Source organism: Siphateles boraxobius, unplaced genomic scaffold (assembly GCF_051911475.1).
Source record: "Siphateles boraxobius isolate OS27281-9 unplaced genomic scaffold, OSU_SipBor_1 48, whole genome shotgun sequence".
In the NCBI taxonomy this organism is placed as follows: Eukaryota; Metazoa; Chordata; class Actinopteri; order Cypriniformes; family Leuciscidae; genus Siphateles; species Siphateles boraxobius.
In genome coordinates this window covers 6,902,949-7,034,109 of record NW_027509119.1, presented here as the reverse complement: position 1 = coordinate 7,034,109, position 131,161 = coordinate 6,902,949, and the positions used below count along the sequence as shown (strand labels likewise).

At 41.2% G+C, this 131,161-nt stretch overlaps 1 protein-coding gene across 2 annotated transcripts; it reads right to left on the bottom strand.

The window, feature by feature from the left end:
* Positions 1-58,226: 58,226 nt before the first annotated feature.
* On the bottom strand, positions 58,227-130,371 carry cpne7 (copine VII). 2 transcript variants are annotated; one of them, XM_077201824.1, is made up of 16 exons: positions 130,281-130,371; positions 127,454-128,005; positions 117,716-117,898; positions 116,852-116,926; positions 114,367-114,441; positions 109,277-109,360; positions 109,093-109,182; positions 107,720-107,818; positions 107,458-107,544; positions 106,420-106,479; positions 105,234-105,367; positions 83,717-83,771; positions 75,711-75,762; positions 73,355-73,488; positions 65,234-65,470; positions 58,227-62,280 (listed from the first exon to the last, which is right to left on the bottom strand). In XM_077201824.1, the coding sequence occupies exons 2-16, from the start codon at positions 127,730-127,732 to the stop codon at positions 62,140-62,142; spliced, it is 1,785 nt and encodes a 594-aa protein (XP_077057939.1). In that variant the 5' UTR covers positions 127,733-128,005; positions 130,281-130,371; the 3' UTR covers positions 58,227-62,139. The 2 variants fall into 2 exon arrangements, with proteins under 2 accessions (XP_077057939.1, XP_077057937.1); XM_077201822.1 differs by having other exon boundaries at positions 130,271-130,370.
* Between the last annotated feature and the right edge of the window lie 790 nt (positions 130,372-131,161).

Below are 131,161 nucleotides of genomic sequence, written 5' to 3'. Positions count from 1 at the left end.
AAACGGAAGGAGACCAGATTTCCAGTGAGTTTTTTTTTTATGTCAGTAGAGGGGAGGCTTCTCTAACTTCTAAACTACACCATCAGGGTAGCTTGTTAAATAGGCAAGGTCCAAGAACTCAATGATGTGGTCTTCGAGGGAGTGATCAAAGTGAGGAGGAGGCGAATGGATGAAATATCCAGTATTCTGTAATGTCCAGTATTCTGTAAGAATAGTCAGTATCTGTTTTCTAAAAAGGCAAACAGGCATTCTTACTGTTTTTCACCTCTTTTTGCCTTTAGCTGCCACAGAGATTTGATTTCTCCATTTATCTATTTCAGTGATATCTGAAAGACAGATTGCTTACAGCACCTTTAGCCATTTTAAAAGCTTTATTTGTGCACATGGCAGCAGTATAACTAATGGGATGCCTGCTAATGTTTGTCTGATCAATGAAGCAGAAGGAAGAGATCAGTCCAACGGTGAAGATGATAGATCTGACCAGTGAGCTGGAAGTTCAAGTTATTAATGGATCTTACGTATATTCAAAGGTGCCCACAAATACATTACACTTTTAATTACTTGATTTTGTTCACTTGAAAGAGCCCACCCTCATGTCTCTATGACACACAAGCCCTTAGATATGGCTTGTCCTACTGTGTAAGTCTAAAGGTTTTCAGCTTATTTTATCATCCACAAGGTGAAATTCATAAGTCCGATCACATAGAAAATGTACATTGCAAATCTCCTCCACCAACTGCATACAAATGATGCTGAATGAGTTATGCACAAAGTTTGTATGGTAACACTTACAATAAGGATCCATTTGTTAATATAGTTATCTGCATTAGTTAACATAAACGAACAATAAAAGATACTTTGGTAACACTTTAGTTTAGGGTCGAATTCTCACTATTTACTAGTTGCGTATTAGCATGCATATTACTATATTGGCTGTTTATGCTGTTTCTGCATGACCATATTCTACATCCATTAATCCTACCCAATACCTAAACTTATCACCTACCTTACTAACTATTAATAAGCAGTAATAAGGAGTTTATTGAGGCAAATGTCGTAGTTAATATTTTGTAATAGTGAGAATTGGACCCCAATCTAAAGTGTGACTGATGCTTATAGAGCAATAATCTTAGTTAATGTTAATTTCAACATTTACTAATTCATTATTGAAATCAAAAGTTATATCTGTTATTATTATTTAATGGACCTGAGCTAACATGAACTAACAATGAACAGTTGTATTTTTATCTAACATTATCAAAGATTATGAAATACTGTAACAAATATATATTGTTAAAGGGATCGTGAGCGTCATCTTCTAAGTTCTCGCACATGCGTCGTGGTGCTATTGTGAACTCATTAATTAATTTTTGTAAAGAATTATTGTAAAGTGTCACCGTTTTATACAGTGGGTTAAATATGAACAATATTAATGTGTGGCATCACCAGAGGGTGTGTATTAGATGTGAGGTATGACCCAGCAAGGTGGTTGGTGCACTACCACTTAAACTACGACTCCCAGAATGCCTTGCGGTAAGGCCAGTTGCGTGATTTTTTTCCTCAAACAACTTCAGCGGAAATCCCGCCCTGGAGCCGATTCTAAAGTCTTCATTGGTCATCATGTCAATCACTGTACTGATTGCCTACACCAAACACTGATCCTTAAACCTACCTGTCACTGTAACCTAAACCAATGAAATCAACTGCAGGGCAGGATTTCGCTGAAGTGGTTTGACGGAAAAAATCATGCAGGCCAGTTACAAGACGGCCGACCAAAAAGAACTGCAATTCCCTAACTTCCACTTAACGAGGTGCAAGGTGCGGCCAATGAAGAAGATAAATAGAGGCTGAATCGGAAATCGCCCCCTACACCCAAATAGGGAGTTATTTGAGGGGACAGCCATTTGTAATGGTGTCCGAAACCATAGTGGATGTTATTGAGTGCACTTATTCAATCCCACATTGCACTGCAATAACGAGTGGACAACCAATGTACGCTCAACGGCAGTCCGAATTCGCTCAGTAGTGAATAATGAATGAGGGTTTAGGGGACGATTTCGGATTCAGTCAAAGACTCTTAGTTGAAGCAGAGATGGTTTTATTATTGGGTTCTATTGGAGAAAGTGTTACTGCTAACTTGGATCACCGGTGCCTTGATAACCAATCACATTACAGCTTTGACTTTTGATGCCGATGAGATGAGAAGTGCCGTAAACAGAACATAAACTCTAATATATCAATCCGAAACGAATGTTTAAAAGCAAACATGTTGAAGATTAGCTGATGTTATGTCGAGTCCTTAAATTAGCTGTTTTCCCACAAAAGTGTTTTATTCAGCTTCTCCTCCATTGATGTCCATTTTAAAAACGGCTGTTTTTTCCCCCTTTTGGAGGCTGTTGAAGCCGACAACTTTTTTTTGAACTGCTAAATAAGAGGAAAGAACCCTTCTTTTTTTTCTTGAATATGATACATTTTGTATGATTCTGACAGAAGCTGTGCTGCTTTGCCTTCCTGTGAGTCAACATACAAAGATCCTCAACCCCACAAATTACTACATTGTCTTAAAAAATTCTGACATTAAAACAGAACATAAGAAAATAATCTAACTTTATATCATGCTCTAATTTTAATCAGCATCCAGTTTGCTCAATTGAGCTATTTTGTTCTTTCAGGGTCTGAAAAAATTTGCAAATGCCAGATTGATTGAGCAATTCCCTGAGAATGGAACCTTAAACTGTAGCTTTGTGTTTTAATCAAGTTTTCAATAATGTAATTGTCAAAATCACCAGCATTTAGTACATGTATACTGGACATAATCCACCTAATCATTTAATCAGACCAACACACAGACACACACACACACACACACACACACACACACACACACACACACACACACACACACACACACACACACACACACACACACACACACACACACACACACACACACACACACACTCACACCTGCTTCCACTGCTGCCACACAAGATATCATAGCCAAGAGTCTCGTCTCTATTTAAAGCCTGAAATGTGAAGCAGTCGAGCGTTCCAAAGAAACATTAAAAGAACAATCCTGTAATGGGCACAGCCACATCCTCTAATCTCTGAACCCTAGCGTACTGTGGGGATCTATAATGAGGCTGCGTTAGCTGCTTCTGGCTGTGAAGAATCGCTGTGTCTCCTCCAGCTCACTGTAAAACAGATTTTAGAGACTGTAGATCTAATCTCTGGTTATTTTCCACAAGCTCTGCTCTTCTCATTCAGTCGCTGGGAGACTTCAGGAGTACGGCTCAAGAAGAGGAATCAATAGTCGAATTGCCTAATTTCACATCCTGTTTTCCTCTGCACTAATAAAATGATGTACTCATCATGAACGTTTGAAATTTTGGTGAATGTAAATTCAAACCGTCATACTAGTATGCTTATTTGGTGAAATTATTTAGTCACTAATCAGATAATAACAGGTAATTTGCATCTCATTAATAGATTGTCTCTGGGAATAACTAACATAGTTGCTGTTCTTGCCAATCTCTTCCGTTGAGAACAACATTAATTAAAAATTAATGAGTGTCTCAATGGCACACAACAATATTCCTGAAAGTGCAAACAAAGTATGCAATAGTGTGTAATCAGCAGTTGCTACAGAGAGCGATTGGCTAAAGAATACGCATTGAATCTTCTACGTATTGTATTGTAATGGTAGAGAAAATAATTGTCTGAAGAAAATTTGAGTGGTGCTTGCTTATGATGCTAGTGAATGTGGTTATTCTGAATCGTAGTTTGATGGTTGCATACTGGCCCAATGTTTTCATTCCTAGGTATGACTTGCATCCCTGATTTATCTAGATTTTATGTAAATCTATGGGGTTTGTAAGCCTGTTTTATCATCTTGTCAACCAATCTGGCATCAAGAAAGGCCATTCAACAGAGACTGGACTACTGTCGGTCACAGAAGCCCTGCGGATCGCAAAAGCTGCCTCCAAATCTTCAGTTCTCATTCTGCTGGATCTTTCTGCTGCCTTCAACACTGTGAATCATCAGATCCTTTTATCCACCCTCTCATCACTGGGCATCAAAGGAACTTCCCTCCACTGGTTTGAGTCCAATCTCACAGGTAGGTCCTTCAGGGAAACATGGAGAGGCGAGGTATCCAAAGCACATCAACTGAACACAGGGGTTCCTCAGGGTTCAGTTCTGGGAACGCTCCTCTTCTCCATCTACACCACATCATCGGGACCCATCATACAGGCACATGGTTTCTCTTACCATTGCTATGCTGATGACACACAGCTCCACCTCTCATTTCAACCAGATGACCCCACAGTAGCTGCACGAATCTCAAGCTGTCTGGCGGGCATCTCGGCATGGATGAAGGAACATCACCTGCACCTCAACCTGGCAAAGACTGAGCTTCTCGTCCTCCCTGCCAATCCGTCTCTTCAGCATGACTTCACTATCCAGTTAGAGTCATCCTCAATCACCCCATCAAGGTCGGCCAGAAATCTTGGAGTAATATTTGATGACCAGCTGACCTTCACAGACCACATTACAAAGACAGCTCGATCATGCAGGTTTGCAATGTATAACATCAGGAAGATCAGGCCTTTCCTAACTGAGCATGCAACACAACTTCTCGTCCAGGCCCTGGTTATTTCTAGGCTCGATTACTGCCATGCTCGTCTGGCTGGACTTCCATCCTGTGTAACTAAACCTCTACAAATGATCCAGAATGCTGCAGCCGGTCTTGTCTTCAGCGGGCCCAAAAGAGCCCACGTTACTCCTCTGTTCATCTTACTGCACTGGGTACCACACGCTGCTCGCATCAAATTCAAAGCTTTGACGCTTGCTTACAGATCGACCACAGACTCAGCTCCCTCCTACGAGTCTACATCCCTACCAGAAGCCTACGATTGGCCAAGGAGTGACAGCTCGTGGTGCCATCACAGCGAGGCACTAAATCACTCTCCAGAACATTCTCATTCACGGTTCCATGCTGGTGGAATGATCTCCCGTCCCTCTTCCGTAATGCAGAATCCCTGACAGCATTCAAAAGTCAACTGAAAACTCATCTCTTCCGTGAGTACTTAACATAAAAAAAAACTTTCCTTCTCTTTTAAATCTTTCCATCCCTTTTAAATCTTCCCTTGTCTGGCTTTTGCTACTCTGAGCAATGTTTGAACTTTGCATTCTGAGCACTTGTTGTTCTTGCTTCTTCACGATGACTCGCTTGCTTTAGTCCTCAGTTGTAAGTCGCTTTGGATAAAAGCGTCTGCTAAATGACTAAATGTAAATGTAAATGGTGGGTGAAAATCACAAGTTCGATTGCTTAGAAAAATAAAAGCACAAGTATTATCATCATGCTGCACAATTGATTTCGCACAATCGTTAAGCCCCTCCCCTTGAACGCAGATGAAGCCTTTGTAGTTGAGTATCAGTTGCGCGGGGACCAGAACTCGGACATCTTTAGGTTTCAGCGGCATAAAGAAACATGAGAAGATCCGAAGCTCTCTTCTGTTTGATGGTGTTTATGCTACAAAAATGGTAAAACTATGTTATCCTGAGTGAAGGGCAATGGAATTTATTTTATTCCATTTCCTAAACCCAAACAAGATAGCGCAAATGTTTAAGCTGTGTATTAATTCAATAATGTGGGTGAAGTAACCTGGTTCCCTAAGGATTCAACCCCAATCCCAATGAAGTTGAAAACATTAATTTTCTGGTTGTCATATTCATTAATTTACAATTAAAGTTTGTGAGTCCATGCTAACATACAAACCTAAATAGCTAACTATTCTCACGTCATGTGCAATGTAGGTCCAAAACACACAAACAAAGGTCTACATTTCAGCGCCTCTCCATATTAAACTGGTTAAATGTAAATTAATTTAATCTTATCCTGCGGTATATGAACAGTGTTGATCCTGGATGTTGTCATCTGAGATTGTGGCGACCGTAAGATATCGCAATACTCCTTAAACCTCATCACCTTTGTTAAATCATGAAACACTCTTCATACACTGTTGTAAGCTCTGCTAGCTATCATAACTATAATTGTGACTCATATTGTTTGTATATTCTGAAGAGACTGAAGAAAAAGTAACAATGAATCACATTCACATGCACACCAGAGAGACACAGATGAAACAGGAAGGCACAGTGTACGAGTGGGCGCATAACCCATTTCGGTCCTAACATCATGACTTGGCAAGAGAAATAACAAAATCGCATATTGGAAAGAAGGACCTTGATATTATAGCACATCCATCCCTGATGCTTCAATAATGTAATTCAAAGGGTTCCTGATATGTGGAGAACTGTGTATGTCTTTGATTGTTGCAGGAACACATCCATCATTTCTGTACTCTGGATGGCCTTTGGTCTTTTATTGAACACGCAGGCATATTTTAGGATCCGTGGAAATGATGCACATTATGAACCATACATGTTATAAATTCGGTTCATTTTTCAGTAATATTGGCACTATTAGCAGCCTGCTTGAGTTGAGCTAATCAGATGCTGTCTCTTTTCATGGGCTGGAGAATGATATGGAGAGAGTGATTATATTGTGATCGGAAGGAATTGAACATGTAGTTTCCAATGTATCCTGAAGTGTATTTGTGTATTAACTTTGAGAATAGGGTGTGTAATAATCATGTTGTTATTATGCATTGCTTTCACCTGTACTGAGAGAATCTACATGCCCATAAAGGTGGATCCATTACTATGATTAAAAAACATAGTTAATATAACAGTAAGTTGGTCCACATATACTCTGAAAAACTACAGTAGAAATTGCTAGTGAATGTATTACACATAAACCCTAAGTATAGCACATAGAATTTATGAATTAGAAAGACTGAAATAGTATTTTCTTGTAAAATGTATTCCAATAATCGTTGTTTTATTTACAACTTTGATTTTTTTCTTTTACAGTGTACAGTTGTGCTCATACGTTTACATACAGCATCAGTCTTTCCTCATAAGTTAACAAACTACTTGTAGAATCATTAAAAAAACAATAAGAGATGGAAATAGCTTTATCAGAGTAGTACCAATAAACGATGATGAACATCTTGCGGATTCTTTAAGGGGTATGTGAGGAATGCGGATTCATGCATTTGCATAAGCATAAACAAATCCTACGGAAATACTCATATTCAGCAATCAGTCTTCTTTTTTTGTTGTTGTTCTATTTAAAATTGTCCCATTGTAATCTTGATAAGACTGATCTCCTGTTTCAATTGAAGGTCACTATAGTGTTTGCTTTCAGCAATGCAAAAAACAATCGGGCTCTTGTGGACAAAGCGACTGCCCAGTTCTGCCACTTTAAGCTTCTTTTTTTAGATATTGGTAATATAAAAAAAGATAGAAGAAAATTATTATTTCCATAATGACCAACGCATTCTACCAAGAGTAGCGCAAATTAGCATCTAGTTTAAGATTTTTTTGGGTAGTAAAGAATGGTTTAAATACCAATAAGTTGACAAGAGCAAACCTTAGTAAATCGCGTTGCAGGATATAATACTCTCCTCCCATACATTTTGTGTCTGAAAGGGAAACTCCTACAAATGCATATGCAATAAGATCAGCCACAAAAATAACCCTGTCCACACATTTTTCACTGCATTTTTCACTGCATGTCTTTGGTAAATCTTGACAGTAGCTGCTGCAAGCTATTAGTAAATCTGGCACTTAATATTTTCTAGATTCTCACTTAATACTTTTAATCAGCAAGGATGCATTACATTGATCAAAAGTGACAGTAAAGACATTTATAATGTTACAAAAGTTTTACATTTCAAAGAAATGCTGTTCTTTTGAATCCTCTTCATCAACAAACAAAATGTATCATGATTTCCACAAAAATATTAAGCAGCAGAAACTGTTTTCAACATTGATAATAATTAGAATCATTATTATCAATTGACCATAGTACCAATAATAATTTAGAAGCAAATCAGGATGATTCTGAAGGATCACGTGACACTGAAGGCTAAAGTCAAAGACTGGAGAAAAATCCAGTGTTGCCATCACAGGAATTAAATACATTTTAAAATAGAAAACGGTTGTTTTAAATTGTAATAAGCATAATAGACATTTTTAAAAACACATTTTTAAAAACACCAGAATATTCCAAACTTCTGTCCAGTAGTGTATTTTTTTGTGACTCAGTGCAGCCTACCTGCTATACCAACACCCCTTGCCAAACCACACTTGCAGAGAGCAAAATTAAATTGGACACAGGAAGTCGAGACTATATTTAAGTTTGCACAGTGTGTTAAACAAGCCTTTCCTGGCCTCTGCTCGGATGTTGTGTGGTCCCTAGTCATTTCACAGCCAAACTACTGCAGCTTTTTTCTTGCCAGACTACCAGCATCTGCCCTCCGTCCCCTCAAGCACAATATGTGGCCACACAACTTTTAAAACAGGAAATTTTCTTGTTATGCCTCTCTTTGGGTCTTGACACTGACTGCCAGTATTTTCTGGAATTCAATTCACATTGTTCCTGATCATTTAAAGGTTTAAAATATATATAAAATATATAACATATTTATATTACATTTGAAAAAATATATTCACTTAAGCTCTGCTGTTATATGTGTCATATATATATATATATATATATATATATATATATATATATATATGTGTGTGTGTGTGTGTGTGTATATGTAGGTGTATGTAGGCCTATATATGAAATATATACCACAACACGGTGTAAAATCACCAATTGAATATCTAACTGTGCTGTGTCTGTTTCATTTATTGTATGAGACTAATCATCTTAGAATATTACAATTGAATATTTAAAGTCCCCCTGTAGTCAATTTCTATCACTCAAAACTAATCTTTGATCACCAAAATTACATATTTAACTTTTTTTTCCTTCATGCCTTAAAATAGCTTGAATGTAACTCTCCAACCATGCCTCATTTAGTATATGTGGTTCTATGAATATGCAAATTAGCCCCGCCTCACACCAGCTCAGAGATCTTTGACGATCACACTTTGACCTGATTGGTTACAAGGTAGTTTCTGATGTCAGAAACTAGTGATTTCATACCGTGTTTTTGAGATTGTCTTTGGTTCACTGCAGTTTTAAGGAGAAAATACTCAGCAATGGTGTTGACTTATGAATTTGCACATGGTTTGTCTCAAAGCATATTAAAAACACCACATAGACATATAAACAACATTAAAATATTGATTTTCACCACAGGAGTACTTTATTAGGAATATTTTAAAACGGGTATGTACGTAAATAATGATTCTCTTGTGACTAAGTCCAGTAGATCCATTGGAGTCTTAAAGTCACCCTGAGGAATGAAGAGCCTCTTACTAATCAAGATCAGTGGAGAAGCTTTTCGCACAATCAGGCCTTTCTCACGTTTGCCTTCAGCTTCTCGTTCTTCCTTTTAAATGAGCCAAGGTGTGGGGTCTGATTGGCACAGATTAGAGAAAGCAGACAAAGATTCAGAGGAGAGTCTTGAGTATCTGAGTATCCATTCATTGCATTTGAACCCCTGCGTTTCCTTCATCTCCTCCTTCCCAGCAGGACCTCCTGCTCTCTCTATACAGTGCTCTTGCTGGAAGCCAGTGCCAGTGCTTATGTAGTAATCCAAGGAGATTTTCTTTTCCTACCGAGTCTGCTACACAGCTGCCATTGTGGTTTGCCTGCACCCATTCACGGATTTCAAAGAGAAATGTTTGAGTTTGCTGATCTCAGGATTATGAAGTGCTCTCACCATACTCTGCTCAACCTGTGAAGTGAAGTTATATGAGGAAAGAACAGCATCTAGTTAGTATTATGGCCATGTGCATGAAACTGGTGTTTCCCATATGATAATCTTCCTCTCTGTTATTCTCTAAACACTTTTGCCTATGCTCATATTCAAACCTGGACAACACAGCAACTGAATTATGTACAAGTTGAATAAAGTTTGAAATATAGGTGGATGGCATGCTATGGAATAACAGCATGAATTTAGATTTTTGACCCAGGCTCATTGGAAATATGTGACTGAATACTGAAGCAGGGTGAGGGCGAGAGCTGTGGGACCAGAGTGAGGCTGGTGGAGAGAGTGAGACTGGGTTGGACTTTAATTGAAATAGTGTCATATGAATTAGTTTCATTGTTGTTGTTTTTTTTTGGAATTTTTAAAGTTTGACAGCACCTGGTCTGCTTTTACTGTATGAAAAGAGCTGTGTGAATATTTCACTAGATATCTGTAGCAAATTAGCTCTAAAGAAATATTAATAATCAATCATAACTTGTTATAATTGATTATGAGTATTTGGATCAGTTAATAGAATTAACTTATGTATGTAGTGAAATTAATCTTACAATCAATCCACCTGTTCGTCCCGTGAACACTCAGTGTTAATTATGTATTAATTCTAAGAAATGTTCATTTCTGGGGTAGCGAAATGTCTTTCTTACTCTACAGTACTACTAAGAGCCTGTAGTCAAAATCTAAATCGTAAAATAAACTTTGTTGCAAGCAGAGAATCATAATCAAATACACATTGTGCACAGATTTTATTAACTAAATCACAACCATAACTAAACTAAACTAAACTAAACACACATACATACATACATACATACCTGTATGAATGAGTGAGTGAATGGGTGAATGTGAGGCAAATATCTAAAGCGCTTTGGTGGCCATTGGGTCTGTGAAAGCGCTATATAAATGCAGTCCATTTACCATTTACCATACATGCATAGGTAAAATGGTGAGTGAAAGAATGAAACTGGAAATGGAACTGTGGAAAAGATCAATTTAACTATGAAAAGTTTAACATCAGCTTATCATTTTCAGAGCAAATGTTTACTTCCTTAGCAGTGAAACATTTCTTGAAGTTCCTGAAGAAGGATTTTGATTGTCCCATGAGTCTCAATCGATTACTTCGGCGTTGACTGCAGAATTGGTGATGAACTTGTGTGGTTGGTTTGACTCCGTTCCCATGGCTGGAGTGCCGATTGTGGCCTGCCGGCCTTGGGCTGGAGAGGACACGCAGAGCAAACAGGAGAAGGGAGGAAGTCGGAAGAGTTGATGGTTGGAGTTGCGATGGACTTCTTCTGCATTGAATAAAGACATTGTGCCAAACTCCTGATGTTGTCCTTTGATTCTGTTCTGGTTGAGAGAGTCCTCTCTATCCGGAATGAGCAAATGGCTGGTTGTGGGTCAGGGCCTGCTGCCCTGGGACCTGAGGCCTGGTGCGCCCCCGCAGGACAGCTATGCGAACGTACCGATAAGGCCAAGAGAGGGAAGAGCTTGTGTAGACGCCATTTAAAATCTGAGAAAGGTCCCACCTCTCAGGGTTGGCTCAACCAATAAGAAAGGGGGAATTTCCAAGATGGAAATTCCTCTGTTGGGAGGATTTTGAGAGGAGCGCCCCCCGACAAATGTGATTTTGAGAGGAGCGCCCCCCGACAAATCTCGCGAGAATCACGACATGCTTTACGGAAACGACGTCACACACATCAACAACAACATATGAAGCACGAAGACACTTGCTCGCATTTCAGACGTGATACTCGACGATGGAAAAAGCAAAGAAAACGCGGTCAGAAGAGACTAGGAAAAGGAAACGAGAATCTGACAGCGTGAGGAACCGGACAAGAGTCCCACTCAGTCAGGCTTTAACTGTAAAAGTTGATTCCTGCGATTATCATGATATAAAATAAGCATAAATAATATCAAATATCAAGGACATAAATAAGCTTACACGTTGTAAATAGTGTAAATGAGCGCAATTTGCAAACTATTATGATAAATTGCAATAATCATGTCTAACGACATCATAACTGACATTGTTACGAAATAATGCGACGCACGTAACTTTATTGATGTCATCTGGCATTTTGTAATGTTTACATTACACTCAAAAAACACAAATGAAATTATACAGTAGGCCTAGGCTATAGGCTTTTTACTTGTAATTTAGCTGCAATCATGTAAAAACGTTATAAGCCATCAAACGCGGTAGGCTACTTTATTATTATAAAGTGCAGAGACTGTGAGTGCAGAGCTCTGCGTGAGTGGTATTTACGACGGTAACGTTAAATACAAGTATTCTACAGCGACTCTAGGGTTCGCTGTCTGACAAAAACGGAATTCCTGCATAGTGTGCCTTTAAGGGTTGTGGGTCTTTTCTATGGCCTCTGCTTTTTCCACGGGACCACATTTTTAACAGCAATAAAACCTTATCTAACTTATCTGATCGTAGTCGTGGTAACCAAGACCCTTCTTGCCCTTTTTGGGGGTATGGGACAATAGATCCCAGAGTGAGTTTTAAAGATTATTTGTTAAATATAACAAATAATTGTGTCTGATTCGTCTCAGACGTTACATATCTCTGTGCTCCCTAGAAGAAATAAACTACATTCACGCTAGGTTTTGTCTCTGAATCAGACTCTATAGTAACATTACTTGCTTTATCTTTACAGGACAGTTCAGTTTGTTTGGGATGAATGCACTCCAAGTAAAGTGTGTAAAAATAGGGCCTAATGCATAATTAATTAGATATCACCTCATTGGCATATTTAACATAACATTTCAGAAAAATTTTAATACAACATTTTTTTTTGTGTGCAATTTTTAATGTAATCAATCAACTGAAGTATGGTGATATTCTTTTTTACCCTATTCAACTGATTGCCTGAGGACGAAGAACAGTTCATTTCCTCACAGCAGCTCTGACACTTCCTTGTGGATAAGATGGATTTTTTTTTTAACAAAGCATGTCAGAAGCACTAAAATAAAAACACCAATTTTGTTTGAAAGACTTTAGATTTAAAATCCTACAAACTAAATATCATATTCATTTAAATAAAATAATTATATATATATATATATATATATATATATATATATATATATATATATATATATATATATATATTCAAACAGAAAGCAGTTCTTTTAAATTGTAATGATATTTCACAATATTACTGTTTTTACTGTATTTTTAATCAAATGAATGCAGTCGTGGTGAGCATAAGAGACTTATTTCAAAAATATCAAAAATCGTACCGACCCCAAGTATTTGAACATTAGTGTACTAAATTGCATTACAAAACATTTCAAATGTGTAACTACAAATATATTTCACAACATGTCAAGTTTTATAAAAATGGCATTAACGCATAGGTTTGTTTACCTTATGAATTAATTTAGGTTTTTTGGCTCATAGGGTTAAATTCTCTCAATTTAGTGTTTTCTCTTAGCAAACACAAAAATGTCTGATTAATAATGATTCATGTGGTTAATTCATCCGCTTATTGTATGTTAAGTGCATTTGGGGTAGTAGCGCCAAGACTTTGGAATAGCTTACCATTACATGTTAGGGACACTGACTCTGTACATCTTTAAAGTACAACTTAAGACACATTTGTTTGCCAGGGCCTATTCATCCTTTTGATGATCATTTTATAGTGCTATACTAATAAAAGTGACATTGACACTATTGTGTAATTAAATCAATTAAACTTTTAAATAATTGACAGCCTTTAAAAAAAAAATCTGAAAGCTAAATTGCTTCCTTTGTACCATTTACCAAGGGCATCAATGGGAATATAGAACAGGCCATGTTTTATTCGACCCAACAGGATGTCTTCCACCTTACTATTAATCAATTGAATACAATATTCTACACATGGTTAGGAACCTCTCATTAGTTACAGTACACAATATTTATTTCATAGTGCCTGAAACTAACAGAGAGCAAAATGCAGTTGTCATATTCTCAGGGGTGGAATACTATAATTTACCCTTGACTGTGCTAACCCACTTTAGCATGCTTTCTTTCTTCTCACTCACTGTCACAAGTGACAAGAGACCCGACTGGTGTGAGGGTGAAAGTTTCGATGGGCAGCCTGGGACAGGGTTCTGCTTACCTTGACCTCTTCTCCTTGCTGCTAATTCCAGCCATCTGTGGCCGACTCTGCTGCATGACTGCCCTGGTCCTCTGTTGGCATCATCTGCCTCACTGGACAGATTTTCTAAAGAGACACAAAAGAGTCGAAGTGTTCGCCCTGCCCAATTATCCACAGCGTTGACTCTGTGCTTTGTGGTATGAAATGCAAATAGCTTCCACCTTCTGGAGATTTGACAGTTCCCATTTATTCTGAAAAGTAATCTCCAACCACTTTAGCATTTCAGTCATGTACGGTCTACTTCTACCACTGACGTACATAGATTATTTTAAGGCTCTGCCTTTTTTATTGTATTCCAAATTTGATGAAGGTCATTGAAGGCGCACGTAAGTACATAAATACAAATGCAAACTAATCCTATGACTGTTTTGTTTTTAAGAAGGCTGCAAATTAATGTTACATATAACCATTCAATTTGTATGAAACTTGAAACAGCTTTGGCTTAAAGGCATGGGTAGTTGATTTGTGACTTGAATTTATGCGTTTTTGTCACATATCAACGCCTATTAAACTTCAGCAGTCAGGTGGTACAGGTCGGAGCTCTTTAAGTTGTTTATGTTCATTATTATTGTAATGTTATGTGCTTTGAGACATGAGGTAGTTTAACGCCCTCTCTCGTGACACTTTTGTTTGCTCCCTGCTGTATGCCTTCATGTGTTTTAAAGACGGCGTGACTTTGGAGACGCTCTGAAGGGAGTGTGGGATCTTATGTTTCAAAGCTAGCTTGCTATTGCTAGCCTCTCTGAAAATTGCCTACCCTACCTTTAAGGTAGATGGCAATAAGTGGGGTCTAAAACAACACTCATTGACTTTCATTGAATGGTCAAAAAATATTTTTTTCAAAATATCTTCTCTTAAGCTGCATAGCAGAAAGCAGGTAGAAAGCATAGCAGGTTTGAAACCACAACAGGGAGGTTAAACGTGAACCTTGTGAAAAATAGTGTGCTTGATTGTAATTAATCAAATCTTAAAAGTATGTATATATAAAAATAAGTACATTTACTGCGTTAAATTAAACTAGGAAGGGTCAAAGCACTTGCATATTTTTGTCCTATTGTTAGTTTAACTGCTTCTATTGTTCTCATTTGTAAGTCGCTTTGGATAAAAGCGTCTGCTAAATGAGTGAATGTAAATTTAAAAATGTATTTACAGATAGTATAATATTAATAAAATAAAAGGCCACGTAACTGTACTTAAAGAGAGTACACTTTTATGACTTTAAGAAACACTTTCATGTTTCATAACACACTTAATCTCTGTAATAATGTATAAAAAACGTCTCGGCTACGTATGTAATCCTCGTTCCCTGAGTAGGGAACGGAAACGTTACGTCAGATGATGACGAATGGGGTTTCGCTTAGAAAGCCTATCAACTTCGAATATTACAAAACGAGCCAATGGCAAAGAAATGCCATAGGTCTGCGGAATTTGCATAGCGTATCTCCGCCTTACCTCGTGGGTATAAAAGGAGGACGCCGGCAACATGCAGATATGTTTCTTCGCTGAGGAGCCGAGACTTAACTCAGGCGATCCCCGCGGTACAGCGGAAAGTGGCAGGCAGACGTAACGTCTCCGTTCCCTACTCTAGGACAGAGGAGGACGAGGGGTGCACAGCCCAAGGGCGGCGCACCGTGTCATCCGAGAACTCTGTGTGCTCAGGGATGGAAATGTCACTTCTTTCTTTAACCACATTAGGGTGCTGCCCACCCGGGGGTGAGCAGCGGGGAGTGGAGAACAAAAGATTCTCCTCCGGCCCTCCACCGGGGGAAGGAGTGGTCCTGCTACCACCTCCTGAGAAGTAACAATCATCATCCCCGAGCAGCCCGTCTCAGGAGTGCCGCTTAGCCCGGCGTTTAGCGGGGGGCGGGGCTGGAGAGGGCTGGGGCGCCTTCTTACGGCTTCCTCCGCGACCGGGCCTGGGTGGAGGCTGCTGCCTGGGCCGGGCGGGAGGTGCGGGAGCCGGAGGAGGGCGCCCTCGGCGGCGAACAGATTCTGCCCGGTCGGCTGGGTGTAGGCAGCTGCGGGCCGTCTGGGCAGAATATGTGTAATAGCCTCAGTCTGTTTCTGGGCGGTGGAGAACTGTTGGGCGAAATCCTCCACCACACCGCCGAATAGGCCGGCCTGGGACATGGGGGTGTCGAGCAGCCGGGACCACTCAGCATCCCGCATGTCAGCCAGGTTCAGCCACAGATGTCTCTCTTGGACCACAGCTGTGGACATCACCAGACCCAGGGAGCGTGCGGTCACCTTCGTCGCCCGGAGAGCGAGGTCGGTGGCGGCGTGCAGCTCATCAAAGAGCCCTGGGTCCGTCCTACCCTCGTGCATGTCCCTTAGCATCTGGGCCTGGTAGACCTGCAGAGTGGCCATGGCATGCAGAGAGGCAGCCGCCTGTCCCGCCGCTCTGTAGGACTTCGCTACTAACGTAGACGAAAACCTACAGGCTTTGGATGGGTGCTTAGGCTCGCCGCGAGAAGAAGCACTCTGAGGACACAGTTGCATCGCAACAGAGCGTTCAACCGGGGGGAGTCCAGTGTACCCACGGGCAGCTGCCCCATCGAGGGGAGTAAAGGTGGATGAAACCAACGAGCGGTCGCGGGAAGACATGGGAGTCTTCCAGGACTTCGAGATTTCATCATGCCCGTCTGGGAAGAAAGGTAAAGGTACACCCAAAAACCAATCGTCCAGCCGCGAGCGCTCGGGACAGGGTGGAGGGGTCCGCTCTAAACCAATGCTCACAGCCGCCCGGGAAAGCATGGCCGTCATCTCTGGATCAGACTGAGCCACAGCCGTATTCACACCCGAAGGTGGCAGCTGCTTCCAGGCGATTCAGACCCGCCTTGTGATTGACATCACGTCTTCCTCTGGAGCGCCAAAGGAAACCCGCGAGACCGTCTTTTGGAGGCGCCTGATCGGGGTGTGGATGAGGGGACTCTCTCTCTTGCGAGATCATTGAGTCTCGGTCTTAGTGTTGCGATGGTCATATTCCCACAGAGAGAACATGACTCATCCACGAGCGCTGCTCTAGCGTGATTAATGCCCAAACACAACAGACAGCGCTCGTACCCATCAGAGTTAGACACGAGTTGAGCACAACCAGAAGTGCACGGGCGAGGCATCTTTAAAAAGACGTGCCGTGTGCAAGCTCTTTTGTGAGAGAAACTCAAGTGCTGAAGCGCCAGCAGAGAAACACACTTACTGGCAAACCACGCACAGATAAGCAGGAAGTGTGCACTCGCCGGGAGATCGCCGTCACACCAACACCAGAGAGTTTGCTCTGACAAAATCAGAGATGGCTTAGGGAGTGAAGAATTAAACTTTGCTCCGAAGCGAAAACATATCTGCATGTTGCAGGTGTCCTCCTTTTATACCCACGAGGTAAGGCGGAGATGCGCTATGCAAATTCCGCAGACCCATGCCATTTCTTTGCCATTGGCTCGTTTTGTAATACTCGAAGTTGATAGGCTTTCTAAGCGAAACCCCATTCGTCGTCATCCGACGTAACTCGGAGTGACAACGAAAGGGAACTACTTTTTCACAATACCTTTAACAATCTCACAAATTAACTTTAAAGAGACAAATTAGTGTTATGTGTTCTGAGTGGTTCTGAAAGCTGTTCCCTTTCAAGGGAACTCGAGCTGCGTCAAACGCTGTTGGAACGCCCCTGCGTTGTGCGTCATGAAGCACGTATGGAATCAGCCCAATGGAGAGATGGAACGTCATAGGCGGGTGACGTCATCGACCAGGAAACTATAAAGCACCCCATGAACACAAGCGCAACAGCTTTTTGTGCCTTCAGTCGCGCTATATGTGAATCTGTCCCTGTGTGAATATTGTCTGTCTTTACATACTCTGCACCACACAAACAATTATATATATATATATATATATATATATATATATATATATATATATATTAAGAGAGATATGGCGAACGAACAGCAGTTTAGCAAGTGTGTCCCTCCCTGCTCGCGTTATTTTACGAGTGGGGATACACACGTACTTTGTGTTGTTTGTTTGGGAGTGCAGCATGCCCAGTCAGCTCTCGAGGGAGCTGATTGTGAGCATTGCGAGCGTCTGCCATTAAGAACGCTTCGCTCCCGCCGAGCGCTCTTCGAGGAGAGCGGTTCGGTGTGCGCTCCCCGCGGTTCGGGTCCCACTCTTGCCGAGGCAGAGCGACGACGCGTATCTTGGGATCCAGTGCCTCAGTACCGTGTTCGGAAGCACGCGCTGCGGTTTCTTCCGCTCGGGCTGAGGCACCAGTTATAAATAAGGGAGATGTGGAGGATTCGCCACCTTACACTCCCGAAAGTGATGAGCTAGTGGAGGTATTAACAAGAGCTGTAGAAAAACTCAGCATTGTATGGCCAGTGACTAGTCAGGAGTCTGTTTCTAAATCAAAATTAGATGAGAGATTTTTGCCGTCACGAGTGCAACCTCCACGCCGGTGCTTGCCGTTTTTTCCCGATCCCCACACTGAGGTGTCGAAATCGTGGAAAAAAAACGGTGTCATATAGAGTGTTTAGTCCCCAGACTTTAACATATTCTAATATTGTGGGGGCAAAATCATATGGTTATTCGGCTATGCCTCGCGTGGAAGAGACGCTCCTTTGGTTGAGTTTCGGTCGTGCCTAGGTGGACCTATTCGGTTCCAAGGAGACCACGCATTGTCATCTGTGGTTTTCCATCAGCCATCCAGTCCCTCTGGGGTTGGACGCTATGGTGCAGCCGTGGCCGAGGTCACGTCTGTTCGCCTTTCCCCCGATTGCTCTGCTACCTGGAGTTCTGGAGAGGGTTCGCCGGGACGGGGTCAGCCTACTATTAGTAGCCCCGTTCTGGTCGGGTCGAGTATGGTTTGCGGACCTGATTTCTCTCCTGGACGGCTCTCCCTTGGAGCTCCCGGTCAGGAGGGATCTTCTCTCTCAGGCGGGCAGCATGATATTTCACCCCCTTCCAGTATTGTGGGCTTGGCCTCTGAGGGGGCCCAGCTCATGAACTCTGGTCTCTCAACCGAGGTTGTTGAGACCATTCTTCACTCCAGAGCTCCATCCACGAGGAAGCTTCATGCCTTGAAGTGGAAACTCTTCACTTCTTGGTGTGGAGAGCACCTGCAGGACCCAGTTAACTGCCCAGTGGGTGCAGTGCTGGAATTCCTGCAGGAGCGCTTCTCCACAGGGCTATCCCCCTCCACACTAATGGTGTATGTGGCAGCACTGGCTGCTTACCACGTCCCTTTCAGTGGAGTTTCTCTTGGGAGACACCCGCTTATAACTCGTTTCCTTCGTGGCACACTGAGGCTGAGGCCAGCAGTTCGTACGAGGGTGCCGGCCTGGGATCTGGCCATCGTATTAGAAGGTCTTTCCCTAGCTCCTCTTGAACCTATCGAAGAAGTTTCTGAGAAGTTTTTCTCGTTTAAGACTATCTTTCTTTTTGCTATCTCCTCACTAAAGAGAATCGGAGATTTGCAGGCTCTGTCGGTTTCACCCTCGTGCCTGGAATTTTTGCCTGGCATGGTTAAGGCTTTTCTGCATCCTAGACCAGGTTACGTTCCCAAGGTCCCTACTAATGTTGTTAGACCTAAAGTTCTGCAGGCCTTTTTGTCCTCCTCCATTTCTGTCGTCTGACCAGGAGAAGCTTAATTTACTCTGCCCTGTTAGGGCGTTAGACGCCTATGTCCACAGAACTGCCCTGTGGAGGAAATTTGGGCCACCCAAGAAGGGGTGTCCCGCGTCTAAACAGAGAATGAGCAAGTGGGTGTTCGAGGCTATCTCACTTGCCTATGAGTCGGCTGGTCAGCCTTCACCTTTGGCTGTACGAGCCCACTCTACCAGCAGTATGGCGGATTCTAAAGCCTTACTGTCAGGAGTTTCCCTCAGTGACGTTTGTGATGCGGCTGGATGGTCTTCACCGCATACTTTCATTAAGTTCTACGACCTAGACTTAAGTTCTACCCCTGGGGCACAGGTGCTCTCGTCCTCTGTGCGCTAGTTCTCACATGGCGGTCACTTGGTCCTATGGCGACGTGGGTATTAGCGTTCCCACAGCGTTTGACGCAGCTCGAGTTACCTTGAAAGGGAACGTCTCGGTTACGTGTGTAACCCTAGTTCCCTGATAGGGAACGAGACGCTGCGTCATTCCACCAAACTCCCGGCATTCCCGCTAGCGCTTCCTTCAGGCCTATCAGAAGCTGTTGCGCTTGTGTTTATGGGGTGCTTTATAGTTTCCTGGTCGATTTCGTCACCCGCCTATGACGTTCCATCTCTCCATTGGGCTGATTCCATACGTGCTTCATGACGCACAACGCAGGGGCGTTCCCACAGCGTTTAACGCAGCGTCTCGTTCCCTATCAGGGAACTAGGGTTACATACGTAACCGAGACGTTTTGTCTGTTTAGGCCTTGATGGATGGTTGCTTACTTGTCAAAAAAGAAAAAAAATTATATTCTGGTCCCATGTGGCTCAGGTCTCTCATTCAATGTAAGCCTATGGGATTTTTGGGCCAATTCACTGCCCACAAGCCAAAACATAAAAGAAACACCAGACTTCTCCTCAAAAAGCTGCACTATTTGAGACTGCACAAATGGTTTGAGACGAGTTACGTGTCAACGTTTAGTGCTGTAGTAGATTGAACAAACCCCTAACACTATGTATAAGCAATAGTAAGAGTGATGTTTGCTTTGGAAAACACCACAAAATATGTTAAGTTTTTACGTTGTGTGAGACATAGCATTGCGTGATTAATATGTCTCAGAACAAGCAGGACATAATGGTATTACAACTTGGCAGCACAGTCAGTAAATAAGTCCTGTAGCGTGTCTAAGTAATGGCCCGTGAAGAGTTTATTGGGTCTTACACCAGTCGAGCTAACGAGAATGGCAAGGGCATGCAGGCGCTTGTTCGTGCATATTAAGATTCTCTGAAATGTGGCAGCCATTAGCCTATCCTCAGTAACTGATTACCTGTCAACTGAAGTGTCTTTGTCAAATAACGTATAGCATGTAGAATACATTCATAAATCATCTGTACCAAGCATTTCCTGTCCTTTATCAGGGGCTTCCTGATCGTGATCAGTGTGGACAGAGATCCAGATATAAGAGAGGATGAAACTGGGAAATGTAATAAATGGCTCCATTTAACACAGAAAGAATGAATCAACATTTATGGTCTCGTGAGTTTCCCAAAAGTAATTCGGGAATCTTTTATAAATGGAATTGAACAAAATATTAAAGTAATTAATAAACCATTACTGAACAATGCAGAAATGTGTTTATAAATGTAGTGTGTGTGTGTGTGTGTGTGTGTGTGTGTGTGTGTGTGTGTGTGTGTGTGTGTGTGTGTGTGTGTGTGTGTGTGTGTGTGTGTGTGTGTGTGTGTGTGTGTGTGTGTGTGTGTGTGTGTGTGTGTGTGTGTGTGTGTGTGTGTGTGTGTGTGTTCTCCTTTGTCTGGTGCTTTACATAGATAGAGAGCATAAATAAATCTATTTCTTTCTGGCAAGTATTAAGCGAATATGAATGCAATATAAAGCCTTTGTGGTCTATCTGATGTACAACTTTAAAAAATCTTTTCATTTGTTCTTTCTATTCCTACTTACAATGAGAGTGACTTTAGACTTATTCCATCTGTTATGGTATGCTGTCATTATAACAACTAATTCAATTCAAGTACTTTTGGTAATCTATTCAATATTCGAGTGTTCTTTCATGGCTTCATCCAATTATTCACTGGAATAAACTCATTTAGACCTTCCTTCAGGCATCTAATCTGGAAGGTGAGGAAATCTGTCAAACTTACACCAACATATTGTATAAATATGAAATTAAATCCATCCTCTTACAATCTGTTACATTTTTTTTATCTGTGAGCCCTATATAGTAACAACCAGAATCAATTAATCTAATTAATCCCTAACCCAAACAAACAAAAGTAGTGCTACTGTACCATTGTTGAAACTTTCAGTGTATTCTATTGTTCAGGTAAAGGTTTGGACTTCATTCCGCCACCAAAGGATCATTGTTCTAAGATCTTTAGGTATAAACACATAATTTGCATGACATCAACATTAAAAAAAAGAGATAATGACATGTCTGTCTTATCTGAAAATATGCAAGAGCTAATCATTGACCAGGCATATCCTGTAGCAAATTATAAAATTATTTATATCCTCAATCATATGACATTGGAGTTAGTGAATAGTTAGAGAATAGTTTTTCAGCCTAAAACACATATGTTGGAGATGGTGAGTTGGTACAGTGCTGCAATACAAACTTTCATTTAAGTTAAGGGCAGTAAAGCTAGAACAGAGGTAAAATTGAGAGCAAAATGGTAACACTTTACAATAAGGTCTCATTTTTTTTAACATTAGTTAATGAATTGATTAATTAGTTAAAAAAATTTTTACTAGTAACACTTACAATAAGATTTCATACAAATTGTAAATGTTACTGTGGCGATCAGGACAAGGCCGAGGGACGTGAGAGAACTGTGGGAGGCCGGTGGCGTGAGTGAGAATGAACGATTGTGAGACGCACCGGTCTTGCATCTGTCACCGACGAGTGGAAGCATAAACGGAGGAGTGACGACGCTGAGAGATGCGAGACCAGTGCGTCTCACAGGTGACGTTCATTATCACTCACGCCACCGGCCTCACACCGTTCTCTCACGTCACTCGGCCTCGTCCTGCTCGCCACAGTTACCAATAAAATAATATTTATCTTTCTTTTTTCATTTAGAAGATGCATTAGACTTCCTTTATTAACAGTTGCAAGTCAAGAGTTGGCCAACGCCCAGGAGGAGGCAACACTCCTAGTGGAGTGAAACCTCACTTCAAGGGGACAAGGAACGTTTTGGGATTGATATGCTGAGGCGATGGCATCCACTATCCAGTGGCACAATCTATGCTTGGAGACGGCCTTTCCCTTCTTCTGACCTCCAAAGCAGACACATAGCTGCTCAGAGCTTCTGAAGGTCCACGTAAACACACAGGGCGCGAACGGAGCACAGCCATGCAGGGGCTCGGTCTGCCTCCTCCGGGGGCAATGCTTGCAAGTTCATCACCTGGTCCCAAAGGGAGTAGTGGGATATTTGGGCACATAGCCAGGCAGGGGTCTCAGGATTATATGAGAAAAGGCTTGCCCGAACTCAAGACACGATTCGCTGACCAAAACTGCCTGCAGATCCCCCACCCTCTTGATGGAAGTGAGTGCCGTCAGGAGCACTGTCTTTCAAGACAGGATCTTATATTCGATTGACCCTAGTGGTTCAAAGGGTGCTCTCTTCAGTCCAGAGAGGACAACAGAGAGACTCTTGGGAGGCAAACAGGTCTACCTGAGCCGCTGCGGACTCCAGAGGAGGAGATAGAGGGGTGAGTTGTGACATGCGACGTGAGCATACACCGCCATGGTGGTTGATGTACGCAACCATCGCTGTGTTGTCCTTGTGGACCAACATGTGCTTGCCCTGAAGCAACAGCCGTAACCTGCGCACGGCAATGTTCCTGTCCAGGAGCCCAAGGCTGCTTTCCCATTGCATACAGCGCCCCAGCCCATTATGGAGGCATCTGTTGTAAGAACAACGTGCCTGGACACTTGTTCTAAGGGCGCTCCTGCCTGTAGAAAGGCAAGGTCTGACCAAGGGTTGAAAGTTCGGTGACAGATTGGTGTGACGGTCACACAGAGTGTGCCGCGGCACTATGCCCATCTTGGGACTAGGCTCATATGCATCAATCCGATTAGCGTTATCGAGGTGGCGGATGGCATACGCCCCAGGAGCCTCTAAAATTTTTTTCAGTGGGACTGCTGTCTGCCCCCTGAATGTATTGAGACACGCCGTCATATTAACCGAGTCCGATTCGAAACCAAGAAAAGAGATGCTCTGCACAGGAGAGTTTGCTCTTCTCCCAGTCGATCCGAAGCCCCAGATGGCTGAGGTGCCTAAGCATTAACTTAAGAGGTTTATTAAGGTGTTTTAGACAGATGTTTGACATTGTTGGCTTGCAAGGCAACTTTTATGTTGCAGATTGCAACTTCTAAGTACTGCTATTACAAAAGGTACCAATTATAAAGAGGACAGGGGAAGGGGAGAACAGGGAACGCTGACTCTAGTCATAATAAATGATATAATGCAGTTTACATAAAGCAGCTTGACCCACTTGCATTTTTACCAAGTCTTACTTTGATAAGTGAGTTTTAAGATACAGCCATTAAACCCTATGAAGGCTCTCTTCAGCATCACTGGTAGAGAAGCAGTGTCTGATTGTCCCTTTTCATGATAAAGAACATTCTGCACTTTTCCAGTATTATGAAATCGCTGTCTGGGGTGAGATTCATTCTGTTCTCTCTAAATAGGGTAATGAGCCTCCAGTCTCTTCTTCAGCTTTACACAGTGTCTTTGTGTCTGAATATAAATGGCTGATAGGCTGCATGTTTTCAAAGTTTATGTTGATTAAAGCTTCTCCCAGAACAAAAGGGAAGAAGACCTTCAACAATAGTCTCATCCGTTTGTTTGAGTTTATTCTGACCAACGAGTACACTTCCTGCTGTCCTCCCTTGTTTCTAAAAAGAATGTTTTATCCAATATATAACTTGTTAGCAGCTCTACTCACTGACAGTGCATTATATTGGAACGAGCAGAACACATTCTGTTGGGCATCAGCACAAACATCCACTTTTTATAGATGTTTAATCTTAAGACCCAGAAATGTCAACAGTTGAACAGAGCCTAATAATTTGAGGGTAACTCCCATGTTATACAGGGAGTTATTTTAGATGGGTTGAATAATAAAAATCAACTTGCTTACCTAGGAAATACATGCATGCTAAAAATTGCCAGAAGAAAAATATCACAGGCACTTATTTAAATGTAGGATTTGTAATTCAATAAAATTAGAAAATGTTATCAATTTCCAATACTGCAAAGACGTGCAAGAACGAGTGCACAAATTCAAGATGGTTTTTGTTTGACTTACATGAATGCACAATATATAAGGTGTTTTGTTTGTGTTGCAGAGTCACTAAAACCTGTCAATTATCTGAAATGCCACAGCTGCTAATGATGGAAAATGGTATTTCAAGCATGTTGGTTTTTTTTTTATATATTCAGTAAGCGTCCCTTTAGTGCTGGCCTTTTATTAGCATGAGAATAAAGCTAAACAGTTTGTGAATTGACAGCAATTTCTATAATGGGATTTTGATTGAGATATTTTAACACATTCAGTGTTTGAAACAGAGAAATTGAGTCGACACTAATAGTTTTGTCGCAAGAAATAAAATCAATATTAAGATTTAGCATTCTATTTTCATTAAAAGTGACATTTATATTGTGTGCGTCATGTCTAGTCTGGCAGCAAAACAAATCATTTATAATTTCATATTATATTAGCATGTTCATAATTCTTTTTTCATATATATATAAGTTTGGGTGTCATCATGGATAGCACACTATCCTTTGAAGCTCAAATTAATAATATCACGCAGATTGCATACTTCCACTTGCGTAATATTAACCGTCTCCGTCCCTTTCTTTCAAATAATAATACTGCAGTTCTTATTCACGCACTGGTCACTTCACGTATAGACTATTGTAATGCTCTTCTCACAGGTGTTCCCTCCAAATTGCTACATAAGCTTCAGTTGGTTCAGAATTCTGCAGCTCGTGTTCTATCTAGAACACCTTATACTGAGCACATTTCGCCAGTTCTTCAGCAATTGCACTGGCTTCCAGTAAAGTATAGAGTTGAATTCAAGATCCTGCTACTCACTTATAAGGCACTCCATAATCTTGCACCCTATTACCTTTCACAACTTCACAAGTAGCATCACAACTAATCACCATAATCATAATATAACAAAATCATCATATTATCATAATCATAATCTCAGTTCATTTGTTTCATCATGTACATGATTCAATATAAATACTGCATATAGCAATATAAAAAATTTAACAATCAGCAAGAATGCTCTTATAAATGGACAATATCGATAAATAGCTTCAAAATACATTTCAGAGTCAAAGAGTAGTTGATAACTTCATAATTCAACAATATTAAGATTAATTATTAATGTTTTGCTCAATTAAATAAGCACAAATTGTATATATATAGTCAGGCTCAGTATGATTAAAGTACAGCCAGCGCCAGCACCGGCTAACCGAACCATGTACACATACAACACACTTTTAGCACCGTATAACAAACAGTGACAACTCACCAGTTCCCACATCATTAAGTCACTCAACAGCACTCATTTGCAAAGGTATAGGCAATCTAAAAGATTGTTATACATAATAGTTAAACCAGCAGTTTAATTAATAAAATGTTTTACTGGGCTAAATGCCTACCTGCAGCAGCTCAACACACTACTCGCGCACACACATACCAAAACAACAGCGCGCGGCCGTATTTAAAGGAATTGACGCAACATTCCATCTCAAGTCTCGCGATACTTCACAAAGTCTCGCAACAACGCGAACACAAAAGGGAGCCGCGAATAAGGAGAATATAAGGAGAATAAGGCAAAAACCATCTGGGTTACACCATCATAACCCTCCCACCCCGTCATGAAATGGATATACTGCCAGATTTAAAATCACACACACACACACACACAAACACACACACGCACACATACAAAAAGTTCAACACTTAACTCTCCCAGGATGCGAGACCCTCCCCCGGGTCTAGGCTTTGGCGCTGGTTGGCAATGGGAGAAGGCAGACACCATTCCAGCGCCCGTGAGGCCTCCGAACAATAGCGGAGCACCCCTTGCTGAGAAGCCGCGCCGCCCACGCACTCCTATACCCGGCCTTATCTACAGGTTGGCCCACTAAGCTATCTTCGCCGCCGGCAGCCCTAAAGTATTCGAACGGCACCCACCCCCCAACCTTGAGTGCAGCTCGCCGTTAGCAACAACACACCGCTTCTCAGACTCGCGCCCCTTCACTGTGCTCGTCTTTTTATTCTCGCCCTCTCCTTCAAACTCATGATAATCACTATGCCAAAGCTCCTGCTCCTTTACGCTCATCAGTCATCAGGTGCAAACATTCACGTAACTTAACCCACTCTTCCCACAAATCCCCCCCCCCCCCACACACACACACGGCAGTCATAATAATACATTTATCCAACGTCACTTCATCACACTCCCCCCACCCATTAGGCAGACTCATCCTCGAGTCGAATTCAACACATTTCATAGTCCAGGGACCACACTGGTGCCCTCCTTGGTCGTCCTTGGCGTAAGTCTTTGGATAGTGATGCCCCTTCCTGGGCCTCCCCAGTCATTGCAGAATGGCTAGCCATGGATGTTTGCATATGCCCAGTGTGTGAAGATTCTTGACCACCTTGGTCCTGTGTGGCCAAAGCCAGCCTTTCTCTTTGCCCTTGTGATACCACTGAGCCAGCACAGCTTCCTGGCACCTTACTTGCTGCCCTTGTAGGTGTGACTGGGGCACCTCGGATCTGGCCCCTGGCACTACCACCTCGCTCTCTCGACCCGCTGTAGAAGCTGAAGTCTGCAGCCAGGTCTCCTTAGGTGGGATGCCAGGTATCCATGTGCTCTCTGCACCCTCTTGGTTCATAACCTCTGTTACAGAAGAAAAACATGGTCTAAGTCGGATAGAAGTGCACCACTATTTCTGTCCCTCCCTAAACTGGCACAAGTCTATACAGAACTTCGGTTATCCTCTCGGTGACTTTATAAGGCCCCTTAAACCTTCGTTGTAATTTTGGGCAAAGCCTCCTTTTCCTAACTTTCCCCCGAACCCACACCAATTCTCCTTCAGAATAGTATTGGAAATGTGCTCTGAAGTCATATTCTCCCTTCTGTTTCACAGAGGCTCTTAGCTGATGGCCCCTTACTGCCTCTACCACTGTAGACAATGTCTCCAACAATCTAGACACATACTCTGAAGCGGAAGAGAATCTTTCCCCACCACCCAGGTTAAGCATAACATCCACAGGAAGGACTATCTCTTTACCAAAAACAACTTTGTAGGGTGTAAACCCAGTGATGTCCTAAGATAAGGTGATGTCCTAGTCTTATGAATGTTCAGCAACTGGTACACGTCTTTAAATAACCTAGATTCAAAATTTCGGCCCTGATCAGTATGGATTATCCTGGGACCTCCGAAGCGGCACACCCACTGTTCTACCAACAACTTGGCCACCCTCTCAGCTTCCTGATTAGGAAGAGGGAACGCCTCTGTCCGTTTGGAAAAGTAATCCCCAATAACTACAATATATTTGTTTTATTTGGGGGTTTCGGGGAGAGGTCCCAAAATATCCAACGCCACCCGCTCATATGGCCTTAATGCTACCACCAATTGTAGTGGGGCCCGCCACTGTTTCCCCCCAGCTTTTCTAGACCCACAATCCACACATTCGTTACACCATCGCTTCACATTCCCAAACCAGCCCAGCCAATAGAAATGGTCTTTCGCTTTTGCTTGTAGTTTCTGTATTCCCAAGTGTCCACCCGTAACATCATTATGCAACTGTCTTACGATTTCTGCCACCATTACAGTGGGAATAACCACCTGGACGTGGTTTGTGGCGTCCAAATTTGATAGGGGAAACCTCACCAACCGGGAGCCCTGCATTTGTAACTGGGACCATACCGGTGCATACTTTTGTAGATCGTCCGGTGGTTGCAAACAAGTCCCTCCCTCTTTTATTAGAGCAATGATCTTTTGTAACTCGGCATCTTCCCTCTGCGCCCGAGCCAACTCATCCCCTTCCCACCCTGGGGTTACATTGGTCGGCACATTTTGTACTGCCGCTATTACAGGCACCCCTCGTGTCTGTGGGGGCTGGCTCCGGGGGCCCTAGAGTTGACAGGTAAGCAGGCAACCTAGATAGGGTGTCAGCATTAGCTTGCCCTCGTCCAGGGCGGTGAAAATTTTTATATTGGAAGCTTGCTAACTGCTCCACTCATCTGGCTAACTGTCCCTCTGAACCCTGGAAATTATGCAGCCACCTCAAGGAATTATGGTCTGTTCAGAGGACAAATTCCTTACCCAACAGGTAATGTTTAAAATGCTTGATGGACGTGACCATACTTAACAATTCCTTCTTAGTTGTGGCATATTTTCTTTCCTGCTTAGTAAGGGCTCTGCTGGCATATACTATAACATGTTCACACCCTCCTCTTTTTGTGACAACACAGCCCCAATACCCGCATCGCTAGCATCCGTATCTAAAATGAATGTTTTGGAGGGATCAGGATATATAAGAACAGGTGCTGACATTAAACACAGCTTGAGCTGTTCAAAAGCTGTTTGACATGCCTCCGTCCATTTAAAATGCCTGCCTTTCTCAGTGAGTTGGTGCAGGGGGCGAGCAGTCTCAGCAAACCACTTCACAAACCTCCGATAGTACGAGGCTAAACCCACAAAGCTCCTGACCTCTGTCTGATTTTTGGGCACCGGCCACTGACGCACAGCCTCCACTTTGGCGGGATCTGCTTTCACCCCCTTCAATGAAATGATATGTCCCAAATACTGCACCTGAGTTGCAAACAAGTTACACTTAGCGGGCTTGACGGTACCGCCCAAAATGACATACTTTTACAAATGTGTAATTATCTTTAAAACTATTAATGATAGAGAGGTGTGGTCTTTTTTGCCGTCTTCCTCAGATTCCGCTGTAAACAGTGATAACAAACTTACCCGGCATGTATACACACTTCCTTGTTGCGCAATACCACTTCGTCAAAGGCCAATGAAATCGATGTTGTTTGGCAGATTCGCGAGCAACAACCAATGTAAAAATTGCCGATGGAGGAATATTTTTCTTACCCAATCAGAGGAAGGTTACCATGACGTATTCTAGCAAATCGGAGGACTCTGTAGCCTTGCAAGGGGTGGTACTATATACTATTACGCAAACAGCTTTGAGTGGCAGAGACAACAGAAAGCGAACGGACGCGTCGAGTATAGACAAGGCTTTACGGAGCGAGAGCGCACAGAGATATGAGAGAGAGACAGAACAATTATAATATATATATATATATATACACATACAATTATAGCATTATTTATTGTTTTAGCACTTTTATGATGGCAAGCAGTAAACGATTCACGGTGGAACAAGCTCTGGAACAATTACTGGAGAGTGACGAGGAGAAAGCATTGCTTAGAAAATTCTAAGCATTCCTAAGAAAAATGCCTGGGACTATTTGTTAATAAAGTTACATTTTTCATTGTTCTATACACATTTTATTTAACAATTATACATGTCTGTCAAGCAAAGGCTTATACAAATATATTTTTTGTTCAAAAACTGTTCACTATTGTTGTGTGATGTGTGATTTAAAGACAAATAAATGGCAAAAATCTAATTTCCGTTTTTGAAATTCTCTAGTTTATGGTACATTTTCACTCATACTTCCTTTATAAACATATTACATGTGTGCTTATGTTAGCTTAGGGTCTTCTGAATCCATAGATACCAAACACATAGTGTTCCATCTCCATTACATATAGTTTATAAGCCCAAATGTAAAAATAGAGAAAACGGACCAAAAAGAGCTTAGTCCCCAGAGGGTTAAGGTTAGTCTGGCGTAGTTTTATTAAAACTTCGTCCAGGCAGCCTAAATGTTCCTGAAATGTCCATCCAAATATAATGATATCATCCAAGTACACCAGACAGGTAGTCCCCTGAAGATCTGCCAGCATCAGATCCATCAGTCGCTGAAATGTACTTGGACTATTGCTAAGACCAAAACTAAGCACATTAAATTCAAACAGGCCTTGCCGAGTGCTAAAAGCAGTCTTATATTTATCCCTAGGATCCAACTCCACCTGCCAGTAACCACTGGCTAAATCGAGAGTGGAGAACCAGCAAGCGTTATTTAGACTGTCAAGGGCATCATCGATCCGTGGCAACGGATACGCGTCCTTCCGGGTTACATCGTTTAACTTGCGATAAGCCACGCAAAAACGGAGGCCGCCATCACGCTTGCGTACCAAAACTACTGGAGCTGCCCATGGACTATGAGAAGGCTGAATTATGTTATTTGCCAACATTTGCTTTACCTGGTCAGACACCTCATGTTGTAAATGGAGGGGAACCCGACGGGGTGGCAACTTCACAGGCTTCGCATCCCCTGTATCGATCTGATGCAGTGTCAGGTGAGTTCTCCCCAAATCCCCCTCCCCCTCACTAAACACAGACATATTTCTTCATAACAGCTCACGAATATCTGTTAAGTCAGATGGAGTAAAATTATTCTGATGCAACCCAAAATGAGCAATAAGCTTGTCAACAGACCAAGGCTCATTTGGCCCATCCTCATCCTCACCCATATATTCAGCCCTACAGCCCATCAATGTCAGTATGTAAAGTTCACAACCTCATACCCCCCTTTAATGTAAGGGCATCTTTAGTTACATTAATCACTCGTACCGGCAGTCTACCCCTCTCCACTCTACAGACCACCCGAGCGATCATTACATCACATTGGTTTGATAATGTGTCTGATGGTTCCAACATACCCTCACAACAGGCCACGAAGAAATTATCCACCTTTCCAGCAATGATTGCCTCACTACGTGGGGGAATTACAGTGTCTTCCAAGACGATCACAGTCCGGGGTTTATCAATATCTGACATAACAATCAGGGGAAACATTTTACACATTATTCGAAACTCCTTCTTACCAAAATCCATAACGACCCCATATTTACTCAAAAAGTCAAAACCCAAAAGAATATCCTGGGAAGGCACATCAGCTACCAAAAACTCCACAATTAATGTCAATGAATCAAACTGGCAGACTGTTTGCCATTTTCCCCAAATCCTCATCAACCCTCCATTAGCTGCAGACACATCACCATGATGTCCAGACAGTTCTGTTCCCTCGTTAGTGATTTCAAGCCAAAGTTGTTTTGGTATGACTGATAATGCTGCCCCACTATCTATCAAGAAAAGGGAGTCTGACGCACCTATTTTGGCTCCAATGTATCCAGAGCCACCCTGGTTGCTTGACGAGGCCGCATATGTACCAACTCGCCGGGGGGCAGGCAGCGGGCCTAGAGTGCCTGCCCCCTGTAGTTTCCCTGCGAATATGGGCAATCTCGTTTTATGTGTCTTGTACACCCACACTCCCAACAACCACCCCCCGCCCCTCTGGCTCGATCTACGGACCCTTGTGAACCACTGTTCCTGGGCTCTCGTACAGGTTCCCTGGAAAATTGAGTGAGAGTAGGGTTTGCCATAGACTGTTGAATATTACTCACTGTTGAACGAAGAGGTTTTACTTCCTGCCTCAATTCCTCCACTATTCCTAGCATCATTTGCATTTGTTCATCACTTTTGGATTTATTCTCCACCACTCCCCTTACTTTTGCATCAGGCATCAGACAGGTTTGCTCAATATTCCTAAGAAGCTCTAATTCAGAAGCAAGATCAATTGTATCTTCTAGGGTATTAGGTTTTGCTCTACACAAGCTAATACGGAAGTCACCAGTTCCAAAATGTGTAAGAAACTGATCTCTTGCCAACATATCGCAAGTACAGTTATCAGCTGTGGGGTAAGCTTTAGTGGCGAGACGCCGTAAGGCATTTTGAATTCCCTTGCGGTCTCATTATGCATACGACGGCCGGATGTGAATGTAGCCCTACTCCAGTCGCTACTGTCACAGGGCTCAAAACATCTAGCCAGAGCAGCTTTTAGCAGCCCCTAGTTTCCTTTAGCCTCACCGGACAAACTGCTATAAATAACTCTTGCACGCCCAGAAAGTAGGAGAGACATAAATTTAAGTTTTAAGGGTTCATCCCAATTATTTACATCCGCAGCCAGCTCAAATTGCTCTGACCAATCAGACCACTCTCGGCCTACACCAGTAAACATCTCGGGCATAAACACTGGCCGCACCGTAGCTCTTAATGGTACCACCTCCCTTGCGCGGTCCACCTCGGGCCCAATATTATCCTCCCCTTGTAACATTTTTGCAACAGTGTCTAGGTTTTATAGCGTTCACAAAAATTAAGCAAATCCCACCGCTGCCACCAGTGTAATAAACCTAGAGGGTGAGGTCAGATTGTTATGGTTAGAGGAATCTGCAAAGCAAGCAGCACCGCAGAAGTAGAAACAATAATCTTTACTTAATATAATTCAGGCAGTTACCAAACATGTCAGCCTGGGTCAGGTTCTTGACGTCCCAAACACAAATGCTAATCAGCCTGGGCGAACAACACCACGATGGAGCTACACAGAGAACACCGCAATAAATAAGCCATACCAAAGCTAACGCCCACGCAATAAATATAATAAAAAGCTATAGCACCCACATCACCCCCGGAGGACACTGCACACGTTCAAAATGCACATAAACTTCATACACAACGCCTTCAGACTACTACATAAGAATTCAGATCATCATAACCCTCCCACCCCGTCATGAAATGGATATACTGCCAGATTTAAAATCACACACACACGCACATACAAAAAGTTCAATACTTAACTCTCCCAGGATGCGAGACCCTCCCCCGGGGTCTAGGCTTTGGCGCTGGTTGGCAATGGGAGAAGGCAGACACCAGTCCAGCGCTCGTGAGGCCTCCGAACTATAGCGGAAACGGAGCACCCCTTGCTGAGGAGCCCTGCTGCCCAAGCACTCCTATACCCGGCCTTATCTACAGGTTAGCCCACTAAGCTATCTTCGCCGCCGGCAGCCCTAAAGCATTCGAACGGCAGCCACCCCTCAACCTTGAGTGCAGCTCGCTATTAGCAACAACACACCGCTTCTTAGACTCGCGCCCCTTCACTGTGCTCGTCTTTTTATTCTCGCTCTCTCCTTCAAACTCACGATAATCACTATGCCAAAGCTCCTGCTCCTTCACGCTCATCAGTCATCAGGTGCGAACACTAACGTAACTCAAGCCACTCTTCCCACAATTCCCTCCCCTCACAAACATGGCAGTCATAACAATACATTTATCCAACATCACTTCATTACAATATATATAAACATTAATTTCATTTTTTTATTGTAAATTACTTTTGAAAATATTGCCTGGATGAATGGATGGATGACAAATGGATGAATGGATGGATGATAAATGGATGAATGAATGGAGGATAAATTGATGAATGGATGGATGATAAATGGATGGATGATGAATGGATGGATGGATGTTAAATGGATAAATGGATGATAAATAAATGGATGGTTGATAAATAAATGGATGATAGATATAGATAGATAGATAGATAGATAGATAGATAGATAGATAGATAGATAGATAGATAGATAGATAGATAGATAGACCACACTGCACAAGTTGAAATTACTAGTAGTCTACTGATCTTATTTCTCTTACACATAACCACAGTGTTGAAGTTCAGTTCTTTAGATTAAAATGTTGAGTTTTTATTAGCCAGTCTTATGAGGTTTGCCTAGGTTATGAAAGAGCAGCAATATATGAAATACAGTCAAACTGGGCATATTTTGGAGGGATATTAATGCTCAGTGCATTAGGATGAGTCTGCTGTATTGTGCTTTCTCTCACACACCAGCGCGTCTCTGCTTATTTCTCCTCCGACGAGGTTATGTGCGAGGTCACACGAATAGAGCTCCATTCACTCATATCATGAACAGAGATTAGGTGATGGTGAATTACGCATCTGTAATTGCATCCACATTGTCGGCTTCATCTATTATCTGTAATCCTGAGCTAAAGCAACGGCAGCATAGATGTCAGCCGGATCAGCGAGAAACACAGAGCAGAGCCAACAAGCCCTTGTAATCATGTGTGGGTTCAAGAGATGTCGTGAATTAGGCTTCTTTTACAAAGTCGCCCCTGTTATATTTGCTGTCTGTGTTGTTGCTGAAAATTATGGAAAATGTGTATGTGTATATGTGTAAATTATAAGTGAGGTTTAAAATCTAAAGCAATCAGTGAAAATGGTTCTACTTTGCATTTTTCAGATCAAATTCTATTATCAAAACAATTATCTAAGTGAAAGTGTGAAGTAAAAAAAAAAGACTGAATTCATTTGTTTGGCAAATTTTCGTGTTATAATTGCAGTAATTTCCACGTGGTTGGAATTTTACATAAAGGTGAAATATTTTCCCACATGGATTTCACAATCTGTTCAAATTGACATGAATTAGCTGCATTGACTAACAGAAAGCCATTTGGTTTGGAAAGGGACTTCTGTGTGAGCTGTGCTTCATATATCGCTACAATAATAGACAATAGACCTTTTCTTCTAATATTATCGCACCTTTGGTATGATTGTTTCCTGTTATTACAGTAGCACACAACCTGCATGAACACTATTTCTGTGTAAATGCTGATGATTATGTTCTCCTTCCTCTGAAAATTAATCCATTGAGAATATTGTGCTTCAATAGAAGCAAGAACATCTGACAATCTGTACAAAAAGTCACATGATCAGTGTGTCAAATTTACCTATTCAATTAGTTACCTAACGAAATGCAGATATTTCTTTTGATTTTACATAATGAATAATTGCTTTAAATTTGGTAACCCTTTACAATTAGTTAATGCATTGGGTATCGTGAACTAATAATACTTTTACAGCATTTATTAATGTTAATATTCATTTCTACGTATACAGTAATATTACTATATATATATATATATATATATATATATATATTTATATATATATATATATATATATATATATATATATATATATATATTTATATATATATATATAACTTTATTATATATTACTACAATATTACTATTATTATTTAGTATACTGTATATACTAATGTTAAATATTCAATATTACTATAAATATAATGTAGTATTACTAATATTTTAACGTTTTTGTAGTCTATAAATTAAAAACATAGTTAAAAATAACAAGTTCATGTATTATGATGAACAAATGAATTAACAATGGACAGTAGCAGGTTATATTTATGAAGTTAGATTTAAAAAGTGCCGTAAAAATAGTTTTTATTATTAACAAATCGAATATTTGTAAAGTGTTACATTTCTTTCCATGTTTTAAATAAATGTTGAGTTTGTTTTAAATCTGGTGTCATATTGTTGGTCTTAGAAGGAGTTAAAAGTAGCAGGAAAGAAAAAGCTTATTAGGAAATACTGCGAGCGAAAAGCCGGCAGTGGGAATGAGTCAGATGTTTCTAGGGTATTCGGTTATTAGTCACTGTCATGGTTCATGGCTGAGCAGTCGTAGAAGCTTTTCAGTGGGGATGATACCCAGACACTACACTATACACCCGAACACACACCAGCAAACGCAGTAATGTTTTTTTATGGCTGCAGACCCATGAACCATTCAGTCCTTGAACTTGTTTTATGTATCTTTTTCTGAACCCATTACTCTGAAGATGAGATGTGGAAGAAAATACTTTTGAAGTGTTATTTGAGCACAACCCTGCTTCAACTCATTCACCTACAGTGAGCTTTCATAGAAGTTAGTCATGCATGTTAGGGGCTCTGGTAAATATGAGACATCCAAACAGCTGTAGAAAACTGCATCTTTTCGTGTCATTGGACATTTCAGCGGCCGTATGCTGCAAACTCCAGTTACCATTAAATAACACATTTCAGTTTTACCGCTCACATTAAACCATTGCTTGAGGTCAGTGTGTTCAGAATGTATTCAGAGAAAAGATTTGATTAGAACTGACTCATATATCCTGGCAAGATATGAGAAAAGCAACCTGAGTGTATAAGACAACTAAACTGAGGTGCTGAGAAGTGCTTTTCCACTGTGAGGGGCGAAATATCAATGGGCTTTCATAGCATTACACACTAATGCTGGACATGAGAGGATTTTTATCCATGTTAAAGTCTATTCTTGTGTTTCATAGTGAGACCCATTAGGATCATTCCTAATATTCTGCTGACCAAAAAATGTATGACCTCACATGATCTTGTATGCTGAACTCAGTGCGCCAGCTAGACCAGCATAGGAATGGGTTCAAATATAGATTTTCTGTTTAAATTATTTTATTTGTTTTCTGGTCAAATAATGTGTGTGTGTGTGTGTGTGTGTGTGTGTGTGTGTGTGTGTGTGTGTGTGTGTGTGTGTGTGTGTGTGTGTGTGTGTGTGTGTGTGTGTGTGTGTGTGTGTGTGTGTGTGTGTGTGTGTGTGTGTGTGTGTGTGTGTGTGTGTGTGTTGGTGGTGTAGTGTAGTGTATTTGAATTGTTTGAATTTAAATTGTTTGAATTTGAAGTGTATTAAATGTGATTGTGTAATAATGGCAAAAGATGTTGTTCTTGTAGGCTTAAATAAACATACAAAACGACAAGTGTAGTTTAGCTGGTGACAAATTATATGATTCAATATTAGGTGTCTGTATTAGTTAGCAGAATCTAATAACAAAACAGCATTTTAATTATTTACACTTTGGGCTATATACACTCACCTAAAGGATTATTAGGAACACCATACTAATACTGTGTTTGACCCCCTTTCGCCTTCAGAACTGCCTTAATTCTACGTGGCATTGATTCAACAAGGTGCTGAAAGCATTCTTTAGAAATGTTGGCCCATATTGATAGGATAGCATCTTGCAGTTGATGGAGATTTGTGGGATGCACATCCAGGGCACGAAGCTCCCGTTCCACCACATCCCAAAGATGCTCTATTGGGTTGAGATTTGGTGACTGTGGGGGGCATTTTAGTACAGTGAACTCATTGTCATGTTCAAGAAACCAATTTGAAATGATTCGAGCTTTGTGACATGGTGCATTATCCTGCTGGAAGTAGCCATCAGAGGATGGGTTCATGGTGGCCATAAAGGGACTGACATGGTCAGAAACAATGCTCAGGTAGGCCGTGGCATTTAAACAATGCCCAATTGGCACTAAGGGGCCTAAAGTGTGCCAAGAAAACATCCCCCACACCATTACACCACCACCACCAGCCTGCACAGTGGTAACAAGGCATGATGGATCCATGTTCTCATTCTGTTTATGCCAAATTCTGACTCTACCATCTTAATGTCTCAACAGAAATCAAGACTCATCAGACCAGGCAACATTTTTCCAGTCTTCAACTGTCCAATTTTGGTGAGCTCTTGCAAATTGTAGCCTCTTTTTCCTATTTGTAGTGGAAATGAGTGGTACCTGGTGGGGTCTTCTGCTGTTGTAGCCCATCCGCCTCAAGGTTGTGCGTGTTGTGGCTTCACAAAGGCTTTGCTGCGTACCTCGGTTGTAACGAGTGGTTATTTCAGTCAAAGTTGCTCTTCTATCACCTTGAATCAGTCGGCCCATTCTCCTCTGACCTCTAGCATCAACAACGCATTTTCGCCCACAGGACTGCCGCATACTGGATGTTGTTCCCTTTTCATGCGTGAAAATCCCAGTAACTGAGCAGATTGTAAAATTCTCAGACCGGCCCGTCTGGCACCAACAACCATGCCACGCTCAAAATCGCTTAAATCACCTTTCTTTCCCATTCTGTCATTCAGTTTGGAGTTCAGGAGATTGTCTTGACCAGGACCACACCCCTAAATGCATTGAAGCAACTGTCATGGGATTGGTTGATTAGAAAAATGTATTAATGAGAAATTGAACAGATGTTCCTAATAATCCTTTAGGTGAGTATATATATATATATATATATATATATATATATATATATATATATATATATATAGCCCAAAGTGTAAATAATTGATAGTATATATAGTATAATATATATAGTTGTTGATTCTGACTTATGTTAGCTGACTTAACTATAACCTAGTTATAGTTTATTCTGACTTGTGTTGGTGTTTTAAGTAGAGTCTGCTGTGAAAGATCGGATAGAAAATGCGTCCGACAGACAGTCACCAGATTACAGCATGTCACTCCTCAGACATTCAAATTCCCATTCAGCATGTTCAATTGGCAGAAACAAGGTCTGACAGACGCCAACGCCGACAGGGTTAACACACTGATCGCCAAAAAACAATGAAGTCTCTTGTCGTCTGCCGGTGCAGTTTGAATTGAATTGAGATCAAATATGATGGAAAAATCAAAATAGCTTTTAGTACAAAGTCAAACACACAATGCAAGCAAATAAACCTGCTCTCTTCACCTTGGATGACTCTGCTGCAGGGCTGCTGAAGATGACTTCTTAATCCATCCCACTGACTAATGTAATTAACAATTTAGAGTTGACAAACACAAGATGGGGCCTTCTTAATATGGTGCTGATGAAATTATGGGTTTGGAGTGTTAGAGATTGTGAGAAATGCCTCCAAAGGCTTTATTAAAACCAGCTAATGTCTCTTTCTTTATGATTTATCAATGCTCCCCTAGAGGTGATATAAGGCGATATCTCTCGGTGCAGACATGGGACTATGTGTTGTTAGTGCTTGCACGTATTTAAAAGAAAATGAAATGGATAGGAATGAGGAATAGCAAAAAAAATACATATAGATGACTTTTGCTCCCATGGCTTGCGTGGGCAATGTGAAAGACAGCTGGAGCTCTTGTGGACTGAGCCGTTTGACTTGGGGAAGCAGCTCAATCAATACTGCTGGAGATGGAAGATCATAACCTGGAGAAAAATAACAGGTACTAGTTCGTTTGTATTCCATATTTATGAGCCGATTGATAAATATACTGTGGTGCTTATGGGACATTATGTGCTCTGTTGGTGTACTGATTGCCTAACAGAGAACAATCTTGACTACTGTAAAGCTTTTCACACATGTCCATTACTGAGCTCTGCTACTGTCTACTAACATAAAAGTGTAATGATATTGCAGTGAAAGATAATAAAGGGTCGCAATGACCAAGGAGGTCACTCACATTCATTCTTTTAAGTAACTGACTCAACATCTTAAGTTCCTATTCAAGGGTCATTTTAAACCCTGTATTTATCTTCAGCTAAAGTTCTTCACATTTTTATGTAGTTAAAAGACATTGACTGAAAAGTGCAGAACAATCTGTTGTCACTAACCTGTTAACGGTGTGCCTCCAAAAAAAAAAACCCCTTAAACTAAACACAACGGACTGAGTTTCTGAGACTATAGCACGTGAATATTTAATGAGGCAAGTTTATGATTAGTCTCACGTAGCCACTTTGACACGATGGCAAAAGGTCGGTTTCAAACTACAGCTTATTCTGGCCAAAATTATCCCACTTAGACAGGAAGAGAGTGTCTGACTGACATGCAAAGCGTTCGTTTTTGTTTAATGAGAGGTGCATTTATATGAAAAAGATTATGGCGCAATAACAGACCAGTGTAAAAAAAAAAAAATTTAATAATGTTGCAGTAGTTTACGTGAATTGTTGTACAGAAAACACCAGCAAAATTACAGAATCTGATAAGAAATTCCATCCTTCCAAAAGTGAAAGAGACTATTACTATTTCGTTGACAAACCAGTTATTTTCTTGTTGTTTCTTCCCACTAGAAAAAATTACACTCTCCAGCTTTAAATGCATCCTTGTGAAAAAGATGTGCGCTTTATTGTAGGCCTATTCAATGTGCATTAAGTGTGTGCGAGTCGAGTTCCAGTGGAAGAGTGACCTCTGACCCGACGCATGATGTAGTGTATAGGAGTAGCATAAGCTTAGGTGAGAGTTGACACCTCTCACGGTTCACACAAATAGTGCTGAGCAACAGATGCTAGCTCCTCCAACATTTCTCTTTAAAAATTCTAGTTTTAGACTTCTACTTCGTGATCGGTGTTTTGATTGTTTTGCTCTATCCTGCATTTGCATTTAATATAAATTTAAACTATGATACATTTTCATTTAATTGGAATTAAAATGCATTTAAGTGTCCAAAAACATTACATTCAGTTCACGCTTCAGTATATTCTTTTAAAATATAATAAGCACACTTTAGTATGCTAAATTGTTCTTCTTTTTCACAACGAGCACTTTTTTATTTATTTAATTATATCTCTCCTCAGCAGGTTAAAGGTCCAAAAAGGTGACATGTCTAATGGGTTAAACCAGCACATCAGTCTCCACCCAACAGACTGATCAATGGCATTGATCTAGTGGTTAGCACTTTACAGTCTGAGTCTGAGGCTGCATGTAGAGTTGTATAACGGATAGGGTTGCACATTAGTCTAGACACCACACATCCCATCCACTGAGAGGCAGCATGAAGATTTACCTGCCTGAATACAAACATGTCAGACTGCTGAAGGGGTGGGCATAAAGTTAAGGTTAGCACTGATGTTGTTCCAGGGAAAACAAAGATGCTGATCCAAGAACACGACTTACTCTGCAAATCATGTTGGCTGTTGTGCCACACTGAGCAGTGTAGTTACAGGTGAATGTGGTTGGGTCAGTCTGGAGGTCAGAGAACTCGAAAAGTATTCAGGTTGAGCTAGAAGAAAGTTGACAGGGTGTGTATCCCTACGTTATGGGAACATAATGTCGCCACAAATACCCCTTTTCCACCAAAGCATTTTGAGAGCCGGTTCGGAGCCGGTGCCTGCGCGTGAACCAGTTCTTTGTGTTTCGACAGCCAAATAACCGATTCTCGATCAGGAAAACTGGTTCCAAAGCGGCACCAACTCTTTGCTGGACTAGAAACGCTCTTTTACCACGTCATGCTTACGTCGGGGCGGGTTTAGGGTTTTGTCCTAAACATCTTTTCTGACCATTATATAGGATCGCAAAGCCAGGAGAAACATTTGCAGAAACACGATGTAGTCCGCCATTGTAATTGTTATGCTTGAAGTTGGCGCAAGCGTTTCTAGTTTAAAATTTTTTTTTATTGAAAACATTATGTAAGCATAGAAGAAAACAGTCACAATATACAACAAATAAATGGAAAGAAAAAAAAGACACAGACGGGGTACATAACTAATCAGAAAAGATTACATATCAAAGGAAAAGATTAAAAGACTTACATATTTCAATTGTTTTTAAAGCCTTCTTAGTACACGAGTTAGAGATAATCCCAAAGTAATGTTGTACTTGCAAGCATTTCTAGCTAAGACGTATGGCGACGTACACAGTGACGTAACAACGTCGTTCGCTGGGCGCTCTAGTCAGTGGAAAAACAAACAGGTTCTGAGAAGGTTCGCAAGTTGAACCAACTCCAGTTCTTTTTTGGTGGAAAAGGGGTAAAAGATGGCACTTTCCGATATCCTTGTCCTTGTGGGAACATTTTTGTGGTCCTCATACAGAAAACAGATTATAAATCATACTAAATTAAGGTGTTTTTTTGTTTTTTAAATCTAAAAAATTCAGAACGTTTTCTGTGATGAGTAGATTTAGGGAAGGGTTAGGAATATACAGTTTATCCCGTATAAAATCATTATGTCTATGGAATGTCCCCATGAAAATCCAAATGTGTGTGTGTACAACAAACAATACCACCAATCTTATGTTCAACTTGAAGCAATGTTCCCTTCTTTGTAATCCTCTGCTGTAGTTTTTCCTTTAGTGCAATTCTTTGTTATCAGGTGCTGTCAGCAGATATTAGCATTTGTGCAAAGTGCCTTCATCTACATCTTTTCAGGTTCTCTCATAGGAAGACTGAAGCAAGGCAAAAGCTGAGCTTGTTTAAATGCTGCATGTTATTCTATTATCCTGGCTGCTGCTTCAGAAGCGTTTAGCTCCTTTATGACACTAACCATATCTGCTCCCACCCAGAACACTCACAATATATCAGAACAAACGTTAGAATGCCATTAAACCACAATGATGGATGTGAGAATCTCTTCAAGCTTCCTGTCAAAAGTTTTCAAAAACATTGAAGAAGTTCTTGTAGACTGCGCTGGGGTTATCTATTACACCAATCAGAGCTAAACTGTTACCTCATTAACCAGATTATTACAAGCCAGTAATCTTCAATATATTACAAATTTAATGTAATTACAGCTCTCCGTGTCAGGTTTATGAGAGCGGAGCGTTACATTTAGGATCACAGTAGAGAAAGTATTGATTAATGTCGCCTTTGAATGGACACTGAGCAATTACAGAATATTAAATCTTGTGAACAAGATGGTGCGGCCGTTCGTCATGACTGCATTTATCAGAGCTGGAGATAATGGAAGATACAAAAGGCAGGCATATTATAAACCATTAAAGCCTTATGAACAAGGCTCATGAATATTACATAGGTGATGTCAGTAGTCGTATACGTTCTGTAAAGATGCTAAATAGGTGCTATAGCTGTATTAGGATTACCAGTCACACTTTATATAGGTGTTTTTTTGCTACTATTTATATGTGTTATGTAAAATGTACTTATTTTGTTCATGTTGTATTGCAAAACACATGCTCTTGAGGTAGGATACAAGTAAGGTTTTGGGACAGGTTTGGTGGTATGGTTTGGTTTAAGGGTGGGTTAAGGTGTAAATGAAGGGTCAACAGTGTAATTGTAATCACAGAAATTAGTTACAGATGTACATTACATGCAGGTTTTTTTAAATAGTACAATGTAAAAACACGTATGTAAACAATTAGGGCATCGTAACAAATAATTAATTTAAATGTTCATAGTACATGGTAGTTAAAGACATAATATAAAGTGTGACTGGTTATTCTAATACAGCTTTAGCTCCAATTTACCAATTGGGCACCAGTGGGCATTTGTATGCTGATGCAACCAGTTTGCAAGGTTTGTGCTTGGTTTTATAGATGTTTTGCATGACCAATTTTAAGCAAAATTGGTATCACTTTATACTAAGTGTCTTTAACTACTATGTACTAACATTTAAAATAATAATTAGATACAGTGCACTTATTGTGTACATAGATGTTTCTACATTTTACTTACATTTTTAAAATACATTTATGTAATTACAGATGTAAAACTTACTGTAATCCCTCCATCCATCCATCTTCGTCCGCTTATCCGGTGCCAGGTCGCAGGGGCAGCAGTCTACGCAGAGATGCCCAGACATCCCTCTCCCTAGACACTTCCTCCAGCTCTTCCGGGGGGATACCGAGGCGTTCCCAGGCCAGCCGGGAGACATAATCCCTCCAGCTCCCTGGGAAGGCATCCAGGAGGCATCCGGAACAGATGCTCTAGCCAGGCTCCTCTCGATGTGATGTATAGATTACATCTATACTTACAGTGTTGACCCACCATTTACACCTCTACGAACCTTAAAACTACATACCACCAAACCTGTCCCTAATCTTAACCGTATCCCACCTCAATAGCAGCACGTTTTTTGCAATAGGTACAATATGAACACAATAAGTACATTTTACTTATTTTTTGATGTAACATTCAAATTCAAATTTATTTATAAAGCACTGAATAAAACAACACAGTTGACCATAGTGCTGTACAAGCAGTAACATAGTAGTTAAAGACACCTAATATAATGAACAAAATTATAAACGCAACACTTTTGTTATGCTGAACTCAAAGATCTAAGAGTTTTTCTATGTACACAAAAGTCCTATTAATCTCAAATATTGTTCACATAAAATATAGGCCACAATCAACAACCTGATCCACTCTATGCGAAGGAGATTTGTTGCACTGCGTGAGGCAAATGGTGGTCACACCAGATACTGACTGGTTTTCGGACCCCCCAATACAGTAAAACTGAACATTTTAGAGTGGCCTTATATTGTGGCCAGCCTAAGGCACACCTGTGCAATAATCATGCTGTCTAATCAGCATCTTGATATGCCACACCTGTGAGGTGGATGGATTATCTCGGCAGAGAAGTGCTCACTAACACAGATTTAGACAGATTTGTGAACAATATTTGAGAGAAATATGTACATAGAAAAAGACTTAGATTTTTGAGTTCAGCTCATGAAAAATGGGGGCAAAAACAAAAGTGTTGCGTTTATAATTTTGTTCAGTGTATAAGGTGTGACCACAAAATTAAAGGTCTTATAATATTTAATTGGGCAAGAATGAAGGGACAAACTTTGCAACCAACATGTCTACTTTTAAAATGCTAACTACCACTTTGCACAAAAATCTTATTATAATGCAACTGTAATGTTAGCTAACAAAAATGTGTTTATCTGCTAATATTATTAGCAATACTTTCACCTAATATTTTCCCTCTAGCTTAAACACCAACCTAAGTAAACTACCTTTATTACTGACTGAGCAACTGGCTGAAAGGAATTTGCATTTATGTGAAACTTAATGTGCAATGATGATTGACTGAAACTTGACAGATGCATTGAGAGCAGAGTCCATTTTTATATCTGTGATCTGTAATCCACTAAACATTGGCTAGACTACATAACCACAAATCCGACCCCACGGATTGACACAGAATTGAATTCACATAATTCAAAGATATACATACACATCCTGCACCTCTTCCATATTCATTTATTAAATGTTTTTGGCTATTGACTTTTTTGTTCATCTATAATAATACCAGAAGTGCTCTCATCTACTTTGAAAACAATTGACCATTTTGTAATATATTTTGCAGCAAATGTGGGGGAAAAAGTCTGCAGACTCCATTATGGACATAAATGGACTGCATAGTAAAGCCATTCACAAATGTTAGTTACTAAGAATTGTGGTTGTTGGTTAATGCTTATTAATTGCAAATTGGGCACTAATCGACAGCTCCTTTCATTAGACTTGATATTACTTACAGCAAGTTTTTCCAGACCTAACAGTAGTTTGGAACAGCATTAGAGGCTCTGTGGAAGTTACTTTAGTGCGGTCAGTCAATTAAGCACAAGTATACAGTTTGTTTCAAGAACTGAGTGAATGCTTGTCATGCTGTAAGTAAAAAAAACACTGTAGAAAAACTAAAAAGGCACTTGTAATTTTCTGCCAGGACATTATCCGTTAAGTTCATGGACATTTCTTTTAACCCTGCAACACGACACATTGCATAATTCAAAATGCAGATAAAAAAGATATTAAAAAATCAGTTTTGGAAATTCATTTAACTTTTCTAACATTTCTTGTTGCACTTTATTTTACAGTAATTGAACTTAAGTGTACTTAAAGTGTAAGAAAGTACTGGTAATGTTAGGTAACTACATGGGTTAAGGTTAGGTTAGTGTAGGTTCAAGGTAATCACCTAGTTATTACCCAGTAATTACAATTACTATAATAATACATAGCACATACATGGGGAACAGGACTGTAAAATAAAGTGCTACCACATTTCTAAGTGTGCAGTCTGTGCACTTCATTTTTCGGTTACACTTTATTTGGATTTTCCACTTAAGACATTCTACTAACTGAGTAACTTTGTAACTACATGTCAACTAACTCTCATTCGAGTATTAGTCGAGTATTAGTAGACTGTTAGTTAGGGTTAGGGTTTGGCTTAGGGTTTCTAGAATTAGTTGACATGTAAATAAACTTAAAGTCTGTAGAATGTCTGTTGAGGAGCATCAAAATAAAGTGTTAGCAGATATTAAACAGCCATTTAACTAATACTCTAATGAGAGTTAGTTGACATGTAGTTGCAAAGTTACTTATAGTAAGTAGAATGTCTGAAGTGGACAATCGAAATTAAGTGTTACCCATTTTTCCTTAATATCTGCAATATCCATGTTCAAAGGTGAGTGTGAGAAAGAGATAATAACCTGTGGGATTTGGTGTTTCTCATGTTACAGACCTCATTTATTCTACTTTTTATTATAACAGAAGATTTAGCTTTGTTTGTTGTGGGACCGGTTGCACACTAGATGAAACTCTTACAAAATCATGTAGTGGTTTGTTAGCTTGGTGTTTTTCAAAAGGACTGAAGAAGATCATTATAATTGCACATTAGCTTTTATTGCAGAGGAAAATAAAATATTAAACAGCTGCAGTGGAATACAAATCTATGAAAATTTAGCCCAAGGGATCATCTTTTTGTGCGATCAGAACAAGCCTTGTTGAAATTAACCACATTAATGAGTTTGAGATTGATTCATTAAAGAGTGTGACCACAATCTCTTACAGAAACAACCTCTTATAAAAAAACAAACTTAAAATGCACTGCTACTATATTTCAACCATATCTATATATAAATAAAATATATAAATATAAAATTCACCAAATATAATTTCCAAAAGTATCTCTAAAATGCAGTTAGATAAATAAATGACCAATGTGATATTAAGATGACTTTGCAACTGATGGGAATAATCAGTCTTAAAATCATGTTTGTTGTAATATGGGGCGTCGTGTGTTTCACTATTCCACTGATAATTAGGAATTTATATCTTTGAAGAAGTATAATGAAACTAACCTTTCTGAGAGGCTATCTAAATAACCTGCTAATATTCGGAATGACAACAGTCTATTTGCTTTTTCAGACGCTGCAGTTGGTGATAGAAACGTCTCTTTTTGGGCACTGAGGAGTCAGTGGGGTGAAATGCCACTGTTCTGATGTGCAGCCTGTGCTTTGAACATTCATTTACATCAGAAATGCAAAGTAAAGAGGGCAGACATCAAATACACGCAGCTCAATTGAAGTTTCTATGTTGTTGTTTGTTTGTGTGTGTTATCAAGACATGGAAATGGAACTGCCTGCCACCCTGCTAAAATACTTTCAGTGAATTTGATTAATAGCACAACGCCAGTTCATTACTCTTATAAAAGCTAAAATGATAAACACATTTTCTACTGCTGATATCAGGCATGTTGCCAAAAAAAAGATAAAAGACAAAATGTAGAGTTGGACTTGGTCTTGCAACTTTTGCATGTGGGTGTTTCTTTAGCTTCGGTTCAAATTGAACATTAAACTAAGACTACTTTTCAAAGAAATTAAAATAAGTTAATTATTAAAAAAAAATTAATTATGTAATTTCTATCTCAAATTACAGTTCTGCCCAATAACTTTTCAAAAGTTAGTGTACTTGTTTACCAAGTTTGACAAAATATAAACATTTTATAAAAAAAATCTGGTAACACTTTATTTCGATAGTCCAATTTAGACATTCTACTATAAGTACCTTTGCAACTACATGTCAAATAACTCTCATTAATTTGTAACTACATGTCAACTAACTCTCATTAGAGTATTAGTAGACTGTTAGGGTAGGGTTAGATAACAACTTCTACTATAACAACTATAAGAACTTCCATTCTTCTGGGAAGGCTTTCCATGAGTTTTTGGAGTGTTTCTGTGGAAATTTTCACCCATTCATCCAGTAGAGCATGTGAGTGGTCAGGCACTGATGTTGGACGAGAAGGCCTGGCTCACAATATCCATTCCAGTTCAATACCAGATATGTTCGATATGGATCTGTGTAGGCCATTCAAGTTCTTCCACTAATCTCATCCAAGCATGTCTTCATGAACACTTGAGCACTGAGGCACAGTCATGCTGGAACAGCAACAGGGTTTCCCCAACTGTTCCCACAAAGGTGGATGCATAGCATTGTCTAAAATGTCTTGGTATGTGGAAGCATTAAGATTTCCCTTCCATGGAAGTAATGGGCCAAGCGCAACCCCTGAAACACAGCCCTATACCATTATCCCTCCTCCCCCAAACCTTAATGTTGGCACAATGCAGTCAAGCAGGTAATGATCTCCTGGCATCCGCCAAACCCAGACTGCCAAACAGAGACTCGTGATTCGTCACTCCACAGAACAGGTTTCCACTGCTCCAGAGTCCAGTGGCAGTGTGCTTTACACCACTCAATCTGACGCTTGGCATTGTACTTGGTGATGTGAGGCTTGCATACAGATGCTCAGTCATAGAAACCCGTTCCATGAAGCTCCTGCTGGACAGTTTTTGTGCTGATATTAATGCCAGTGGAAGTTTGGAAATCTATAGCTATGGAATCAGAGTACTGGTGACTTTTACACACCATGCGCCTTAGCACTCAATGTTTGTAAATGCAGACTAAATGGCTAGTCATGTGCACAGACTACACATGCTTGATCCTATAGACTTGTGGCAGTGGGTCCATATATTGTATGTATGTCCACTGTGGTAGTAGACACAACCAAAAGTCCCAATAGTTGAAGAAATACACATTTACATAACTAGTTAAATCTTAATTATTTCAAGCCATATTTATTAGGCATAATATTGAAAATAGGTTAAATATTTAAAGAATGCCAGAAAACGTTGTCCGATTTTTAGCCTGCTCTCACCATTGTCCATAAGACGGACCATAAATGCCCATGGCCTTGCCGTCTGAAACTGAAATTAGGTTTTGTTTGATCTGTTTTAGCTATATATCTTTATGATGAAAAACTTTCTAAGCTGGCTAAATTCCTATATAATTAGGCAAGGAGGGGCCGGAAATGGAAAGTCAGAAAGAAGTAAAACATAATGTTGAGGAAAATTAAGCAGAGACAACAAGGAAACCAAATGTAAAAACCCTATAGAGGAGGAAAAGGCAAATTACAATTTTGATACAATTTATGATTTCTGAGGGATGCAATGAAACCTATATACGTATACCCCATTCATAGAAGAACCTTTGCCAATGTATATCATCCTCAATTTCATGCTCATTCATGGTTTGGGCTAAAGGTTTGGTGATGCTGTTCATTTTCAGTGCCAGTTCAAACTGACTAAATAGATTTAAATCATTGTTTTGGCGAGTAGTTTTTTTTATTTTTTATTTGGGATGGATTCTTCTTGTAGCTGCTATAATGTGAGGCCGCCAGTCCGCCATTAAAACTGAAAGTTGTCACATTCAGTTAATTCATTCAATAAATCAGTTAAAAGTGAACATATTTCTCCACAAGATGTTATTTACAGTGTATGTAAATAGTGAATGGTAAAAAAAAAAAATGGATAACTGAATGTTTTTCTTACACCCAAGATCAAAAATACACCCAGATCTTCAATAAAGAACACAAGTATTTATGATAATACAAAAGCGCATTTTTGATGGTCTTAAAAGCCGTTTATAATTCAACACAGTGTCAACATCTGAGACCAAAGTAATTCTGTGCTATTCTTTGAAACCTGAACTTTACTCAAGGTTGTTCGGTTCTTTTTTTTAACAATTATCTGCTCCAGCACAACTCACTCTATATCTTCATAGCTGGCCTTTATGCACCCAGCATCATCGCCATGGCAACTACAATCATCCATGCAGTCACTCAATGACGTGAAACAACTGAGGTACGCGACATGAGAAGACCTCATCATCTTTAATAAGGACACCAGTGATCCTCCTGGAGCTGGAAACCACATCAACGCACATCACAAGATTCACTTAGATGTGGCTTTAGTGCAGCGTGTTTCGCTTTAATACTCATGGCGTGAAAGCTGACAAATTGAAAACATTGTGGATTTCATTTACATGTGGTTTGAAATAGGTTTATAACAGAATTCATCTGACTGTGAAATGAAAAGGCTAAAATATGTGCAAAAACGGGTCATGGGCAGAAAAGAATATGACTTAGGTATTATATGACTTTTATAAAAATGCTGAGCTGTAACACAGAAATAAAACAAAGATTTTTAAGCTGCTGAAAAATTAAAATAACCCTTTTATTGCATCTAATAAAAATGCCAGGATCTTTATCAGCCTATTTTGCCAATCAGGACAAGTGTAAACATCTCTTTTTCTAAATAATCCTCTCTTTTCCTCAATTTTGGATAGCAGGGTGTGAATTACAAGAATTATACTGTATGTACTCTATACTGTATGTAGAAGTGACCTTCCACTCTTAGGTCCGGTCTCTATACTAGTGGAGGTCGGAACAATACGTGTTTGGAACAGTTATACATTTTGGTCAGGGCAGCCATTTACTTTGTAAAAGTGAAAATCCGAAACTCTCAAAATAGTCATCAAAGATGAGAATATTTGGCCCCGAGAGCCAAACCTGTGTAAGATTTTTAAGAGAATTTGTAAAGTGATGATTTCTCTGAACTGGATATGAATATGAATCAGATGTTTCCTCAGGCTATTATTATTATTATTATTTTTTTATTATTTTTTTATTTAGACACTTATGTGTATGGCAAATAGAAGGCATTGGGACTGAGAAAACATACTGGGGGTGCAGGTTTACCTCTTAAGAAAAATATGGACCATTTCTATATTTTGCACAAAGTAATAAACCACTAGAAACAAACAACGTACATAATCTAATAATCAAATCTCTCATCATGAGGACAAAACAAAGTTATATAGTAATTTCAACAAAAAAAAAATGTATCCCCTTGTCATATTGTATCTAAATAATTTTCCAAATTAAAACATTGTTTATTATGAAATGCTCTGAATATGCTGATTAATAATGGGGGAAAAACATAACGACTAAAGGCACCACGTGTTAACTTGTCACAAACCTGGTTTAGTTAAATGGTCGGATTGATCTTTATGACAAATAAAAATAATTGTATTTGCTGCATTCTCATTTTCTGCAGTATTTTAGCAAAAGTATCTATTATTCTGCTGCTATACTATTGTTAAAATAACGTACTCGGTTACTAACGTAACCTCGGTTCTCTCTAGAGAGGGAACGAGTACTGCGTAATATCTTACGCTATTGGGAAAACCTCTTTTCCACGAGATATTGAAGCCAAAAATTATCCTTAATTTTGAATTAATGTAAAACGCTGTGCAGCAGCATGCAGACATTGGCAAGACGGCTTGCGTGCCTATTGGCTGCCCTGCGGCAACAGCAGCAGCCTATCGAGAGAGGCTCTGTTTGACGGATATCCAATGGGGGCATTTCGCGCCCATTTCGTCACGTCCCGCCAGAAAGGGCGTGGTCTCGCCCTATAAACATATCTCGATTAGGCTGGTACAACTGGTTTTCATCGCCAAAGCGGACCAGAGCTGAGTATGCACGGCAAGATACGCAGTACTCGTTCCCTCTCTAGAGAGAACCAAGGTTACGTTAGTAACCGCGTTCTCTTACGAGAGTATCTCTCGTACTGCGTAATATCTTACGCTATGGGGAACACAATGCAAAACGCCGTGCGTACTGGGATCCGACACCAAAGTCCCAAGGGCAGTAGCCCGGGGCTCGTATAGTGCATAATCACCCTAGACTCAAAGAGAGCCGGAGAAGAGAGGCTGCAAGCATCATTCCCCAAGAAATAGCATCCTACAGGAGCTAGTTATGTTAACAGTGTTTCACGCAGACAGGGTCAACGTGTTCAGCCTGAACTGGGTAATAGTACGGGTTATTCAACACCCATGGAGCTGTTTTATCGGTCAGTGAGCGATGCACAAGCGAAACTCAGCATCTGGGCTGGCACAGCGGGGCAGATAGCACTGAATTCTATACCGACAGAAGCTTGGCTTGTAAGGCGGGAACCTCTAGGTTGTAAAACCTTATAAATGTAAACGGCGAGGCCCAGCCCGCGGCCGTACAGATATCGGTAACCCCACTATACCACGCCCACGATGAGGCAACACCTCTTGTGGAGTGTTCTCTGACACCCAAAGGACACTGCAGGCCCTTAGAAGTGTAAGCCAGGGCTATGGCGTCGACTATCCATCTGGATAGGCTCTGTTTTGATTCGGCCAGTCCCTTGGAGCGTCCGCCAAACAAAACGAAGAGCTGCTCAGTCTGTCTGAAGACCGACGAGCGGGACACATAAGCTCTCAGTGCCCTGACAGGGCAGAGGAGACTCGCATCCTTCTCGTCATCACGAACCAGGAGGGCGCACAGGGAAATAACCTGGGCCCTGAACGGTGTGTTGAGGGATGTGGGCACGTACCCGTGCCTTGGTTTGAGTTTGACTTTTGAGCCATTAGGCCCAAACTCCATGCATGACGTGCTTACCCAAAGCACTTGCAAGTCCCCTACGCGCTTCACTGAAGCGAGAGCCATAAGGAATACCGTTTTGAGAGACAGATGTTTCATATCTGACAAATGGATTGGCTCGAATGGGGCACCTTTCATGGCTTCCACAACCGTAGAAAGGTCCCACACAGGGATTGAGGGGGGTCTGGGAGGATTCATTCTCCGAGCTCCCCTGAGGAATCACACAACCAGGTCGTTTTTCCCCAGTGACTGGCCAGACGTCGGTTTTGCAAACGCCGCTATGGCCGCCAAATATACTTTAAGCGTGGATGGGGTTCTGCCCTTATCCAGCAGCTTCTGAAGGAAGGAGAGCACTTCCGTAACCCCGCAGTCTGCGGGTGAAAAGCCCTGAGCTTGACACCAGGCAGAGAACACTGACCACTTTGAGGAATAGAGCCGTCTAGTAGACGGGGCTCTAGCCTGCGTGATTGTATTTAACACTCCCTCCGGGAGGTTAGCGGGCACCCGTTGATGGCCCATGCATGTAGGGCCATAATTCCGGGCGAGGATGCCAAATCAAGCCCTTTGCCCAAGAGAGGAGGTCTCTCCTCACCGGTATCGGCCACGGGGCAGTGCTGGTCCGCCGCATTAGGACTGGGAACCAATTCTGGTTTGTCCAGAGCGGAGCCGCGAGTAGCACTGGGCATCCGTTTTCCCTGATTCGTTCCAGCACTTGAGGCTGGAGCGAGACGGTGGGAAAAGCATAGAGGGGGCAGAGGGGCCATACGAGGGCCAACGCATCCCTGCTCTTGTAGAAAAAGTTTGGACAGTGAGCGCTTTCTTGGGACGCGAACAGGTCCACCTGCACTCTGCCGAATGTCTCCCACAGCACTTGGATCGTCTGCAGGTGCAGCGACCATTCCCCTGCTGGGATATTGTTTCTGGACAGACGGTCTGGTCACAGATTCAGGCGACCAGGCACATGCGCTGCTTTCAGTGAAAGCAGGTTGTGCTGAGCCCAGACCAGGAGGCGTTCCGTCAGCCTGTAAAGGTTTCGGGACCTGACGCCACCCTGGTGATTTATGTATGCCACAACTAACATGTTGTCCGACCGGACTAAGACGTGGCGGCCTTTTATCTGGGGACAAAAGCGCCATAGCGTGTTGTCGACTGCCAGCATTTCTAGACAGTTTATGCGTAGGAGCTTTTCCCGTTCTGACCACTGGCCGAAGAACGGTCTGCCCTCGAGCAGCGCTCCCCATCCCGAGGTGGAGGCGTCCGTGGACACCACCGTCACACTCGAGGGAGTCCCCAGACTCACGCCTGACTGATACCAGTCGGCTATTTTCCAAGGTTCCAGAGCCGCAACGCATTTCATGTCGACCCTGAGGCGAAACAGATCAGAGGTCCATGCCCGGGGTGGAACTCGGACTTTCAGCCATAACTGCAGTGGGCGTATGGAAAGCAGGCCCAGCTGGAGTACCGAAGATGCCGAGGCCATGAGGCCCAGCATTTTCTGAAACCTTTTGAACGGGACTATAGAGCCGCGGCGAAAAGGATTTCGTGGCGCACTGAATGTCCAGTTCTCACTCTGGCGACAGACGTGCTGTCATAGACAGCGAGTCCCGCACTGTTCCCAGAAAAGAGATTTTCTGGCTGGGAAACAGCAAACTCTTCGCCCAATTGACTGTGAGACCCAGATTCTCGAGATGCTCGAGTAATGTGGTTCTGTGTTCTATGAGCTCTGAATGTTATCGAGCTAGAATCAGGCAATCGTCCAAGTAGTTCAAAACTCGCATGCCCTGAAGTCTCAGAGGTGCGAGGGCCATGTCCATGCACTTCGTAAATGTACGGGGTGCTAGGGATAGGCCGAAAGGTAGGACTGTGTATTGATATGCCTGGCCCTCGAAGCCGAATCTCAAGAATCGCCTGTGAGGTGACGCTATTTGTATTCGGAAATAGGCGTTTTTCAGATCTATTGACATAAACCAGTCTCCCTGGCGCACTTGCGTGAGGATTTTTCTGGTTGTCAGCATTCTGATCTGGCGCTTCATAAGCACTCTGTTCAGCTGTCGCGGATCTAGAATGGGTCTGAGACCCCCGTCTTTTTTCGGTACCAGAAAATATCTGCTGTATAGCCCCCCTTCGCTCTGAGCCTGAGATAAAGGTTTTATGGCCCCTTTGCTCAACAGTTTCGCTATTTCGCCTCGAAGTGGATGAGATACTTCGTTGTTTACCGTGGTTTCGACTCGCGCCGTGTAACGGCAGGGACGTCGAGCGAACTGTAGCGAATAGCCTCTTTCTATAGTGTTCAACACCCATTCTGATACCCCGGGAAGCTTTGCCCACGCATCTGCGTGAATAGCTAGGGGTAGAATGAAATCCGGGCTCTGGCTGCAGCATAGGGGCGGCTGCAGAGCTTCAGTGTGCTGAGACATAAACACTGTGTTTATAGTGTGCGAGGCGGGAGGCGCGCCGATCACAGCGGGCAGCCTGGTCACGCTCGAATTCTCTATGACAGGTTGTGGAGAGAGAGCGAGCGCGACAAACCCCGTGGGGTTGAGCGTGTCTGTGAAGGAATGTGGGCGCGGGACGGCGGGCACATTCACTGCACTGAGAACACCGTCGGCTTGTGCTGACCGAATGTGTGACGGTTTCGTTTTTACAGAAAACGAGGGACATGCATCGTGTAGTGTTTGTGGGCACTGTGTCGTGGGCACATTCACTACATTTTTGCACAATCGACATGAGTCGATTTTATTTGTGCTAGCCCTGAACTGTGGCAGGCTGTGTCTGTGTGTGGGAATGGGCACTGAGACGTGGTCATTCTTACAACACTCATAACACCATCGGCCGGTGCCGGAAAACCAGAAAATACACTCTTTTGGGATTTATTTGGGTCGCCGTAAAAATGCATTTGTGTGCAGGCATGCGGGCTGTGGTGCCGGCTTGTTTACTGCGAAATACACTGGAACAGTCACATTGTTTGGAATTGAACGAGCGAGAAGTTTCGGTGGAGTCTGGCCGCGGCGAGACTTAAACACCGTGGGTCTTAGCTGACTGTATGTGTGTTGGTTTCGTTTTACAGAAAACGTGGCACATGCAGTGTGTAGTGTTTGTGGGCACTGGGTTGTGGGCACATTCACTACATTTAATGCACAATGACATGAGTCGATCTCATTTGTGCGAGCCCTGCACTGTGGCGGGCTATGTTTGTGTGTAGGAATGAACACTGGGCTGTGGGCATTTTTATTACACTCATAACACCATCGGCTGTGGCTGGAATACCAGAAAATACACTGCTTATATGATTTTTCTGGGTCGCCGTGGGAACGCCATTTTTATGCAGGCAAGCGGGCCATGGTACCGGCTTGTTTACTGCAAAATACACTGGAACAGTCGCATTTTCTTGGAACTGAATGAGCGAAAAGTTTCGGTGCAAGTCTGGCCGCGGCGAGACTAAATTTTATCTGCTGCGAGACCTGGGATCGAACACGGGTCTCCCATGCGAAGGCTTTGGGTTTCGCCACTGAGCCACAGGGGGAAACGACAAAACCTTAAAATAGCTTGAGCAGATAACAGAGCGTCAAAACAGTTTGTGTGTGTTGGCGTTTGTTTGCAGGCATGCGTGTTAAACAACAGGCTCATTGCTAGAATATTGACATTTTCAGCCGCTCAAACTAAGAGGAGCTGAGAAATGTTTGAGAAATGGAGATAGGTCCGGCCTCGGCGGGACCAAAACACACTCTTTCCTCATTTCGCCGGTGACGCATGTCCACGGGGGGCGGGGTAGCTTTCTTGTAACGTAAAGAAAGCTAGCCGCGCAGCGGTTTTGATGCTGGCCCGTTTCCCTGACGACTCGCGGGCAGAGGGGGGAGGCCCACAGAGCTCGCCCAGTCCTCACTGTCCGACGCCAGGATAGAGCAGCTGGCCTTCTCTACAGATGTAGCTATCTCGTCGTCATCAACGGCGGAAGCAGCGGCGCGCGGCGGCCGTTCTCCGTCAGCGAGCGACTCGAGTGAAGCTGGTGAAGCTGGCGGGCGAACCGGCGAGCTATCACGAGCTGGAGAAGGCTCGGAGCTGTTTCGTCGACCTCAATGGTGGAAGCGGCGGCAGACGGCGGCCGCTGTCCGTCGGTGAGGGACTCGACCGATGCCGGCGAAGCTGGCGGGCGAACCGGCGAGCTTTGGCGGGCAGGAGAAGGCTCGGGCCGCGCTGGACACGGCTCTTATACGGCGCAGCGCTACAGCGGGCTGAAGTGCAGGCTCTGAGAATGATGCCAGGCGAGTCCTCAGAGTCACCATCGGCAGTAGCTCACAGTGAGGGCATCCGCTGTCGACGAGAGCCGCATGATCCTCACCCAGGCAGGAAACGCAGATGACATGGTGATCCTCTTCACTGAGTGTGGCTCGGCACGAGCCGCAGGATCTATGCATCTTGAAAAAGACGCAGCTCTTTTAGGAGAGGAGGAGAGAGACAGTGAAAAAATGTGTGTCGCAGCGGCGGACACACACACACACTTGCAGAAAAGGATATAACGCCGGAAAGCTTAGCAGGTACGGCGGCTAAAGGCGCCGATGCAAGCGACTTCAGACTCAAAGGCTCGTCCCGCTGTGTGCTTTTTCTCAGACTGCGTGGCTTCTCACTCCGGATCCAGCGATGCGGTGATGCTTCACTGAAGAGATGAAAATCAGTTGTACCAGCCTAATCGAGCTATGTTTATAGGGCGAGACCACGCCCTTTCTGGCGGGACGTGACGAAATGGGCGCGAAATGCCCCCATTGGATATCCGTCACGCAGAGCCTCTCTCGATAGGCTGCTGCTGTTGCCGCAGGGCAGCCAATAGGCGCACAAGCAGTCTTGCCTATGTCTGCATGCTGCTGCACAGCGCTTTACACACAATAAAGAACCTTTTGTTTGATGGAAAGATTCCATGCATGTTAAAGGTTCTAAATGGAATCATTGATGCCAATTGAAAAACTTTATTTTTAAGAGTGATACTCAGTTAAATTACCAGGCACACAAAACATTTTAGTCCATGATTGACAGTTAGAAAAGCCCATTTTCCCAATGACATGTAATTTTCACTGATTATCATTTTAGCAATAATTGCAATACAATTCCCTTTCTTTGAAGTTTAGTTCTTTAAAACACCTGTTCTAAGGTCTAAATGGGCCTGATATTGCTCAAATGTACAGACTATTCCACATAAAGACATCTGCATGAGAATGAATGGAAATGAAGCAGCACCTTTTCACTGGGTTTAGCAGAAATGACCTGGAATTATGATCGTGTATGCTTTAAAATGCTGTGCATTGCCTGGGTGACTTCTAGATACACATTAGATGCTTTCTTGATGTTTATGTAATGACACTTATAGCTTCTGCCGTAAATCTTGAGACACATTTATGTTGCTGGATGCATTTAAAGTACCACCACATATAATAAAAATGTAAAAAAATTCTGGAACCAGTTATTCTCAGGTAATAAATCTCAGGTTTTGCAGATTTGCAATAAGATATGGGTCACTCAGTTTGGTGGATTTTATGTCCCCATGAAACTTTACTGCATATTTTACATGAAATGTTAATCAACTTTCATGTCACATGGTTTTTCAAGCATACATGTACCCCAATTAACACAAATTCATAATGATTGAATGATTGAATTGGGGAAAGTTTTTAACAAATAATCTGAAATATGTCTCCACTTGCAACAAATTGACATACCACCGGCATACCACCATTCAGTCAAATTATTAAAAGATTTATTAGCCTCGATGCAGAAGTCTAGACTACAGGAAGCGGGCTGGTGCAACAGCAGACTCGCTTCCAACAAAATTACACTGAAAGAAATCCGACAGGTACATTTCAACACAGAGGAGTGCATGCAGTAAATCACAGCTTTTGAAAGAGATACTTCCAGTAATGGCACTGGCTCAAATCAAAGCATTGTTAAAGCATAGATGAGACAAAATATGTTCAAATGACTCCTCTTCCTCCCTGTGATCCACCGCCTTTGACAGAAATAACAATACACTTTAAATTACGTTTTCGACAGCATGATCTACCTATCTTTTCAATGATATAATGCTTTAGGATGCAGGTGACTGTCTGTAAGCAGACTTAATGTGTTACCAAATAATTCCGAGTTCTGCATGAATATCTAAAGCTGCAATAACCTCAGGCTGCAAGAAAATACCACCAGGATCATGACTCATGATCCAAACGAATAGAAGGAAACTCATGCTTAACATTTTCTTCTCCTTCTGCTACTACGTGGAAGAGTAGCACCTCCTAAAAAAAAGAGGGAGCAAACTTCACCCCAGGATACACTGAACATGCAAATGCAGTCCATTTGGAAATGGATTAAAAAGACAAGCAAAGAAAAAAAATGAGTATTAATAAAATGCTATGTACAAGACCGCTGCAGAAATTGGAATAGGCTACATGTACTACATTTCAAAAAGCCATTACAGAAACAGCAACATGTTAAGATCTGAAGTCCTTAATTTACATAACCATACCACAATGATAATGTTGCGGTTGTGCAATAAGGGCTTCAGAATAGCAAACAGAAAGAGGGAGCAAGGGAGCGAGAGAAAGAGCATCACACAGAGAGAGAGAGAGAGAGAGAGAGAGAGAGAGAGAGAGAGAGAGAGAGAGAGAGAGAGAGAGAGAGAGAGAGAGAGAGAGAGAGAGCGGCCGCTGCAATACTACAGGCTGTTTCATTTGTGCTCTTGTATAGACGTGTACTAAGCACATCAAACATATGACACTTTTCAGTTTTAACTTAAGGCTATGCTATATTCTTAAGAGCAATTCTGATTCTGTGCCCAACATCATAAATTACTTTATATATATCCTGTTAATGGATAACTCCAACCACTGATTTACACTTAAAAAATAAATGTACATTCAATAAACGTTTTAAAATTATTATTTTTTCCTTATCTGAAGTCAAAATTCAATACATTATCATATGCCTGTCTGTTATGTTGAAGCAACTGACAAACTGTCAGATATATAATGCTGCTAAAATAGAGACAGTTTCGCTCTAGTTGTATGAAAAGTTGCAATTCAGTCGATTGAGAGGGCAGGTATTTTTGTGCTAGGCAATACTGAATATCATGATATCTTTTAATGAAGTTATCGCTGTTCACCCAGTTAAGTTCTAGAGTAATATCTAAATATAGCCATCATTCCCAGACAGCAACATAGATCCGGTCCACATCTGGTATGCGTGGAATCTACATGTACCAGATGTGGCCCGGATCTGGGCCAACACTATGTTGCTGTCTGGGGCTGTTTGTTTGTACAATGTTAGTATTTGAGGTCATGCACTGTAGAACTGTACAGCCATCCATATTAGACATGGCAATTGTTCGTAGTCAATCTGCTGTAATGTCACGTGTCAGTGATACTGAACAGCAGTCAATTCAACAGTAAGCTGCATCTGTGTAAGTGCCACTGCACCCAAACATAAGAAGGAAGACAGCACTTTACATGCATTTTTTGTCACTTTTTATATTCACTTTGCCTGCATTTTGAAAATATCAAATGTAAACTTACTTAACAGCTAAAATGTCTTTCAATGTTGAAATGCTTTGTTTTATCGCACATAATGTGGCTACCCTTGAGAAAAATAGGTACACTTTATCATACTTTTTTTGGTAACACTTTAGTTTACAGTGTCCTTGTTACATATGTTACATGTACTTACTATAGGGTTAGGGTAGGATTAGGATTTGGTTGAGGTTTAGTTGCATGTAATTATGCATAATTTACTGTTATTACTTTGGTTGCTTAATATTACTTAGTACTTACATATATAATTACACTGTAACAATGACACCTTAAAATAAAGTGTGACCCTTTTTCTATGTAATTTTTGAGGACACTTAATCACATCTTATTTACAATTAAATGAAAATTTATAATAGTTTTAATTTAAATTAAAATCAATTAGTTCAGCCTAAGACAGTTTTTGGACCCACTTAAGTAGGACTTAAGTACATCTTTATATGTCATTTCGTAATCACTTCTGTTGTATAATATAGTGATAGTATAGAATAGTTTGTAATAAAGTTGCAATTTAGTACATTTTCAATATATTAACTTTAAAAGTAACGTTTCATAAGTGCTACTGTTAAAATTAGAATAAAGCACTTTACATGTGCTTTAGTATGTTAGTGAACACATCAAAATTGTGTGCTTTTTATAAAGCACATAAGATTCAACTTGAAAAGTTATTTAAAGTAAATCTTTTAATTTGATATTACAAAGTGTGCTTTTTAAAAGTGTACTTAAGTGTGTTAAACATTTATAAAAGTGGACTCTCTTTAAGTACACTTAAGTGTCCTTTTTTCATTAATATTGTATCATGTTTTTTTAAATATAGTTTTAAGATTTGAAGTACAGTACAAGTGCACATTCAATACAATAAAGCACATTTTTTTCACAAGGGAATACTTGTGTTTAGGGCCGGACTATCTGTTTGGCCCACCAATAACAGAAGGGGGGAGTGTTCATGAGACAGTTCCGATTGGTTCTACTAATGGCACAAAAATTATACTTCACTTTTTTAATTAGAGCATAGATTTGTGCACTTATGATTGACACAGTGGCTGTGGCAATGTTTTCACAAACCATTAAATCAGGGAAAAATGATTAATTAGTGTACACTTGAATAAGTGCAGAGTTGTTGTCGGAATGTGATGACTAGGGTGTGAACAAAACTTTTTCAACATATTCTCAGGCAACCTATCGACTTTTCACCAATCAGACGTGTTTGTTATGGGATGCTAACAGATGCATTCAAGTTAAACATAATGGAATGAAACAGATTTCAAGGGTCTTAAGATACATTTTTAAAAGGGTATTATCCTGAAAACAACTCTTTTTTACTTGACGTAGCGTCTTAAGAATGTTCATGGCGTAAGATGCTTAAAAAACAGCATGTTTGCATGTCTATGGCGGTTGCACCGGTACTTTAAAAGCGATGGATTTGAAAACACAGGTTTTCACCGCGCAAATAGTCACACAGCGCTCTGTCAGCATGCTAATTAAAGCATCACCGCTAAAATATTTAAACGTTGACCTGACTGACCAGTCAGTTGATGACCAATTTCAAACAAATTATCTTTACATCAAAATTATCATGATTTTAGCTATGAAATATGCATATGTTTCCAGCGAAACCAAAGCGAACTCTTTCAGTCAATGTACATGCAATTATCTATAGAATAATTCTTCAAGTTACATTGTACGATTGTGGCCAGCTCTGTTCCAGTTCTCCAGGAGTCCAGAAATGAAAGGAGCCCACAGGCAGTGAGAGCAAAGTCTTGGAAAGCCCTGAAGGGCGTACAAAACAGCAGAATGCAGAAGTGGCCTTGTGCAGTTGAAAAGAGTCAGCGGGGATCAGAAGGCCTGTGGTGCTGATAGGAATTCGATGTACTCCGGTTTGCATGTTGAGGGGGCAGTCATGGTGTCAAGGGTAAGATCGGCCACCAAGATCCAAACCGTCAGTCGTCTGTAAACACCTTATGAATGAACAAAATATAGTCAATGTACTGTGTGTTGTTGCAGAGCAGGCCTGTCCCAGCTCTCACTCTCTTTGCTGGACCGTTGAGGAGTAGAGGGCTTGACCGGAGGTTTGAGTGTTATTCAGGTGTGTTGGCGATGGAGTTGGGGTTTGAATTCATCACTGGGTTTATGGGTGGTATCGCCTTGTGACTGAAGTACTCCACTACCTGTTTAGGCACCTCCGCTAGGACACACTTTGCCAGTGCAGCTGGTGAAGCCTGCAAAAGTTAAATTTTTATTGGCCTCAGTGAGAGGGAAAAACATTAACAATAGTGAAAAAAAGCAAATCAACCACATTCATGGTAAATTGTGTCCAAACAAAGGGATGAGGAGAGTACAAATTGCGATTTAAATAGTTTGGCGGAGAGCCAAGCAGCAGTTTGGTGAGAGTATTTACACATTTTTAATCCTCGCTTCTCTAAAATTATTGTTTTTTTGTTGTTTTTTTGTTTTTCTGGGAGTTTACATGCGTGGAGGGAACAAACCGCTCTTGTGGAGAAAACTGTGGAGCTCTAAGAGATATTTCTGCAACACTGGCATATGCTCGTTCGCCTCGCTGCCTGCATCATTCACCAAAGCACCACATCATTTATGCAAGGCATCCCTTGCTCCTTTTAGTTTTCAAATCTTAAGGCCATAATAAAATATTACAATGTATTACAATTTGTCTGCAAAGGCATTCAATTTCAGACAGACTATAATTTTATAACTACAATTTTATTGGTCACATTTTGTATTAGGTTTCTTTAACTACTATGTACTCACATCCAAAAATTGTGTTCATGTTATATTGCAAAATACGACTACACTTTATTTTAAGGTGTCCTTGTTACAGTGTAATTGTACAATAAGCTACTGAGTAATATTATTATAAAAACATGTATACGATAGGGTTAGGATTAGTATTTGGTTTTATGGTTTAATGGTTTAATCATGACTTTATTTCTCAGAATATGCAACATTACAGCTCACACTTGCACATATAATTTCACCGGCCACTTTCTTAGGTACACCTGTTCAACTGCTCATTAATGCAAATATCTAATCAGCCATTCACATGACAGCAACTCCATGTATTTAGGCATGTAGACATGATCAAGATGATCTGCTGAAGTTCAAACTAAGCATCAGAATGGAGAACAAATGTAATTTAAGTGACTTTGAATGTAGCTGGGTTGTTGGTGCCAGACGGGCTGGTCTGAGTATTACAGAAAATGCTGATCTACAGGGATTTTCAAGCACAACAATCTCTAGGGTTTACAGAGAATGGTCAGAAAAAGAGAAAATATCCAGTGAGCGGCAGTTCTGAAGTGCCTTGTTGAAGCCAGAGGTCAGAGGAGAATAACCAGACTTGTTCACGCTAACAGAAAGGCAACAGTAACTCACTCACAGTAAATAAACACTAGTTACAGCCGAGATCTGCAGAAGAGCATCTCTGAACACACAACACATCAAACCTTGAAGCAGAAGAGCGTCTCTGAACGCTCAACACGTCAAACTTGAAGCAAAAGAGCATCTCTGAACGCTCAACACATCAAACCTTGAAGCAGAAGAGCATCTCTGAACACACAACACATCAAACCTTGAAGCAGAAGAGCATCTCTGAACGCTCAACGCGCCAAACCTTGAAGCAGAAGAGCATCTCTGAACACTCAACACATCAAACCTTGAAGCAGAAGAGCATCTCTGAACGCTCAACACATCAAACCTTGAAGCAGAAGAGCATCTCTGAATGCTCAACACATCAAACCTTGAAGCAGAAGAGCATCTCTGAACACTCAACACGCCAAACCTTGAAGCAGAAGAGCATCTCTGAACGCTCAACATATAAAACCTTGAAGCAGAAGAGCATCTCTGAATGCTCAACACGTCAAACCTTGAAGCAGAAGAGCATCTCTGAACGCTCAACACGCCAAACTTTGAAGCAGAAGAGCATCTCTGAACGCTCAACACGTCAAACCTTGAAGCAGAAGAGGATCTCTGAACACTCAACACATCAAACCTTGTAGCAGAAAAGCATCTCTGAACGCTCAACATGCCAAACCTTGAAGCAGAAGAGCATCTCTGAACGCTCAACACATCAAACCTTGAAGCAGAAAAGCAACTCTGAACACTCAACACGTCAAAACTTGAAGCAGAAGAGCATCTCTGAACGCTCAACACGTCAAACCTTGAAGCAGAATTCACACAGGATCACGAGTGGAATCAGACCAGCCTGGTCTGATGAGTCTGGATTTCTGCTGCGACATTCAGATGGTCAGGTCAAAATTTGGCATAAACAGCATGAAAGCATGGATCCATCCTGCTGTGTCTCAACGGTTCAGGCTACTTGTGCTGTAATGGTGTGGATATTTTCCTGGCACACTTTGGGCCTCTTAGTACCAATATAGCATTGTTTAAACACCTCAGCCTTCATCAGTATTGTTGCTGACCAAGTCAGACCCTTTATGACCACAGTGTTCCCATCTTCTGATGGCTACTTCCAGCAGCATTACGTGCCATGTCACAAAGCTCAAATCATCTCAAACTAGTTTCCTGAACATGACAGTGATTCATTATACTAAAATGGCCTCCAAACTCACCAGAACTCAATCTAATAGAGCACCTTTGGGATGTGTTGGAACGAGAGATTCACATCATGGATTTGCAGTCGACAAATCTGCAGACACTGCGTGATGATATCAAGTAACCATGGACCAAAATCTCCCATTGAGGAATGTTTCCAGCAGCTTTTTGAATCTATGCCACAAAGAATTAAAGCAGTTCTGAAGGCAAAAGGGGACCAACCCGGTACTAGCACGGTGAACCTAATATAGTGGCCAGTGAGTGTACAGTATATCTCAGTGTGTTTTCTTATTTAAAACATTTTCTTTTTAATTTAATATATTTTACTCTGAGGTGGAAACAGTCTTGATTACTTTACATAAAGACTTTTGATCGGGTGAGGATTAAATTAAAAGCTTGATATGTTTTTTTTTTCATTGCAAATATTTAAAAATTATATTACAATTTTGTTTTGTTTTTTTAATTAAGAAATATATATAATTAAAATTTTAGGTTTAATTCTGTAGATATGCAGATACCCTCTTTATAAGATGCAGGATCTACAGGAGATACACGATCTAAATAACACATGCATTTGCAAATTCCCGGTGACTGACAAAAACTGACCGTTTTAAAGTCTCTGAAGGGCACAAACTGGACAATGTCCCTAAGGACGGGTTCCCCTTTCGGTGAGCGCAGGACTCCATCATCTCCATCGAGGATCTGCATGTCTGTGAAGTCGGCGTTTCCCACTCCCACTATGATGATGGACATAGGCTGGTAGGAGGCCCGAACAATGGCCTCCCGTGTATCAGCCATGTCTGTTACCACCCCGTCTGTGAGGATCAGCAGGATATGATATAGCTGGCAGAGAAAAGGGTTGTTATCAGGTATTTTGTGTCATTTTTACTATGCACTGTTATAAACATATCTGAAGCTCATCCACTAAGTACTTAATTTGGAAAAATTTAATTCTGTAATTATTTACTGAGCCCCATGTTGTTCTAAACCTGTATTATTTTTTCAGTGGAACAAAAAATCAATTTGTTTAGCATAAAAGGCCCCCCAAAAAGTGCAAAATAAATATCTATCAAATTCTTCTTTTGTGTTGTACAGAATAACAGAGTTTGGGTTTAGAAAAACATCAGGGTGAGTAAAAACTGAATAAAAAAAGAATTTTAATTCATAGGTGAACTGTTCCTTTAAATGCCTTGATAGTAATGAACAGAATATTAAATACATTCTAAAATAGGTAGTCACTAGGCTAAAGTTAGCAATATTTACTGGCCTCAACATCCCAGGGGTCCGGCCAACATTAAACATGCAAAGTCTACAGTTTGAATGAATGGCCTGGTTTCTGAACATTGATCTCACTGAGCTCATTTACTGTAAAACGATCACTTTTGGGGAAGGGGGGATCTAAGTTTAATAATAGATGAAGATCGTCACAAGGACATAGTGTGTAGAAGACAGCAATGCAATAGAGCAATGCATATGAAATTGCTGAGCTTGAGGGCAAATATTTGACCCGAGACCATTAAATGCCATGTTAAGTGACTTAATATAATTCTAAATTGATTGTAGCTGCGTTAATTACCAAAACAGCCCTCAATATAATCAGCTATAAAAGGTTTTATTTGGACCATGACTAAATTTCTAAGATTATGTGCACAAACCAATGACATAAAGGGGGGAACAAAAGGATAGTCAGAGGCAAATTCATTAAACCAATTTAGAGCTGCATTTCAGAGAAAAATCCTGTTTTTTATTCACATTTCACCTATAGCCCAGAAACGAAATGATTTTCACCTGCATATTTCATTGTGAAATTTACCTTAAATCACATTACCTTATTCCTTTGAAATTAATTCCTTTCATTGAAAGGAGTCTTTTCAATGCAAATTTGGAAAGGGTAGAAACCATCACTGCTATTTGCATGATGAAATTAACACTGCAGTATTATTGCTAGGGACTCAAAGTCAAATACCTCATTTAGAAAGGCACAAATAATGAACTCCAATGAACTTATATTATTGAATAATATAAGCTGAAAATATTCGTTAGGCTGATTACCCAACAAGCATAAGGATAAATTTGTTTTTTTAATGACCATCTAATATTCAGCACAATGGCGAGTGCGAAAAGCCATTGTGACTAAGGCCTTGTCCGTTTTCATTTGAAAACTAATTTTCTCTCCATTTTGGCTTTCCGTCCACACTAAGACGGCGTTTTCATTCTGCAAAAATTAAGCTTTTATAAGACACTCTCCCCATCTGAAAATCTTTGTGGACTGTGAAAACTGAAGTATTCGAAAATGATGACGCATGTTTAGTCATGTGACGCATATTGCACCCATAGAGAGCTATGTTTATACTGGTATTGTACCTTATGTGCAATTCACTTTCACACTGTTGCTAAAGATAATGTTATTTTGTCCTCTCTTAATATCACAGTTCTGCGAAGATGACAAAAAAAGGTATTCGCAATTGCCATCCTGAGGCAAAACATGAGAGCATTTGCTTTTTAGACCAAACGTATAATGGTGACTGAATGCAACCTGGATGCAATGTCTGTTGGGGGATCATCAAAATAAGTGTTAGCAGATATTAAGCAGACAGTCTTACTTCTAATGACTGTGTCAGGATACAGGCACAGAGGCGGAGGTAATTCAAACGTGAATTCAAACGTGAGTTTGAATTCACGTGAGTTCAAACGTGAGTTTATTTACAATGATTCAAGTGACAAGGTGAATTGGCAAGGTTCAGGTGAAGGTGCGGTGACGATCACTACGTGCAGAGCGGATTCCAGGTGAGCAGATCCTCCTTTAGTTAGCTTGGCGTGAGCAGACACTGTTCATTGATACGTCTCCTTTTCTATTTCAGATACAGTAGCGGACACGGAGATCTCGGCGGGAACGTGGGACACTCAGACGAATCTCCAGGACTCGGGGAACATGGGACCAGGCAGGACTTCTGGGAACAGCGGGACAAGGATACAAAGGTGAGTATTTCAAAGGTGAGTATACGTTACGTGGTGGTTTTCAGGTTGACGTGGAGACTTCAGGAGACAGAGGGTTATGGTCTATTCCTGTTGGAGGCTTGACAAAGACTGAAGTGTGCATGGGTGTTTTGTAGAGCTGGGTGATGAGGTAATTGATGGTGCACAGGTGTGAGTGGTTAGTATTCCGGGGAGAGTGATCTTTGAGTGGTGGATGGGAATGAATCTGATTGATTCCTGACACTACCCACTCCTCCAGCGTCCGCGCCAGCGGACCCAGGACCCCGACGTCGCGGGGGTCTACCTCGAGGTCGAGGAGCAGGTTTTTCAGGATGTTGTTCATGGAAGTCAGTGAGTAGCATGGGATCGAGGACGTCCTTACGAGGTACCCAACACCTCTCCTCTGGTCCATAATTCTCCCAGTCAACCAGGTACTCGAGTTGACCACCCTGACGTCGGGTGTCCAGGATCCTTCTTAGAGCGAAGATGGATTCTGCTTCAATGGGGAGTACCGGAGGATTCTCATCTTGCGCCAGATCAGTAGAGGGAACTGGAACAGGTGAGTGATGGGGCTTCAGAAGGGAGACATGGAATGAGGGGTGGATGCGATACTGGTTTGGCAGACGGAGCTGGTAGGTAACTGGATTAATTTGCCTCGTTATGGGAAATGGACCGATGTATCTTGGACTTAGTTTGAGACAAGGTAGTCTCAGCCGGATATCCTTGGTCGAAAGCAAAACCAGTTGGCCAGGTTGGTATTCGGGGGCGTTGCGACGATGAGCGTCTGCGAAGTGACTGTGGCGGTTTATGGCTTGTTGGAGGTGATGGTGAGCTTGGTTCCATACCCTCTCACAGTTCCGGAACCAGGCGTTGACTGCAGGGACATCTGAGGACTCCCCGGACCACGGGAACAGTGGGGGTTGGTGACCCAGAATGCATTGGAACGGGGTTAAGTTGGTGGAGGTTTGTCGAAGGGAGTTTTGAGCATACTCTGCCCATACGAGATAGCGGCTCCAGAGATGCTAGTTGGCATGGCAGAAGGTACGGAGGAAACGGCTGACATCCTGGATTTTACGTTCCGCCTGCCCATTCGCTTGTGGGTGATACCCTGAAGTTAGACTTACGGTTACGTTCATTAATGCAAAGAAGGCTCGCCACACCTTTGAGATGAATTGTGGCCCCCTGTCTGACACAATGTCCTCTGGAAGGCCGAAATTCCGGAAGACATGTTCCATTAACAGTTCTGCGGTTACAAATGCTGTGGGTAAGTTCTTCAGGGGAATCAACTTGCACACTTTAGAAAAGCGATCAATGGCCACCAGGATACAGGCGTTTTCCTCTGAGGGTGGAAGGTCAGTCACAAAATCAACCCCAATGTGTGACCAGGGTCTTTGTGGAACAGGTAGGGGCATGAGCTTTCCAGCGGGTAAGTGTCGGGGATTCTTATTCATAGCGCACAGGATGCATCCTTGGATGAAGGTCTTGACATCGCGGAGCATGTTGGGCCACCAGTAGCGGGTCTGGAGGGTGGAGCAGGTCTTGGTTATTCCAGGGTGACCCGTCCCAACGGATGAGTGTGCTGAGGAGATTAGTGACATACGAAATTCATCGGGTACGTAAATCTTCCGGCTGGGCACTCTGGGGGACTGGGCTGGTGTCGGGACAACTCCATCAGTTGCTCGTTTAAATCCCACTGAATGGGATTGACAAACATCCTTTCTGGTAAGATATTCTCGGGTTCTTCGTGGTGAGTTTCAGGGGCATTAAGACGAGACAGAGCATCCGCTCGGACGTTCTTTGAACCAGGGCGATAGGAGATCTGGAAATGGAATCGATTAAAGAAGAGTGCCCATCTGGCCTGGCGTGGATTGAGTCGCTTTGCTTCCTTTAAGTACTGGAGATTCTTGTGGTCAGTGAGAACCAGGAATGGGTGTTTGGCGCCCTCTAACCAGTGTCGCCATTATTCAAGAGCAAGCTTTACCGCCAGGAGTTCCCGATTGCCGATATCATAGTTTACCTCAGCAGGCGATAACTTGTGAGAGAAGAACGCACATGGCATAGGTTTGGGGGACGAGTTGGAGTACTGGGATAACACAGCTCCTACCCCAGTAGTGGAGGCATCAACTTCAACAATGAACATTTCCTCAGGATTAGGATGTCGGAGTAGAGGAGCTGTGGTGAACGCTGTCTTTAGAGACTGGAATGCGTGATCGGCCTCACCGGTCCAGAGCAGTGTCTTGGGCTTTCCTTTGAGGAGAGATGTTAGAGGGGCAGTTAACAGGCTGTACTGGTGAATGAACCTCCGGTAAAAATTGGCAAATCCAAGGAACCTTTGCAATTCTTTAACAGTCTGTGGGGCTGGCCAGGAAGCTATCGCCTTGGTCTTGCGATCGTCCATCTCTACTCCTTTTTCACTGAGTTGATAACCGAGGAACTCGACTGAGGTTTGGTGGAAGGAACATTTCTCTGCCTTAAGGAACAGGGAGAAATCACGTAGCCGTTGGAGTACTAGGGAGACATGTCGTTGATGTTCCACTGGATCCTTGGAATAGATTAGAATGTCGTCAATGTAGATTATTACGAACCGATTCAGGTAATCTCGGAAGACTTCATCCATGAAGCTTTGGAAGATGGAAGGAGCGTTTACCAGACCATATGGCATAACCAAATATTCGTAATGGCCTGCTGGGGTGATGAACGCGGTCTTCCATTCGTCGCCTTCTCGAATTCGGATGAGATTATATGCGCTTCTCAAATCCAGTTTGGTGAATACCTTAGCCTCTCGAAGTTGTTCCAGAGAGGAAGGAACCAGCGGGAGTGGATAGCTGAACCACATGGATATCCGATTCAGGGTTCTATAGTCGATACACGGACGTAGTCCGCCATCCTTCTTAGGGACAAAGAAAAAACTGGCAGCAGCAGGTGATGTGGAGGAGCGGATATAATCCTGTTTCAAGGCTTCGTCAATGTACTGTTGCATGGCTCTTTGTTCGGGGATAGACAGGGAGTAGATTCGTCCCTTAGGGATGGGCTCTCCTGGAACGAGATCGATGGCACAGTCCCAGGCTCGGTGAGGTGGTAATTTGGCAGCCTTGACTGGATTGAACACATCTGCAAACAGAGAGTAACAGGTAGGGATGGACACTGACAGGCTTTCTGTGGGGCTTTCAACGGAGGTTGAGTTCACTGGAATGTTGCCGGGTATGTTAACGATGGGCGTGATCGCGAGTTCGGCGGTCCTGGACGCACATTTACAACCCCAAGTCAGTATTTTACCAGATTTCCAGTTGATATTCGGTTGATGTCGTATAAGCCATGGGCGGCCAAGGATTATATCAGTCTGACTGTTCTCTAATATGAAAGGTTCAAATAATTCATGGTGTGTGTCTTCGACACCGAGGATGACAGGTTTGATCTGAGATGTGACATACCCCTGATTTATGGTTTCACCCGTCACTGCATGGATGGAGTACGGTCTGGTGGTGGCTGACTTCTTGAGCTGGAGTTTTTGACAGAGCTGTCCGGAAATGAAGTTTCCTGCCGACCCGGAGTCCACAATGGCTGTGGCAGAAACATGGAAAGTCGTGGATTTTAGGATCACTGATATCGTTAATGGGGCTGACACCGAATCGGTCGTAAAGACAGAACTCACAAGCTTTAGCAGCCCTTAGATCGTTGGTGCACGCGGAGAGCTTGCTGGATAAACTTTTCCACACCCAGGCTGTCATCATATATTGCGATTTGAAGACGGAGAGCAGGATTCAAACCACGTCTGTAGACAGAGATGAGCGCCTTCTCGTTCCACCCACTTGCGGAGGCTAGAGTGCGAAACTCCAATGAATACTCAGAAACCGATTTTCTGCCCTGATGCAGTTGCAGTAGTTTGTCGCTGGTGGAGGAATCATCAACTGGTCGCCCGAAAACTTCTTTAAAATGGTCTACGAATTCCTGTACCGACGAGGTAACAGTGGATTCCTGTAACCACAAAGTTTCAGCCCATCTTAAAGCAGCCCCGGATAACTGTTGGATTATAAAAGCAATCTTCGATCCTTCTGTGGGGTACAACTGGGTCTGTTGTTCCAAAGCGAGCGAACACTGAAGCAGGAACCCGTTGCAATCCTCCGCCCGACCGGAGAATGGCGCTGGACGTTATGCTGGGTTCGCGAAGCAAACCATAGAAGAAGTGGGGCCTGCGGAAGTACTGAGCGTCGGCTGACTGGAATTCACAACAGCGGTTGTAGGTTGTACAGGATTATCACCATGGCGGGTAGACTCCATCGCGCTGTTTCTTTTCCTTTGTAGGTCAAGCCTTCTGTCAGGATACAGGCACAGAGGCGGAGGTAAGTGAATTCAAACGTGAGTTTATTTACAATGATTCAAGTGACAAGGTGAATTGGCAAGGTTCAGGTGAAGGAGCGGTGACGATCACTACGTGCAGAGCGGATTCCAGGTGAGCAGATCCTCCTTTAGTTAGCTTGGCGTGAGCAGACACTATTCATTGATACGTCTCCTTTTCTATTTCAGATACAGTAGCGGACACGGAGTTCTCGGCGGGAACGTGGGACACTCAGACGAATCTCCAGGACTCGGGGAACATGGGACCAGGCAGGACTTCTGGGAACAGCGGGACAAGGATACAAAGGTGAGTATTTCAAAGGTGAGTATACGTTACGTTGTGGTTTTCAGGTTGACGTGGAGACTTCAGGAGACAGAGGGTTATGGTCTATTCCTGTTGGAGGCTTGACAAAGACTGAAGTGTGCATGGGTGTTTTGTAGAGCTGGGTGATGAGGTAATTGATGGTGCACAGGTGTGAGTGGTTAGTATTCCGGGGAGAGTGATCTTTGAGTGGTGGATGGGAATGAATCTGATTGATTCCTGACAGACTGCTAGTTGACATGTTGCATGTACTTTATATGCAATAAAAACAATTGCATCTAAAATAGAGTTAAAATTTAGTTTACTGTTTAAACCCTTTCCACATCTGGTTTTATCAGAACATGGATAAAGGAAGATAAATATACAGAAAATATATTCACCGCACACCCTATTTATTTTAAGGTGTCCATTTTACAGTTTAATTATGCATTTAAGTACTGAGTAATAATTTAATTACTATATGGTAGGGTTTGGCTTAGGGTAAGTTGCATACAATTATGCACAATTTATAGTATTTTATTTTATTTATATTAATATAGTAACTACATGCAACGTGTAATAAGGACACTGTGAAATAAAGTGTTATCCACACCCTTAATTACTGCCCATAGAAAGCTGGTGGTTAATGTAATTTAATTTTCAAAGGATGTTTGTGTACATTTGAGAGATTATGGCACTAGTAATTCATCAAATAATGAAGATGCATGCATCCAGACAGATGCAGTAAAATAAACTTTTTAAACTACCTCACTGGGGACAAAATGGTGCAAAATTCACTCAGAAATTGCTAATAAATTTCACAGGTATTTACGACTCAGCAAGTAATGCATTGAAGGAAACATGACATTTTGAAGTAGAGAGACTGGTGTTTTCTTGTAAAACGTACTCTAGTAATCTTTGTTTTATCTACAATTTTGAAAAATCATTTTTACAATAATGTTACAGTACTCCATGCAAATTGCCAATGGCAACCCTTTCGTGGCCGTGTTTCAACATTACCTGACTGCATGATTCCTTTAGTGATTCCAGTGTTCATTTTTATTGCATTTCACCTTCAGTCCTGTACCATAAACAGACACTTTAAAGATACTCACAGAAGCGTCTTTGATGGGTTCTTTCCCGGCTGCCAGTTTAGCTATTCTGTTGATGATGGGAGCCACATTAGTGGGACCGTAGAGCTGGATCTTGGGCAGGCAGTTTTGGTAGGCTTCCACGACCCCCTGGATCTCTGATCAGAGAGAGAGGGGACACGGCTATCACTTCTGTTCTGGAGGCTTATTTGTATTTCTCTCTCGGTCTAAGCGGGTTTCTGAGAGCAGTGCTAAAGTATTGGCAGCAGAAGCAACAGATTTTGGGATCAAATCAGTGGACAGACTGAGTCGGAGCTCTTCTTCTTTTCCAGAAATTGTGAATGGACTGAAGCAAGCCCAAAATTTCACACAGTCTTCACATATTCTCTTTGAGTGCTAAAGGAATTTTTCACACATAAATTAAAATTCAGTTCATATTTACTCACCCTCATGTCGTTCCAAAACCTCATGTCTTTTCTTCTTCCGTGAAACACAAAAGCAAAAATGCTGAGCTATATTATGTACGCTCTTTTCCATATTATGAAAGTAACTGGGGTCTGAGATGTTAATGGATGTTAAAGGAAGTCTAAAATTTTCTAATTTCTGCTAGAAGAACATGGAAGCTGGTTCAGTCAACACTATCTCACGACCAATTCGTACGAGTGAGTATGAATTGGCTAATTCGTGATGGGTAGTTTTAGGGGGGAGGTCATGGGTAGGTCATTCGTACAAATTAGCCACCTCATAAAATACGTACGAATTGCCGTGAGATTGGGTTGGTTCAGTCCAGTCATCAGCTGGACATTAGTTGGTCCAAAAACCAGCTTAACCACGTTGAGCTGGTATGACCAACTGCTTTGTTGCTGGCCCAAGATCATCTACCATGACTAGCCTAGACTAACTAGAAACCAGCTACCAGCTTCCAAACACAGTTAGCAGCTTAAAGGATTAGTTCACCTCAAAATGAAAATTTCCTAATAATTTACTCACCCCAATGCCATCCAAGATATCCATGTCTTTCTTTCCTCAGTGGAAGAGAAATTAAGTTTTTTGAGGAAAACATTTCTGGATTTTTCTTCGAATAATGAACTTCAATGACAACCAACGTTTTGAAGTCCAAAACAATGCAGTTTCAAAGGTCTTTGAAGTGCTTCAACGGACTGTGCATGATCGCAGCTGAGGAGGAGGGTCTTGTCGTTGTTGCGAAACGATGGGTACTTAAAAAAAAATACAAATATATATATATTTATATATATATATATACTTTTTAACTACAATTGTTCCGATTAAGCTGATCTTCAACGCGCCGGGAACTACGTCATCACGTTGAAAGGTCACGCTCGATGTCGTCGGCGCCAGCGGAAGGACCGCCCTACTGTTTACAAAGCGACCAATACAATTTGAACTATCCTCCTCCGGAAGTACCGAGTGGGGCGTAACTTCCACCGACGCCGGAGACATCGAGCCTGACCTTTCATGTTGGTTGTCATTGAAGTCTATTATTGGAAGAAAAATCCAGAAATGTTTTCCTCAAAAAACTTAATTTCTCTTCAAAGAAAGACGTGGATATCTTGGATGGCATTGGGGTGAGTAAATTATTAGGAAATTTTCATTTTGAGGTGAACTAATCCTTTAAATTTGGAAGTATGTAATGTTAATGACACATAGCAACACAGCTAAAAGTATTCCTAATATGTACTTTTACTGAAAGTAGCCTACTTTTACCTTTTGAGACATGCCTTCACAGGCACCTAGGTTTGTGATGTTTGAGTTGGGAGAAGCGCGAAAGGGTTGTTTTACGTTTTAAGTTGTACATTTTTGTAATTCCGATAGTTGCCACTAGTGTTGCAGAAACTACATTCTTCACCTTTAAACTAGATTTTCCTGCAATTCCATTCACACTTATGCCTGTTGACAGATTTACCATGCCATGATTGGTATGGTGCATGACGCAGGTCTGATGTCAATGACGACTGATAACGTCACATTGGCGTCACTATTACACTGAGATCAAACTTACTTAGACTTAAAGGAACTTAATATTTGAAAGGATGTTGACAGCAGAGGGAAAGATTTTCTTGTTCCTTACACAAAGATGGCATCAGATGGATTCAGGAGAAAGTCATGCACAAGTCACATGGGACCACTTTTATAAAATGTTCATAGTGCCTTATTGAAAAGAATGGCCATTCCTCAACATTTCTCCTTTTGTGTTCCACAGAAGAAAGAAATTCATATAAAGTCTGAAACGTCAATGAGGGGATTTGTGATTGAACTTTTCCTATAACTGTGACAATAGCTTCAGAAACATCAAATCAGAGTGTCTGTGTTCAGATACCTTGAGATACTCACTAACATACAAAGTGCCTGTCACTCTTACCTTCACATTCATCATCCTCCGGGTTGAAATTGATGGCAAAGTCATGAGACACCTGTAGTTTGGAGAAGAAAAACAAACAGAAAGGTTTTGTTTATTCAACTTCAGCTTGTTTAGCATGCTTTTACACTGGTTTCTGGCTAAAAAAGTTTTTTTCTGCTGTGAAAAGATAGCAATTAATCATGCAGTGCTTGTTGGTCTTATTTGCATGTTTCTAAGAAGAATACTTTCTGCAACACTATGCATGAAATGACCCGATGATGATGATGATGATTATGCTAAAACAAAATAGCATCCTCCCTACAGATTTTACATTGTAATCAACAACCACTGTGAAACCCCTCTAGTACTTAGCACAAATTTCATTGAAATTGAATTTCGTTTGTTGACAAAGACATTCTGAATATAACCGTTATTGTTACATTTCATTGAAAAGGAAATAGACCTCATAGGTAGTGGACTGCAATCTGCCTGAACAAACAGACCATAAAATGAAATCCAGTGATAGTTAATTTCAACACAAGGGGAAGACTGTACACACTGTTATTATTCTGATTTTATATTATTCTGTGAGAATAACCCATTTTTGCTGTAAAGATTGGTATTTCATGAAAGACAGTCTGTAAATAAAAATAACTTTATGACTTACAACTTGTGAAATAAAGGCTGCAGCCTACACTGATAATGGTATATACTTCCACATTTATAAATTATACACCATCCTTGTGAAAAAGAAGTGCACTTAATTGTATTGAACGAGCACTTGCAGTTTACTTCAAATTTTAAAAGTACAAGGAAATAACAAAAACTGCAGTTGCAGATAATATAATATTAATGAAATAAAAGGCCATGGACTATGCTTCTTAACACAATTAAGTACACTTTTGATCATGTCAAATTAAAAACATTTTAAATCATTATGTTTTAATAATCTTTTGTCATGCTTTAAAGAAGTGCACTTATTTTGATGCGTTGACAAAAAAACTAAAGAATAAGTAAAGGACTTGATTATTTAGTGCATTTCTAGAGTGCTCTTTTATATTACATTAAAGTAATTATATTTTAAATGTACAAAAATTGCGGTTAAACTTTATTTTAAGGTGACGTAGTTCCCTTTCAGTCGATAACGTCGGACGTAGTCGACGCGACTGAAATGGGATCACGCTAGGGAGCCTATCATCTTCGAGTACTATTGAACGAGCCAATGTAATTGGCGTGCGTGATTCGCATCACACACTCCGCCCCCGCGGCGCGGGTATAAATACGGAAGTGGATGCACGCACTAGTTGCCTTTCGCTTCGGAGCCGATCGTTTGATGTCTCTGAGAGTGCTGTTGTCTACAACGAGCGAGTGTGTCGGTGTTCTTCAGGAAGACTCTCCCAGTGCTGGTGTTCTACAGCGCGAGTGCAGCGGTGATCGCGAGCTTTGAGCTCTCAACTGCTGTTTTAACAGCAACAAATTTCTAAATGTTTGTGTGTGTTGATGGCTGGTTAGAGGGCGGAAAAGTGAGTGCTTCACTGTTTCAGTTCTCTGTTCAGTGTTGCCGCGGTCATTTCCCTGTGTGCTCCGGCACTGGTGACGGTCCTATTTTCTGAAAGAGCAACACGGGTGCGTTTGCGTCTTTTTCAAGATGTCATTCCGCCCGTGCGTTTCTGGGTGCGGTCGTTCCCTGTCTCTCTCTGATGGTCACAACTGTTGTGTCACGTGTTTGGCTTACAGCACGCTGAGACAGCTTTTGTGGACAGCTCATGTTTTCACTGTGGGAACATGACTGTCGCAGTGTTGAGGGCGAGACTCGCCTTCGTTCGCGGAGAGCGAGTCCCCATTACCATGCCCCACCCTCGGGTGCTGTGTGGGATGGGTGACCGGAGGATAGTGTTGGATGTCCCGCCCGGTAACCATTCCCTGTGGGCTCCTCACTCCTCCCTTCCACTGCAACCACTGGAGCCTCCTGTGTTGTCTGCTGGTCCATCTGTAATGGGTGGGCCAGCGGTTTCACTCGGGGCTCCCCTGGAGGACAGGACGCCGATTGCAGCATCAGAGGGTGAGCTGACTTCTGGAGATGATGACTCGGCTGCATTGTCTCCCTCCGGGAGTTCAATGTTGCCCGAGCCGGATCCAGAATTATCAGCTATGCTGAAACGGGCCGCCGAGGCTGCCGGGCTCGAGTGGAACCTCCACCGTGTCCCGTTCAGTCTCGGTTGGAATCTGGAGTTTGGTATCTTGGGGCGGGCCGAGCTGGTTCTCAGCTCGCCGCCCCAGTGCCTTTCTTTCCCGAAATGCATGGAGAGCTTATCAGGTGGTGAACAGCATCTTTCTCTGCCAGAAACTGCCTGAATAGCTTTTCCCCCTCATTACCCTTGATGGAGGAACGGTGAAGGGTTGCGAGGTGTCCCTCCATTGGAGCGGTCTGTCGACACAGGTGCACCTGTGTCCGGCGGCCGCTGCCTTTTGGGGGGATCCTCGTCTCCCCCCTAAGGCCTGTGAGTTTCGTCCGTTCCGACGGGCAGAGCTTACAAAGCCTGTGGGCAAGCCCCTTCCTCTTGCGTGCCATGGCGTTGCTGCAGGCTAGGGCACCCATGGCATGCACGAGGGTAATCCAGACCGTGCGCTCATAGGTGAGCACCGCACTGCATCCGACCTCACCCTCCGGGGTACGGGTGTCGTAGCGTGCGTGATCGGTCTGGCGATGTCCACCTTGGTGGTCCAGTAGCGCCTTCGTTGGCTCAGCCTGGTTGGTATGGCGGATGCGGACAAGGTTCGGTTCCTGGTCTCCCCAATTTCCCAGGTTGGGCTGGTCGGCGACGCGGTGGAGAACTGCATCAAACAGTTCTCTGCCGCTCAAGCGCAGACGGAGGTCATCCGGCACATCCTGCCCCGGTGGCCAGCTGCTGCCTCCACCCGCCGCCGGTGGCAGCTCCTCCGCCTGCTCGTCGCCGTGGGCGTTCTCCGGCCGCCGCTCCTGCTGGGCCTCCGCAGCAGCCTCCACCCAGGCCTCAGCAGGGAGCCGGCCGCAGTAGAGACGCCCAGCCCGCTCCAGGGGCTGCCAAGCCAGGTGGCAAGCGACAGCGAAAGCATTCCGGAGCGGGCCGCCCAGGAATGGATGAGATGCTCTTGGAGTGGCACGATCACTCCCTCCCCCCGGGTGAGGGCCGGGTGGAGCCTTTGTTTGTGTGTGTGTCTGTTCCGCCGCTGGCTCCCTAAAAAAAAAAAAAAAAAAGCGGAGCAAGCGGTACCCACACTTCAAAGAGAGAGCAATTTCATCTGTTCCTGGGTCCCAAGAGGGCCAGTCTGGCGGGTGTGACCCTGTATAGCCTTACACCCCTCAGCTCCCCCTTGGTCGCCAGCAGGCAGCTTGGTGCGTTCGAGGACCCGGTCATCCGCCTTCTCACGCCCCCCCTGCCGCTTGTGGAGACAGGTAAGTGTTGCACAGCACACTAACACCACTCTCTCTACTTTGCTGCCCCACCTCAGGCTCGGCTACCCCGCTCAAATCAGTGATAGTCATCACATTAGGTGTTGAGCAGACGTGCTCTTGAAAATTCAGTGATATTCATCACACCGAGTGTTGAGCAGTGCTCCTGACTTGTGCGTGCTTATCTTATCCTGCTGGCGAAGGATTTGATATAGCCGCTCCTCCAGCCGGTACGAAGGCCAGTTGTAAACTCGTTCTTCGTGCTACTAGGTGGTGGGTCGTGACCATCTTGGCCCAAGATTGGTCTGCAGCTTTGACCTGAAAGACATGTGCTTCAGATCTCTACCTCCCGCACCGCAGGCCATCCTGTGTGTTGCGTCTAAGGGTGGAGTATCAGTACAGTGTCCTTCCCCTCGAGTGCTCCAGAGCCCGTTGGGTCTTCAGGTCAACTGGAAGAGAGTAATCTCGCCCACGGGCTGAGTATCTCTTTTCTAGTTTTGGAGAGGTACTCGGTCCAACATGTCTCTCCAATGAGAATGTGTTCAGCTGGTGTTGAAGTGAGAAAGGGTCCCACTGAAAGAACTTTCAGAGGCTCCTGGGGTATATGGTAGTCGCAGCCTTTGGCTCCCTCCATATGTGACCGCTTCAGCGCTAGCTTCACGATCGAGTCCCGAGGTGACCGTGGCAGAGCAGCTCACCCTGTGTGACTATAGTTCATCCCGGTCTGCTGCCAAACCCTCTTCAACAGAGCGGCCATGTACAAAGGGCGTGTTTTAACGGGGGCCTGGGCGACCCCCGACTACACGGGCATTCGTGCCTCGAGTTGTTAGACATTGCGACCGTTGCGCAAGCTTCCCTTGCATGTCACAAACTCACCCGTCACCTCCTCCTTGGAGTCAGACGCTTCTGAGGGCGCCTTATTCCACTCCTCCCGCTTACTCAATCGTGCCGCCATCGAGCCTCACGACAGTTATAGCCAGGGCAAGTGGAGACTCCATCCCCTGGGTCCGGCTGGGTCATGACCATTCCGGGGCCGCTCAGTTGCCCCCCCGGTTTTATTTTTCCGCCAGTGTTTGGGTAAACCGAGCGGACTACCCTTGGACAAACACTGGGACTCAGCGGCCCCAGGGGCCCGCAGAAATGCGTTTAACCCCAGTGAGCCTTCTAAAAGTGACTGCGACTCATGGTCGCCTTGCGCCTGCAAGTCAGTGAAATCATCACTCTTCATGTTGAGCAGATTTGCTCCTGAAACTCAGTGAAGTTCATCGCACTCTGGTGTTGAGCAGCAATGCTCCTGTAGCTCAGTGAGTCCATCACAGGTAGCTCAGTGAATTCATCACACGCAGTGCTGAGCAGAAATGCTCCTGGTGCTCAGTGAAGTTCCTCGCACTCAAGTGTTGAGCAGAAATGCTCCTGAAGCTCAGTGAGTTTATCACACTCAGGTGTTGAGCAGTAATGCTCCTGAAGCTCAGTGAACTTGTCACACTCAAGTGCTGAGCAGAAATGCTCCTGTCGCTCAGTGAGGTTCTTCGTACTCAAGTGTTGAGCAGAAATGCTCCTGAAGCTCGGTGAGTTTATCACACTCAGGTGTTGAGCAGGAATGCTCCTGAAGCTCAGTGATCTTCACATGTTGTGTTGAGCAATGCTCCTGTCTTTTGCGCCCGTCACTTGCACCTACGTGCCATGTCAGGAGAGGAACAGGTCTTCATAGTTGCCCCTTATTGGCCCAACTAGACCTGGTTCCCTTCAACAGCCTTCCTGACTTCCCCTGGAAACTCTTTCGGGGACGGGGCTCGATGGCACACGCGTTCTTCCCCCGGAGATTCCGGGCGGTCTTACATCTGAACGCGGAGGTTCAGGTGGCTATCACAAGAACATGTGATAGTTACCATCACTTCTGCGAGCACCCCCTAGAATTGGGTAGCGTGCTTACGCCTTTAGAAGTGGAACCTAGTCGTTGAGTGCGTCTTCTCCCCTGAGGAGATCCTGAAAGCTTTCGATCACTTCAGTGCTCTCTTTCCTGCAAAATGGGTTGCAGTAGGCTGTTTTCCTAAATCACCCTCAAAATGATGTTGCCTCGGTGTTTAAACGACGCTCAACGTGTTGCAGAAGTATGCAGAAGCACGTTCTGATCGTCAGGTTCCTGAGGAGCAAGGTCTTGTAAATCCTTGTGTCCCTCTTTATCCTCTTGGGCCTTGTCCCTGGTGCGACTGCACTGCAGAGACCGCCCCTGAGCCACTGCAGGTAGTGAGTTAAAAATTCTGTTATATCAGTTCTCCTGCTCGCGTGGGCTCTACTAGAGGGTAGGGACTTGCTCGCTTTCGGTCAACGTATTGTGCCTGGAGTCTGGGCCGGCTAACTCTCACAAGCTGAGACCCCGGCTCGGATTGTGCCCAAGGTTCCTACCTCTCCCGTAGTAGGAGCAGGTGGTGAGCCTGCAAGCGCTGCCCTGGAGGAGGCAGATCCAGCCCTGGCTTCTCTGTCCGTTCGCTTGGTGGTGTACAGAATGCAAGTCATAGACCTCAGACCAGCTCTTCAAATATCTGTTGGAATTCAGCAGAGAGGGAAGGCTGTTTCCATGCAAAGTTGCACTTAGTGCTTGCCTTCATTTCGGCAAAGATCCGAGATGCAACATGTCCACTTAGGTGTTGAGCTCCTCTATGATGAGTGTAAAGTGCTCCGCCTGGGCGTTGACGATATACTTTGCTAAACAGATTCTAGAGTTGGGGGCTGGACGACACCTAGTTGAACCGCTGCTTCCCATGGGCTCCCTTCTCATGAAGCCAGTTTCACCGTGAGCCCGGTTCAAGTGTCGGCTTGCTGCGCCATTCCCCTCCTATGGACTGGATACGTGCGCCTTTCTACTCCAGTTGAGTTCCCTTAAAATTGAACCCTGTTGAGTTCCTCCACACCCCTCCGACGTCGGACGTGCGGAACGTCTGGTGTTAGGCCTACCACTCGTAAGCAGTGTGGAACCTGTGTTAGGCTGGGTCCATATGTTGCGGTCCCTTCGGTGACCCCATGTGTGTATTCTTCCACAATACGGCTCCCTGCGGTGAGCCCGTGTCTTCCCTCGGCAGAGTCTCTCTGCCGTCACTGTCCGGTGTGTCTCCCCCCGTCTTAGGCTGGAGCCACCCCAGTGACATTCCATATGTTAGACTGCCCGGTTTCCGCCCAGTTCATATGTGTATTCTCCACATTTCCTCCCTCGGGTTGGATGTGGCTTCCGCAGCGTCCCTTCCTTCCAACGTACGGGGAACGCTTTCCCAGTGGTCCTGTAGGAACAGCAGTGACTTCCCTGGCCTAAGCCCTGTCCTTCCCCGCGTTAAGTTTACGGGGGCATCAGGAGGCTTTGGTTTAGGCACTGGAAGGTGGCAGCGTTAGTGGCGTGTTCAATGGTTGATCCCATTTCAGTCGCGTCGACTACGTCCGACGTTATCGACTGAAAGGGAACGTCCTGGTTGCGTATGCAACCCACCGTTCCCTGAAGGAGGGAACGGAGGACGTAGTCCCCTTGCCACTACCGCTGGACCACCGCTGACCCCGGGTTACTCTCGGCTCCTCAGCGAAAAGCAACTAGTGCGTGCATCCACTTCCGTATTTATACCCGCGCCGCGGGGGCGGAGTGTGTGATGCGAATCACGCACGCCAATTACATTGGCTCGTTCAATAGTACTCGAAGATGATAGGCTCCCTAGCGTGATCCCATTTCAGTCGCGTCGACTACGTCCTCCGTTCCCTCCTTCAGGGAACGGTGGGTTGCATACGCAACCAGGACGTTACATTGTACTTGCTTAAATATGTACTGACTTTAACTACATGTACTTCCTACAGAGTTAGGTTTAGGGTTTGGTTTATGGTTTGTTACTTGTAATTATGCATAACTTACTGTTATTACTATATAACTACATGTAGTAACGTGTAACTACGTCACCTTAAAATAAAGTGTTACCAAAATTGCAAATTACAAATATATTTAAATACATGACATACAATTTTCAATAGAAATGACATCAAAGTATATTTTAGTTTACCATAAATTCTTTCAGTTTTCAGCATTTTAACCAAATATACAAAAATAATTACGAAATTACATTTTTAGATGTACTTCAGTTCTACTTAAGTGTTTTAAAAAAGCACTCTTAAGCATTTAATGTCATTAAGACCATAATACATTTTTATTTAATTGCAGTTAAGTCTCCAAAATACATTATATTCAATTCACATGTAAGTATCTTTTAAAGTATATCACTTCTATAATTACTATTTTTTAAAGTATGATAAAGTGTACTTTTAACAAGTGGTATTTGTAATTTAGTTTCTTGTAATTATGCATAATATACTGTTATTACTATAGTACATTAAACACGTATAAGGACATTGTAAAATAAACCTACCATGGTCAAGAAAGCATATGGTCTTTAAGCATTAACGTTATATTGTCTGCAAAGTACAGGGGTTTTTGTCTTTCAAAATATACTTTCCAGATTTGAAGAAGTACACTATAAGTGCACAATCAATACAATTAAGTGCACTTCTTTTTCAGAAGGGACCACATAATATATACAATAAACAAAAAAAAATGTCTTTTTACCTCATAATTAGGTGGAATTCTTGCCCCAAAGCCCAAAGCAGAGAATCGTTTGTCACTGTGATCAGATAAAAACATTCATTAGTAAATAAAACAGCAAATAATAAACGAGTTAAACAACACATTCTAAATACGTGCAACTCTTAGGTCCTTTCTGAAATATTTTATTCATCAAAACCCACATAATCACACACAATGCTTAATATTGAGAAATAACTCACTAGCTTAACAAGGTTCAAATATCAATACGGCACTCGGGTGAACATGGTGTACTGCTATAGGCAGAGGTGTGTGTAAGATCATCGTGTTGAAGGAATGAACGAGAGAGTGAGAGGGGAAGACACAGACTCAGCAGGACAGCAGATTCACAGCTGGTCACTCAACATGAAGTGAGGAAGGGTGTCTTGAGAAGGCAACCACATAGCGGAGACATGAGGAACAAGACCACCCCAGGCACACAGCTAGTCTTTCACTCGCTAATGAAAGCTAGATGAGGTAGCATCGTTCTGATAGCTGTCACCACTCATGTTGGACAATCAATGACACCTGAGCTGAATGAATCCCAGTTGAGCCAAGTCTGTGGAGTATGCAACAATTTCATTTATTCTCTAGGCGAATTTAAAAAAATATTTAAAAATGTGAGCGCACAAAACTTTTATTCATAGCTGGCATTCATTGCAAACAGGATTCAGAATTGCAATTTGAGTATGATCTCTGTACTGTATAATATCAGTCTTTAAATGCAAGATATTTAACGTGTACCTGTCAGGGGCGTAGAATTTAGTAGGGACGCTAGGGACGTGTCCCTACCAATATCCAGTGACACTGATTTGTCCCTAGCAATAATTTCGATCAAAAATTTAAATATATTTATATAGGGCCTATAACCACTGTTGCCTGGTTGGGTCTGGTGGGTTTTTATGTATTTCTTCTTTTATTTAACCAGGAAACATCTCATTTAGATTAAAATCTCTTACAAGAGCGTTCTGAGAAAAATGCGCAAATCCTGGAACAGGTCCCGCCTCCTTAACACACATCGCTAAACTGATTGGCTGTGTGTTTTCTTTCTAACTTGTTAGAGGCTGTAGCTACATTTGGTTGTGCGAAGCGGCAAAGCTCATCCGATGGAAACCTAAATGCGGTAAAATAAGGGATTAATCTACAGTATATAATTTATGACTATCGCGGGAAAAGTGGCAAACATAGCCGTTAGTGTGTGTGTGTGTGTGTGTGTGTGTGTGCGCAAAGAGCACTGAAACTTAATAAAAACATCACTTAATATGATTTATAAGCCGTTTTCCAAAAAAGAAAAGAAAGAAAATACCCACAATGCCAAGATTTTTGTATATTGCCATTTTTGTAGAGACAAAGACAAAATGTCCCCACAAATATGGCAATTTCCAAAAACCTTGTGGGGATTTTTTTTTTTTTTTTTAATATCTTATAAATCATACTAAGTGACGTTTTTAGAAAATGCAGAAAGTTATCTGTGATAGGGTTAGTGCAGGTGGATAGAATACAAAGTTTGTACAGTAGCTATAAAAATCATCATGACTATGGAAAGTCCACATTAAACATGAAAACAGGTTTGATCAGGTTGAAACCCTTGTCATCCCAGTCTCATCAGCTGAGGCTGAAATAAATTTCATTGCTCTTAGGACACTGAAAACATGGCTCAGAACAATGGCACAGGTTGCTGTCATGTCCAACAGGACAAACAGTAATGATGTGAAACAAATATGCCAAAAGTTCATTTCTGTAAATGGGATATTTTCCTTAAAAAATGAAAATTCTGTCATCATTAAGCTGTTTCAAACCAGTAAATTTCTTCTGCTGACCACAAATGAAGTTATTTTGAAGAATATTGGTAATTAGACAGTTGATGGGCCCCATTGACTTCCATAGTATTTTTTTTCTTACAATGGAAGTCAATGGAGTCAAGCAACTGTCTGGTTACCAACATCTTCCTTTGTGTTCAGCAGAAGAAGGAAATTCATAAGGGTTTGAAACAACTTGTGGGAGAGACAGAATTTTCATTTTTGGGTGAACTATGCCCTTAACTATCCCTTTAATAACAGATGCAGACATGTGTTTGCCTTCTTCAAAAAGCAAGGAACAAGACCGTATTGCACTGTTGCATTGCCTATGAACGGAGTAAAGTTAAGTCTCTGTTAAACTCCCTTCTTGTCTTCAATAGTTACCATAACATTACAGAATGCATTAACGTATTGTTAAGGTCAATGTAGACTAAAAACCTTAATATTATCCTATTAATCCTATTAATTTCCTGATTCCGCAGCTTCTGGGAATGTCCCCACCAATCTAAAAACCAAACATACGCCCTTGCGTGAAGTATACTTGCAATTGTTCCACTTTAGCACACTCAAATATACCTAAGTATATCTTCAGTTGAACACTATTTCCAGATAACTAAAGTACATTACAGTTTTTTTTTATTCGCTTTAGTACTATTTTCACAAGTAAGGTGTACATTTTCAAAACTCTTAGTACAAAAATCCAAACTGATCACACTCGTAACACCGCTAGTCATTCTTTCAAAACATGGTCCCATGCTTTCATTACAGTTATACACTTTTCAGTCCACATAATCATTGTTTCAAACACAAGATTATAGTAATATGTAATGAAAACGTTTGGTGTAATCACAGAAACACAACAGTATGATCTTCTTTCAATTTAGTACTTTTAACAATCAGTTCATTCAACAGCAAACAATGCAAGACACATGTTTCAAATCACCCTTGTTGCTGAAATAACTACAGTAATACAGTTGCCACATTACAACATACATGTGCATTACCTAACTTATGTAATTGAATCCATAATGCTTGTAATAGTGTCGGCAGTGAGTTATCAAAAGCTGTGATGAAGTATGACACAGCCATGAGGATCTGTGCTAGAACAGAGTTTGCTGGTAATACAGTAAATGATTTCACTCTATACAATTTGACTGAATCTATACTGTAGTGGACCTTTACAGATGAAGGTTGAGTTACAGTAATGTGGCAGTCTCTACCATGGTAATCTGTTTACAGTATCACATGTCATACATACTGTAATGTAAAATGCTGTATTTAATGCCATCTTTCTCGCTTTTACTGATGCATCTCTAATCAATCGTCTCGGTTACGTATGTAACCCTCGTTCCCTGAGTACAGGGAACGGAGACGTGTCGTCGGGGGAGTTCCCTGACGAATTGGGATCACGCTAGGGAGACCAATTGCCTTCGAGTGAATTAAAACGAGCCAATGAAAATTGGCATGCAAGATTTGCATTCCGCGACCCGCCTACCAGCGCGGGTATAAAAGGCGGAAGTAAACATTGCGCAATGCTTTTCGCTGAGGAGCCGAACAGTGTCCAGTCCTCCGCGAAGGTACAGCGACATGGCGAAGGGACGACACGTCTCCGTTCCCTGTACTCAGGGAACGAGGGTTACATACGTAACCGAGACGTTCCCTTTCGTCCTGGGAACTCCGACGTGTCGTCGGGGGAGTTCCCTGACGAATTGGGATCCCTAATAAAGCGCCATGGTGCTGGCCCCTTCCAGCGCCCGGCTAAGCTACCCTGCAGCAGTTTCTTGAAATAAGTTGCGGGAGCTAGCACGGGAACCACACTGCTGTTCCGCAAGACCCGCACAGTGGACATTGGATAACACTGGGAAAGCGTTCCCCAAGAGAGGGGGAAAGCTGCGGAAGGCCCAGCCTGACTGACCAGGAATACACATATGTACTAGCCCAATGGGGTAGTGAAACATATGGCAGTCCCTGAGGTGGTCCCAATCCAAGGGAAATGGGAGCGCACTCAACAGGGATGACGAACGAGTCCGTCAAGGGGAAGACACGGCTAAACTGCACGTGGCATGATGGTTCACAGTAGAGATCACTGGAGCACCCAGTCTACTAACAACTCCTCACTAGAGGTAGCAGACCTGGCGCCGGGCGGTCCGCCACGCCCAGCACCGGAGGGGTGAAGGAGGAACTCACGAGGCTCACCAACGTAGGGCGCCATACGGAGCAAGAAAGCACGTATCCGCTGTTCGAGGCGGAGTGGCGTAGCAAGCCGACACAACTTATTCCCTCGACCCACTGGCCGTAGCCAGAACTCGGGAGGAAACAGGTTCCACACGAAGGCTATAGAACCTAGCGAACGTGTTCGGTGTCGCCCAGCCCGCAGCTCTACAGATGTCTGTCAGCGAGGCGCCTTGAGCCAAAGCCCAGGAAGCGGCAGCACCTCTAGAGGAGTGAGCGCGCAACCTGGGAGGACAAGGCTCACCCAGAGACTCATATGCTCGGGTGATAGCATCCACTAACCAGTGGGCTAACCTCTGCTTGGAGACGGCCTTCCCCTTCTGCCGGCCTCCGTAACAGACAAAGAGCTGATCTGAGGTTCTGAAGCTTTGCGTTCTGTCAATATAAACCCGCAGGGTGCGGACAGGACAGAGAAAAGCTAGGGCTGGGTCTGCCTCCTCCTGGGGCAGCGCTTGCAGGTTCACTACCTGGTCCACGAAGGGAGTGGTAGGAACCTTGGGCACATATCCGAGCCGGGGTCTCAACACAACGTGAGAAAGGCCTGGCCCGAACTCTAGGCACGATTCGTCGACCGAAAAAGCCTGCAGATCCCCGACCCTCTTGAAAGAGGCCAATGCCAACAGGAGCGCTGTCTTAATGGACAGGATATTAAGCTCTACCGTCAGCAAAGGCTCAAAGGGAGGACTTTGAAGAGCTCTAAGTACCAGAGCAAGGTCCCAAGAGGGTACCGAGTGCAAAACACGAGGTGGATTTAACCTCCTGGCACCCTTAAGGAATCTGATGACCAGGTCGTGCTTCCCCAAGGACTTACCTTCCAGTGCATCGTGATGCGCGGCTATTGCGGCGACATACACTTTGAGGGTGGAGGGAGACAGCCTTCGCTCCAACCCATCTTGCAGGAAGGAAAGCACGACTCCGATCGGGCAAGTTCGGGGGTCCTCCTGACGGGAGAAACACCAAACGACGAACAGGTTCCACTTCAACGCATAGAGGCGCCTCGTAGAGGGGGCTCTAGCGGAAGTGATGGTGTCTACCACTGCCTGTGGCAGACCACCTAGAACCTCCGCGTCCCATCCAGGGACCAGACATGGAGTTTCCAGAGGTCTGGACGCGGGTGCCATAGAGTGCCCCGTCTCTGAGAAAGAAGGTCCTTCCTCAGAGGAATCGGCCAAGGAGGGGCTGTCGCGAGGAGCATGAATTCGGTGAACCAAGTCCTGGTGGGCCAATACGGCGCCACAAGAAGGACCTGCTGCTCGTCCTCCCTGACCTTGCACAGAGTCTGTGCAAGAAGGCTCACTGGGGGAAACGCATACTTGCGCAGGTCCCGGGGCCAGCTGTGAGCCAGGGCGTCCGTGCCGAGGGTCCCCTCGGACAGGGAATAAAACCACTGGCAATGGGTCGTGTCCGGAGAGGCAAACAGGTCTACCTGTGCGACTCCGAAGACACTCCAAATCAGCTGGACCGACTGGGGATGGAGTCGCCATTCTCCTGGCAGGGGAGGCAGCCGTGAGAGCTCGTCTGCCACACGGTTGAGCTCCCCTGGAATGTGAATGGCACGAAGCGACCTCAGATGCTTCTGACTCCATAGGAGGAGGTGGGAGGCGAGTCGCGACATACGACAGGAGCGTAGACCACCTTGATGGTTGATGTACGCAACGGTCGCAGTGCTGTCCGTACGGACCAGTACGTGCTTGTGTCTGAGAACCCCTTTGAGGCGACGCAAGGCTAAGCGTACTGCTTGCAACTCTAGGCAGTTGATATGCCAATGCAGTTGAGGCCCCGTCCACAGACCTGAAACTGCATGCCCGTTGTACGTGGCCCCCCATCCGGTGGCAGAGGCATCTGTGAAAACCACAGCATGCCTGGAAACCTGGACTAAGGGCACTCCGGCCCGTAGAAACGCAGGATCCGACCACGGGGAGAAGGTTTGGCGACAGTGCGGGGTCACTTTGACCCGGAACGTGCCGCTGTGCCACGCCCACCTCGGGACTCGATCGTGAAGCCAGCGCTGAAGCGGTCTCATATGTAACAGGCCGAGCGGCGTTACTGCGGCTGCGGCTGCCATATGCCCCAGGAGCCTCTGAAATTGTTTCAGTGGAACCGCTGTCCTGCCTCGAAAAGACCTGAGGCAGGTGAGCACTGACTGGACGCGTTCCTCCGTGAGGCGCGCAGTCCGGGCGACCGAGTCCAGCTCCATACCGAGATAAGAGATCCTCTGCACGGGGCAGAGTTTGCTCTTGTCCCAGTTGACCTGAAGACCCAACCGGCTGAGGTGCCGAAGCACCATGTCCCTGTGATCGCACAACACATCTCGCGAGTGAGCTAAAATGAGCCAGTCGTCGAGGTAGTTGAGGATGCGAACGCCTTGTTCTCTCATGGGAACAAAGGCCGCCTCCGCGACTTTCGTGAAGACGCGGGGTGACAGGGCCAGCCCGAAGGGTAGGACTTTGTACTGATACGCCCGACCCTCGAAAGCAAACCGAAGAAATGGTCTGTGTCGAAGGAGAATCGAGACGTGAAAGTACGCGTCCTTCAGGTCGATCGCTGCAAACCAATCCTGGGGACGGATGCATTCGAAAATGCGCTTCTGCGTGAGCATCTTGAACGGGAGTTTGTGCAGGGCCCGATTCAAGACCCGCAGGTCCAGGATTGGCCGTAACCCACCGCCTTTCTTGGGTACAATGAAGTAGGGGCTGTAAAACCCGGACCTCATCTCGGCAGGAGGGACCGGCTCGATCGCGTCCTTCGCCAGCAGGACATCGATCTCTTTCCGCAAGACAGGGGCGTCCACCGACCGCACATGGGTAAAGTGGACGCCCCTGAACTTGGGAGGCCGGCGTGCAAACTGAATTGCATAGCCGAACCGGATGGTGCGGATGAGCCATCGGGACGGACCCGGAAGCGCTTCTAGCCAGGCTTCCAGATACCGTCCCAGTGAACCCACCCGAACCACCGGCGTACCCGCGGAGGGGCAGCGAGGTGGAAGACAGGGACCCGGCTCTGGTGGCGTTGTAGCGACCGAGAGCGGGGGTCTGGGTGCGCCTGACACCAACCTGCTTCCACCGAGGGGCAGACGGCAGAGAAGGCTCGTGGGCGTTCTGCTGCGGACTGCCCGGTGGCGAGGGGAGGGGGAGAGACGAGGAACGAGGCCCTGACTCCTCGTATGCTGGTCTCTGCGCCTCCGGGCACAGCTGCAGACCGGAGCGACGCAGCTGAGGCTGCGTCACTGCTATCTGCAAGCTGGGGAGAGGGGAACGGGAGTGGTGCAGCTCGGGGGCGGCACGCACTGCCATTCTGACCCTCTCGGACGGAGGAAACTGGTCTTATTATACTGCCAGTCTCGACCGTGAGGGGAAACGAGGGACGAGGCCCGGGGGCATCGAGTCCTGGTATCCCCTCACCCAGCGAGAGATGAGAGTGACAAGGCCGTAGCCCTCACTGCCATCTGAGCGCTGGGGCCCGTGAACGACTCAGAGGAAGTGGACTGCTCAAACTTTGGGTACCGCTGATTACTGGATAACCAGCGGCGGAACAGAAACTAAATTCTCCACCCGGCCCTCCCCCGGGGGAAGGAGTGGTGATGACACGCACTCCCAAAGAGCAGATCGTCACATACTCTGGGTCGCTCCTCTCAGGGTTGCTTCCCTTCCCTTGGGAAAAACAAACTCCGAGCGGGCTGGTTTTGAGGTGCTTCTGGACCACCAGTGTGGACATCGTCTAACCGAGGGCCAGCGCTGTGACTAATCACGGTCAGTCACTAAGCACAGCTCAACCCCGAGTTAGAACTACGCACGTGCAGTGGTAGTGAGAGAGGAAAAACTTCTGCAGATTTAGGCATGTTTGGCTTGCCATATTGGCACCAAAACGCTTCCATACTGCCAAAATTCTTCACACACATCCAGGCGCTTTAGAACAGCCCAGGAAAGTGTGGCTGTTAAGTCTGAATCTTCAGCACGAGAACACGACATTATAGTAGGAACTCAGCATCATTTTCAGAGTATAACAGCCCTCTCTCCGATGTAGCGATCGACATCTGTCCTCCCTGGGGCCCCGAATGAAATGCTTGGTCCCTCATGAGAAGGACCAGAATCCCATCCGAAAGCCTCGACGGCACACGGCACGCTGAGCGGCTCAAGCCTTTACGAGAAAGGGGAGACGAGCAGCACGCCGACGTGGTCATGCACTCCTGAGAGAACATGAACCACCCACGAACGAAGTCTCAACACACTGATTAGGCATGTGAAACAGTGATCGTGGCCGTCAACCAGGCATGCAAGATAGTGAACGTGGCCATCGCTTCGATGACACACGGCACGCTGGGCGCTCAAGCCTTCAGGCAAGGCGAACAACGTGCCGACGTGGTCATGCTCTCATAAGAAAGCATAAACCACCCACGAACACAGTCTCAGCATGTTTGCGATGCGCTAGAGGAGTGAGTGGTTCGTGCTCACTGAAACCCTCAGATCACCAATGTTATTCGCCAAAGTAGCCCTCCTCTGGTGCACCAGAAGAGAAACTAGATCGGGAAATAAGCAAAGGGACTCACCTCATAGAGGCACGCGAGTCTTGATCTTGACCACGCATCTTGAGCGCCGAATGACGCGCGCTGGGTTGCCGTGACAACCCGCGCTGTCAGCCGGCGCTCGACGGCACACGGCACGGTGAGCGGCTCAAGCCTTTACGAGAAAGGGGAGACGAACAACGTGCCGACGTGGTCATGCACCCCTGAGAGAACATGAACCACCCACGAACGTAGTCTCACACACGGATTAGGCATGTGAAACAATGAACGTGGCCGTCAAATAAGGACAGGGAACGATCGCATCCAGAAACACACGAGTGAAACGTCATCCTGAAAAGGACGCGATCTTCACTCGTGTTGCTCTTTCAGGAAGAAAGTACTCTCTCTATCGTGCTGAAGCACACAGGGACCCAACGCGGCAACACAGCGGGGAAACTGCAAGCCCGCTGTGCGCACTCAACCGTTTACCAGCTGTGAAAACAGCTTTTGAATTAACAGCATATAGACGCAGCCGGCAGACAGGAACCGCGCGGTCGCTGAAACGCCATCTCACCAACACAGAGAGATCCCCTCCCGAAACAGCAGACTCGTAGCAGTAAGAAAAATACAATCTTAAAGCTCACTCACTCAGAGAGGACACAATCGGTCGGCTCCGAAGCTAAAAGCATTGCGCAATGTTTACTTCCGCCTTTTATACCCGCGCTGGTAGGCGGGTCGCGGAATGCAAATCTTGCATGCCAATTTTCATTGGCTCGTTTTAATTCACTCGAAGGCAATTGGTCTCCCTAGCGTGATCCCAATTCGTCAGGGAACTCCCCCGACGACACGTCGGAGTTCCCAGGACGAAAGGGAACTGATGTTATACAGTAATTGACTGTTTCCTCTCCCTTATACTCTATTCTGCTTGACAGTGTTTTCACAAATGGCACATTTCTCTGTATCTCTCTCACACACAGACACACACACATGCGTGTACACACACTTTGAACATAGTGGTGGTTATTATCTAAAAATCACTTATGTAAAAATAATTCATTACATTTGGTTATCCATATCGGAAATTGCAAACAAGTTCTATAGAAACTGTATATAGAATCAATATCTATAGAAATCTATAGGTGTACCAAATTAATTGATTAAACATTAAGATCAGTTGGATTAAATAATAGACAAAATTAAACTGAACAAGAAGAGATGCAAATCAAAAGTGTGATTATAAGAGCTTTATGAAAGACAGTTGCTGTGAATGAAACATTTATGTAGATGAAACACTTATTTTTTTGTTGTGAAAAGGATACTTTGTGATTTTGTGTATTGTACTAACACAATTGAAAACATGATGAAATGTTTGAAAAAAGTGCACTTTTGACGATCTGTTGTGATATTAGCACTAAGAGTTTTGAAAATGTACATCTTACTTGTGAAAATAGTACCAAAGCGAATAAAAAAAATTGGAAGTACAAAATTAGTTGTTCCAATTTAGCAGACTTTAAGTATACCAATTTTGTAAACCAAAATAAAAATGTCATGGGTTTTTATATTAAGTACGTAAATATGTTAATTCATTTGTATACTTGGCATAAAATAAATGTATTAACATTTTGGCATATATATTTTTCACTAGGGTTTTTGTATTCAAAGAACTATAGATAATAATATAATATTAATGAAATAAAAGGCCAGAGAGTCCACCTTCAGGTATGGAAGCTTGTTTCCGCCACAGAATAAAACATGAAAAAGGTAATTGTGAATTTTTATCTCACAATTCTGACTTTTTTTTCTCACAATTGCGAGATATGAAGTTTTTTATATTTAATATTTATTGCATTCTTTTTTATATAAATCGCAATTGAGTGTTATAAAGTCAGAAAAGTCTGCCTTTTTTTCCTCAGAATTGGACTTTATAAATTGCATTTGCAAGTTATCTCACAATTCTGATAAAAAAGTCTGAATTGCGAGCTTGTTTCTCGCAATTCTGAGTTTATATCTCGCAAATCTGACTTTATAACACGCAATTGCGACTTTATATCACGCAATTTTGACTTTATATCTAGCAATTCTGAGAAATAACTCGCAATTGTGAGATAAAATGTTGCAATTATCTTCTAAAAACGATTTTTTCTGTGGTGGAAACAAGCTTCCATATTCATGTTTCTTAAACTTAAGTACACTTATTTTTGATGTGTTGACTAACATACTAAAGCACATTTAAAGTACTTTATACTTGATATCACATTTAAGGTTAATTATATCTTAAATGTACTCAATTGCAACTTCATCATTACAAATTAGTAATTACAGATATTTTAAATGCATGACAAGTTTCAATGAAAATTACAATAAAGTACATTTCAGTTTTCTATAAATGCTTGTCAGTAACTTCAGCACACTTTAGCCATTTTTCAAAGACAATGGAAACAATAATGTAATTATTACATATAAAGATGTACTTAAGTCCTACTTAAGTGGGTTGAAAACAGCACTTAAAGTTCAAATAGTGCATTTAATATAAATTTAAATAATAATGCATTTGCATTTAATTGCAATTAACATGGAATTAAGTGTCTGAAAACATTGCATTCACATATTTCCATAATAAGTACTCCTTTTAAAGGTACGCTAACTTCTTTTCGACAAGGGTCCTTACATCAGATCTCGTGACTCTGAAGTTTGTAAAGCATCAATGCAATCTATCTGAAAAAAGAGCAGATCTCTGGACCCGTGTTTGGCTCAGCTGATTCTCCTCACATTAACATGTTTGCTTGCCTGAAGACATCATACTGTGACGGCTATTGAGAATGTTCCTGATCTACGAAGAGGAGCACGCTAATCTCTAGCATGATGCAATCTCCGTCTCCATAATCACAGCATAGCTCAAGTTAATGTGAGCTATTGAGCAGTGGCTTGTTTAGCCTAGTGAAGAAAGGAGAGATTACTGAGATACACCCATGAGAAGATAACACAGGACTAATATTACGTCTGCTCTATCCTGACTTACTAAACCCATTGAAGCCCAGCAGACAAATAAAGTTTGTCAAAGTCTGTAATAACTATAGATGTTTTAAAACAAATGGCATAAGAGTATGTCTTTAAAAATAGCTTCGGGTTACACTTTATTTCATTCATGTCCAATTTATGTCCACTGAGCAGGCATGCATGCAAATTTGAGCAAATCAGTTTGAAAATATGCAGAAGAGTTTATCAAATACCCAAAAAGCAGAAAATCCAGAATATAATTTTTTTGGGTCAAAGAGGCAAATTTGTTTTTCATGAGAAGAGTTAGTGTTATATTTCAAGTCCGTAGCTGAAATGGATCATTATGGGTCATTTCATATTTTTACATTCTTGTTGCTAAGCATCCACAGCAATTATCCATCCCATAATTGAGACATAGCCGCAGAGATGATCCGCATCAGTGTTATTGTAGTATTTTATTTTATTTATTTATTTTATTTCAAGAAATTATTTTTTTTATAGCTTTAGTAATAACTGCAGTAATAATCCTGATCTGTGTGGAGTAGAGGCGGGGCTAATTTGCATATTCATAGAACCGCGTATACTAAATGAGGCAAAGGTGTAGAGTTATCAAGCTATTTTAAGGCATGAAGAATTTTTTTTCCGATAAAAATCGTTTAAATATGTAATCTTGGTGATCAAAGATTTGTTTTAAGGGATAAAATAATTGACTACATGGGGCTTTAATAATATAAATATAAAAATATAAAATACTCCAAAGCCCTCTGTGCCATATTTCAACACTCCAAATGAATTTTTTGATGTGGTGTATCCATCAGCATGATTTATATGTATAATACAATGATGTCTGACATGCTAAAAACTCACACATCCTTGATCGCGAAGCAAGCTGTTCCGACAACTGTTCAGTCAGTTTCTCAAAACATTCAGCTTACTCATCGGCCTCTGTGAAACTGGGTCACAAGCGGTGCATCCATATTATTCAGTCATATTCCATTTACTTATTCCAATCACTTGCATCCTTACTCTCATTCAGCATTGATTCAGCATAATAGCTTCCCTCAAACTCTTTTGCCACAATGAATTCAAATAAAGTCGTGCTCAAAAGTTTACACACCTTGCAAAATGTTAATTATTTGAAAAAAAGAGGGATCATTCAAAATGCATGTAAATATGTAAATTTTAAAATATGCATAAAATATGTTTACATATATAGTCCATAAGAAAAAAATGAATAGATTTATAAAAACAGCCCTGTTCAAAAGTTTACATAACCTTGATTCCTAAAATACTGTGCCTCATTAACTGGATGATTCACAATGTTTTGTTTGTTTTTGTAATGGTTGTTCTTGAGTCCCTTGTTTGTCGTGAGCAGTGAAACAAATCTATCTATTCATCTATTCACACTAAGGACAATTGAGGGACTCAAACACAACTATTAAAAAAGGTTCAAACATTCACTGATGCTCCAGAAGAAAACAGGATGCATTAAGAGTCGGTGGTGAAAACCTTTGAACAGGATTTTTCCTATTTTGTTTAAAATTTAAAAAAAAAAAATCATTTAGTACTACCCTTCAGAAGCAACGGAAGATACTTACATGTTTCCCGGAAGACAAATTATGGACTATATGTGTAAACATCATTTATGTAAAAAATCGTATTCAGGTCACTACTAAAAAAAAAAATAACGCATCTTTTATGATCCCTCTTTTTTTGTAAAAATAATGACAATTTTGCAGGTGTATGTAAACGTTTGAGCATGACTATATGTGGATGCACCAACGTAAATATCAAACACTGTTGTTGGTTATAGTGTCTTTCAGGCATGTCAGTTGCAGAACATCCATCATGCCGTCCATAGAGGCACAAATGCTTCTAAAAGCTGAACAATTACGAAAGCAAGAGCTTTCCTTGCCCTCTCTCTCTCCCTCTCAAGTCAGTCCATGAGGAGAAAACGGTATTTTTTATTTTCCTCAGCACTTTTTTCAAGGCTCCTCTGAGAGATCACATCCGCACATATCCAGCAGAATCTGATGAGGGCAGTCAGACCGCCACCACCGTCCAGTCTCAAACCAGACGCAGGGACACGCTTCTGTAAAAGGACTAATCCTGCTTTTAATAAAAGCCCAAAGGACAAGCAGCAGGGAGCTATACAGCAGCAACAAAGTGAAATTAGTCATGACGCTGCTTGCCAAAGTCACGTTGGCTCTGACAATGTGAACAACTGCAACAATACATGCACCGGTAATTAGCTTACCATGTTGAGCTGTTAACTGTTTTTTTTTATATATACCTCTGAGTGAGTCATGCTGCCGAAGTTTTTTTTAGACAATTATTGCAAAGAATCTCAGATGCAAACACATCAGTAATTCAATTATTAAGTCTTAATTAGTATATGATTAGGTCTCAATGGTTACTTTTGTTATTATATTATATATGGATTTTATCTGACACAGCTGTACCACATGTGGAAGGCAGTGTATTTCAGGAAACAGCCATTTTGTAAATTTTCTCTCTGCCATTTTCTCTGCCCACCAAGACGATGCATTAACCAAGCAAAATGAAATCAATATCCTCTTATTTTCACTACCATTATAAGAAGAAAAAAAGCAGTGGGATGAATATTCCCCCAAAGCAATGTGCATCTGCCAATGCAGCTTATAGGAATGTGAAGAGAAAAAGATTTCCACAAGCAATTCTATAAGAGCTACTAAACGTCTTTATCCACACAATAATGCATACGTTAAATAAATGCACACAAATTGCTTTTGCACAGTCCTTATTTACTTTTTGTGAACGATTCACCAATGCATGTTATTGCAAAGAAAAAAAAACTCACTTTGAAACCATTTCCTTTTTCAGCTGACATCACTGACTGCTCATATTTAGGCAATGTTTTAGCAAACTCAAATAAGGTCAGTATGCATTCGTACATCAGTGAAATTGTTCGTGTGTAAATGATTTATGTTTTAGATGCTCTCAATACATCAATATGGTACGCTTTAGTGCCGATAAACTACATGTATGTGTGGTAGAACCCTTTACATAAAGATGTAAAATACGTACGAATACTCATGAGATCATGTGTGAATATCTACATATAAACAATGAGAAACGACTGGTTTATCAAGTAAAATTGTTTGCGAAGGATAATTCTTATTGAAGAATGTACAGTATCTCACCATTATGTGTGTCCTCGTATTGAATTACAGTTATATAGATCAGTTAAAGTCACCATGAAGTTAAAATCAACAATTCGTTTATTTTTTATTCATGTGCCCTAATAATCTTCAATCAAAATAACCTCCCCTCCCTCTTGCAGAGACATCTCTTCTCTTATGACGTGTTTACTGGCACGAAGGCGGGGCAACCTGTCACTCATATGATATTGACCAAAAAAAAAACACAACCGTCCAATCAATTTCCCATGGACAAAATCAAGTCCCGCCCTACATTTTTTCATGTTCGAGAAGCCGTTTCACTCTGATATATGTCAGAATAGGGATGTAAAGACTATTGCAGCTTCCGTTTCATGCTGACTTTAAGATAATAGGTAGTTCGTGAAAGTCAAATTCTACTTCTTGTAGAAGGGGGGACAAACAAAATTCCCGCACCATCCCACTAGAATTATCACATCCATCCTGTGTTTAACTTCAAGTGGTCAACTGATGTGAAATGATGAGTAACTTTCAGCCTGATCAGGGAACCCACACAGCGTAGGTGTCTACGTCCCAGGAGGTCTTTAAACATCCTTCAGCAAATATAGTTCACACAAAAATGTAAATTCTTTCATCATTTACTAACACTCATGTCATTCCAAAACCATTAAACCTTCTGTTCATCTTCACAACACAAATGAAGATACGTTTAAGTCCACACAGCTAAAACTTTCACACATAAAAAGTACAAAAAGTAATCCATGTGAATCAAACAGTTTTAATCCAGATCGTATCTAATAATGATTTCCATGGTTGCTATTATTCAGATGTATACATATATAAACATTGATCAACACATAAAGAACAGCGAATTTTATAACGGAAGCTCAAATGTGTTTGGTTTGTTCTCATTCGTGAACAAGCTCGATTTAAATTCCAGTCACACTTTATTTTAAGGTGTCCTTGTTACACTGTAATTATTTATGTATTTATTCATTTATTCGTTCATGCAGTTTTACAAAATTTTGTTTTGTTTGAACGAAAAAAAATGAACAGGAAGAAAAAAAAAAATCTTGTAATACCTGTCGCTATTTTTGCACATTAAAAGAAACAGAAAAAACAGCGGATTTATGAATGCATCAACCCCAATCACCAAACATTTTCATTAATACCTATCTTTACACTTAATTATCATCATTTTCCTTGTAACATTCCTGTATTTTTTTCTTATACAAATTCTTAAATTTACACACACTTTTGCAACACTTCAGTTCATAGTCCAAGGTGTTCCACAGTTTAACTCCGTACATAGAAAAACACATCTGTTTTTGTATAGTACGTGCGAAAAGAGTTTTAAAATAATATTGCTTTCTATGGCCATCTTCCTCTGATACGAGAGTGAATAAATGGTCCCACTTTATATTAAGTGGCTTTAAGTACTATGTACTTACATTGAAATTAATAATTTGATACAATGGACTTATTGTGCACATACATGTTTTTACATTGTACTTATATTTTGAAAATACCTGCATGTAATTACTGCTGTAATGAATTTATGTAATTACATTTGTAATTACACAGTTGACCCTTCCCTTACACCTTAACCTACCCTTAAACCGACCCATACCACCACACCTGACCCTAACCTTACCCGTATCACACCTCAATAGCAGCTAAAGTGTTTTACAATACAACATGAAAACAATAAGTACATTGTACTTATTTTTCGATGTAAGTACATAATACTTAAAGCCACTTAATATAAAGTGGGACCGAATAAATTTTGTAAAACCACAGGCAGAAATCTCTGCTTTGCTTTCCACATAAAAATCAAAATCTTCAAATCAACCAAATCTTTGAATTTTAGAAGTCCAGAATTTACAAATAAACTGTTGATAATCCTTAATGCTTTTTTCTGTAACAAAAACAGGGGTTTTGTGTTACTAGGGTATGTATTACCCAAGACCTCTGTGCAGTATCCAAAATATGGAAGTATTAGGGATTTTGTACAGCATATGCAATGAAGAATAGTCTAAAACATCTTTAACTTTATACAAGACCCCAATACTTTTACAAACTTTACTCTTAATATAAATTATGTGAGCTTTCCAATTCAACTTATCATCCAAAATAACACCTAAAAATGTTATCTCATTAACTCTTTCAATATCAGTTCCTTCAATTGCTATTCTTACATTATCATTCTTTTTACGATTACAAAAAATCATGTATTTTGTTTTCTCCCAATTTAAACATAATTTGTTTTTGTCAAACCATTCCTTAATTTTTACCATTTCTGAATTTATATTTTCTGTAATTTCTGACAGATTATTTCCAGAGTAAAAAATGTTAGTATCATCGGCAAACATCAAAAACTGTAATATTTTAGACACTTCACAGAGGTCATTAATGAACAAAATAAAAAGTAATGGACCTAAAACAGACCCTTGTGGAGCTCCACATATTATTTTAAATCTTTTAAATAAGTATGTAAATATTTTAAATACATATTATACATTTAAGTACTAAGTAATATTTATTAACCACATGTACTAACTATGGGGTTGAGTTTAGTATTAGAGTTTGATTTAGGTTAGTTGCAATAATGTAACTATGCAAAATTTATAGATATTACTATAGTACGTATATGTAATGTGTAACATGGACTGTAAAATAAAGTGATACTGAGATTTCATTTCCATCACAGTTGAATAGAACAAAAAATAAATAAATCGAGAATTGCATTGATTCTCTTGTGATGCAACATTGGACATTGTTTGTAGAAAATAGTCCACAGGGCTAAACTGAAATAAGCTGAAAAGACACCCTCATTTGTTAAGCTTTTTCATTAAGCATAATGCCTCTTCTCTTTTGTCCATTAGGGGGATATATCTGTTTATATCTCATTTGGCTTTGATCTGAGGAGAGAATCCTCCCTTTGGAACAGATCTCATTATAAATGTGTATGACTGTAATTAACCAGCTACTATAAGGCTAATTGTAGTAAACCCACAACAACTTAAGCAAATATTGATTTAGTCATTGTGAGTCCAGAACTACCATTGGATTAAACGGGAACATAATAAATGATCATGGGATACGGCTGTTAGATAAACAGTGAACGCCTTTCCGGAAATAAACACACTAATGCACAATTTAGTGAATCAGCCAGGAAAAAGGAAGTTGAAAATTATAACATTGCACAATTAGAGAAAATACACCAACTATATTAACCACCCACACAAAATGCTTTAATTCTCAATTTGAATGAATAAAGACCAAATAATAAAGGGAAATTCTGTTTAGCTGATTAGTCAGTTCAGATTTCTTCCAATTGTCTCTCACACTAGGGTTCCACAAGCACCGTTGTTTAATAAGCCACAGACTGCAGACATAGACGAGTTCCTGGCAGGATCTGCGGAGACATGGGTTATTAGGATGTAGCCCAGAGGAAGAACTCAGCCTCAGTCATTGGATTGGACAGACCCCTGATACCTTCACTTGGCATTAAGTGAACTACCAGGAACAAATTAAATAGTGACCTGAGCTAACCAACAATGCCTCAAAGTCAGCAAACAGCCTCCAGGCAATCTTACTAAACCGATCCCCCTTGTATTGTTCCAAGGTCTTTGTTATTTAAGCCATTTGACTTAGTAACAAACATCCAACTGGGTTATTCATGCATTTTAAATAAAGGGTATATACTATTCAGCCCAAGTGTCTACATAAAGATGTCTTCACAACCCAATTTACTTCTGCACTGTGACAATTTGTTTAGATAAACTGAATATTTAATGTGAAAAAGGTTGGGTGGAACCAACTCTTTTAAAAAATAGTATTTATTACCTAAATAACAGACTTGAAAAGAATATACTAAAGTGTGAACTGAATGTAATTTTTATCAGAAAATTACTTATATGCTAACTGCAATTAAATGAAAATGTACTATAGTTTAAATTTATATTAAATGCAATAAACTGAACTTGGAGTGTTTTTTGACCCACTTAAGTAGGACTTAAGTACATCTGTATATGTAATTACGTTTGTCTTTTAAATATGGTTATGAATATGAATGTACTGACAAGCATTTATGGTAAACTTAAATATACTTTAATTTAATTTCTATTGAAACTTTTATGTCATGCATTTAAATATATTTGTAATTACACATTTGTAACGACGAAGTGGCAATTTAGTACATTTAAAATATATTAAACACAAATATATGACATTGAATAACACTACAGTTCAAATTATATATGTTTTAGTATGTTAGTCAACACATTAAAAGTGTATTTCTTAAAAAATACTGCCCTTGGTTTCACAAGGCTTAAGCCTTGTTTGAGCTGTTTTAATAGAAAGCAACTTGCACTGACATCTTAAATATCTTAAAATACTTTAAAAATACATCTTACATCTTAAAATATGTCCGTGCCATTGTTTTATCTTAAGATGCACACCAGTAATGTTTTTTTTTTTTTCCTAAGGCACATTTATAAAAGATACTGTCAGGAACTGCTCTGACAGACAGGTTGAATATCCAAATGCAGTTTTATTGGGACAATCCAAAATCATAATCCATGTAACAAGATTAAAGTAAACTTAAGTTGCCTCATTTCATTAATATTATATTATCTGCAAATACAGTTTTTGGTCATTTTAAAAGTATTTTTTTGGTCTTTTAAAGTCTTTTAATAGTTTTAAGATTTGAAGTACACTACAAATGCACCTTCAACACATTTCTTCAGTGCACTTCACAGGATGACGGATTGCAGTCATATGAGGACTCATGGCACCGCTCTTATCGGAAGTTGCAATTACAAGAAATACAATTATGATAATAAATTCATGTGCATATTGCAAGAGACAATAAAATACCACAAGAGTATACCACATCACAGCTGCGATAAGTTGTTCAAAAGACTCTAAGTGCTGTCAAGGTGCCAGGAGAAACAATTTTTCCTGTGCCACCAGTCAGTGGCACACATTCAAGAATTGTTCTATATGTTTCTATGCTAATTTTACCTCTATAGTGGCATGTCGTTGTTGTTAGTATACTCTCAGTTTGAGGCCTCTGATAGTCACAGAGCCAAAGGCACTGGCCCCATTGGCCTGGTCCATAATCCATCCTTGGACTTGTTTTTATCTACTGGGATCACTGGGTCATAAAAAGTGGGCATTCCAGACCTGAATGCGAGTCGGCTGAGGAGTAGTGATTTCTTCCTGAAACACTGCCGGCACCCACCTTTGAAGGGGCGTTTTGAACAAGAAGAGGAGGCTAAAGGTCAAGTTCACCCTGCAGAGCATCCTGGTGTGTTCAAATTGTAACACTTCCTTTTGTTGTTCAACTTTGGCTACTATTGCTGTACATCATTAAATTAAAGTGTGCATATAATAATCAAGTTCATAACTTTGGGGTCTACAAGAATAAATTGCTGCAGAACCTCTTTTATAAAAAAATTAACTTGCCTTGCCTTGCCTTGCCTTTTCACCTTCTGCCTGAAACGCTGTTTTAATTTAGCCTGCCTTCTGAAAAACCCAGTCTGATCAGGGGTGCGTTTCCCAAAAGCATCGTTAGCCAACTTTGGTGGCAAGTTCCGTCATTATCAGCATAGTTCAACGAGTCGGTGTTTCCCGAAAACATAGTTCTAACGAACATTCGCAAACAGCATCGCAAAATTGTGTGGTTTGAACTACAGCTCTTGACCTGTGGTTAGAAGCATAGTTTCTTGTTTGCTTAACATTTGAACTTAATAAATCCTTGTCTTGATCAAAATAAGCAAGCTGACATTCAGTGCAATTTTTATCTTTTGATTTAGAATACATACAAATGTAATTTACGTCTTTTAGTTTGTCAAGAGATTTAAAGCACAGTTTTTGAAGAGTGCGCATGTGCGAACGTGCTCTACCACGTAAGAACGAGCCTATGATTGATTCTGGAAATAGAGCAAAATAACTGAGAAAAATTTGAAATAGTCCTCAGATGTCATGTCCGTAATTTATAGCAAATCATCTAGCATTAATTCGATCTCAACAAATTCATTAAAAGAAGTTTTTAACTCCACCACATGCGTGACATCATTAACCAACGTGGTTGAACGACCAATTTGCGACAATATGGTTTCGGGAAACAGTCGGGACTAGCAACTTGATTTCTTCAACGATGCAACGTACTATGGTAGTTAAGCATCGAGTTACGTCGTTGTACGGGAAACGCACCCCTGATTGGTCAGCTGGTGCATTCTCGTTATTGTTCAACCGCTTAGAGTGTGTGTCAGAAATTTACCATAATCTGGTTTCATCTCCCGAGGCTTCATGAGCAGCTGTAAACAGTGTTATATCTGTGGTAACAGCATTGGAAGTCCATACAAAAGCAGCAAAAATCAAAATCACTTACAAAGGCCAGTAGGTGAGCATTATGTAAATGTCACGGAAATAATGGCAAGACTACAAACGAGGCATTTCAGGAAGGTGTTTAACTGTATGTAGGAGAGATGAACTCCCTTTGGCATGGACTTTGTGCTTTGTAACTTTGCAGATAGTTTACATTGACAAATAGCTATATTACACAGCTATATGGATATTGGTTAAAATTACCAAGTGCCCGTCCCCCAAAAAGGATAGTCAGAGGCCGAGCAAATCCTTTTGAAGAAATATTAATTATAAGACTCAGAAGTGACAAAGTCCAAAAAGTTGTGGACTCTACATTTGAGCTTTAGTCACTAACTTTCAGAGAAATTCTACATGCACTAAATTCCAGATATGAAAAATTGCAAACCTGCATGATAGTGTCCACCTCCATCAGCACTAACCTGTCGTAATCCTGGCAGATCTCCCCCACGGCTATCAAAGCTTTCAGATACTCGTTTGGCTGATATGGGTTGATGTAGTGCAGGGAACAGCTATTGCGAGGGTCCCCATTGGACGCCGTGAAGTCAATGGCAACCTAGAGAGATAATAGTATGACACACTCTTGATGAAACTGCAAAATGCAGGAGAAAAATGTAATGAGTTACATAATCTGATCGATCGTCAAATACGTTTAATCGTTTTAGTTTTACGCCTGGAACAATAGTTGTCGCCATCGTAGAACATTGAAAGGAATCGTCTGTCAACAAAAAGCAAAGCACTCAAGAGCTGTCTTTCCTAGGAAGCTACACAAAACCTGACTAGAACAGATATCCAATCAAATGTCCATATGTATAAATAATTAAAGTGCTTAAAATGGACAATATGTAGATTGTATTTGCTTAGAGGCATGCTGATTGTATAGTCATTCATCAAGCAGATGTTACAATCCAAAATAGCACAAACGGCAACCATATGCTCTGCAATACAGAGATACAGCTCATATCCCAGTAAACACCCGATATACTATATTAAACCAGTGCACTACACTTAAATGAAGATCCTATTTGAATCCTGCTCCAAAACATTGACTCCAACCATTCACTCTGAGGCTTCATTCTTTGACATCTGGTTATCTTTCATTTTAACAGGCAACGGGAGAATTCAGATATTTAAATAATGAATATTCAATTGGATTCATTAATAATCTTGGCCCATTTTGCTGCTCTAAAAGGGAGCATGAGGTGGGGGACTTAAAACAGTTTGGATGAGGTATTAATTTGTTCTGTTGCTTCCAGCAGTGAAACAATCACATTATTATTCAAAATAAAACTCAAGAGAAGCTGGTCAAAAAATGTAACAAAAAAATGACAAACGTGAAGGGGGATTAAATAACATATTCTGATATGGTTTTAAGAATTATTAGCTATTTTTACTAGCAAAAATAATCAAGAACTTGACTACGTTTTGCAGTCTGCCTCACGACATCATGTATAAATGAGCTGCATTTGCTGAGAGGAGGCAGTTATCAGTCCAGAACGTCTGGCATCAGTGTCTTCATGCTTGGTGGAGAACTTGGGCAGTAAATCTGTGAAGGGTCTGGATCGCACCGCTGTGCTAAATGTGGAGCGCACTGCTGTTCCCACTTACTGTGAAGTGTATTTGGCACCCTCCCATGATGTAGTCCAGGAAGGAATAGACTCTGTGAAGCTGCAAAATGAAGAATGAAGGGTGAGTAGAAACCCTGCCACATTTATCTGCAAGACTATCTGCAAAAGTTATGATACTGATACTGATACTACATATCAAACACACACATGTACTGTACATGAGCTATGAAGCAACTCTCAAAAAGAGTACAAAACATATGGTGTCCAAAAATGGTGTTTTTTCTTCCTTGGGACAACATGAAAGAATTATACAAAATGGCATTATACCATTACTGTACCATGGTACCACCACAGACACAATTGTTTTTGAATGGTTTCTGTTGGAGTAATGCATTAGCCTACAAGTTACGCATACGAGTTACGTAATCAGATTACTTTTTTCAACTAACTAGTAAAGTAACACAGTAAACCACTTAAACCTTCTGTTGTGTTGAGCTATTTCAATTACTTTTGTTTCATTTGTTCATTGCAATAGGCTGAAAGTCTGTAGATTTTGCCAATAAACCTGATTTCCAATGATACACACACACACACACACAAACACACAAACACACACAGAGAAGCAGAGAACTGGAGCCCAGCAGCAACAACGTTATGAACCTAATGTTGTATGTCTAAAGTATTTTTATTACTGAATTATTGTCAAACCCCCAAAATTGCCAAACCTAATAGTTTGGCCGGATGTTAGGGTTTCAGGGTTGTTAGGTAAAAGAACACAATTCTCAATCTGAATTGAGAAATGTGAAAAGGATTTTTTTAAAAAACTGACGTAAACAGCTCTATAAATAAAAATGTCCCCTATGTAAATGTGCACAAACAAGACGAATGCATTAGCCTTTTCGCACCACGCTAATGTCTTTAGGCTAAGCTTGACTGTCACACCCACCCACAACAATAATAACTATGTCTATTCATTGACAGCTTGTTGGCCAGCATTGTGCAGTACTAGCATTCCTAAAACAGGATGGGCATATCTATAAAGCTCTCTCTGTGTGCACACAAACTGTCAGGCTCTTACCTTGAGATCACTGAGAATCACCAACCCAGAGTTCTTGTAGTTCTTCTTCTTCAGTTTGTATTTTGGATTGATGCACTCCCACGTGACCTGCATGAACACAGGAAGAGATCAAAGAGGTGAGATGAGGTGGCACTGCAGCGAAGTCACTTTAACCACACATGCAGAAGGGCTGTGACATTTCTTTAATCCATTCTGGTCCTCGGCAGAAAACAGCTATGACCGATATCAAACACCAATTTATGGCTGAAGGTCTCACACTGACCTTGTTTCCTGAGGAAATCTTCTGCATTTCTTTGAAATTAGTGTAGAATTCACCAATGAAGTCATGCTTTCCCCTCGAGTCATAGTCCCAGACTAAGCACTGCAGTTCACAGACAATTACAACTCATTAACTCATATGTCTCTTATGTTTCCATGTTTCATTTTGCTCTTAGAGGAATAGTTGATTTTGACATACCAAATCTGCACGGATTACTTAAAGGAATAGTTCACCCAAAAATGAAAATTCTGTCATTAATTACTCCCCCTCATGTCTTTCCAAACCCGTAAGACTTTCGTTCATCTTCGGAACACAAATGAAGATATTTTTTATGAAATCTGAGAGCTTTCTGTCCCTCCATTGACAGTTACACAACTACCATTTTGACGCTTCAAAAAGTTCATAAAGAGATCATAAAATTAATCCATATGAATCGAGCGGTTTACTCAAAATTCACTGAAGAGACTCGATCGCTTTACATGATGAACAGATCTAATTTAGGCTTTTAATCACATAAACATTCATCAACTCAAACATCAGTGGTAAACAGAAGCTTAAACATGTTAACTTGACGTGCGAGAACCAATGAGGTTCATTCTAGAGTTACGCAGCACGTTTGAAATTCCTCAAGATGCTTGTTATCACGCGTTAAGCAGGTTCGGTTGAGCTTCTGTTTCTGTCCGCTGATAATTGTTTATATGTGAATAAAAGCCTAAATTAAATCTGTTCATAAAGCGATCAAGTCTCTTCAGTAAATCTGGACTAAACCGCTCTATTCATATGGATTAGTTTTACGATCTCTATGATCTTTTTGAAGCTTCAAAGTGGACAGAAATCTCATCAAAAAGATCTTCATTTGTGTTCTGAAGGTGAACGAAAATCTTACTTGGAATGACATGAGAATGAGTAACTAATGACAGAATTTTCTTTTTATGGGTGAACTAACCTGCACCAAAATAGCTATTTAGCAGAATGTCCAAGATTCTGTCTTACAACAGATGTAAACTGGTCAATCAAACAACATGATGAAAAACCACTATAAATTCACCACAAAGTTAGTCCATGCATTTCCCCAAGACTGTAATGAATGTAATCAACAAATCCAATTGACTCTTGCATGTTCAAACTTGGGAAGATTTTCAGATCTGTTCCTAAAACTGTCTTCATAATATTTGGAAATTAGTGTCGTAAGGACAACTTTGATGGTGCTTTTATTTTTGTCCTTATTGGAACTTGACAGCCACTGATAACTCAATATGCGTTTATTGTAAAAGAGCATCTTGGACATCTTTTTTGTGCTTCACAAAAGAAATTAAGTCACAAAGGTTTGGAACCACATGGCACATTCTGGAGTGATCTGTTCCATTTATATTCACCTTTAACTTCCTTTCGTCATCACAGCTGCACAGAGAAATGAGAGACACCTTAAAGGGTTCCCACACAGGGTTCAAGTTGTTTTTAATCACCTGCAGATATAAAAAACAATATCATTATATAAACTAAATAGGAATATTGAACTGCAAAAGAAAGATTACTATCCCATGGGATGAAACTACTTACTTCAGTTCTGTGTACAAGCTGTTCTGTCCCATCATCATTGATCCGGTAAATCTCCAAGAATGGATCTGACTTGCTGAAGAGATCCTATACAGTCACAAGATAATTTCAGTACAGTTTACGCAGTCAAAGGAACACATCATGAAATGGACATTTTCTAAAAGACCCCATGGATTTATGAATGCAATCTTTTCTGAATTAATGTATTTTTTCTGAAACAGGAAGTTGGGCGAGGATGAAAAAAAGGACTTGTCTTTTTAACACCTCTTTAACAGGCCAATCGAGTGGTGCGGGGATGAAGTCAAACGGCGGAAGACTGATTCACCACTGGTTCCCTAGAAAATTTTCTATTGGGTTTTTAATGGGGGTTTATTTTATAAAACAAAAAGTCAAAGTATCATTAAGTTATATTTACCACAGGCTCATTAACTGAAAAAAACATTATAAAACCCCATAGGAAAATCTTGAGAGAACCAGGGGCAAATTAATCTTCTGGGTTTTGACGTCATCTAAAAGATCTATAATACCCGGAAAAAGCAATCTATTAGCATTTTGATTCATCTGAATATCAGTTGCTCGGCTGACGCCGATACCACAGATCCATGCAATTTGAAATTTGTCATCTTAGCTCATGGGCACTTTTATTTTCCTGTGCCATAAATGTCAAGTAATCAATCAATCTGGAACATGACTTCATGAAAAAACTAGCTGTGATGGCAAAGTCCATGTCATTCTTTTCAAAACCCTCTAAAAACAATCACTGGCATAAAAAGAATTCCTGATAATATCATGTCAATATTTTTACATTTATATTTAAACAAAAATATTTTTCGAACACATGACTACTTTTGATTGACTGACAAAGGAAAAAGATACTTTTTGCCCCATTGCCAGTTATGGCCATGCTAACTGTTCTAGCCATGATAACCAGCCAAAACTTGACACCTATGCTTGCTATTGCTAGGCGATGAAAGGTCCTGTGAAGAAGGTTAGCTATTAGTAATCCTGGTACTGGAATCCTGGTCCCGATTCAAAATTTAACTTTGAAGGTATTTTCACCTTTAAAATTGTTCTGCACATTTTCTTGGTCAAAATCCAGTAATTTCAACAGAAATCCACACGATCAGGAATTTCATGTGAGGTTGAAATACAACAGATTTCACTACAGGTTGACGTTGGTCATCATTTGAAACTGTAAAGAGCCTATTTTTATTTGTGCACACTCACAATAAAAACAAAACATTGTGCTTTTGTAAAATAAAGAAAATAATCAGGATGCCACTAGTTTGTGGAGCGCGTTCCAAAAATTAATTGAAACTCAGCATATAGACTACTAGCTTTTGCGTGCCATCTGAACTCTTGTTTTGGAGTGTGGATCGCCTGTGACTGACTGTATTCATTGTCTGACTGTATGCATGCACCGAACCATGACGTCTGTACCGTGACGGTTCGGGACAAATACGTGTACCATTACACCCCTATTTATGAGTATATTTTGTTAAAATTTAGGGGTATATTTCCATATTGATATGGATAAAGGCAGCAAAAAGAAATTCTGAGTTCACTTTAACTAAAAATGAGTAAAGGGAACATACAGATGTGCAATAACACTTTCGGATGGAATAATTGGTCAGGGGAAAATGCAAATTTCAATATTATTTTTCAGAGTGCATGCCCATGTGTGTTCCTGTCGATTGTGCTCATAGCTGTGGAAAATCAAATCCACAATATTGTCTGAAACAATGATTCAACATAAGGTTTCTGAATTGCGCCTCTCCGGAGAAGCCACTGAGGACTTTGTTCCTAAGTGTGTGCAGATGTGAGAGAGAGAACTAGGCAGAGAGAGATAAAGGAAGAGAGAGAGCGAGAAATGGGTAGAGCAAAGAACGAGCCATTTAATATCCCCATTTCTCGCTGCATTAGTGTGCGACATCTCCACAGGGACGCTGAAAGAGGAGGTGCCCCCACTATCCGGTTGTCAAGGTAACATCTTGCCAGTGGTTTGAGTGAAGACTGATTTAGACAAGTGATTTGTCTGTTGTTCGCATTCATCACATGCATCGCACCTCTGAAATATGCCATTGCGTTTGCAAAGTTCACTATGGACCGATGATGATTACCGGCTGCTCATTATTCCCGGAAGACATTTAAGGCTCCCAGACTCCAATGAGACAAGGACCTTAATGGCATTTTCCTTTAAAAGATGGCTTAATGCACAGATTAAAGGTTAATTTTGTGCTTGTCTTTTATGATCCGATGAAAAAATAGAGCTATCAATGTCCCCTGAAAAAGACAAAATATGTGCTAATATCTGCAAAGAACCCAATGTGAAGGTACAGCGCCAAATTAAGCATTAAAATTCACAGAGAAATTGCAATGTGAAGAGTCTTTGATAAATGTCACATAACCCAGAGCGACTTTTCGATTCAAGATGCATTAGCGACTTCTTCATAAAGAGAAATGGCATTCACATAAAGGCACAGACGTCTCTAGAATGAGTCACGTGCAGAAGCTGTCATGAAGTCCAATATAGCTTGATTTGCCAATGTGTCCATTTTGTTTAAATCATATCAGTCTGTATTCAGAGAAAGCCGACGTTATTTAAACAGACAGATCCTGTCCAAAGATAGCAGCACAGCTATTATTCTGCCTAGCCGTTTATTAGACTCCATCCATCCTCTCGCTATGATATCCGGGCCAGGATGGAGCCAACTCCGGATTTTAAGGATGAGTGTGAAGATGAAACGCCGATCAGCTCATGTAATACAGCTAATATTAACGATGCAACACATTCAGAACTCCCATATTAATGATTGTAATTCCTAACAAGTACATGAAGTCCAGTAAGCAATAATTAACAGACCTGAGGGTAAAAAATGTGAAAAAGCGCGCTGCAACTTAAACAGCAATTACAAGAGGGGGGACAATAAAATCCCCGTCCATGAAAAAGAGCATTACAATGGTAAGCTGGTGAATATGTCGTGGCTGATTGCAGAGATAGCTTGAAATGAAAGTGAGAATTCAATTTTATTCCCTTATGGAATTTGCCATCATTAGCCTTTCAGAATTAGCCTGGTTAATGTTCTGTTGGGCAGGCGGACAAGTTCGTTGCTAGTACAGAAATAAATTAGTGATGTGACCGTGTAGCCTCTGCTTTCATGCATATGCAATGTGCAATGAATGTGGCTCCATATTCTACACACGATTTACTGCGTCAGCATATGTATTTTACCAAGAGAAACCCTACTTTAACAAACTTGAGATGACATGCTGGATTAGTTTAATGCATTTTTTAGTTTAAGAGATGGAGGATTATCTACAGGCATGGAATATGTATAGAGTATTTGTATAGAGCTTTTTTCACACTGCATAGAAGCTGTGAATATACTGTGCGAATACACAAGAGGCACAGAGATGGCATAAATGTATTTACACAGATTGACAATTGCAGGAAACAATTTATCACGTACATTGATTGTTTTTTTGTCTGCATATCAGATGCTTTAGGTGCAGAAATTGCCAGGGGTGCATATCCTAAAAGCTTATTTAGCCAACTATGGTCAGAAGTTATATTGTTACAAACATACACTGCCAGGCCAAAAAAATAAAAAATAAAAGGTTGCGGATTGGATTTTAATAGGCAAATGCTTAAGAGTCTATGATTGGATCATTATTGCAGTGATTATTATGTTTCTAGCATGTTATATGATTGGTAACAGTTCTTCTAACCCTATAATTGATGCAGTGTGTAGCTTTTCATTCATTCATCATGGCCATATTCCAGGATGACAATGTCAAGATTCATCAGGCTCAAATTGTGAAGGAATGGTTGTGAGGAGCATGAAGAATCATTTTCACACATGAATTGGCCAGACCTTAAATTCATTGAAAGTCTTTAGGATGTGCTGGAGGAGACTTTACAGAGTTCGACTCTTGCATTGTCAATATAAGATCTTGACCAAAAACTGATGCAGCTCCTGATGGAAACAACATCACAACATTTATTTTCATCAAGAGGTGCATCAATTTTTGGAATAGTGAAAGAGGAATTGTTAGAGTTTAGGGCTTTCCATTCAGATCAACCCGATCATTTCCATCTGATTAAAAGGGAAGAGGAATTGTGTTCCAGCATCAGCAAAAGATTTTGATCCAGGAACATGTCCTAGTTGGCAAAATTACAGTAGGCCAATGGTTTGCGTGGGTGCTTTGGCTTACTGTATAAGCGTCTCCAATCGGAATCACAGCCTGTGCCTTTTGTCATGAAACAGATGCCAAATAGCATTTCTGTCTCACTGTAAAAAGATGAATAGACGATTTATTGATTTCACCACCTAATGTGGGGTTGAAGGAATGTGAAGCTTGAGTGAACAAGTCATAGATGTCGATTTGCTGTTTCCCTTCATTACTTGAGATGTATGAATTCATGAGAGCCAGATTTAAAAAGGGTTGAGGAATGAACATTAAAAAAAGCTGTTTTAAAGATAACCGCTGAGCACAAATGTCGCCCCAGGCTAAGAGGAAGAGAACAGCAGCATACGAAAGAGGAAGAGGGAGGGCGGGAGAAACGAGAGGAAAGAGTAGGAGAAGCAGATGAGATGAGTGCTGAGAGTAGGACGAGGGCTGCAGAGGCGTTTGTGTAAGTGCAGACACCTGCAGGACTCCAGGGCACGGAGAGAGCTGTGCCGTGGGCCGGGCTGTGTGGGAAAGAGTCAGCCAGCCACCCTACGCTCCCTCCGTTAGCCCTCGCTATTCACAGAGCTTCCATTCTCATTAGGAAACCTCAGCTGAATGAATAGGGTTTCAAACATTATGCCAAAGCCAAAAAGAGAGAGTGGGATTTTATGAAGCCATAATAGACCTAATGGCTCTTAAAAGGGCTGAAATGGACAATCCAAAACATTAAAAGTGAGTTGAAAGGTTCTTTGGCAGCTGCGATTATTGGTTTCAAAAGGTAAAAAAATCACTGCTTTACAAACAAAGAATATGATTTACTGCCACTAGGTCTACTTTAATGAGTGTAAACTCTAGTGAGTTGGTTATGCTTGACAACCTTTTTTTTGTGTGTGTTTTTGAAGAAAAACATCCCTACGTACCTTGTCATCTAACTTCTTGGCACAGAAGGAAAGCTCCAAGTAACCATTGTTCCCAGAAATCTCTTCTGCGTGAATCTGGGGAAATAAGAAAGGGATTAGCTGAGACAAAGCCAACATACTGTTATTGTTTGTACTCTATATTTGGACACCCAGACTCAACATCCATATGTGCTTTTTAAACATTTTATTTTAGAACTATCTATCTATCTATCTATCTATCTATCTATCTATCTATCTATCTATCTATCTATCTATCTATCTATCTATCTATCTATCTATCTATCTATCTATCTATCTATCTATGTCTGTCTATCTATCTATCTATCTATCTATCTATCTATCTATCTATCTATCTATCTATCTATCTATCTATCTATCTATCTATCTATCTATCTATCGACCCACCCACCCATCCATTCTAGATACCATCCATCCATCCATCCATCCATCCATCCATTTATCCATCCAGCCGATCTGTCTGTCCTTCTGCCCACCCGATCCATATACCCATCCCATCAATAAATCCATCTGTCAATTCAACCAACTGCCCTTCTCATCCATCTGCTCAGCCCATCTTATCCATTCATAACCATCCATCCATCTGTCCTTCCATTCATCCATCCACCCATCCCATCTATCCTTCTTTCTGTCTGTCCTTTTGTCCAGCCATCCGTCTGTTTGCCCGCCCAGCCCAGATCTTTCTATCTATACATCTAAAAACTCACAAAGATAAGTACAGTATAAACTGAAGAGAAACTGTAGGCACTTGATCAAAAGTCTTGAGTGTAAATGTTCTTAACTTGCTTTTTTCTGGAAATGTTTTACTACATAATTTGGTAACACTTCATTTTACAGTACATGCACTTTCAATGTACTTACGGTGTTCTTACCACAAAAGTAATGAGTAGTGTGATGTAACTACATGGGTTAAGTTAAGGTTTAGGGGTAGGTTCAGGGTTAGTACCTAGTGTCATGACTACAATAAGTACTAGTATGTTCATGCGAAACAGGTCTGTTAAACAAAGTGCTACCCATAATTTAATGTGAACAGTACTGATTAAGGAAGCCATTTATTGAGTTGTCTTTGACCTCTATTAGTTTGTTTGATAAGAAAAGAGAGGGTGAAGTGCTGAAACCATCCCATTTTGTCTCACCTCAGATCAAAATGTGATTTTGTCAGCATTAAAAAAAAATCTACAACCCGAGTGCAATCCAATGAGGAGGTCCTGCAAAAATAGTAATTTCTGTGGCGTTTAAACATGAAAAGGCCATTAGTCTGCAGAAAAAACTGCATTAAAACTGATGAGAAAGCAGAGAATCAACACCTATGATAAGGATGTGGTATTACGTTTTGTCTTACGAATGAACCTTGTCTGCCTGCAATAGAAACATGCAAAGGCATCACTTTTTTAATGTGATTTGTTTTGCATGTGTGGCTTGTTTGAATTGAGTTGAACTAGCTGTGATATTGTTATTGAAATATTATTTTCACATATTGAAACTGATATTCTACATTATTTTACACCATGTTAGCAGATATCGTAAGAATTTCTAGGGCCCATCTACACGTAACGTGTTATATGATATGAGCCCAGCAAACAGCACAATTTAAATTGGAGGTCAAACCGCCCGCACTGCAACCCAAACTACACAGAGTCCTTACACAGGTTAGAACTTATTCCTGAAACCTGATGACTTTTTAATGCACCAGTGTTATAGAGATTCCCCATTATCTATCTCTCAGCCATCACACATACTAGCGGTTTCACTCAACTGTATCAAGACATATTTTAAAGTGACATTTCATTCCAGAAGTAATAGGGAAAAAGCATTCATTTTGTAGTGTGCAGTCATCCTCTGAGTATAGTGATGAGCAACGTGGGCCGAATTTGGCATTTAGTTTGCACTTCAAAAAAAAAAAAAGGGTGGTCCTGAAGACAGTGATAAATATCACTTCTGAGTGATATCTCTATTTTTGTATAGGGGTGAGTGTAGGTGCCAACAACCCACCCATAGTTAAGGTCCGTTCACAGCAAGCATGATAATTATAAGTCCACACCACAATGATAACAAAACTATATAGTTACGATATCGTTCAGAGTGATTTTTTTCAGCTTACATACGATTATCGCGTGCATTATCATGTGTTGGAGTGGACGCTAAGACAGTTATCGTTATAGTTATCATTTATGTGAACAAGCTTTTACAGACCAAATACTAAAAGAGAGACAGTGATTTTGATTTTGTCTGATTGAACACATTGATTGCCAAACAGTGGTTGGTCTGGTATCTGACTGTCTTGTGTCTCCAGTAAAGTAACTCAAATTGTGCTGTTGTTATTCTGTAAAGAAAATTAAAATGCCTTTGCGGATGCTAATAAAGTAAAAGTAAAGCCAGATGAAACTTCTACCACGAGAGCTCTTTCAGTGAATTTGTAAATGTGTAAATTAAATATCAATTGTGTGTGTAGATTGTTTCAACTCACTGTGATAGTGGATTTTCCAGCATATTTTCCATATTTCAGCAACAGAGGTTTCATCATCTTTTTTTGGGCCACTATCTATGGAACAGATTAAAAGGTTTTTAAGTTACCATGAAATCAAAATTGACAATTATTGTTTTTAACGGAATATTGCAGTATTTATTATAAATGATTTATCCATCCACATCAATATTTTTTTTAATTCATGTTCCCTCGTAATGTATAATCAATATAACTTCCCCTCCCTCTTGCAGCGACGTCTCTTCTCTGATGACGTGTTTACTGACACAAGGGCGGGGCAACCTGTCACTCACATGAGATCGACCAATAGCAAACCACAACCATCAAATCAATTAAAAATAACTCTTTTGGAGTTAAAAACTACAGTCAGGATTTACTAGATGTACTGTAAAAAAAGAAAAGAAAAGAAAAACAATGAAAGAAAAAGTGATGAAAAGGCGTAGAGTCATTTTTGCAGTTGACCATATTGCATATGCAGTTGTAGGCAAAACATTTAACAGCCAAAAAAAAGACATGGCTGCGATTGTTGTGGCAGCACCGAGAACATGGTAGAATGTTCTCCACTCGTGATCATTTATTTGGAATTTAGACTTTGGATATCAGACTTTATCTGAACATATCGTTTGCCACGTTATTTTTAATTTGTGCTGATCTTGGTAAATTACGTTATGGAAATTAGTTGGCGGCTTGTACTTTGATTTGCAGATTGCCAGTAGATCACCTGCAGAACTTCCCAACTCCCAATGGTGCTTTTAATGGGATTGTGGTCTCACGTTAATTTTCCCTGTTTGGTAAATCTGGCCCTTGGTGTATTTTAGCAATATGAAATAAGAAAAGTGACATCACCTGTCCAAGCGTGCATTCCACGCCACCCAGGAAGTCGTCATCGCGCGTTCCAATACTGTGGGTTCCGTGGATGTCGTAAACTTCAAAGCGCAGTTTCTGTACTTCCTCAAAGTAGTAGTCCAGCATTAAGACTTTAGCAAAGACCGGATTCAGGTTACTCTTGATCACCTCAGTACGGTCCAGCTGAAAGACAGAACAACAGATCAGTCAACAGGAGCTGAAAACTGTGTCACTGGAAGCATCTGGCTTCTCCACATTATCAAGAGTCAGATCACAGGTTGTGCTGTTTATTGGTCTGTTTGTGCGCTGTCCCTGGATGAAGTCAAAGAAGCGACGGCAGTGGGGATGAAGGCCTCGTGAGTCTGATTGTTGAGAGCTTCCACACATGCAGCTGTGATGATCATGGCCTTGCTCTCGTACAAAACGCATTTGTTCTCGTTTCTCATTCATCAGCTGTCTCTCTCCTCACCTCCCCCTGCTTTGCTATTGTTCTCTGGTGCATGTCAAAAACAAACAGAGCAAATACAATCATTTTTGAATTAAAACCTCACTGAGGCAATTAGCTGTAGGAGTTAATGCATCATTCTCCGAGACATTAAGGACATTAAGGAAATGTTATGTTTAGAGATGCAATCTGAAAATAACAGTATAGGCATTGAATGAGACAAGCATTTGGGCTTTACTTTCCAATATACCAACGCAAAGGCTGAACGAAGAAAGAATGGAAGTTCTACTCAAATGGAAATTTTGGGTCTCACTTTATTTCAATGGTCCCTTTAACACATTCTGTTGACTATAAGTAACGTTGCACCTACATGTCTACTAATACTAACTCTCATTAGAGTGTTAGTAGAGCATTAGTAGACTAGTAGGGTTAGGGTTAGATTAAGTTGACAATGTAGTTGCAAAGATACTTACAGTCACTGTTGGGAAATCATCAAAATAAAGAGTTAGCCGATATTTAGCAAAGTCTACTAATACTCAACTGAGAGTCAGTTGACATTTAGTTGCAAATTTACTTATAGTCAAGTTCAAATAAACAATCCACCAAATTACTTGAGACCCTGCATAGAAGTGCTGATGTTTATCACTGTTTTTGACACTTTTTATGTGGTTTTACTAATCCCATTTAGTGTAAATGTATCCCAAAATAAGTCACTGTTTTTGAGCCAGAAAACTATTGCTCTGTTTGCAAAAAAGGAAGCTATGGGATTTTTCCTCCTTAGACAGCATCAAAGTAGTTTCTATTCTTGTTAGTAGCTTAGTGCAGCTAAAAAAGGAAGATCTGTTAATGAATCTGTGGGAAATTATACCAAACACTGCTAGACCGACTGTCATTCTCTGGTGTATTTTTATAAAGGTCATTTGTTACTGTCACACAAATGTGGAAAATAACCATTTAAAATCAGCATGTGAGGTAATCAATCACACTCCCAGTAAATCAGATTAACAGTGTCAAACCTCTAATGTGTCTGCATAGCATGTATCAAGCAGGGAATGACCCTCCTCCATCAGCCCATGTTTGACAGAGTCTTTCTCAGCGATTACATACAGCCTCACATATAAAATATTCAGCCCTTCAATCTACTATGCATGTGCCCTTGAACTAAGGCGTACGTACTTTCACATAGCGCAAGTGGTAGTTAATCAAACTAAAGGAGCTGGTATGGGACGAATCTTTAAAAAAAATTATGTCCAGGTCATAATTCATCCAAAATCAAAAGGAAATAAGAATTCAGCATAAAGAAAAGGACCATTAATATATCATCCATTGTGATTTTGTTTTCATGATAATTAATTTCCCCATCAAATTATCATACTATAATGAGATACTATAAAGTAGTATTTTGTACAGAAAATTAGTTTCACATACTCCCTTTAACTTATGCTCATTTAAATTTAAAAAAATGTCAAAATGCAAAAACAAAACAAAAAATGTAATGGCCTACATTAATTTCAATGTTTTTTTTTTAATAGAGTTTCTTTATAGTCCAAAAAACTCTCGATTGGATTACTGCAATACTGTGCTGGCCGAATGGTTTCTGAATCCCTATATAGGCTAAAGCTAGTTCATACCGCTGCAACTAGAGTCTCTGCTATCGCTTCGAACACTCAACTGTCTCCCGCGGCTCCTCCAATCACAGGAAAGCAGACCTCTTATCAATTCCAAGTACATCTGCTGCTGGAAAACCATTTTGCTACAGAACTCCCTAGTTATGGAACGACCACCGACAACATGCAGAAATCAGACACATTCCCTATACTGAAAACCCTGGCTGGGTCAACGCACGTACTGAGCCAAAACTGGATCGTGTGTCTGTCATGTGGAGTCTGAAATTAAATTATGATATTGTTAACCTTCCAATTAACTTGTTTTCTCAAGTTATGAGGCGAGGCGAGGCGACAGGCTGTGTCCCTTTGAGTGGATTTCTCATTAGAGCTTTTATAACTTACCACTGTTTGCTCACTGCGAGTTTAGACTTATCGCCGTATTAAGATTGTTAAAAGCTTTGAATAAAAAAATAGGTGCCAAACTTCTGTTTAGTTCAGCAGAACAAATCTTCAAATACAGAGAGTTGAGAAACCAAGAGGATCTTGTCAACATGAAGAACATCATAGTGAGTTATACTACTGTAAAGGAGCTGTTAAATGAGCCGGTGTTTGTCTCTTTACCCCTTCAGGTGGCTGCTTTATAATGTGTTAGCAGTATAAGAGAAGCAGTGACAGAAAGGAAGTGATGTACAGTCTAAGAGTTTTGTAGAGAGATTACACAGCAGGTTCTTGAGGGTCTCAGTGCAACAGAATATTATGCTAAATTTACACATACTATGCAACGTTCACCTTGAGAGAGAGTAAGTGAAAGAGAGCGCAAAGAGAGATATGAGTAGGCTTAGCTCCCACTCAATTTTAGCTCTTGATTTGCATAACAATGGCACTTCCCATTGATAGGTGCTGCATGAGCAGATAGTGGAACACCTAATGGCTCAAGAGCACCAGAGAAGCACTCAGTACAACATTGACGCAAAAATCCACATGGTCAGGATCCGTTACGAAGTTACAATATAGCTCCATACGAATATGCTAACCCAGGCTCATTGGAAAAATTGCAATATTTCTGCATGATGATATTACGTTGCTTCCTGCACGTTTCATGACACTTTCGATGAGAAATGTCTAGAGAGTGACACCAAATGTATGTTTGAGTTTTAACCAAAACTGATCTGGTAATGTTTTATTACTGTTGTCCCAGACAGCAACATAGTGTCGGCCCAGATCCGGGCCACATCTGGTACATGTGGATTCCACGCATACCAGATCTGGGCCGTCACTATGTTGTTGTCTGGGATACTTATAATTGCAGTTCGAAAGTGATATGTCCAGTGAGTGGCGCTAAAAGGTTAATTCTCATTCAGTTTAAAATTATGTACCACACACTTAACCTAACTGATAGTGTTAAAATCAAACGTGAGATCAAAACGCGTTTGTTCAAGCAACTATGCCGTCTTAGCTTGCTTCTACAAGACTTCGAGCTCTTTTATCATGACTCGTGTTTCATGGGACTCGTACCCAAGCGCTCCACATCACAAATGCAGTGTGGATTCCACATGTACCAGATGTGGCCCGGACCTGGGCCGACACTATGTTGCTGTCTGGTAAACCGCATGAAAATCATTATCAATAGAGGATTTGCCCCTGTAATCATAATTTTTGTAAAAAAGGAAAAAAAGATGTTTGCGTTTTACTGTCTCTATTGTTAATTTCAGCTGGAAACTACAGAGAATTGTATGTATAGTTTTGCATTTTTTTACACTTGGTGGCAACACTGGCTTTGTTCCACAGTCGAAGAAGCAGCGGAAGAGAGAGAACTACAAGAAACTACTGAAGATCGTGACGTGGAGCGCTCGGTGGAGTCCTGTGAAACACTAGTCACAATAAAAGAGCTCAAAGACTTGTAGAAGCAAGCTAAAATGGCAGGGTTGCTTAAGCAAATGTATTTTATATCAAGTTTGCTTTTGTTAATACTATCGGTTATGTTTAGGGAAGCATTTAGTGGTACATTATTTTCAAACGCAATAAAGCATAAACCTTTAAGAGCCACTCAATGGACATTTCGTTTCCAAACTGCCGTGATATGCGCAACAACCAGTGTGATAAAACGTTGCCAGATTCACATTCGTCTGTTTCCGATAAAACTGAACCCGCTTTTAGGGACACACACTGGACATTTCACTTTGAAAGTGTAGAGAAATGTGCAAGAAGCAACATAATATTTTGCAGAAATGTTGCCACAGGCATGTTTTTCCAGTAAGCCTGGGTTTACCAGCTTTGTTTGCTTGAAAACAGAATGACTATGATGGTCCACCAGCACTGCCAGTTCTCACCAGAATAAACCAGCCTCGAGCAACATGGAATCGCTGCTGGATAATGCCTGATTTTTCAGCAGGGTACCCAGCAAACACCCAGAATACCTTAGCAGCCATAGAAATATATATACATAGATGCCTCATTATTGGCTGTTTCTACGCTGTAAAAATATATATATATATCAATAAGTTATCATAACATATGTTTTTGCATTGCTTCAACTAATCAAAATAAGTTAAGCAATTTTCTACTTTTTTTAAGTTATACAAGATTCAAACATTTTTAAGTCAGTTTAATGCATTTAAATTGAAATTACTTGATCAAGTTGATTGTGATTAAGAATTTAAGGCAGCAACTTATTTTGGGCCGCTATACAAATATTAACACTTATTTGTGTATCATATCGTACAAGGTTTAAAAAACTTAAATAGACGTTGTTCTAAACTCTGCTTTTAACCCTGGGTAAAGGAACATTTCACACTTATTTAGAAGCGGGGTTAGCACCGCTTTTTACCCGGGATTAGGAAGCCCTGCTTCTGAGCAGAACTTGTACAGTGTGAAACGATGCAGTGTTGGAATGTTACAGCTATATACCTTTAGCAACCGATAATCGCAAACTCAAATTTGCGTGCTTTTGAAAGTCTCGGAAACACTGCACATTGTATATAAACTGTAAATTCAGCGTTTGAGAGCAAAAATGTCAAAGGCTGACAAAAAAACATGACAATTTGAGTGAAAAAGACAGTTTCATTCTTTTCCTTTATAGTCCGAAATGTCTATTCAGTATAAACTCGATAGTACAGCCGGCAATACGAGGATGCGCAATGCTAGGGCTTTTATGTAAACAGGTCGAGGGCTGCGATCCAGTCAGTGACACTCACACTGCAAATAAGAATTTTAACCTAGGGTTTAGGAACGACCAGTGTGAAACGTCATCTTATGAATACCCAGGTTAATTGTTAACTATTAATTATGAGCAGTGTGAAACGTGAAGCAAGATTATCCAGGATTCCATTTTTTCCAGCGCTTAGAATGACCCAGGGTTCACTTTTCTCGAATGTGAAAAGCCTTATTGATTTTAACAGTGAGTGCTCACAGCATCTGGAATGTTGCCTGTTCCAAGATGGCGGACGCATTGCAGTGTCTGGATTGGTCGAATGTGGCATCTACATACACATATCAATGCTAGCAGCTGCCAAGAATACACAGGCAGTTACATAGCAACACTCTAACAACAGCTTAGAATGTCTTCGCAACCGCACAGAGTTTTGCATAGGAATTTTCAGGCAGAATTTCTGAAAATCTATTTTTGTTGTACACTGGAGAATTTCTTGACTCAATTTTGAACTCAAGTTTTTCTGCAGTGCAGTGCATAAACACATACTGAATTCATATTTTGTGCCCCAAGTAACGTTTTAAAAGCAGTGTATTTTAAAATCCAGTTTTAACATCAGTCTTTTTCTGTGAAGGGATTGCATTTGGAAGATAACAAAAACTGATTCAGAGCAGTCAGCAGGCAGAGATTTGGTAAGCTTTTTACAAACAACTTGACATTTCAACAAAACGGCCTAATGTGTTCATCGAGCTATGATTTAAATGGATACGTTTAGCAAAACAGGACAATGGTGAACATATCTGTTGCTTCGATCATTCAATTGTACAGCAGCAACAATTGTGATGTTGTGACAATTCATACGCTCATTGCTTGCATGAGAACATTAAAGCCTAATGTTTTACTTATCATATTCTGGGCATTCTGATAATATGATCATGGATCAATGTAACGTGTTCCACTTATTTGAGAAGTAATGGGATGTAATGGGAATAACATGGGAATATGCATAGGATGGGATTGAGATAGTGGAATATGTGAAGCTGGGTCTCCTGTAAGCAAAATGAGACTATATTGACACATCCTAGACATGCATGCCAAGATCCCTGAAATCGTCTGGCAGACATTCAAGACAGAAAATGTAGACTAATGATGATGGCAGGAAAACAGCATTGCATGTATGTTTTGCGCTGACTTTGGCAAAATGCCTGTGTCTAATATTAGGTTTTTCTGCTCCTGTGAAAAGCAATCTGGAATGTGTAAAAGCTAATGTCAGGGAAAAGATCAAAATCATTAATTACATTAATACTGCCGCTCTTTGACCGAAGTGTAAAAACATGCAAATGATATTCACAGTGAATCTATATTTTCTCTATGCGTAGAATATTGATGGCACACCTCTAATACGGCAGTCTGTAAATATTCTGATAGCATTCTGGAAAGCGGTCATTAGTCTGAGAGACTTGTATTGAATATTGAACAAATATGGATCTTCTATGCTCACAGACGATTGCATTAAAAAAATTGGATTCTCTAAAACCAAAGCTCAATATTTCACTATTGGGATTGTTCCCCCAAAATGAAAATTCATAATTACTCACTTTCTCACATTTTATTTCGATAATCCACTTTAGACATTTTACTGACTATTGCAATATGTCAAATAACTCTAATTAATTTGCAACTAACATGTCAACTAACTCTCATTAGAGTATTAGTAGAGTTAGAGCTAGTAGAATAAGTTGACATCCACTTGCAAAGTTACTTATAGTCAGAAAGTTTGTTGGAGGAGCATCAAAATAATGTGTTTGCAGATATTAAGGAGACAGTTTACTGATACTCTACTGACAGCTAGTTGACATGTAGGTGCAAAGTTACTTATAGCTAGTAGAATGTCTAAAAAGTACAAAACAATACAGTAAGTCGATTGTGGCTACTGTCCACAGTGTTTCGGACCCCACTGACTTTGACTGTATGGGGAAAAAAACAGCTAAAATAAAGATCTTTTATGTGTTCGACAGAACAAAGAAAGTCATACAGGTTTGGAACAACATGACAGTGAGTAAAAGATGACAGTGTTTTCATTTTTTGGGTGAACTATCCCTTTAAGAGGCTGTTCATCCAGTGACTCACCAGCACTATAATCAACCACTACAAACACTTCACAACCAAAGCTAATGTTCACAATAACGCATCTAAAACCATCACAACTTGCTGCTGCAGTCAGACTTAATCATTGGCACACATTGTGAAGATAATGCATTTATTGATATGATTGTCTTATCCACACTGACGAAAAGGCATTTTTTCCCCCTTGCAACACGGCTCATCTTTGTGTATTTTCAAGATGTTCAACTCATGTTGACTGTCAAAAACATCTTGGAAAACGAAGCCAGTGATGATTCATACAATGTCCACAACAACATCTCAAAGACTTTTTCGTTTTCATTTTCCTGTTTTATATGTCCCTGCTTTAAAAGGAATCGTTTGAAATGCAAGCTGAAGCAGGATGGCATGTCTCACTTTGTTCCCTGTGATGTTGGACGTGACAGTTGTTGGAATAATGGCGCCAGGATTAAGATTTCATCCTTCAGCCTGACACATTGCTGTAGACACTTTCGCAGCTTTGCCGAGCTGTCTTCAGAACCACTGCTGTGGCTCCAGATAATTTTTTTCCCCACACAGTGACTGCTTTGATATGGAAAAAAAACACCAGAGTGGTCTCTCTCATTGCTTCAAGCGCCCTTTCCTGCTGTGCAACAATTCCCTGCCTAGATTCATTCCAAAAAGTGTCCACTCCCCCCACTCGCATGCACTTTGAACAGCCCAGTCAACCTTCACAATCAAGCCCTACTATCAGAATGTCAACTGAAGGCATTATGCGAAATGATACCCATCCAACACTTCTTAACCCAAAGCCTTCAAATGTAACACTTTTGTTTGGTTTTCGCCTGTTTTAAATTTGAATCATTAAAGAGTAGAAAGAGTCAATGGCTACACACTACAAGTGTACAATTTAAAAATACAATACAAATGTATTTACTTCATACTATCATGCTGATATTTGGGAAAACAGCCTTCTTGCTCATGTATTACTGCTTAACTAGCCTCTATCATATGATATAAATATAAGACAAAAACTTATACAGTGGCATTTTTATTTTGTCACCATATTTTGAGTTTTGGAGCATTTTTTTATTCATTTTGGTGGCCTTTTTGCCCCATTCATTTCAAACCCTACTGGCCAGGCCAATTAATCGGTCAATATTGGTCATTTGCAAAGTATTGACCTTGTCAATAAATAGCGCTCATCGCCCGTTTTCCAATATTTTTGTGAAGCGTGAGTGTTTTCTTTAAAACAAATTGGATTCTAATCCAGCAATTTTGATTACATGTTATTTCCTATCATTAAATGGTTATTTTAACCAAAACAATTTTATTTTTTATCTTATTTACTCATCCACATCTTGTTCCAAACATGACTTCCTTTCATACAATTTCAAAAATTATTTCATTTTTGAACACTGCCGTTTATGTTTGGCTTATTTTTGCCACTTTGGCCATGCATTTAAGGCCTGACTAGTCTGTAACTCATAAGTGAGGGCAAAAGGATGTTATCAAATGGGTCGCTGTGGTTTTGCCAAGTAAGACACGTTCCTGAATTAACATCTTTTGATAATCCTGGAACAACATTCTTGTCTAAAAACATATCCCTACCCATAAACCTAACCCTACCCATAACTTATCCCTAAAATCTGAGGGAAATGAGAGTTGCTCATGGAGTTACCATTGCTGTAAGCCTAAATTCTGTAAACATATTCCTCGAATCTGATTGGTTGATTAGAATGTTGCTCCAGGACAAACAAGGATGTTCATCCAGGAACATGTTTTACTTGGTGAAAAAAACACTACTGCGACTGCGTGAATGTGATTTCAACAAGTACAACATGTCGCCTGGATTAACATTTGTTGATCCTGGAACAACATTCCAATCAACCAATTATATTTGAGGAACAAGTTTACAGTTTTTCAAGTTTAAGCTTACAATAAGGTATAGATGCTTCGACATCAGTGTTATTCACTATCATTTACCCCTGATTTTAGGGGAAAGTTATGGGTAGGGTTAGGTTTAGGGGTATTAGGGTTAGGACTAAATGTTCAGATGGGAATGTTGATCCAGGATCAACAAAATATGTTGATTCAATAACATGACTTACTTTAACCACTGAGACTGATAGCCTATGTCACAATTAAGTTTCATTGAATCTTTTTTTCCCCTTTCATGGCTGTATTTTTGTTTTACAGAAGAAAGAAAGTCATACAGGAATTACATGAGGGTGAGTAAACAATAACATTTTCATTTTGGGTGAATCTGCTCTCTAGATATCGGCTCACGGCCATTAAAAAAATAACAATAATAATTAGTTGACCAGTATTTATAACTAAACTACATTACAACAAAACCAATATTGTAAAATAAATATTCCAATAGTGCAAAGACCTAATCAAGCCCCAATAAAGAGGAAAAAAGGAAAACTCACTTCAGTCCATTGACCTTGGTTCTGTACCATGAGCATGACGCAGGGGTCAGACTTATTGAGCGTGTCCCGGTCCAACAGGGACTTGCAGCAAACACGCAGCTCCACCTTGGAAACACAAGCAACAGGACCTCCTATGCCTGCCACTGGGGACGTGGCTTCCTGCGAGTCACTCATCCTGACAGAAAGTTGAGTGCGGAGGGAGAGTGGGAGATGGGAGATGGCACTGTCAATCGGGCGATCTTTAAAAGCCTCAGTTTGACTGAAGCAGGACTCTCCCATTCAGGGAGTCTACCTTTTAATGTGACCTTGTGTTGTTTCTTCGTAAAGCAAAAGATGTGAAATGTCTTTAAAAAAGTATCTGTCAGTTCGACTTAGAGCTCTTTACGGAGAGACATCTCTATATCTGATTCGCTTTAGAGGAGAACGGGCTGCTGGGAATGGTTCAGATATAAAGGGATCAAATGGGGTGTTGTAAATCAGAGATGTCCATTAGTATTACAACAGGAAATCCCAGATGAGATCTTCAGTTAACAGCCTCTTCACAACAGACTCCTAAGCAAGAAAAAAGCATGTGAGGAAAAGAAATGTCAGGATGTACATTCTAATGATTTACTTTTAACATCCAGTGAATGGACAAAAGCACTGAAACCAGAATATCGACTTACACTGAATATAGGGAATACAAGGTAAATAAGTGAAAATCTAAATTGAACAAAAAAGTGAGAACTGTAAGCAAAGCGAAAGAGTAACCCCTGAACTGACGCATGATGCATTGAGGAACACGAAAGCGCAGAGGATAGTGCAATACAAAACACCAGACACGAATTAGAAGTCTATAACAAGACATTTTAAAGAGAAATGTCAGAGGATTTGGTTTCACTTTATTTTGATGGTTCCTTTAACACATACTGTTGACAATAAATAACATTGCACCTACATATCTACTAACTGTCATTAGAGTGTTAGTAGAGTATTAATAGACTGGTAGGGTTAGGGTTAGAATAAGTTGACATAGTTGCAAAGTTAGATTTTGATATAAGAGAAGATGAGCTTGAGTTTGTTGCCCAGCTCTATTTGTTTAAACCACGAGAGGCGTCATCGAGTCCTACATCGTGTCAATGGTTACTCTTTTGGCGTAAGTCGACTTGCGTAGACCGTCTGCATGCAGTTATTTTAGTTTTTAAAGTTTTAAATATAGTTATTTTTCTTACACAAACGCATTGCAGTGTGAAGTACGTTTATGATGGCTGGGTGCACTTTTTTGGGATTCAAAATGTTGTCCTCCATTCACTGCCATCTTAAAGCTTGGAAGAGCCCGGATATTTTATATATATATCTTATTGTATTCCTCTGAAAGAAGAAAGTCATAGGATGGCTTGAGGGTGAGTAAATCATGGGGTCATTTTCATTTTTGGGAGAACTAACCCTTTAAAACCACTACTGCAACTGGGTGAATAACATGCCCCTGGATCAACAATCCAATGAACAAATTAGATTTAAGGGATAGGTTTACAGTTTATGTCAAGTTTAGGCTTTCAGTCAGGGTTAGGTGCGTCTACTTCAGTGTTATTCACATAATTTCCCCCTGATTTTAGGGATAGGTTATGGATAGGGAATGGTTCAGGGGTATAGGGAATACCATTGCCATACATATGAATGCGTTTTTGCATTCCTCTGTGGTGCTTTCTATTTTTTTTTCCCGTAAACATAAGCTAGATTCTTTTGCATCATCTTGCGCCTGACGTGCGTTCTAAACGCGACGCTCAAGTAAACAAACAACAACGAAAAAACCCGCGTCTCGAGACCTTGCGTGGTTTTCTGAAATTCCACTGCCGATTTGTGCCAAAACGCGTTACGTGTGGATGGTTTCCAGACCGGGCGAATGCGATTTCTCCATGCCAGGATCTTTTAAGGCGCTCTGACTAACTTGTCATGTAACTTTGTAATAAACTTCAGGAAAACTATGCAATTGTAAGACCCCCTTCAACCTTTTGTTTTGACTTTCTTTACGGTGTTCAAGCCAATTCCTGCACCCTATAATTCGTACCCTGCGGTCATATTTCGCATTACCAATATCATTAATGGTGTGTTTATGCATTATAGCTACTAAACCTTTAAATTATCAAATTAACAAAAGAGACTAGGTAAATATATCAGGCAGCAAAGTGCTCCAGTACCCTAGTGTGCGCGTGGTTCAGCACCACCGATCATGGACAGCTCCTCTCGCATCTATATCACTTCACTGCAAGAACCAATCGAGCCCTTTCACCACGGTTAGAAATCTTTCTTTCAAACATTATTAAGAACCACAAGTTAAACGACACATGAAACGAGATGATCTTCATGAAGGCTAACTGTCTTTTGTACTGTACATTATTTTAGCACGCAACAAGAAAACCAAACTTTTCCCGTTCAACGCGAATAATCCAGTTTAAATGGCGTGATTAAAATGGAGTAACCTACTATGAAGTGAGTGTTAATAGATCACACTTTAGTCCAACTTCTCTCGCGCGCGCGTCGGCAACGCAACGTTCCACAATCCACTTTATATCCTTTACTACTTGTCAAACTCGCATGAATGTATGTGTCGATTTATTAATGCAGTTTATTACCTATTTATTGTACTAGCTCCCTTATCTTTCCGCAAAGACTTGAAATCATTAGCAAGTTAATTCTCACATGGTAAACACCCTAATCGTTTGTCCCTACTCATCATTGATATCGCATGGAAAAACATAATAATACACAATACATAACACAATATAATAATTATAATAATAATACATATGACAATAAATAAGAGAGCTGTGTTCTTACCTGCTGTTGCTGCTGCTTCTCACAGTGTGTGTGTGTGTGTATGTGAGACACATGCCCACCGCGCGCTAGTTCATGTTACGTTGAAGAGCCACATTGGAGTGAATTAAACAGCTTTTTTTATCCGACACCCTCAGCAGGAGAAATGACGTCAGTTTTGACAAGAATCGACTTACCAAGCTTGAATGAATGTGCAGAAATCTTGTCTAAATGGGTTATGCCATTTGGTGATTTTTTTGTTTTGTTTTGTTTGTTTATTAACATTTCTATACAATTCGCAGTCACACTTCATATTAGGTGTCATTACTATTTACTTGCATACAAAAATAATTGTTAGTTACAATGTATACTTAGCCTATTGTGCTCATGTTGTATAGCAAAACACTTGTGCTGCTATTGAGGTGGGATACGGGTTAGGTTAGGGACAGGTTTGGGTAGGTTTAAGGGGTTAAGGTGTAGGAGAAGGGACAACTGTAATTGTTTGGCTACAGCTCTAATTACATGTAGGTCTTTTTTAGGCCTACAATGTAAAAACATGTTGCCTTTATGTGCATTGTATCAAATGGTTAATTTAAATACACAGTAGTCAAAGACACTTTAAATAAAGTGGGACATTTTAATAAATAGCATGTGCCACTTTTGAGTAAAATTTCTGTTTATAAACTTAGGGATACCTAATGAAAACCCCTGATAGGGTTGGTGGTAACAGAGTTGGCACTGCTATAAACAAAACCTATATTAACAATACCATACAAAATCATGGAATTGACATTTAAGATACTTCCTTACTCAAATACAGAGGAAACTTCTAGTTTCATACACTTCCTGAAAGGAATGATCATGTCATTTTGACAGAATTTGACATTTTCTGACATTTTTATTTTTAATATGCGA

Excerpts from the sequence above, each read along its gene's own strand:
- cpne7 (XM_077201824.1), bottom strand. The coding sequence starts at position 127,732 with ATGGGAGAGTCCTGCTTCAGTCAAACTGAGGCTTTTAAAGATCGCCCG. Across the intron at positions 107,819-109,092 it reads ATGACGAAAGGAAGTTAAAG|TGCTTAGTCTGGGACTATGA; the intron begins GTGAATATAAAT and ends TGTGAACTGCAG. Across the intron at positions 62,281-65,233 it reads CCTTCAGAGACTTTAAAACG|GCTTCACCAGCTGCACTGGC; the intron begins GTCAGTTTTTGT and ends TAACTTTTGCAG.